Source organism: Loxodonta africana, chromosome 16 (assembly GCF_030014295.1).
Source record: "Loxodonta africana isolate mLoxAfr1 chromosome 16, mLoxAfr1.hap2, whole genome shotgun sequence".
NCBI classification, from domain to species: Eukaryota; Metazoa; Chordata; class Mammalia; order Proboscidea; family Elephantidae; genus Loxodonta; species Loxodonta africana.
The window spans coordinates 16,980,961-17,125,139 of record NC_087357.1 but is presented as its reverse complement, the minus strand read 5'-3'; the positions used below and the strand labels follow the sequence as shown (position 1 = coordinate 17,125,139).

At 38.6% G+C, this 144,179-nt stretch overlaps 1 protein-coding gene, 1 non-coding gene and 1 pseudogene across 6 annotated transcripts; 2 read left to right on the top strand and 1 right to left on the bottom strand.

Moving 5' to 3' along the window:
- The first annotated feature begins 47,762 nt into the window (after nt 1-47,762).
- LOC111750379 (U6 spliceosomal RNA) lies at nt 47,763-47,868 on the top strand. The gene has a single exon (XR_002785522.1). It is a non-coding gene; the product is annotated as a U6 spliceosomal RNA (small nuclear RNA).
- Nucleotides 47,869-47,893: 25 nt separating this feature from the next.
- Nucleotides 47,894-105,429, bottom strand: RAB11FIP2 (RAB11 family interacting protein 2). Of its 5 annotated transcripts, none has more exons than XR_002785429.2 (7): nt 104,648-105,428; nt 90,288-90,730; nt 89,118-89,586; nt 69,175-69,320; nt 69,016-69,099; nt 65,844-65,889; nt 59,906-59,975 (listed from the first exon to the last, which is right to left on the bottom strand). XR_002785429.2 is itself a non-coding variant. In XM_003409104.4 (5 exons), exons 1-5 carry the CDS (start codon nt 104,998-105,000, stop codon nt 59,748-59,750), a joined length of 1,539 nt encoding a protein of 512 aa, XP_003409152.1. In that variant the 5' UTR covers nt 105,001-105,429; the 3' UTR covers nt 47,894-59,747. The 5 variants fall into 5 exon arrangements, 2 of the variants coding, with proteins under 2 accessions (XP_003409152.1, XP_023402444.1); XR_002785428.2 differs by having other exon boundaries at nt 59,913-59,975; nt 69,016-69,076; XM_003409104.4 differs by lacking the exons at nt 69,016-69,099; nt 69,175-69,320 and having other exon boundaries at nt 47,894-59,975; nt 104,648-105,429.
- Nucleotides 105,430-114,536: 9,107 nt separating this feature from the next.
- On the top strand, nt 114,537-114,920 carry LOC100675283 (small ribosomal subunit protein uS8-like; annotated as a pseudogene).
- The last annotated feature ends 29,259 nt before the right edge of the window (nt 114,921-144,179 follow it).

Below are 144,179 nucleotides of genomic sequence, written 5' to 3'. Positions count from 1 at the left end.
TCGTAGTAACATGAATGAGTGGATTTCCAGTAGAATTAAGACCATGATGTAAATTCTAATACTCCAGGGAAATAGAAATTTGTTTTGCCAATACCAGTATAGTTAGCTTTTCACTTGGGCATCCCTTTTCTTTTCTTAGTCTGGTTTTTAATAAAAATGTTCTATAGTTTACGGGTTACTGTTTTTCTTAGGAGACTAGAATAAAACTGAAATGGCCATTTCGATGAATCCGAGATGGCATGAATGAGTAGACTGCATACATTATGATGCTGTAATGCATTTCACAATCAATATCTGTTTTCTTTCATTGCTCTGCCTTCCTGCTCACAATTCAATCTAGTTCCCTAGAACCTTGTTTTTAAGAATACGTTGGTTTCAAGGATGTATCTTTTATGTTGTGCTTGTAAGTAACTTGTAAGATCAATAACGTGTTCATAGTTAACTGTTCCACTGAATTGGCTGTTGGGAACTGAGAATGGTTTCGTATATAAGTCCAACGCTTGAGAGGAGTCTCCAGGTTGTCAAACGAAGTCGTAACTCTAATTTAGACAAGTAGAAACATTTTTTGCAAAGAACAATTGGAAAATGAAATGTGGATTAGGTTGACTCATCACCGCATGTGGCGAGAAATAAATAAGTGCACACGGTTTGGTCCAATCCTATGCCACCTCCCTTCTCTGACGTACAGGGATAGCAATGACAACAATAACGCATGTGGAGAGTCTGCGTTTTTCCAATGTTTTTATATGTATTTATTCAATTGGTTATTCAATCATTCAACAAACGTCTGAACACTTAACTATACTTCAGGCACTCTGCTAGATAGTGAGGGTTCGACGGTGAAAGAGGGGGGAAAAAAGAATGGTTTCTATCCTCACGGAGTTTAGAGTCTAATGGGGGAGAAAGTAACTAATCAAAATATCAAATAAGCCCCAAAGAAGAAGGGCCAATTGATACTACACAAAAGTGCAAGAACAACTCAATGCAGGAAGGATAGTCTTTTCAACAAATGGTGCTGGAGTAATAAGACATTCACAGATAAAAGAGAAAAAAAAAAAAAAAAACTTGACCTAAACATCATACTTTATACAAAAATCAGTTCAAAATAGATTGTAGATCTAAAACTATAAAATTTTTAGGAAAAAAAGATAGGAGAAAATCTTTGTGACCTCAGGTGGGTATCTTAGTTTCTTAGTGTTGCTATAACAAAAATACCACAAGTGGGTGGTTTTAATGAGTGGAAATTTACTTCATCACAATTTAGGAGGCTGTTGTTGTCATTTGGTTCCGACTCGTAGTGACCCTACATACAACAGAACAAAACACTGCCCAGTCCTGTGCCATACTCACATTATTCATAAGGTTTTCACTGGCCAGTGTTTTCAGAAGTAGAATGCCAGGTCCTTCTTCCTAGTCTGTCTTAGTCTGGAAGCTCCACTGAAACCTGTCTGCCAAGGGTGATGCTGCTGGATTTTGAAATACCGGTGGCAAAGCTTCCAGTATCACAGTAACATAGCGCAAGACACCACAGTATGACAAACTGACAGACCACGGTAGTTTAGGAGGCTAGAGGTCCAAATTTAGGGTGCCAGCTCTAGGGGAAGGCTTTCTCTCTCTGTTGGCTCTACGGGAAGGTGATTGTCTCTTTACAGCTTCTGTTCCTTCGTTTCCTGGTGGTCTTCATGGAGCCCTGGTACCACAGTGGTTAAGAGCTTAGGCTATTAACCAAAAGGTCAGCAGTTCAAATCTACCAGCTGCTCCTTAGAAACCCTGTGGGGCAGTTTTACTCTGTCCTATAGTGTCGCTATGAGTTGGAATTGACTTGACAGTAATGTTTTTTTTAATGTGGTGTGTCATCTATCTTCTGTCATTTGTGCTTTCTTGTTTCTGTGCCTAATCTGCTCATTTTATATCTCAAAACTGATGGGTTTAAGACACTCCCTACACTGATAGGTCCTCATTAACATAATGAAGAAAACCCTATTCCCAAATGGGATTACATTCACAGGTATAGGGTTTAGGATTTCAACGCATATTTTGGCGGGGGGACAAAATTCAATTCAATCCGTAACAGCTGGGTAAAGAGTTTTTAGACCTGATACCAAAGGTGTAAATTCATAAAATAAAAAATGCATTGGACTTAATCAAAACTAAAAAGCTTTTGCCATGCAAAACATCTATTAAGAGGATAAAAACACAAGCCCCACACTGGAATAAAATATACGTACATCATATATCTGACAAAAGACGTGGATCCGGTACATATAAAGTGCACTCTAAATTCAACAGTAAGAAAACCAGAAGCCCAATCAGAAAATGGGCAAGACTTGAACAAATACTTCACCAAAGAGGATATACGGATGGGAAATAAGCACATGAAAAGATGCTGGACAACATCGGCCCTAAGGATATGAAAATTAAAGCTATGATGAGATACTGCTACACAATTATTAGATGGCTAAAATGAAAAACACTGACAACACCAAGGTGAGGAGACAGAGCAGGTGGGCCTCTCTCACATTGCTTGTGGGATATGAATTTTTACATCTGTCCTAGAAAGCCCTTTGTAGTTTCTCATGAAGTTAAACGTACACTTACCATGTTGTTGTTAGCTACCGTCAAGTTGGCCCCCTGTTCATGGTGAACGCATTGCACAACAGGATTGGACCATTGTGATCCATAGGGTTTTCAAGAACTGACTTTTCAGAAGTAGATCACCAGGCCTTCCTCCCTCGTCTGTCTTTAGTCTGGAGTTCCACTAAAACCTGTTCAGTATCATAGCAACACACAAGCCTCCGTTGACAAGCAGGTGGTGGCTGCTCAAGGGGTGATTTGGCTTGGAATTGAATCCGGCTCTCCTGCATAGAAGGTGAGAATTCTACCATTGAACTACCACTGTCCCCACTCTTACCATGTGACCCAGCAATTGCACTCCTGGATCTATATCCAAGAGAAATGAAAATGTATGTTCACACAAAAACCTGTACATGAATGTTTATAAAGTCTTTATTTGTAACAGCCCCAAACTGCAAAGATCCAAATGCCTTCCACAGGTGAATGGATAAGCAAACTGTGGTACATCTGTCTCATGGACCCACCAATAAAAGGGAACAAACTTTTGGTACATGGAACAACTTAGATGGATCTCAAGAGAATGATGCTAAGTGAGAAAAGCCATTCTCAAGGAGTTCGATATTGTATTATTCCATTTATAGGACATTCTCAAAGTATAAAATTATAGTGATGGAGAACAGGTCAGTGGTTGCCAAGGGTTAGAACTGAGGAAAGGGTATGACCATTAAGGGATACCATGAGGAAGTTTCTTTGTCGTGAAGAAATAGTTCTGTGTCCTCATTGTGTAGGTAGTTAGTAAAATCTAAAATTTCATAGAATTACACACCAAAAAAAAAAAAGTGCATGTGAAAACTGTTGAAATCCAAATAATTTCTTTTTACCTGAGTTAATAGTATCATAACAATGTTTCCAAGTTCTGACAATACACTGTGATTACATAAGATGTATCATTGGGGGAAGCTGGGCAAAGGGTACACAGAATTCTAACTACTCATTTTTCCAACTTCTTGTGAATTGTAACAATTTCAAAATGAAAATTTACATTAAAACTGCACATAAAAAAGTGTAAAATTACAATCATGTTAAGTGCTACAAAGGAGAGATAAGTGATGCTCTGAAAGCCTGTGATACTGGAGTTGACCTGGTCATGAAGGTCAGGGAAGGCTTGAAAATGAGCCGAGATCTAAAGGAAGGATGGAGGTTAATGAGGTGAAAAGGGCTAGGAAAAGTTCAATAATGTAGGAAAGCGATCTTTCTGTGAACCCCTAAAGCTGGAAGACATATGAAAATGCAGAAAAGAAGTGATTGCCTCATCTAAGGTGGGTGGGGAAAGAAGGGCCCAGGGGCCTAGAAAACCTCTAAGTTTCTGGGCAAATTAGAAAGGCAGGGGGAAGGGAAGTAAGAGAGATAAGAGCTCAGGACATTCCCAAAAGAGACTGGTCAGGAGTCCTTGGAGTTAGAACAGGAATCACTACATGGCTGTTGGGATGTGGCTGACTGGTAAACCCCCAACCACCCCACATTTACAGGTGTTTTCTTATCTTCAGGTGTTTGTGACAGAGGGGAGCTATGGAGAGTAGTGTGTGTCAGTGAGCTTTCTCTGACTTTGTAGAGTGTTTGGGGAAGAACGAAGAGTAGAAGTCAGGCTCTCTCCCTTCTTCATAAGCCTTCACTTTCTCTTATCCCCCAGCCTGGGCCATCCACCCCAGGGGTCCCAGGAGTGAAATTAGATCCAGGATCCAGGGTTCCCATCCAGCAAGTCACTTTACCTCTGTGGACTGCAGCTTTCTCATCCATAACGTGAACTTAGACCAGATGACCTCTCAACCCTTGCATTGGGTGATTCTGGGATGTTGTTGCTGTTGTTAGGTGCCGTTGAGTTGGTTCTGACTCAGGGACCCCGTGCACAACAGAATGAAACCTTGTCTGGTCCTGCGCCATCCCCACAATGTAGTAGGTATGTTTGAGACTCTGTCAGCTATCGTGTCACTCCATCTCATTGAGGGTCTTCCTCTTTTTCATTGACTGTCTACTTTACCAAGCATGATATCCTTCTCTATGGACTGGTCCCTCCTGATAACATGTACACTGTAAGCAAGATGGACTCACCATCCTGGTTTCTAAGGAGCATTCGAAGGAACAAATCTGTTCATCCTTCTGGCAGTCCATGGTATATTGATATCTGTATTCAAACTGTACTTTCACTTTTGCCTAATAGCCCATCTTTATGAAACCAGTTGCCATCTAGTCAACTCCAACTCATGGCAACTCCACGTCAGAGCAGAACTGAGCTCCACAGAGTTTTCAATAGCTGGTTTTTCTGAAGTAGATTGCCAGATCTTTCTTCTGAGGTGCCTCTGGGTGGACTCAAACCTCTAAACTTTTGGTTAGCAGTCAAATGTGTTAACCATTTACACCACCCAGGGAGTTCAAATTCTTTAGGAATGTTGTTGCTGTTGTTAGCTGCCATCAAGTTGGCCCCCGACTCATGGCAACCCCATGAACAACAGGACAAAACATTGTCCCATCCTGCGCCATACCCATGGTGGCTTGAGGCTCAGACAGTCGTGATTCATAGAGTTTCTTCCACTGGCTGATTTTTGGAAGTAGATTGCCAGGCCTATCTTCCTAGTCCATCTTAGTCTAGCAGCTCTGCTGAACATCAGAGAAATGTGCAAGCGTCCACTGGCAGAGGGATGGTAGCTGCATATGAGGTGCACTGGCTGGGAACTGAACCTGGGTCCCCCACATGGAAGGCATTAATTCCACCACTGAACCACTGGAACTGAGAGAAATCATCATATCTGTTTTACAGAGAGAAGCAACTTTTTGAAGTTTAATTGAGAGAAGTAAAACGAGGATCAGGAAGCTCAGGTGCAAGAAGGTACAGCTTGCGTCTGTCCATCCCGGGAAATTATTTCGATAGGTCAAAGACAAAGAACCGTTTCACTCAGTAAGTTCCAATGAAAGTGAGAAACTGGATGTACTGCTGTATTGCTTTCCCACTATGGGAGAATTTCAACTTTCTCTTACTAGTTATTTGACTGAGCTAATATTTATACATTTAATAAAAATTTCAACATTTTAGTTAAAGTGTTATTTTTACAGTAGACTTCTACCCAGAAAGATTTAAATTATATTCGTTGGTGACATCACATGCCATGACTGAAAGCATAACATTAGAACGAACCTAACAGATGGGCAGAAATATATTTGCTTAGCAAAAAAAAAAAAAGGGCAAATGAAAGAAAGACAGTCAAGAGTAGGAAGGTTTTTTTTGTTCCCACTTTTTTTTTTTTGGAAGGCTGAAATTTTTCTCCTGATGTTCTCCTTCCTTCCAACCACGTTATTACATCCCTTTCCACCCACTCTGATAAAATAATTGCAAATATTTTGAAGGACGGCATTGAAAGGTGGATTTAGGACATTCAGTCCTCACAATGGCCAGGGCCAGGGGGACAGAATGGTTATGTATGGTTTCATTTTAACTCTCAACCAACCAAAACATGGGTGTTTATCTTTAAGCCTGTGGAGCAGAAGCATCTAATTGATCCCACTTGGGAGACAGACTGTGAATAATGGGCCATTATATTTTGACGAGACACACAATTGCCTTGAACTTGTCAGGAGTTCAGGTGTGGGGATCCAGCTACCTGGAGCAGGAGTTGGAATGTGATGGTGTGCACGCTCTGACTCACGCATCTGCCTGCTGCAGTTCTTGTAGGGCCCGGCTCCATTTCACGGGAATAACTCACCTCTTCATGAACAATGAGGTTCAAATTGTACTTTTCTTTAACACAACATTAACTCTCAAAGAGCTGGAAATTCAGTACTCTGTTCCGTGAGCTTAGATTGTAAATCAGTCACCGAGAACATTATATGAGCGGTAATCCCATTAAATATATCATCTTGCAAATATCTAAATCCAGTTAATTAACTTGTATTGCAAAAGAGTGCAGAGATAGAGTTTTCAGAGAGGAACCATATATTTTAGACCCCTAATTACACTTAAAGGGAATTTTAGGCTTCACTTTTTATACAAAATAGGTGAAAAACTGCCTTCTAACAAAAAAATGAATTTGGTGGAGGGCTGCGTTTGTAAGATTTGAGCAGCAAAGATAGTCAAACATTTAAAAAATTAGCAGTTTTCTTGCATAAACTTTTTACCTGCGTCGTAGGGAGCTGTTTTAATAAAAGGATTAAACGAAGTCTGCCATTTTAATTAAAATTCATAGCAATACAATGTCATCTTTACAATGGTTGTAGAAATTAACTAGCTCATGGATTTAGCTATCCTTCAGAGTTCATAATAAGTTGACTTTAGCTTGATACCAAAACTCGCAAGATTTTAAAATAATCACAGCAGGACTCGAAAATAAAAATAACTAATTTCACTGACTGAAAAGTTCTTACTGAGTTAGAAATGTATGACAACAATGACTTAATATTTTTTCAATGGTCAGTAATTATCTGGGACGTGTATGTAACTCTATCACCATTTGCTATATATACATAAAACTCGTTGCTGTCCAGTTGATTCAGACTCATAGGGACCCCATAGGACAAAGCAGAACTGCCCCATAGCATTTCCAAGGTTGTAATCTTGACTGAAGCAGACTGGCACATCTTTCTCCTGTGGAGCTGCTGGTGGGTTCAAACCATCAACCTTTCAGTTAGCACCCAAAGGCTTAACCATGGCACCACAAAGGCTCCTTGACAGTATACAAGCATACTTAAAGTCCCTGGGTGGTGAAAACTGTTTTCACTTAGCTGGTAAGCAAAAGGTTGGCAGTTCAAACCTACCCAGTAGCACTGTGGAAGAAAAGGCCTGGAGCTCTGCTTCCATAAAAATGACAGTCAAGAAAGCCCTATGGCGCAGTTCTGCTCTGTCACACATAGGGTTGTCATGAGTTGGAATCGACTCAATGGCACAAGACAACTGTATATACACAGACATACACATATATGTACATCTCTCTGAGTGATATAAAAGGTTTGCTTTTTGACTACTTACTGAAAAGTTGTTGGCTGCTCGAATCCACCCAGATGTGATGCAAAAGGAAAGCCTGGCAATATACTTCTGTAAGATTAAAAAAACAAACAAACAAACCTGTTCCCATCGAGTTGATTCCAACTCATAGCAACCCTATAGGACAGGGTACAACTGTCCCATAGGGTTTCCAAGAAGTGGCTGGTGAATTCGAACTGCCAACCATTTGGTTAGCAGCCATTTGTTTAGCAGCCGAAAGTCTAACCATAGTACAACCAGGGCTCCTCTGTAAGTAACGGCCATTAAAAACCCCGTGGAGTGCAGTTCTACTCTGAAATACGTGGGGTTGCCATGAGTTGGGACTGACTCCATGGAAATAGGTATATATATATATGTACACAAGCACCCACATATACATATATATATTTACCAATATACGTATACACACATGTACATTCCACGCCTATTCAAAGTCGTCTTAGAAAAACTGAAGTTATCAAGAAGAAAGAAACTGGGGTTGGTTTGGAGGCAAGGGTCAAAAGCAGTTGCCCTCCGATGATACCCCTCCCTGCGTTCCTGCTCTGGACCAGCCCTATACCATCCACTGCAGTGGATCTTCAGTGGTTTTTGTCAGTAAAATAAAGTCTCCCAATATATGCTTTTCATTATGCATCCTGAAAAATCCACACCGTCTCAGTGTGAACTGAAGACTGGCTTATTTTGAAACAGTTTAAATTGTGGTTTCTTTAGACTATTGTTCGTGTATATACATATACACATTTGCTATTCTAAAGAGAATAGCAATAAAGTATAAGATTTTAAATATAAACGGTGCTTTTCCTCCAAATAGTTCAAATTCTCATCCTATGTGTACATCCATTTATATGTATGAAGGATATATGAAATAAAAAAAATTTTTTTTTTTTTTTAATCTCAGTGCCACTTGAAGTCTGGGGCAGAGACTTTTTTTTTTTTATATATATATTGTACTTTAGATGAAGGTTTACAGAGCAAATTAGCTTCTTATTAAACAAGTAATACACCTACTGTTTTGTGACATTGGTTGCCAACCCCACAACATGCCAACATTCTCCCCTTCTTGACCTTGGGTTTCCTGTTACCAGCTTTCCTGTCCCCTCCTGCCTTCTTGTTCTTGCCCCTGGCCTGGTGTGCCCATTTAGTCTTGTTTTGTCTTTGGTTGAAGGGTGAACCTCAGGAGTGACTTCAATATTCAGTTCAATACTGAGTATGGCCAGGGGGCATACTCTCGGAGTTTCTCCAGTCTCTGTCAGACCAGTAAGTCTGATCTTTTTTTGTGCGTTAGAATCTTGTTCTGCATTTTTCTGCAGCTCTGTCCAGGACCCTCTATCTTGATCCCTGTTAGAGCAGTTGGTGGTGGTACCTGGGCACTATCTAGTTGTGCTGGACTCAGTCTGGTAAAGGTTGCAGTAGTTGTGGTCCATTAGTCCTTTGGACTAACCTTTCCCTTTGGGGCAGAAACTTTTTTTTTTCTTTAGTTTTTTTTTTATTGTGCTTTAGGTGAAAGTTTAGGAATTTCTCATACAAAAATTTGTACACATATTGTTATATGACAGTAGTTGCAATCCCTATAATGTGACAGCACACTCCCCCTTTCCACTCCAGGTTTCCTATGTCCATCCAGCTTGCTCCTGTCCCTTCCTGCCTTCTCATCTTGCCTCCAGTAGGAGCTTCCCATTTGGTCTTTTGTATCTGCTTGAACTAAGAAGTACACTCTTCACGAGTATTATTTTATATTTTATAGTCCAGTCTAATCTTTGCCTGAAGAGTGGGCTTTGGGAATGGTTTTAGTTCTAAGCTAACAGAGTGCCTGAGGGCCATGGCTTCGGGGGTTCCTCCACTCTCACTCAGACCAGTAAGTCTGGTCTTTTTACGTGAATTCGAGTTCTGCTCCACATTTTTCTCCTGCTCCGTCAGGAACTTTCTGTTATGTTCCTTGTCAGGGCAGTCATGGGTGGTAGCTGGGCACCATCTAGTTCTTCTGGTCTCAGGCTGATGGAGTCTCTGATTTATGTGGCCCTTTTGGGCAGACATATTTTTTTTTTTAAAGATGTCAATAAGAGCTGATTTATTCATGCTAAAATCCATGACCCCATTTGGCTCATTGTCATGATAATATTCAGAGAAGCTTTCTAATATACCATTTTATGACCCAAATGTGACCAACACAGGGTGCACTGTTCCTATTAGGAAAATGTGTCTTATTTCATACTTACAGGAGTCCTGATGGTACAGTGGTTAAAGAGCTTGGCTGCTAACCCTAAGGTTGGCAGTTTGAACCCACCAGCCACTCCTCATTAGAAAGATGTGGCAGTCTGCTTTCTGTAAAGATTCACAGCCTTGGAAACCCTAGGGGGCAGTTCTACCCTGTACTATAGAGTCGCTATGAGTTGGAATTGACTCTACGGCATTGAGTTTGGTTAGGTTTTTGGTTTGGTACTTACACCAAAATAATTTAGAGGAGAATGTTGTATTCAAAAGCAGATTTAGAAAATAAAGAATTAAGCTCATCAACCAGCCTTTAGGCACTTTGCAACTGGAATTTACAGAAAGTTACTTAGCATCTGCAGTGGGTTGATTTATGTCTCCTCAAAAGATATGTTCAAGTCCTAATCCTGGCACCCATGAATGTGATATTATTCCAAAATACGGTCTTTGCACATGTAATCAAGTTAAGATGAGGTCATACTGGATTAAGGTGGGCCCCAAATCCAAAGACTGGTGTATTTACAAGAAGAGAGAGATCCAGACACACACAGAGGGAAGAAAGCCATGTGACCACGGAAGTAGAGATTGGAGTGATGCACCTACAGCCCGAGGAACACCAAGATGGCTGGCAAGCACTAGAAGCAAGGAAGAGGCAAGGAAGGATTCTTCCCTTGAGCCGTTGGAGGGAGAGTGGTCCTTCTGACACTTCGGTTTCAGGATTCTAGCCTCCTGAACTGTGAGAGAATAAATTTCTGTTCTTTTAAGCCACTCAGTTTGTGGTACTTTGTTATGACAACCCCAGGAAACTAATATAGCACCTAATCCCAGAAACAGGAAATCAGCCAGTCAGGTTCTTCATTATAGGAGACTCATCTTAAGAAAACTTACAGAGACTACCACTTCACAACCATTTTCTAAGTGCTTGCTCTATGTTTTCTAAGCACTGTTAAGTGCTGTACAAGAATCATCTTACTTGTTCCTCCTAACCGCTCTGTGAGAAAGGCACTATTATCCCCATTTTATAGATGAAGAAACCTAGGCTTAGAAATACCAAGTAATTTATGCTAGGTCACAGATCTAGCAGGTTATGAGGCTGAGCTTCAAGTCCAAATCAAACCCACTGCTGTCAAATCGATTCCGGCCCAAATTTAAAAGCCATACTTTGAACCACTAAGCTACATCGCCCCATGGACACACTGCCTTATATACTTCACTCTGCAGGACCCAATTTTCCTGTTGTGAACACACGATGGAAATAGGAATGTTGAAGTACCGTCGTGTGGTCATTCATTGCCCAGTGGTGTGGAAGCAATTAGAATGATGATATAGTCCACAGGAAATATTGTGTCCATTGGCTGAGCTTTAGGGAACTTGGAACATCACAGTATGGAAATGGAACATAGAAGTGATGGTAGGTGCACCAAGAGTCTTTCTCTAATAAGTCTTCCCATGGCAACATACGCATTGCTTCTGTTGACGCCTCTTCTGTGCAATGTGAGGAGAATAGTGCAAAACAGATTAACAACACTTGGGTTTGATTTTGAGGACTTGAGTTGTGTTGTGTCTAGCGAAAGGGTTAAGTGCTTCCCAGGCCTCCCAGCTTTCACTGTCTCCTGGATCATGTTGTCTAAAAGCAAGGCTCCCTACACCATGACCAACTGAAGACGTATCCTAATGACAGTATAATTAGAAGTATCATTGTGGTAATGATTCTTTTCATCTGGAGCGAGGGCTGCACAGAAAAGGGCTCTCATTCAGCTAATCCCACCTGCCTATCCTTTCGCCTCTTTCCTGACTTTTTCCCCTAGGTCAGTAGCACAGGGTTAATACCAGGTGTTTGACAAGTCCTCAGACTTGGGGCTCATCAAACTAATTAAAGAGAAACACATCCAAATTCTAGTGAATTATTTTGCTTTAAAAAATGCTCCCCATTCATCTGGCTTGGTGGGTTTGATTAATGAAGACGACAAAGAAGCTCTTGTTCCTGCAACCCACAACCACTTGGTTCGGGTTCAGTGGGCCCGGGGAGAGGCATCCGTGCCTAAATCTGGTCTTTCTTTCCTACTTAAAAATCCAAAGGGTAGAGAAGTTTCTGATTTTATCAGACCTGCCAAGGCAGGAAAGGAAAGACAAAAACCATCTTGATCCACTAACTGAATGCAGCCAGAATTTGGTTGTTTAACTTAAATACCCCTCAGAGGACTTTCATTGTGTATTTGACACACAGAGAACAATCCAAGACATTAGGAAAGCATTAGATTCATCAGTGTATTTTAATATCCCTAAAACTAATAAATCCCAGAAGGATGCCCTTCAGAGAACCCTTCACAATACCTACCCACTCACCTACCCCAGGCCCAGGACTCTACCATGGTGTCACCATGACATCTGTGTTTGTGTGTGTGTGTGTGTGCGTATAGTATATAATGAAGGTCTGAATTGGGGAGAGGAAAATGAAGTTTTTGATTCTAACGGAAGTGCTTTTTTTTAATCAAAGGATTTTTTATTCTTATGGATAATTAGGCATCAAAAGTGCATCTTGGATGGAGGTATTTGCTGCATTAGCAAGTTATGTCTGCATAATTAACTAAGAGAAGCATTTGAAGATAAATTCAAGCATTTAGATTAAATTTAGATTAAAATGTATACGCGCCTATCAGGTTAAAAATAAAATCCAGCAGACAACTGTACAAATAAATTTAATATATTAAGCAAAGCATAGATATTTAAGATGTAGCTTTAATAACATTAACCAAATTCATCATCAGATTTTTGTTTTAAGACCCCGTATGCTGTAAATACTCTCTTCAAATCTCCAAACCCTAAAATGCCAAATTATCCAATCCAATATCTACCCATTTGGTATTGAGACATTAAATTTCTTTTTAGTATTATTTTTTAAAATATTTAGGGATTTTGAACATCACTTTTTAATTTCATAATTTATTTGAAACTAAAATTTATAAGAGATGTTTTTTACCAGCAAGTTTCTTTTAAAAAATTGAGTAATTTTTGGAACTTAAACATATTGTTTATTAAAACCGTGTGATGAAAAATACCTTTTCCCTTCTCTTGAAGGACTGAATACAAATTCAGTCTTGTCACATTACTGGTACTAATCAAAAAAACAGAAAATAACAAATGTTGGAGAGGTTGCAGGGAGATTGGAACTCTTATCCACTGCTGGGTGGGAATGTAAAATGGTACAATCACGGTGAAAAATGATATGGCTCCTCCATAAAAAGCTAGAAATAGAAATACCATACAATCCAGCAATCCCACTTCTAAGAATATATCCTAGAGAAATAAAAGCCATCACAAAAATAGACATATGCACACCCATGTTCACTGAAGCATTATTCACAATAGCAAAAAGATGGAAACAGCCTAAGTGCTCATCAACAGATGAATGGATAAACAAACTATGGTACATCCACACAATGGAATACTATGCAACGAGAAAGAACAATAATGAATCTGCATAATGTCTTACAATATGGATGAACCTGGAGGGCGTTCTGTTGAGTGAAATAAGTCAATCAAAAAAAGACAAATATTTTATGAGATCACTATTATAAAAACCCAAGAAAAGGTTTAGGTGCAGAAAAAAAAACAATCTTTGATGGTTGGGAGGGAGGGGAAGGGTAGGAAGGAGAAATCACTAACTAGATGGACAAGAGTTAACTCTGATGAAGGGAAAGACAAAACACAATTTAGGGGAAGTCAGCACAACTTAACCAAGGCAAAGCCATGGAAGCTTCCTAGACACATCCAAACACTTTGAGGGACCAAGTTACTGAGCCTGAGGGCTGAGACCATGGTCTCAGGGAGACATCTAGGTCAACTGACATAAAATAGTTCATAAAGGAAATGTTCTCCTTCCTGCTTTGGTGAGTAGTGTCTGGCATCTTAAAAGCTTCCGAGTGACCATCTAGAATACATCTATTTGTCCCATCTCATTCGGAGCAAAGGAGAATGAAGAAAACCAAAGACACAAGGAAAATATTAGTCTAAAGGACTAATGGACCACATGAGCCAGAGCCTCCACCAGCCTGAGCTCAGAAAAACTAGATAGTGCCTGGCTACCACCACAGATCGCTCTGACAGGGATCACAATCGATGCCTGAACAGAGCAGGAGAAAAAATGTAGAACAAAAATCAAATTCTTTAAAAAAAACTACCAGATTTGCTGGTCCGACAGAGACTGGAGGAACCCCTGAGACTATGGTCCCTGAACACCCTGCTAACTCAGAACTGAGACACTCCTGAAGTCTACCTTTTTTAAAAAAAATTTTCACCTAAAACACAACCATTTTTTTTAAATCCAGTTTTGTCAATACCGTCTCAATAACTTTGACTAACAAGGAAAAGTACTGTGTGTTACGCAAATAACATGCACTTTATACGTCTTTTTTGCCAACCTTGCAACTGCCCTTGCTATTTTCATAAGATAGCTACTCATGCATTATACGTGCGGGTGCATTATTTGTGAAAAAATAACGGTATTTTAGATATGAGAAATGAATTCGCAACTGTGATGTCCAATAGTTTCCAAGTTCTAAAGTTTCCTTGTTTAATTAGCAAGTCCTTCTTCAGATGACTCTCCTGTTCATCTGAAGAGAAGAAAAACTTAGCAAATAGATGACAAAAAGGGTTCACTTAGAGCAATGTGTCCTATGAGGTTTTTGGGAATGCTAACTCTGTAAAGCAGTCTATGGGTGATACAGATGCTTAATGCACTCGGACGCTAACCAAAAAGTTAGAAGTTCGAGTCCACCTGGAGGCATGTTGGAATAAAAGTCCTGGTGATCAACTTCTGAAACATCAGCCCTTGAAAACCCTGTGGAGCATGGTCCTACTCTAACACATATGGGGTCACCAGGAGTCAGAATTAACTTGAAGGCAAATGGTTTTTAACTCTGTAGGATGTTGATAGGCGTTGTAGGAAAAAAAGTAAAATTGTTATAAACATTTAAGAATAGAAGAAAAGTTAAAAGAGTAGTTTAAAAACAAAACTCCATGTAAAAGAAAATTAAGCAGGTTCCTTTACTGCAGGACTTCTCTGGGCCTTTAATATGCCAGTGTGCACGAGCAGTTTCCAAGACGGAAAACGCACCATGTTCCAAATTTATTCGGCGCCTTGTGTGTTTACTGTCCCTTCTAATACACTTGAAAAACGCTGGTTCAGGGCAAGTTTAGAGATTCTGTGGTTTCCACTTAGAACTCTACTCAAGAAGCAGAGTACCTGGTGCCAAACAGTGTATTCCAGAAGAAAGATGCCTTAGAAAATCATGGTTTAAAAAATTCATCAACATTTCAAAGGTCCACAGTGCAAAATTTACAAAAGAGTTTGAAAGCAGATTCTCTTGTGGGTAATTTAAATATGCTACCTTGTTCTGATTCGCTGAACTTGCCTCTCAAATGGACTCACGTTTTTTTAAAAACCAGGCAAGGATTTGAAACCAGCAAGAAAATAATCCCAATGAATAAAGGTTTTGTTTCTCTTTAATCCTTTACCTTATAAAGTCCTTTAAAAAAAGCGAAATTTGGCAAGTTAGATTCTTTTTTTTTTTTTTCAATTTAATGTGAACCTTGAAAGTAGAATTATTGATGGTAAGTCAGCTAGAGGTTTTAGCAAAAGTTATTCTGAAATTCTCATTTGATTCTTGCTTAAGACTATGGCATCCAATCAATGCAAAATGTCAAGTGCTGGGTTGCAGTTTCCTGCTTCCTTTCTAATGGTAAGAATCGGATTGGGGCATGCATGGGTTTTCACATGTTAATGGTAAATCAGATTCATTTGTGAGCATGTTGAAAGATACGATAAGAAAACTATTATCAAAAAGCAGCTGCAAACCTTTACTTTTTTTTTTTTAATCATTACTTTGTTTTACTTCTTGCTCTAACCCTAATAAGCGCAAACTCAACCCTTTAACCAGCCTTCTAAAGAAATTACTAATATCCACAAAAAACACATCTTGTCTTTCACTCTTATTTCCATACCAAATAGTTCATTATTATTATTATTATTTTTCCAGAGTCTTCTTTTACCACCTAGGGAACAAAATCCCAGCTATGGATTCAAAATGACAGATTTTGTGGGTTTTACTTTTCAGAGATGATGTCATTTGTGGGGAATTGTTGGGTAAACCATATACTCTTTTCAGAAACCTGCAATTACCTCTCTGAATAAAGACATCAATGTCATGTTTCTAGAAATAATGGCTAATGATATGTCTCCCGAAAGGAAGTGGCGTTATTAATTACCTCACTGTGAACACACAGTTTATAGACAGCTCAGAGGGCCACTCGCCCAATTAAGTATAATGACTAAAGCTTCAGTTAGTCCATCTGCACAGCCTTCTAGATTAACAAGCCCGCAGCTTTACAGGACTTGGAAGGCTGATCTGCTCAGTGAAGAGAACTCAGAGGCAATACCTGGGCTGCCTTGGAGATTTCGTATTATCACACAGCAGGAGGGGAAATCCACACCTCTCATTTTTTTTAATCACCCAGCTTTGTTTCAATGAGAGCGGGGTTAGTCTTGGCCCACCGCTCCCGAATCTCCATCCTAAGGTGCATTCGTTTGTTATACATGTAAGTATATATATTTGTCTAGTAAAGATATTTTATATGTATAACTGAATAAAATTTAAATATATTTTTATACTTATATTTAAATTATATAAGTATTTTATATAATAAAATATAATGTACAAATTATATGTTTATTTATAAACTAAGTAACAACATAAGTATATACACACATAAAAATAAAATATATTAATGTGCTTAACATACGAAGGTGATAAGAACAACACATTATAACATGAGCGGGGGGACAAGGTTAGAAGCTAGAATTTGCCTCAGTTAAAAATAAAGATCTGTAAAGTGTAATTTATTATACACACACATACATACATACGTATACGTGTGTGTATACACATAAAAAAATAATACACATACACACACATATATATAATATATATATTTGTTGTTGTTGTTAGGTGCCATCAGGTCGACCCTGGCTCACAATGACCCTGTGTGGTAGAGTAGAACTGCCAATAGGGTTTTCTAGGCTATAATCTTTTGGGAGTAGATCGTCAGGTCTCTTCTCCTGCAGAGCCAATGGCTGGGTTCGAACTGTCAACCTTTCAGTTAGTACCCCAGCACTTAACCATTGTGCCACCAGGACCCTTTACACAGACATATACACTTCTTATTATTATTAAGTGCCCTTGTTCTTCCAAGTAGTAATGTATGGTGATTATGGAGCGCTTGCACATAAATCCATGTTTTAAAATTAGTTTATGTCTCTCAAAGGACATCCTGTTCCTTTCCGTCACACCATCAGCACCGTTTACTGGATGGCTCATAGCCAGCTTGCTTGCTTGTTTTTTTCCTAGATGGCTACAGGGCTGCATGTTGAACTCTAAGGAACACACGCAACCTGTAGGGATGAATTGGCAGGCACCAAAAGGTCCAGGGCGCCTGGGTCCTGGGACCCAGCTTTCATCCCCATACTTCAATGACCTCAGGTGAGTCCCCAAATCATGCTCTGACAAGGGCTCCTGGACTCTGGGCCCCCATTTTGGGATCTCAAGGCCTGAAGATTTCTCGGCTGCTCTCAGCTGCCCAGCCCAATGATTTATGGCTTCCACAATGATCAGGCCTCCCCACCCCAACCTGGAGATAATACTACCATCTCACCAGGGCTTGGAGGGATTAGGTATTCCTCCTTATAAGTCTTTTGAAATCCTGCAGGGAAGTCAGGGATGGCTTACTGTCTGGGGGCTTCCTGAGCAAACACAGAATTGCCAGTGTTGTGACTACACCTCCAGAGACCAACATCTGCCCTGCCAGCTGTTGCTTCACTTTAGGTCATTCACTTTAGGTCACAAAGTGTGAGGATTCATCCAAGACAGGTGGCTGTGCAGAGCCCTGGGCATTCCTCAGGGCAGAGTCCCCTCGGCCACTTCTACCCTGCCCTTCTGTTCTGCCGCACTGATGGGGTCCCAGAGACAAGGGGGCAATCGCAGCAATAAGCTAATTAACTCTGGACGTATGAGTCCTCAGAGTTTTCTGTTTTGAAGATCTAATCATTCCGTTTCTTTCTTCCTCCCTACCTTCATTCGACAAATATTTACGGAGCACCAGCCTTGTGCCAGGCACTGTTACCTAAGAGAAGAAATGATAAGGCAAGACTGGATTCTCACCTGCACCACCTACTCATGGTAACCTTGAGCAAACAACTCAGCTTCTATGAGCCTCAATCTGTCTACCTGCAAAAGGGAGACAATACTCCTTATGTCAAAGGGCAGCTGTGACAATTAAATGAGATCACAAAATGCTCCATGTAAAAACCAAATCAGACCTAACTCGTTGCTTTTGAGTCAATTCCAACTCACAGCAACACTATAGGACGGAGTAGAACTGCCCGTAGGGTTTCCAAGGAGTGGCTGGTGGGTTCAAACTGCTGACCTTTTGGTTAGCAGCTGAACTCTTAACTGTGCCACCAGGGCTTCACTCCATGTAAAGCGCCTGCCATTTTCTTAATATGTTTTAGATACTCAGTACATGGCTGTTCCCTTCATCCTGCTCTCAAACGTTAGTCAAAGCATTGTGGCTATTTGTCACCAAGTAAGGAGATGTCACACTCCACAGCTCAGGCAATGGTGGACTCTCCACAGCCTCTACCTGGGCTGGAAGAGCTCTTTCCTTATGAATGGATAGGCAGCTGGTGCTGCAGAAAAGGAATTAGGAGCGTTGCATGTCTGTGTGTCAAATGTACCGTTAACTCCAACTCGACTGTCAGGGAACCCCTGAAACTTTCCCCCGGCTGCTTTAAAAATGCCTATACTTTCGTTATAAAAGTCCCTGAGTGGTACAAATGGTTAAACGCCTGGCTATTAACCAAAAGGTTAGTGGTTTGAATCCATCCAGAGGTGCCTTGGAAGAAAGGCCTGGTGATCTACTTCTGAAAGATCACAGCCCTTGAAAACCGTCTGGAGCACAGTTCTACTCGGACACACATGGGGTTGCCATAAGTCAGAATCAACTTGATGGCAATTGCTATACTTTCATTGTAGAATGTATAGATTTAAGCTATTGATTACACTCATATTCATGAATATGACCCACCGATGTGCATGTGCTCCTGGGCACAGGGACAAAATGTTCAGAGCAGCATTGTTTGTGCAGCAATTATAAAAAACAACTGAAATCCCATTGTGGTAAAATTGTTAAATAAACCATGACATAGTTACTCAAAGTAATACTACAGAGCGATGAAAAGTAATGACATGTATCCACCACTTCTAAGTCTTAGAAACATAATACTGACTTATTAAAAGCTCATCACAGAAGAATGCATAGGTTATGACTCCATTTATACACAGGTCAAAGCATGCAAAATAAAAATATGAATATATATTTTTAGGGAATATGTACACCTACAGGGGTTAAGAGCTCGGCTGCTAACCAAAGGGTTGGCAGTTCAAACCCTCCAGCCGCTCCTTGGAAACCCTATGGGGCAGTTCTACTCTGTCTTTTAGGGTCACTATGAGTCAAAATTGACTCGATGGTAATGGATAGTTAAACTAAAAGCAAAGGAACGCCAATTGTAAGATTCCAGTTAGTGACTACGGCTAAAGGGAAGGATAAGATCATCAGAGTCCGGGGCAATGCACAGTAGAGGGACGGGGCACTTCGTATATATCGTTAATGTTCCATTTCTAGAGTTGGGTGGTAGATTCACCAGTGTTAACTTCACAATTACTCCTTAATTCACAGATATGTGTGATATATACTCACGTGTGTGGTATACTTCTTACATAATAACATGTTTTACTGTTTCCCTTTACATTGGGTTCCTGGCAACCAAGGAGTTCCTAGGAAAGCAAATATGTAAGCAAAGACACATGCATGTTCATTACGGCATAAACCACTGGAACAAAAGTGGAAGCAACAAGACTATTCAACAATATGGTAGCAGTTGAATAAACTATGGCTCATCTTTTTTTAAGAAAAGTCCTTGGGTATTGGTTTATACAAAACTAATGAAGCTGCCACCTTCCAAACAGCACTCAGGAGACAGGCTAGACTAGAAATTAGGTGGCAGGGTTCCTCTTGCTGTTTGGACCATTTATTGCTCAGAGATGTTCTTTTAAATTTGATTCCTGCCTCAAAGTCTAGCCACATAAGCACAAGGACAAGTAACACTAAGCTCACGTTTTCTAAAATTTTTCTTAAAAATGTGAGTAATTGCTGACTGATGCTTTTCAAAGACTGTCTTGAAAAGCTTATGTAAGCAAAAGAACTAGATTTTGAAGCAAAATATGGTGGTGAAAGATCAATGCTTCCCTTTCTTCCACCCCTAGCACCCTCCCCACATACTGGGAGGTCAAGTGATGATGCTCTGGGGCCATGCCCTCCACCCAGCCATTTGTTTTCTCACAACTGTGTTGTCTTCAAGTGTCCACTGAAGCCAGAATGGGAACCCCACTTGTACAAACTCTCCAGGCATCCTCCGTTTTGACATCCCTTGGTTCTAACATCCTGATGTCATTCACAATGATCAGCAAGCCGTCCTTCAAACTTCCAAGCCTACCTTTCTATTTCCCTCCTTATCCCTCCAGATTTGAGAGGGACTCATTGATTATTTGGGCCAACATCCACCTGTTGGCCAGCAGGTAAGATGAACACCACCTCCTCAGTCTCTGTCACTCCCTCTCTTGAGGTGGAAGGATAGCTCTTCTAGATGGCATGTCTTAGACTCAGTGCACAAGTCTAGCCTTGAGCCACAGCAGCCATGAGCAGTAGGCAGCCACTTTATGTTGGCTCTGCTTTAGAAAACACTACAGTGGTTCATCACACATTCAGGCATTCACTTACTCATTCACTCAGCAAACATCTATGGAATCCCTACTATATGTGTTCTAGTTGCGGGTATACAATGATGAACAAGACTGACGCAGTCCCTGACCTCATGAATATTACAATCGAGGAGGGAAGGCAGAGAAAAAGCAGATTAGCAAACCAGCAAATAAAAATTACACTTTCTATGGTAAAGAAACAAACTAGAAGTTGGAATAGAGAATAATCGGGTCAGAGTACAACACACTTGAAATAGAAGAAAGAGAGAGAGAAAGTCCCTGTATAAGTGGCCCTTTGGGTTGAGAAGGATGAAAAGAAGCAGGCCATGCAGAAAAGAGAGGGGGGAAGGGTCTTCCCAGAATTAGAAAGAGAAAATGCAAACATCTTGATATGGAAAAGTATCTGGCAAGTCACCTGAGCTGCACAAAGCCCAGTAAAGTAGAATCGAAGGAACAAAGGGCAGAGTGGGAAGGTAGACATGGGCCAGGTCATGCAGTTCCCATTCCATAGAGTACAAGGCCTGCTCAGCCTCCTCTGCCTGTTCTTGACAATTAACGTGGGCCTACATCACAGGGCCAGGTCTTTGTTCAGTCTCAGAGTGGGCACCCCAGTGAGTCTGTTCCAGAAGGCAGGTGTCTGGTCACTCTCTGATTGCCTTCTGCAGGGCCATGTCACACACTCACAAGCCATGGGCACCCTGTATCATTGCAGACATGTTATTTGGGGAACTGACCTTCAGGGAAGAGGAGGCAGATCAGCCAGTACTCACAGTTGGCAGTCCCCCAAGCTCCTAGTTACTCACCATAAATTCCTATGTATGGAAATGGAATCATCAGAAAATTTTCAACATTCTCAGGCCATTCAAATATCCTTGCTCTTCATAAAACTGGACTGTGGCCCAATCCGCCTATTGATCCAACTGGCCAGCTGGAGATAGGGTTGTTCTGAGAATGCAGAGCTGTGAACAGAGGGAAATGGAGGGGGTCTGTCTGGCTCACGGTCCAGATGGAGAAAGCAATGCTTTTGCCATCATACGCAGGCCCTCCTGAGCACTGGACCTGTGGCTGAAATCTTAACAGCCAACAGCAGATAAAGAAAAAGTTCTTATTGAGAGGCTACTAAAAGTTTAATGGCAGCTTCAATTTTTCTACTGTTTTTTTTTTTAACTATAAAAAACTATCATGCCATGAAATAAAAGGTAGAAGAAACTTTTCAAACACTTGTAATTTCGCTGCCTGGCACAAATATTTTCTTCTTTATATAGTTAAGTCTAGTCTTTGCCTTTAAACTTCTTTACATAGTTGCAGTTGTAGTATCCACATACTAGTGAGTTTTTATTTCATATCATAAACACTTTCCAAATTCCTCACAGACTTTATAGTTAACATTTTAATAACTGTATCACTATACTATCAAAGATATGTACTATAATTTAAGCAATACTTTCCTTTAAGACATTTATATAACTACTATTTTATCATTATGGACAACCCAACAATCAATATTTTCATGCATATCACTTTTTCCTTTAATTTTTTGTTAGAAATTTGAAAACAGTGAATTTTTTTTAATACTTCTTTTCACGCTTCTGTTTCTGTCTCTTCTTTTCAACTGTCATTTTCTTTTCTGAGAGACATTTCTGTGTGCAGGCAATTTAGTGTGAAGCTGCTTCTTGGTGCTAAAGACAGAGGTGTTATTTTGGCAAACTTCCCATTCAGACTCCTTTTGGATGTCCTGTACTTTTGTTCTATAGAAAGAGAATTTGGGCAGAAGATATTCTCTAGTTTCAGTTCTTGCAACAACCTTTCCTTCTTACAGCCACCCTCTTTCCTTCTGTAGTGTCATAGAATGAAGAATGTGGCCTTCCCTTGGGAGGGGTGGAGAGTGGAAAAGGGGCCTGTTCTTAGACAACAATGGTCAGGCACCAGGGAAGGAGCTCTGACCTGAGACGATTGAAGAGCCATAGATCGTGGTACAGCCCACGGATGCAGCCTACCCTGGGGTCTTAGTGTCCTAGGGTTTCCGAAACAAGGCCTCACAAGTTGGGTGGCTTAGAAGAACAGAAATTTATTATCTCACAGTTCTCGAGGCTAGTAGTCCCAATTCGGGGTGTTAGAAGGGCCATGTCCTCTTTGAAGGCTCTACAGAGAAGATCTTGTCTCTCAGCTTCGGTAGCCCCAGGCAATCCTTGACATGTAGGTGCATCTTCACATGGCCATCTTCCCTCTCTCTGTCCCTTTGTGCCTCTTCTCTCTTATAAGGACACCACTCAGATGGGATTAGGATGCACCCAACTCCAGAATGGCCTCCCGTTAACTAATAACATCTTCAAAGACACTATTTCCAAGCAAGGTCATGTTCAAAGGTACTAAACCAAACTAGTTGCCACCCAGTCAATTCTGACTCATAGCAACCCTATAAAACAGAGTAGAACTGTCCAATAGGGTTTCCAAGGAGTGGATGGTAGATTCAAACTGCCAACTTTTTGGTTAGCAGCCCAACCCTTAAACCACTGTGTTACCAGGGTTCTTCACAGGTACTAGGGGCTAGGATTTCAACATGTCTTTGGGGGGGACACAATTCAGTTCATAACATGGTGGGACATCCTACACTCACACTTTCTTAATCTGCTGAGTTAGAGTCATTCACTTCTTGATGTGAACTCAGAAAATGATGAGCAAACATCGTAACTCTTAAACCCACATTTAGCTACCCCTTACTTAGCATGTACAAACAAGGACACCAAAAACATAAATATTCTCTTAAAGGGATGCTTAGAAAAGAAGCATTTTCCCTGCAGATATATATTTCTTTTCTTTTGGATTAAAGTTTTAAAAAGGAGTGAGGGAGTGGGAGATTAAGGGGCAAAAAGCACAGCTCTCAAAGGTTTCACCTTGGATAACTCAGTGAAAATTGCCTAATACTATTTCTAGTTCTCTTAAACAGATGGAGTCAGAAGTTACAGCTGTGACAATGTCTATAAATCTCAAGAATGACATTTCTCAGAATGGCTTTTTATCAATCTATCCATAACTATCAATGGAGAATTTATGTTACATAAAAAAAAAAAGGAATTCACTTCTTTACTGTCAAATTGAGATTTGATGGAAGAAACAGCCGGGCAATTAATTATCTTTAGGAACCATGCATCTTGGCTTTGAAGTTAAATGTATTTCCCTGTGGTTTTATATTGAGAACGGCTTTTATTAAATTCAATTACTTTTCCCTCTGGTCTGCTCCATAAAGGTACACTCATAGAGGAGGATGGCTCTTAACAGAACTCTTTCCACTGGAAAAGATGGTGATCCAGTGGGCTTGGCCACCAAAAGGGTCGTTTCCTTATAAGCAAAATAACAGATGATAGGGTTGTGTTTCTGGTGGTCTTCAAGTTTCACCAATTTCTCATCAGCCAGCAAAACAAATAATGAAGAAGAAAGAAATGGAAGGACCTTTTATTCTTCATTTGGTCTCCTTCTTGCATATCTCCCCACAACTCCATGAATTCTTGGACCATATGAATCCTCCAAAGATGCTCCCAGAGTTATAGCTGGTTGGCATTGGAAAAAGCCTGAGACGCATGGTCCAGAAAAACCACTGGCATTAAAGTCATCAGTTCCAGACCCACCTCCGTCTCTAGCAGTATGAGACTTGATCATTTCTGCCTCATGAACCTCCTTTTCTTCATCTGATCAGCAGCTATGACTCTTGACCTCCCCATCCACATGGCTGTTATGGAGATCAAACAAGATGGTGAGATACATAAAGAAAATAAAGAAATGCTAAATCACAAGGCATGGGTACTATTGTTAATAATAATAATTTATAAACTAGCAAATTTCTGTTTCAATGTCATTTAAAATAAACCATGGCATTGTTCAAAAATTTTCTTGTCAAAGTGTGCTCAGTTGTATCTTACTATATATCAAGAATCATGTTCTTCCTGTAAGCCACACAAGGAAAGATGTTTTAAAAGCCTAATATTTTATTTGGTTGGAAAATGACTCCAAAAGTTGACTGCATCATCAGCCAACCAGGTAGCAGCTCTCAACCAGTGCAATTTCTGACCAAAAGTACAACGTATTGCTGTAATAAAATGACCAATTTTACAAGTCCCATGCATTGCTTAAAAAATAGTGGTATTAGGATCAAAAGCTTCAGTGCCATCTGGGACCAATATGTGGCCTGTTTCCTTCAGAAACATCACCTACTTCAGCCCAATTCAATAGTTCTGGCTTAGTGAAATTAAGAAGCATAAAAAACACAAGGCAAGTCCAAAGAGCTTGTAGAAGAATTATGTAGTTAAAACTCAATATTATGGGCAGGTAATTTTTCTCCTCGTTGTCCCAGAAAGGAGCCAGGCCTGCAACTACAACTGGCATGCCTTCCACCAGCAAGGTGCTTCCAAAGTTGGATTCAAAAGCTCAGCAACAAAACCTACAAGAAGTGACCTGTCTTGGTGGACTGGCTACATGCCATTGAATTGGGTTGCTTGCAGTCTGTGCTGTCCCCTCACATTTCATCATTGTTATTGCTTGGGACGTGAGTTCCAGGCAGAGTCCACTTCATCAGGAACATCATTATCATCACTTAGAGAGAACCTCCTTGATAACAGAAGATCATTAAACAGTCACATCAGGAACCGAAGTGAATGGAATGTATCTTCTGGTATTTTCTTTGGGTACATTTTTGTAACCTATTGGGATTGGGTTTCCTCACTCAGCGTAATTATCTGGAGAGTCATCTGGGTTGTTGTGTGCATCAACAGTTCATTCCTTTTTATTGCTGTGCAGTAGTCCATAGTATATATGTATCTCCACAGCTTGTTTAACCATTCACCTGTTGAAGGGCATCCGGATTGTTTCCAGTCTTAGGCATTATGAATAAACTTCTATAAATATTCATGTACAGGTTTTTATGTGAACATAGTTTTCATTTCTCTGAGATAAATGCCCAAGAGTATAATTGCTGAGTTGTATGGAAGTCACATATACAGTTTTTGAAGAAATCTCCAAACTGTGACCCATTTTCTCCACACTCACCAGCATTTGGTATCACCTGATTGCTTTTACAAAGCATTATTTGATAAGCATTTCCCTAAGACACTGGCGGCATAGTGGTTAAGTGCTACAGCTGCTAACCAAAAAGTTGGCAGTTTGAATCCATCAGGCATTCTTTGGAAACCATATGGGGCAATTCTACTCTGTTCTGTAGGGTCACTATGAGTTGGAACCAACTCAAAGGCAACGGGTTTGGTTTTGGTTTTAAGAAATTACAGGTTTTGTTTTTTTTTTTAAGTAATTTTTAATTTTAATGAAATGTTTCATTATATAATCATAAATTATCTGGTAAATTATCCAATCCAATTCTTGTAATGAATAAAAAAAAGGAAATCTCAGTAAAGAAATAAAAAAAAAATGAAAGAGAACCAAATAAAAGTTTTAGAAATGAAAAGATACAATATTTGAGATAAAAAATTTCATTGGATGGGCTTAATAGCAGAATGAAGATAGCCAATAAAATAATCAGAGAACTTGAAGATAGATCAATAGAAATTATGCAATCTAAAAAATAAAGGCAAAAAAGATTGAAAAATAATAACAGAATGTCATAAACCTGTGGGACAATATGAAAATGGATCGCACTCATGTAATTTGAGTTCCAGGAGATAGAAAGACAGAACAGGGCAGAAAAAAATATTTGAAAAATAATAGCCCAAACCATCCTAAACTTAATGAAAGATGTATAGGGCAGATTCTAGAAACTCAGAAAACCTAAAACAGGAATAAATAAAAATAAAAGCAAGCTTAGTTACATTATAGTCAAACCCATTAAAACCAAAGACAAAGAGACAATCTTGTAATCAGCCAGAGGAGACTGACACAATTCATATAAGAAACCAATGCTTCAAGTGACTGCAGACCTTTCATTAAAAACTGGAGATAGTGGGACACCCTCATTAAAGTGCTAAAAGAATTAATGTCGACATCCAATTCCATACGCAGTGAAAATATCCTTCAAGAATAAAAATGAAATAAAGACATTTTTAGATAAAAGAAAAATAAAAAATTCATTGCCAGAATTGTGGTGCCACAAGTAATGCTAAAGGAAGTTCTTCAAGCTAAATGGAAATGATACCAGAGGGAAAGTTGGATCTCCATGAAGGAATAAAAAGGATCAGAAATAGTAAGACTATTTTTCTCTTTATTTCTTTAAAATACAAATGACTTATTAAAATGTAATTTATAATATTGTAAGGGTTTATAATGTATATAAATATAAAACATATGAAAATTATAGTATAAAGGATGAAGTTAGGTAGTAATGGACTGATAAGGTTGCAAGATCTCCACATTTTATACAATATTAACTCTAAGTACTGTGAAAAGTAAAAAATGCATTTTGAAATCCCTAGAGAAATCGCAAAAAAAAAAAAAATCAAAGAGAGTTACAGCTAAAAAGCTAGTAGATAAATTTAAAGAAAATTCTTAAAAATATTTAAATAATTCAAAAGAAGTCAGAACAGTAGAAACAGAAGTTAAAAAAAAAAAAGGATAACAATTAGAAAATAAATAATAAAATGGTAGACCCAATTTCAACCATACTGATAATTACATTACATTTTAATGCAATAAACTCTCCACATACAGGCAGCTGCTGTCAGTATAGATAAAACCAAAACAACTCATTGCCATTGAGTCAATTCTGGCTCAAAGAGACTCTATAGGATAGAGTAGAACTGCCTCAGAGGGTTTCCAGAGCTGTAATCTGAAGCAGACTGCCACAACTTTCTTCCACAGAGCATGTCTTAGTTATCTAGTGCTGCTATAACAGAAATACCACAAGTGGATGGCTTCAACAAACCAAAGTTGATTCTCTCACAGCCTAGTAGGCCAGAAGACCAAATTCAGGGCATAAGCTTGGAAGGCTTTCTCTCTCTGTCGGCTCTGGAGGAAGGTCTTTGTCATCAATCTTCCCCTGGTCTAGGAGCTTCTCCACACAAGAACCCCAGCTCCAAAGGATGATCTCTGCTCCCAGCACTACTTTCTTGGTAGTATGAAGTTCCCCTGTCTCTCTACTCACTTCTCTTTTTTATATTTCAAAAGAGGTTGGCTTAAGACACAATTTAATCTTGTAGATTGAATCCTGCCTCATTAACATAACTGTCACTAATCCCATCTCATTAACATCATAGACACAGGATTTACAACAGGTAGGAAATTCACATCAGATGACGAAATGGTGGACAATCACACAATACTGGGAATCATGGCCTAGCCAAATTGATATACATATTTTTGGGGGACAAAATTCAATCCATGACAGAGTAGCTGGTGAGTTCCAACTGCTGACCTTTCAGTTAGCAGCCAAGTGCTTTAGCCACTGCACCATCAGGGCTCCACATCAAAATGGATTTAAAAAAAAAAAAGCCCAATTATATGCTGTCTATAGCTGATTCACTTTAAATAAAAAAAAAAAAAAAAAAAAAGATTAAAAATAAGTGGAGATAAAAAATATATATATATGCCCTGGATACATTAGAAGATTGGAGTGATTGTATTAACATCAGATAAATTCAATTTCAAGACAAATAGCATTTCCAGAGATAAACAGGGACATTTCATAATGCTAAGAGGGTCAGTTCTTCAGGAGGACATAACAATTATAAACACATTCTTGGCTTATGGTTAAGTTTCAAAATCTATGAAGCAAGAAATGAAAATTCCATAATCCTACTAGATTTTCACCACTTCTTTCCCAGCAATTGCTAGAGCAACTAGGCAAAAAAAAATCAGAAATATGCAGATGATCTAGCCCATCTCATCCAATACCTTGCCCTAACATTTATAGAATGCTACACCCAACAACTGTACAATACACACTCCTTTCAAGTGCACGTGGTATTTTCATCAAGGCAGAGTATAGGCTGGGCCATAAACAAGACTCAGTAAATTTATAAGGATTGAAATCATATAGCATATGTTCTCAGACCTCACAAAATTAAAATCAAATCAATAATAATAACAAACCTAGGAAAACCTCAAATACTTAGAAATTAAACAACAGACTTCTAAAAGATGTATGAGCCTAAGAAGAAATAAGGAAAATCACAAAACATTTACAACTAAAAGATGAATATAAAACATTTCAAACGTTGAAAATGTCTAAGCAGTGCTTAGAGGGAAACTTATGATTTTACACTTATACTTTTAATACTTAAATTACAAAAAAGGAAGGTCTAAAATAAATGACGTTAGGCTCCACCTTAATAAGCCAGACAAAGACAAGTAAAACAAATACAAGATAAATAGAAGGAAAAAATAATAAAGAACAGAAAAAGAAAGAAAAGAAACAATAGAGAATAAAGATAAAATAAATTGTTAAAATCCTTACTAGAATGATTAAAAAAAAAGGAAAGAGAACACAAATTACCACTTTATCAGGAATGAAAGAGGAATTATCACCATAGACCCTCCAGATAGAAAAAGGATATAAGAGAACATTGTGAAAAATTTTAAGGCAACAAATTTGAAAATTTACATGAAATAGAAAAATTTCTTGAAATATAAAACTTATCTAAGCTGATACAAGAAAACAGGAAATCTGAAAAGCACTGTATCAATGAAAGAAAATTAATTATCAAAAATTTTCACACACCAAAAACACTGTTTGCCTAAATGGTTTCATTGGTGAATTCCATCAAACATTAAAGGAAGAAATAACACCAATCTTATCTAAACTTACTCAAAAAAAGAGGAAAAGGAAACACTGCCCAACTTGCTTTATGAAGTCAGCATTACTCCAACACCAAAACCTGGCAAAAAACATGGTAAAAATAGAAACATAGATGCAAAATCATTAACAAAGTATTAGAAAATTGAATCTGACAATATTTTAAACGATAATACATCATTACCAGGTAGGGTTCATCCCAAAAGTGCACACTTTGTTTAATGTTTGAAAATAAACCCATTGTAATTCATCATATTAGCACAGTAAATGAATAAAAACATACCATTTCAGTATATGCTGAAAAATCATTTGACAAAATTTATAATAGAGATTCTTAGAAAACTAAATCTAGTTAAGAACCTCTTCAAACTGATTTAAGGAACAAGGCATGGATGCCCACTTTCATCATTCCTATTCAATATTGTATTAGTGGTCCTAGCCATTGTAATAAGGTAAGAAAAAAAAAATGCATAAAGATTGGGGGGAAAAAAAGAAGTAAAATTGCTCACATTTGCAGATGATATGATTATTTTTGTAGAAAAATATCAGGGAATCTATATAATATCTACTAAAACTAATAATGAATTTAGCAAGGTTACAAGATATAATGCTAATAAACAAAAATTAAATTTCAATTTATGTACTAGCAGCAATTAGAAAAAGAAATTAAAAAGCAATTCCATATACAGTTAGAACCAAAAAACATAAAATAACTAGGAATAAATCTAATAAAAGATGTTCAAGACCTCTACACTGAAAAAGTATAAAATATTACTGAGAGAAATTAGGAAAGACAAATAAATGGAAAGATATATCATGTTTGTGGATTGGTATACTCAACATTTGTGGGATCTCAATTCTCCCAAAATTAATCAGTAGGGTCAATGTAATTATAATAAAAATTCCAGCATACTTCTTACAGAAATTTTAAATTCTGAAATTTATATGGAAATGTAAAAATTCTAAAATGGTTGAAAGATTTTAAAAAAAGAACAAAATTGGAATAATTATAGTACCTGATTCTGAGACTTACTATAAAGCTATTTTACTTGGATCCACAATCAATGCCCATGGAAGCAGCTGTCAAGAAATCAAACAACGTACTGCAATGGGCAAATCTGCTGCAGAAAACCTCTTTAAAAGTGGTAAAAAGCAGAGATGACACTTTGTGGACTAAGGTGCACCTAACCCAAGCCATGGTATTTTCAGTCGATCCATAAGCAATCAAAAGCTGGATAATGAATAAGGAGGACTGAAAAATTGATGCCTTTGAATTATGGTGTTGGTGAAGAATATTGACTATGCCAAGGACTGCCAGAAGGAAGAATGAATCTGTCTTGGAAGAAGTACAGCCACAATGCTCTTTAGCAACAAGGATGGTGAGGCTTTGTCTCATGTACTTTGGACATGTTATCAGGAGGAACAAGTCCTTGGAGAAGGATATTATGCTTAGTAAAGCAGAGGGTCAGTGAAAGAGAGGAAGACCTTCAATGAGACAGATTGACACAGTGGCTGCAATGATGGGTTCAAGCATAGCAATGATTGTGAAGATGGCACAGGACAAGGAAGTATTTTATTTTGTTGTACATAAGGTTGCTATGAGTCAGAACAGATCAATGGCACCTAACAACAACATCAACAACGGTTTGTTTTTGGTAAGAACATTGATAAATGGTTCAATGTAAAAGAATAGAGAGTCTAGAAATAGACCTATACATATCTATGGACAACTGATTTTGACAAAATTAATAGCAAAGGCAATTAATTCAATAGAGAAAGGAAAGTCTTTAAAGAAAATGGTGCTTGAATAATTGAATACTCATATAGAAAAACATGAACATTGATTCTTACATCACACCATACACAAAAATTAACTCAAAATGGGTCACAGATCTAAATGCAAAACCTAAAACTAAAACTTCTAGAAGAAAAAAAAAGAGAAAATCTTTGTGACCTGGGGTAGGCAAAGGTTTCTTAGATAAAACACAGAAAGTACAAAATTTAAAAGAAAAATTGATGAATTGGAATTCAAAATTAAAAACTTTTACTATCTGAAAGATGGTATTAAAAAAAAAATACCAATGAGAGACTGAAAAAAATGTTTGCTACACATATGTCAGATAGTGGACTTGGATCTAGAATATAGAAAGAACTCTTAAAACTCAATAGTAAGAAGATAAACAGCTCATTAAAATAATGAGCAAATAGACAGTTGACCAAAGATGTACAGTTGGCTGGTAATTATATGAAAAAGATGCTCAATATTGTTAGTTAGCAGGGAAACGCAAATTGAAACCACAATGAGATACCACCATATAGCCATTAGAATGGCTAAAAATAAAGATTGAGTATATCAAGTTTTGGCAAGGATGTGGAGCCATCAAGACTCTCATACACTGCTGGTGGGAATGTAAAATGGTGAACAACGCTGGATACTGGCAATTTTTTAAAAGCTTTAACATACATCTTCCATATAACCCAGTCATTACACTCTTAAGTATTTACCCTCCAAAAAGTGAAAACATAGAGACTTCTATATGAACACTCACAGCCACTTTATTCACAATAACCTCAAATTGGAAATAACTCAAATGAATAAACAAAATATGATGCATCCAAACAATGGAATACACACACACACACACACACACAAAAAACCAAACCCGTTGCCTTCGAGTCAATTCCGACTCATAGCGACTCTATAGGACAGAGTAGAACTGCCCCATAGGGTTTCCAAGGAGCAGCTGGTGGATTTGAACTGCTGACCATTTGGTTAGCAGCCAAGCTCTTAACCACTGTGCCACCAGGGTTTCAACAATGGATTACAATCTGGCAATTAAAAAGGAGTTACTGATACACGCAACAACATGGGTACATTTCAAAGTCTTTACGCTGACTGAAAGAAGCCAGACACAAAAGAGTACATACTGTACAATTCCATTTATATAAAATTCTAGAAAGAGCAAACTGATCTATAGTAACAAAAGACAGATCAGCAGTGGTTGCCTAGGGATGGAGGCATAGGGTAGAATGGGTTGTAAAAGGGCATGAGGAAAGTTTGGGGGTGGTAGATATGTTCTGTATCGTAATTGTAACAGTGATTTCATGGGTAGATACATTTGTCAAAACTCATAGAATTGTACACATTACACTGATACAATTTATGATATGTAAATCATACCTAGATCAGATTGACTGAAAAGACAAAGACAACTTCAACATAAGGGCACAGAAAGACTGAAAGTTAAAGGATGGAGAAGCTGTACCAGGCAAACATTACCCAGAAGAATGCTTGCATAAATACACTTTTTCAAAAAATCAACATCCAACGGTCATGGATTGAATTACTTCCCCCAAAAAAGGTGTGTATTAACTTGGTTAGGCCATGATTCCCAGTATTCTGTGGTTGTCCTCCATTTTGTGACTGTGATTTTATGTTAAAGAGGATTAGGGTGGAATTGTAACACCCTTACCAGGTCATATCCCTGATCCAATGTAAAGGGAGTTTCCCTGGGGTGTAGCCTGCACCACCTTTTATGTCTCAAGAGATAAAAGGAAAGGGAAGCTAGCAGAGAGGAGGGGACCTCATACCACCAAGGAAGCAGTGCTGGGAGCAGGTCCTTTGGACCTAAGGTTCCTGCTCTGAGATGCTCCCAGATCAAGGGAAGACTGATGCATCACAACAACATTTCTCCAGAGCCGACAGAGAGAGAAAGCCTTCCCCTGGAGCTGGTGCCCTGAATTTAGACTTGTAGCCTACTGGACTGTGAGAGAATAAACTTCTCGTTGTTAAAGCCATCCGCTTGTGGTATTTCCGTTGTAGCAGCACTAGAAGACTAACACACCAACCTAAGAGGATGTGGAGACTGAAAGCAGAGGCGATGTACTTTCACCATTAGGTTAATTTTGATTTTAAATCAGCAGTTTCCTTTTCTGAAGTCAGCTTTATGCCATTTTAAAAGTCAATGGAGTGGAAATCAATACATTTGGATTCTAAAAGTGTTGTGTAGAATACCCTTAAGTTTGAGAGTAGATCTGTCAGTTTTTGTTTAGAAGGAAATGATCAAAAGCTTTCTTTTTTTTTTTTTTTTAACATGATTTCAATGGAAACATTTTCATAAATCTTTGGTTATAATCTCGCGCCGCTCGCACAGCTCAGCACAAACAAAATAGCTTGCCCTCTGTCATTGTCATTGGGTACCTGGGCTACCCTGTTAGAGGATGAGACATCTAGAGTAGAGCCAAGTTCCTAGTCATCCCAGATGAGGCCATCCTAGGTCGGCAATCAGCCAACTGAATCCCCGACATGTGAGCAAGTACAGCCAGCATCAGCAGAACGACCTCATCAACCAAGAGCTGAACCGCAGATGCTGATGTGAGCTCAGCTCAGCCCCAGGAAGCCCAAACCAGGTAAGCCTTGAAGAGTCCTGAGCTACATAAATGCCTCTTGCTGTATGCCTCTGAGGATTTGTGGTGGTTTATTACACAGCATTGTGGTGGCACAGATCATCGATATAAAACTCGGTATTAGTTTGTAAGGAAAAAGGCATTAGAAGATAAAAGAGGATCACCACCAATGACAAAAGATTCAATTCAGCAGGATGATACAATACTTCTAAATTTGTATTTATCTAATAACATACCTTCAAAATATACGGAGCAAAAGCTGACAGAATTACAAGGAGAAAAAAATCCACCACCATAGAATGAGTTTTGATTTTCTTTTTAAAACAAACTCCTCTTGGTAATTCATAGACTTACGAAAAGTCAGAAAGGGAAAATTTGAACAACACAGTTAACAAGCTTGATCAAATAGACTATAAGAACCTTGTGCCCAAGAACTAGAAAACATATGAACCATTTAAAAATTTATTCATAAAGCAAATTATAAATTTATTTTAAAAATTCGATCATATTTCTGATCACAGCGCAATTAAATCAGAAGTCAAAACCAAGAAAGTAACTTCAAGAAACCCAAAGGTTTAGATACCTGAAAACGGACACCCTAAATTAAGACAAAGAAAGTAGAATAAAAGAAACTACAGAGATAAAACCCCAAATTAATGAAGCAGAAAAAAAGATAAAACAGAAAGGTTAACAAAATGAAATGCTGACTCTTTGAAAAAAACTAATATATGTAAACCTCTGACAAGTAATAAACAAATTAGGTATTAAAAGGAGGAAATTCCTAGAGATAGAGTTGAGATAATGAGAGAATATTATGAAAAATTGTATGCCAATGAAAGGGTAAGAGACACAAGAAGAGGAGGATGTCCACTGTCATTGCTTCTATTCAACACTGTACTGGACAATCAGGCACAAAGAGAAAAGACTCTAAGGAATAGAAACAAAACTGCCATTAATTTAAGATGACATAGCTATCTGCATAGAAAAGTCCCAAATAATCTACCAATTATTTGAATTAAATAGAATTCAGTAAGGTTTTTAGTGTACGTTTTACATAAGGAAATTAATTGCATTTCTATATGTCAACAACAAATAGTGTTATAACGTGTAAATTAACCAAAAAAGATACCACGAAAAATAGAAAGAAATGTCACCTATGTATTAATATAATAAAATATCTGTAAGGCCTTAAGGAGGAAAGTTTTAGGTTTTTATGAAAGAACATAAAGATGACATAAGTAGATACACTCTGCTCATAAGCAGGGAGACTAGGAAATATAAAGATGTTCATTTTTCCCAAATTACAACGAAAATTCAATAAAAACCCCAACAGAAATTTTCTTAGAACTTGATAAGCTTTTTATATAAATTTAAAGTTATATAAAGAGTAAAATACAGCCAAGTTGCTCCTGAAAAAGAACAAATAGATCAGTGTTACAAGACAGCCCATAAACAAGCCTACTCAAATTTGGAAACTTGATAAATGACAGAAATGGCCTTGGAGGTCAGTGGGGAAATGGTGGAGAATTCAATAAACGGTGCTGTGACAATTAGCTATCCACATTGAAAAAAAAAAATTGGATGATGACCTCATACTGGACCCCAAAATAAATTTTAGGTAAGCCATTGTGTGAGATGCAAAATTTTAAAACTTTTAGATTGAAGGAAACCATGTTAATGATATCACAATAAGGAGGGAGTTCTGAAATAACACAGAAAGCACAAACCATAAAAGACTAATAAACATCACAACAATAAAGCTACAGTTTTTCAGTCAGGCCAATCCATATTGCTGGGTATGTATCTATTCTGTTACTTCCAACTGCTACATATCACCCCCATGATTTACCTGTCTACTCTCCCCAGTTGCTTCCAGGTCCCACTAAGAAAAACGACTTTGCAATGAATATCCTTGTACCACTTCCTATTTAGGAGCCTGTGCAAATATCTCCTTGGGATATACATTGAAAGGCAGAATTGCTGAGAACTAAGACATGCATCGACCACTTGTCTGTCGGTTTGTCGTACTATGGTGGCTTGTGTGTTGCTATGATGCTGAAGCTATGGTGGACAAGTCTCCGTGGAGTTTCCAGACTACAAGAAAGGCCTGGAGATCTACTTCTGAAAATTAGCCAATGACAACCCTATGGATCACAACAGAATATTGTCTGATACAATGCTGGAAGGTGAGCCTCCTAGGTTGGAAAAAAAAAAGGCACTCAAAATACACGGTGGCCATAACAATGAATTCAAGCATGCCAACAATGGTGAAGATGACACAGGACTGAGAAATGTTTCCTTCTGTTATACATGGAGTCACCAGTAGTTGGAGCCCTCTGGATGACAACTAACAACAAGGCATGTAAGCTTCATGTGCACAGTTCAGCATTCCACTGTCTCACCTGCAGTGCAGGAAGGCTCCTATATTCCCAACTCCACCAACACTTGGCATTGTCCAGCTTTTGCTCTATGAGTCCAATGTCTACTTTCCGAATTAATACAATCATTTTTCCTGGAAACCTCAAAAGAGTTTAAAAAGTCTTTGTGCTCATCTCAGATCTGGAAGGTAGACAACTCTCCCCATTTTATAATTGACTCATTACATACGAAAAGGCAAGGCCAAAATCTTTCCCTTCCCAGTGATGCTAAATTCTGACTTCCAACCAATTGGCAAGGAGGGAAGGACGAGGACTGCCTTTCTAGTCATTTTATTCCTCTCTTCTTCAGCTCAGTATTCTAATCCCTAGGATATACTTCTTGGGTTGGGAATAAGAAGACATACTTTGTACTATGGTACTTTGTCAACTCCGAAATGAAAGCTACATAAATAGAAACTCAAATCATAATCTGTACAGTGAACCTTTTCAAATGACACAGTGCCAATTTGAGATGAAATACACACAAGAAATGCAGAAGCCACTCTAATATGAAAACAATACAGTCATCTGGTCTACAGTCTTGACTGGTGTTGCCTAATCATCATAGAAGTTATTGTCTTCCTTTTTATACAGCGTAATGTAATCCTCAAATTCTTGGAGACTTAATTATTTTTTTCCCCTAAAGCAGCAGAAGTGATTAGCATGAATGATAAGTAAATTTGTCAGCATTAGCGCTCCAAAGTGGCATCCATCAATCTACCCAGAGACTTGCCCGAAGGTGGACGGGCCAGTGACCCACGGGCTGCAGGACACTGCACAGAGGCTCTTGGTGTGTTTTGTTTTCCCTTCTGACACTGCAAGAGTATTACGTGTCATTTAATATTTGCTAAAATAGTGGAAATCCTTTTAATTGAATAAATTTTCTGAAAAGCTTCACAGATTTTAAATGGTCTTACAAGTCATTTACTAGAAAAGATTGATTTCTCTAAGAGGATCCAGCTGTAACTTGCCCAGAGCATTGTACAAATTCTTTAGGAGAACTGGTGACTTCTTTGTGTGTATGTGTCAGTCTAGCTGAAAATGATACGCAATAGTTCCATTTATCAGCGGGGAAAACTTGTTTAAACACATTCAGAATGCTGCTTCTATTTTTATCGGATCTAATCCTTCTGTTTTCCTTGTTAAAGAGGTTTGAATATAAACACAATCAAATTTGTTCTCTGTGAGCTGTTAAAGCCCTAAAATGATACAAAGTGGACCAAAATAGCTCTCCCATAATTCATCTAGAAATGCAGTCTATTTAGTATTAGGACAGAACGATAACACCTGAGGAGATTTAAAAAAAAAAAAAAATGAGGGAGAATCCTGTTCACAATTAAAATTAATGAAATTGAGTTTCATAATTCCAGAGTGCTGTGTCCTGAGGACAGGGATCGGCTCTTAACATTTCTTATACGCCCCACTCCTGGGACAGAGATTGGCTTGCTGCAGGTATATGTTGATTGACTTGCTGCAATTACAGCAGCCAAAAAAAAATAACACCCCCTTCTCCCCAGCCTGAGAGACACATAGGAGTCAGACAACCAGAGACAAAAATATCAGCTTTCTCAAAGAAAGCTTTCTTCCTGAATTAGATGGAGTCGGCCCCCTCAGTCACAGGCAGCTCTGGCCAACCCAGAGTCCCCTCTAGGCATGGAGACCACCCCCTGAGCTCACTGGGTGACTAGATGCCCCTGAATGCATGCATCTTGTAGACAGGCTGCTTCTGAGCCAAGAATGCCAAGTTCCCTTTCCAAACTTACCAATCAGGTGAGCCACACACCTCCTGGCAAGGGATGGGGCAGAAAGAAGCTGGAACTGTTTCAGATGCTTCCTCCTTCTGTAGAGTGGGAGTTTTTACCCCTGTACAGAATGCGGTTTAAAAGTCATATGCTTTATTATTCTATACGCGCTTCACCATGGCAAGAGTTCTCAACTGTATTCTCCTTGGGGTAACCAGGCATAAAACTGTTGGCAAACATCCTTTCAACAAACTTTAACATCCCCGCCATTACTTATGTTTTAAATCTGCCTTCTATTTAAACTATATGATTGTCAAAGGAATTACTTGATCCGTTCCCTTGATCATTTACACATTTGTATTTTCCTTCTCTTCTCTGTCATTATTTGGTATGCTCCCTTTGTAACCTGTTGCTGGGGAACTCAGCAGTTCTAAGCTTAGACAACTTTTTAAATCAGGAAACTGTTCTTTAATAACTTAACTGGCTGGAAAGACAAACCCTTGTTAGAGCGTGCCTTCTATTCTGCTTTGGGTTTTAGATTTTCCGGAAGTGTGACAAATATTAAACAAGTGATCGCTTTGATTTGGGGATTCAGGGTCAGATCAAAGGTGGTGCTGTTGTTAGGTGTCATCAAAACACTGCTTGGTAGTCGCCATCCTCACAATCATTGCTATGTTTGAGCTCATTGTTGCAATCACTGTGTCAATCCATCTCATTGAGGGCCTTCCTCTCTTTCCCTGATCCTCTGCTTTCCCAAGCTTGATGTCCTTCTCCGGGGCCTAGTCCTTCCAGATAACATGTCTAAAGTATGTCAGATGAAGTCTTACCATTCTTACTTCTAAGTAGCATCCTGGCTATATTTCTTCCAAGACAAATTTGTTCGTTCTTCTAGCGGTCCATGGTATTTTCAATATTCTTCAGTAACACCGTTAATTCAAAGGCACCAATTCTTCTTTGGTTTTCCTTATTCGTTGTCCAGCTTTCAAATGCATGTGAGGCAATTGAAAATTCCATGGCTTGGATCAGGCACACTTTAGTCCTCAAAGTGACATCTTTGAGTTTTAATACTTTAAAGAGGCCCTTTGCAGCTGATTTGCCCAATGCACTGCTTCTTCTGACTTATTTTTTTATTTTTATTTTATTTATTATTACTGCCATGGGTGTTGATTGTGGATCCAAGTAAAATGAAATCCTTTACAACTTCAATCTTTTCTCCGTTTATCATGATGCTGCTTATAGGTCCAGTTGTGAGGATTTTTGCTTTCTTTATGTTGAGGTGGAAACCCTGGTGGCATAGTGGTTAAGAGCTACGGCTGCTCACCAAAAGGTCAGCAGTTCAAATCCACCAGGCGCTCCGTGGAAACCTGATGGGGCAGTTCTACTCTGTCCTATGGGGTCACTATGAGTCGGAATCGACTCGGCGGCAGTGGATTTGGTTTTTGGTTCTTATGTTGAGGTGTAATCCATACTAAAGGCTGTGGTCTTTGATCTTCATCAGTAAGTGCTTCAAGTCCTCTTCACTTTCAGCAAGCACGGTTGTGTCATCTGCAGATTGACAGTTGTTAGCTTCTGGCATCACAGCAACACCCAAACCACCACAGTACGACAAACTGACAGATGAGGGGTGGAGATCAAAGGTACCATCATCAAACACTTAGTGAGAGGTGGTGAAACCAGGCAGGGCTGTACAGTGCCAAATGCAGACCCGCAGGTTTGGGCATCCAAAGGGGTTGCAGAGCGGCTCCTCCGAGATTGAGGCCTAAAGGAAGATACCTCGGTGTTGATGCACTTATGTGTTTCCCATGCTCCCTTCTTTGATTCTCCCACAGTTCTGTTTGTATTGTCCTCGCCCTAGGTTCAGATCAGGTTTGACTGCTCAAAACTGAGTTGTTAGAATTATGTATAAGACAAAGACCTCTCTATGTTAAAAAAAAAAAAAAAAAAAAAGAGGCATTTTCTAAAATATATAGGGGAAAATGGAAAACCCCAGACCATTGTATTTCATAGTCATGGAGTTTTAGAGCTGGGGGACTTTGGAGATCATCTAATCTACCCCCTCCCCCAACTCACTTTTAACATTTTATGAAATGGAGAAACTGAAGCAAACAAGTTTAGTAACTTGAACAAAATTACAAAGCACTTCAGTGACTAAGTCAGGACTAGAACTCAGTTTTTCTGACTTTTCATCTCTCGTTATTGATCTGTGCTCCTCAAATGTTGGAAACTTTAAGGAAGACTACCCAAGAGTTAGGAGCCCTGGTGGCACAGTGTTTAAGGGCTCGGCTGCTAGCCAAAAGGTCGGCAGTCCAAATCCACCAGCCACTCCTTGGAAACCCTATGGGGCAGTTCTACTGTCCTATAGGGTTATTATGAGTCTGAACTGACTCGAAGACACCTAACAACAACAACAATCCAAAGGTCATGAGAAGGTAGTATGAATGAATGCTCCCTTATTGTCTGTATTCTGTGTATTGTGTTAATTTGTTCAAGAATTAACTAAAGTCAGCAAATAAGTTGCAGATACCATGTTCTAGTACCAAGCATGACTGAGTCTTGGTTTGGACAGTTTTTCAGTCCTTGACAGCCTTATTTCTCTTCTCAGTAAATTGCATGCTGAAGTCACTGTACTAATAGTCCAACTCCATTGGACAGATAGTTCAAATCTGGGAAATCTAGATAAAGATTGAGTTTACCTCCTTGCTTGAGAGGTCCAGAACTTCAATAGTTAAATTGGCCTCAACTGTTTAGAGTTTTTTTTTTTTTTTGGTGTGGGGGGTGATGTTGATTTGGGGTTTTGGGGATTCCGATGAGATGATAGGAAAGGTTTTGGCATCAACTTTCAAAGTGTGAAAGTGAAAGGGTCAAAACCAGGGTGAGGGAAAGGGGCAGGGGAGGCCCCCACTGAGGACAGGGCAGCAGCACCCCTTCCTGCCACACAGTTACTGGGAATGAGCAAGCCAGACCAGGACTGTGCCCTAGCTGAGAAAACAGATGTGGATGATTAAAAACACCTCCTAGGTCACCCTGTTTTGGAACCTGAGTCTGGAAAGGCATCATGGCAGTCTCAACCAGGCTTCCTTGGTTTCTGAAACGGCCATCAGCAACTCGCATCACAACCCAGAACCGGGACACCTGGGGAAACCACAGGCCTATCTCGGGGAAAAGGAGGGCAGGAAAGGCCAGAGACATTGACAAGAAACTCATGACAACCCCAGAGGGGAAAAAGGAAAAGGCCCTCCCAGAGAGGCCCAGGAAGGAAGACTTTGCCAGGTGGCACCACTTCAGTCTAATTAGACAAAGGCTGGAGGGGGTGGGGTGAGGCCTGAAAGCAGAGACACCTGGGGAATGAGAGAGAAAGGGGGGTCGGGGGCAAAGGTTGAGAAAAACAAGCCACCTGGGACCACTGATGGAAACACTACCCCCGGGATGGAGTGTGAAGGAGGCAGGTCAAGGCGGCTCACAGAAACCAGGGCAGAGATGTGGAGACCAGGCAGCTGAGGAGGCAGGCAGCCATTAGGCGGCTGCTGTTAGTTCAAAGAGGTCAAAAGAACCAGGAAGAAAACGACAATGCTGACAAGGACGATACTGCGAGAATGCCCTCACTTGGTTATAATAATGAGATGAAAGTCAAAGGCATGGCAGCAAATATGGGCACCTAACCTAAGAAATCTTTTTTTTTTTTTTTGCTACAGGTATCTTTTTTTCTAACAATATGACTTTGTGAAATTCAAATCAGATTTTTCTTTTTTCTTCCCACCTATTTTGAAATTTTCAAACTTAATAGAGAAGTTGAGAGAAAAGTACACTCTGTACCCATGTGCCCTTCACCTGGAATCACAGACTGTCAATGCTTTGCTACCTTTGCTTCCGCTCTCTAGCTAAATACATTTTTTTCTCTGAACCACTTAAGGATAGGTTGCAGACGTTAAAACATTCACTCCTAAATACTTCAGCAGGCACTAACTAAAAATGAGGCCATTCTATTACATAACCACCCATATTTCAAAGAAAATTCACACTGATTTTATTTAATATGTAATTCATATTTGATTTTCTCAATGGTCCCCAAAGGACTTTTATTCTACTCCAGAATTGAATATGTGCACAATGCTTGAAGTTATGTCTCTTTAGTCTATTTTAATCTTGAACAAGTCCACTTTGGTTTGTTTGTTTTTCATGACATTGAAGTTTTTGAAGAAAATTAGCCAGAATGTATCACATTGTAGATTTGTCTGATTGTTTTCTCATGATTAGATTTAAATTAAATATCTTCAGCAAGAATATATTGTTTTTCTTGAAGGAAATTCTCACTTGACAGAATTCGTACATCATGGTGGACTTAAGCCTTTATATTTCTTTCCATTTTATGGTCGATGTCATGGTTACCCCCCGAAAAAATTACCATAAATGTCTTAGTCATAATCAGATCATTAAAACAGATAAAGTTATTAACTGCCCAGTTATGTACTGAACACTGAATTTAATACTAAAACTCCAGGAAAATGAAGCAACCTGGGAAATATACTGAATTCTGGTAAATAAGCTGTCCAATTCATACAGAAATTTTTTTTTTTTTTTAATTCCTGGACTGAATTCAAAGGGAAATTTATCACGAAGAACCTTGAGAAAATGATGGGCAGTGCCATCCACTATGGTTTCCCAGCAGAGGCTCCATCAATCGTCAAGAGAGAGCCTGGGTCACCGGGCTCCTGAGCTCGGATGGTAAGGGCCCCACGTGCTCTGGAAGCCAGGTGTGCAGTAGGAAAGCCGACAGTTTTGAAAATTGAGGAGCCTGACTCCTATTCTTGACCAGATGGCAAACCACTCCTCAGCAGGGCAGGGCTTTACTTGAGGGTCCGTACACATTCTTTCCCAAACACAGACCCAAAATTTTATCGGTTGGCTGAATTCGAAAAAAAAATTTTAATATTCCTAGAGTTGATCAAAAGATGTATCTTACTTAATTCTGAAAATGGCACACACGTGTGATAAAAAATTAAAACAGACTAAAAGGAGTTTATAAAAAAATCTGTGTCCTGTGCAAATAGTCCTTTTCCTCAGAAATAACCACCATCAGTCTCTCATAATCTCCCAGTAATGTTCCATGCAGACACATACAGGCATATAAATATTTAATATACAAAGTACTGGAGCACACTACCTATACTTTTCTATTGTCTCTTTCTTTCCCCTTAACAATGTATCTTGAATATTTTGGCATACCAGCTTATACAATCTCGTACTTTTTTAAACTGGCTGTATAGTATTCCATTAAAAGAATGTACCAAACATTGTTTAGCTAGTCACCTATTTCCAGTTTTTTGTTATTCTCAACAATGCTGCAATCATCATCCTGGCAAATGCACATTTCTATACATGTCCCAGAATATTTGTAAGAAAAACTCCTAGAATAAAATTGTTGAGTCAAAAGGGGTATGGTTAATAGATGTGAAACTGCCCTCCAAAGAGCTTGTCTCAAGTTATGCTCTAATTGATGGATGAGCAGGTTGGTTTCTCTTCCTCCTTGCAAACCTAGTGCATCAACAAGCTTGACCAATCTGATGGGTCAAACATGGCATCTTCTTTGTTTTTTCTAATTTGCAAATGTTTATAAGGCTATTTGGATTTCTTCTGCCTGATTGCCTTTTTCTTACAGGTGTATAAGGGCTCTTTATATAATAGAAAAAATTAGACCTTTGTGTTGTAATCTTTCCCCCATTTTTTCCTTTTTCTTTTGGCTTTATTTATAGTATTGTTTTGTTGCTGTTGTTCAAATTGTAAAATTTTTATGTAGTCATATATATTTATCTCTTCCTTTATGACATTTAGATTTGGGGGAAAAGTATACAAATACGGCAGAGGAACAAAAGACGATCAAAGAAGTCCAAGTACAAAAAAAAATGCAGTATTGAAGTTAGAAATTCAAAGAATAGGTAAAATAACTAATTAAACACAGTTTAAAGAGAGAATAAGTGGAGTGGAGTATAGCTGAGGAGAAATTACACGGAATAATGCATACAGAGACAACGAGATGAAATACAGGAAAAAAAGGTTAAAGGCTATGGAGATAGAATGAACATATCTAGTAGCTAATATATATATAATCAAAATTGCATTAGAAGACACTAGAGAAAATGGCAAGAGGCAATATAATCTTCAAAGAGATCAGGGCTAAAAAACTTCCTTAAGGAAAGTATGTTGAAAAATACAAATCCTCATTTTCAGAAAGTCTAGTGAATACAAAACAAGACAAATAAAACAAAGTGTATACAAGAACATCATGGTGAAACTTCCCAGGACGAAAGACAAAAAGAGAAAAAGACGAATGAACCAGGAAGGAACTAGAAGTAGGCTGACAGGAGACACGGCATCAGTGATGCCATTTTCAAAGGGCTGAGAGAAAATTGCGTGACAGCATGTACAGATGATGAAACTATCTTTAAAAAAAGAACCCTGATAAAACACGGCTATTTTCTGCAAACAAAGCAAAAACTTAAAACCTTTATAACATACAGACCTTCAGTAAAATAAATTGATTTCAGATATACTTCAGTAAAAAGAAAAACAATTCTAAGAAGGAGGTCAGAGAAATAATAAGAAATTAAAAAAAATAAACAAAGCAAACCAAAAATGTTTTTATAATGCGTGAAATTAAAAAAGAAGCTAGAACTAAATTTGGACAATAACATAAAATTGTTAGGGGGATGACCGGAGTTAAATGATTCTAAGGTCTTTATATTGTTGAGAAGACAGTAAATTTAGATATTGGCAAGTTAAATATGCATGGTAAAAATTCAAAAGTAATTACTATAAGAATAAAACTAAAATGTATAGCAACTTTCAATCTTGTAGAGGGGAAAATGGATTCAGGAGAATAATAAAATTTAATCCAAGGAAGGTTTTTAAAAAAAGTGGTGGGGACAGAAGGGGAAAGGCATTATAAAGGGACAAATGGAAAGCACAAAATAAAATGGTAAAAATAAATCCAAATACTTCCGTGAAAATAAATGTAAATATTTTAAACTCTTCATTTAAAAGACAAATTGTCAGACGGGATCTAATAAAAATCTGGTTACTAGAATATGGCCATCAAAATCCATTCTCCCTTATGTCTATGGTAATGAATTGTACTCTCTTAGGGCTTGGATTGACTGTGATTGGTTTTCATCATTTAAGAACGATATTGCTGTGTGTCTCCTCCACAGTCCCACGGTGCTGGCTCCAGTGTCACTCAGCAATAAGACTAGCTTTTTTTTTTTTAAAGATGGCAGAGCAATGTCATGAAAGGTGATCCCTGAATGACTGTCTGGAGAAGAACCACTCTTCAAAGTGTTCAAACATCTTTCACTGTTACACGAGAGGGAAATGTGTTTAAATCACTGGCTTATTATTAGGTCTAATCTTACACAAATTCTTTCACAAAATCAGATAAATTCAAAGAAACAGAAGATCAAAACCAAACCCATTGCCGTTGAGTCAATTTCAACTTATAACGACCCTATAAGACTGCGTAGAACTGCCCCATAGTGTTTCCAAAGGGCGCCTGGTAGATTTGAACTGCCAACCTTTTGGTTAGCAGCTGTAGCACTCACATTCCTTCAGACTTCCTTTTCACCCCTCAGGGTATAATTAATTAGATTCTGTTCTGTTGTTGCTGTTAGGTCCCGAAGAGTAGAACAGAACAAAACGCTGCCCCATCATGTGCCATCCTCACAATCCTTGCTGTTCATCAGCCCATTGTTGCAGTCACTGTGTCAATCCATCTCCTTGGGAGGTCTTCCTATTTTTTGCTGACCCTCCACTTTACCAAGCATGATGTCTTCTCCAGGGACTGGTCTCTCCTGATTACACGCCCAAAGTATGTGAGATGAATCTCCCCATCCTCACTTCTAAGGAGCGTTCTGGCTGTACTTCTTCCAAGACAGATTTTTTTGTTCTTCTGGCAGTCCATGGTATATTAAATATTCTTCAAATTGAAATGCATCAGTTCTTCTTCCGTCTTCCTTATTCATTGTCCAGCTTTTGAATGCATATGAGGCAACTGAAAATATCATGGCTTGGGTCAGGCGCATTTTAGTCCTCAAAGTGACATATTTGCTTTTTAATACTTCAAAGAGGTCTTTTGTAGTAGATTTGCCCAGTGCAATACATTGATTTCTTGACTGCAGCTTCCATGGGTGCTGATTGTGAATCCAAGTAAAATGAAATCCTTGACAACTTAATCTTTTCTCCGTTTATCATGACATTGCTTATTGGTTCAGCTGTGAGGATTTTTATGTTGAAGTGTAATCCATACTTTGATCTTCATCAGTAACTGCTTCCTCTTTGCTTTCAGCAAGCCAGGTTGTCATCTGCATTTCCCAGGTTGTTAATGAGACTTCCTTCAATCCTTACACCGTTTTGTCCTTCATATGGTCCAACTTCTCAGATTATTTGATCAGCATACAGGCTGAATAAGTACACTGAGAAGGTACAACCCTGATGCACAGCTTTTATGCTTTTAACCACATAGTATCCCCTGTTCTATTCAAAAGATACTGCCTGTTGGTCTGTGTACAGTTCTGGAATTTCCATTCTTCAGAATGTTATCCATAATTTGGGTATGATCCACAGTCAGCTACCTTTGCATAGTCAATAAGACAGAGGTAAACATCTTTCTAGTATTCGCAAGGTTATACTCGCTTTATTCTCAATAAAAAGGCTAAATCAGGCATCATCAGATCTTGGGTATGAACATTTTTCGGTTAGATTTATTCAATTTAGAAAAAAAATTTAGAAGCTACTGTAAAAAGATTCCTTTTATATACAACTCTAATCCATTCAGCTGTTTGGTACTTATTTTTCTGCAGACCAAAGGACTCACATGTTGAAGGTTTGTCTCTTAACTTTCATACATCTTTCATTCCTAAATAATATGGTTCCAATTCCAAGTGGAGAATAATAGTCAATCCTCTGCAATGCAGAAAAGAATTGCAATTGCATCATTACTGTCATGAACTGAATTTTGTCCCCCCAAAATATTTTTTTTTTCAATTTGGCTACACCATGATTCCCAGTAATGTGTGATTGTCCACCATTTTGTCATCTGATGTGATTTTCCTATGTGTTGTAAATCCTATCTCTATGATGTTGATGAATGGGATTAGTGGCAATTATGCTAATGAGGCAGGACTCAATTTACAAGATTAGATTGCGTCTTGAGCCAATCTCTTTTGAGATATGAAAGAGAGAAGAAAGCAGAGAGACAGGGAGACCTCAAACCATCAAGAAAGAAACACCGGGAGCACCGGGAGCATAGCTTGTCCTTTGGACCTGGGGTCCCTGTGCTGAGCATCTCCTAGAGCAGGGGAAGAGTGATGACAAAGACATTCCTTCAGAGCCAAAAGAGAGAAAAAGCCTTTCCCTCGAGCTGGCGTCCTGAATTCAGACTTCTAGCCTCCTGGAAAGTGAGAGAATTTCTGTTTGTTAAAGCCATCCACTTGTAGTATCTCTGTTATTGCAGCACTAGATAACTAAGACAATTGCTTTTAATTATTTAAGAACTGTCCCTATACTGAAATAATTCAATATACTTTTCAATCTTGCTTGGAAACATCTCCCAGGTTTCAACTAATTTTGTTTAAAATTAAACTCAGATTAAAAGAGAGTCGTGGATGAATTGCATGTGAGCTGGTAACCAGTTCTTTATACCACAGGGTGCATCTATGGTTAACTCATTGTCTTGGACCAACATTGATCAAATGATAAGAAGTTCCATTCTCTCAAGAAGATAACACTCAAGTACTCACTTCAGCAGCACATGTACTAAAACTTGAATGATAGAGAAGATTAGCACGGCCCCATATGCAAGAATGACATACAAATTCCTGAAGTGTTTCATATTTTTTTATTAATTTAAAAATCAATTCAAAATATTAGTTAAAAAAAGTTAAAAATCAAATAAAAACATAAAGTCAGGGAAAAAAAAGTAACACTCAAATTCCATCAGTTGGTACTTTGTGATTACCTCAAGAGTTTTCCATTTGTGACCTTGAGTGGGCATCAAAAGGTTCTTAAAATGCCCCTTTAAGAAATGGGGGAAAAAATATGGATGTCCTGAGTTCTTGGTGGACATCACTAATCGATCATGGCACTATTTTCCTTTGTCCATCTTGTTCAACTCTGTATCTCTGGCGCTCAGAATAGTGCTTTGCACATAGCAGGTATTCAATATTTGTTGAGTGGAAGGAAGGATGGATGGACGAATACTGGATTGGACTGGTGAATGAATATTGGACTGGATCAATGGATGGATGGGTGAGCCCAAACGAGGCCTCACAAACCTCTACAACACAGCAGCAACTGTTGATTGATTAATTAACACTCCAGATGAGATCAATTTGCTACCCTGGACTGAGGCTTCTTTCTGATTATTCAATGGAAGAAATGTACAGTAAGCAAAGCACTTGAATCAGAAAAGCCCATCTTGCTAGTGTTCTCATCAAACTCATTTATTTATTTTTGCATCATAAAATAATTTTTAAAAGGCTGCTTTTATATCTAGAGTTTCTATAAGACTCCTAAACAAACAAAGTGGATCCTCATATTCCTTGTTTCAATCAGGGACCACCAAGGTTTCTTTCTCATTAATTACAAATGTAAGTCATATTAAAATGGTCGTTCCTCCCTTCATTAAGGACAATGGAAAGTGTTTTATAATAACCATGGTTGCAATATTTTGAAGTGCAGATAATTAAAATCTCAGCATGCTGCCATCCAAATCACACACAGCAAAAAAGTAAAACCTGCTTACTCTGTATTTCAAAGAACCAGCCACTAAACAACTCCCTCCCCTGCTTTCTTTCTCTAACACACATTTACTGAGGACCTGGAATGTGACATGTGATCTGCAAGCAGTGGGAAGCAAAGGTGAGCAGATACTTCATTCTGTTCAATGTACACAGATAAGCAGTGCACATAGACACATAAATATCTACAGTAGAATATGACAATCCCTGACTAAAATAAAGGAATGAAGAAATTGTTCTATCACGCTCATCAAACTTTGGTGGACTGCCTGCAATTGGGACTGAACATTTATTTCAGTCCGTTCCCAGACAGAAAAGTTTTTATAGTAATCCTTTCTTCTCTAGATCCAATCCCCATTGCTGGTAAAAATCCTCTTCTTATTCATTTAAAAGGAGCTTCTTTATATGATAACATCACTGTTTATAATTTTCCATAACGATCCTATGGGTCTTAATAAAAATAACTCCATCATCCACTCAACAAATATTTACTGAGTACCAGCTATTACCAAGAACTGTGCTAGGTGTCAGAAACCCTGGTGGTGTAGTGGTCAAGTGCTGCAGCTGCTAACCAAGAGATCAGCAGTTTAAATCCACCGGGTGCTCCTTGGAAACTCTATGGGGCAGTTCTACTCTGTTCTATAGGGTCGCTAAGTAGGACTCGACTTGACAGCAACAGGTTAGGGTGCTAGGTATCAGTGCTACAATGACTAGACGCTCCTGCTCTTTGCCGGGAATTCTTAGTATATTTTTTTTAAAAAAATAGCTGTACATCTAGAAATAAGGACAAATAAATGTACAAGAAAGGAGTTTGCTGGAGGTCAGCGAAGATGAGATAGGCCACTCTGGAGTAGAAAGAGCAGGACTGGAAGAAATGCCAGATGAAAAATTTATTCATACGATGTCCCATCCACAAAACATTTGGGGTGGTTTATAAAAGCACATACAGTCCAAAAGAATGAAGTAAAAAAATTGAAGGAGCCAAGACAAAAAGAAATAGAGATATAACAATAATAAAGGTAGGAATAAAACCATTTAGATACACACTAAAATTCATTTACAGCTCCTGTCCACTTGACTCTGACTCCTGGTGGCCCCATTTGTGTCAGAGTAGAACTGTGCTCTGTAGGGTTTTTTATGAATGATTTTTCAGAAGTAGATCACCAGGTCTTTCTTCCAAGGTACCTACGGGTGGATCAAACTGCCAACCTTTTGGTTAGCAGCTGAGCACGTTAAGCCTTTGCCTGTAACACGCATTGGAAAAAAAAAAACTACGATGATTTTAATTCCCACGAGATCTGGTGTAGGCATCAAAACACAGGACTTGAAAGCAGTTAGGAAAAGCAAAGTTAAACAGTTGAGTACCAGGATTAAGACTTACAGTGAGCCAGATACTCCGGCCATCTGGTGGGAACCAGATTTTGCCTCATGTGTATTACCAACTTTTTTTTTTTTTTGGTATTACCACTGGACACATTATTAGAGAAGGCATTATGAGCAACTAAGTTATAAACAACTCATCAAATGGTGTAGCCCTGAAGTAAAAGCATGCCTACCAGGAGTGGTGGAGCTCCTTAGGATTACTCATGGCCAAAACGTGGATGGGTCAAGAATCCTACGGTCTATAGGCAGCTAAGCAACCTGGGAGCCCTCAAATTTTCAATCTTTCACAAGGTCCCTTGCCTGGAAGCAGGGAGAGGCAGTTGGGGGACCATACATGCTGTTAATCCCCTGTCCTCTCCACCAATTCGGAGGAGAGAAGTAAACAGGTAGTCTCAGCCTCCAATAGTTGAGTTTTCAAGACTACAAAGCTAAACCTGGTGCCTCCCCCAAATCCACTTTTCTGAGGTGACCCCTGGGACAACCTGAGACGTCCCCTGCTACTCACAGCTTCCGAAATAAAGTCTCACCCTGAGATGAAATAATACTTCAGAGTGCTAATAAGCACACTTCTAATTAGTATTAATTCCAATATTTTTTATCTAAAATCTATTCACTTCAAAATCAAAATGACGGCTTAATGCCTCCTCAGCACAGGAGCATCATTTTTGGAAAGACTTACTGCTAGACTTCAGGCCACATTTTTTTTTAATTAAAATACATGGATTGTCTTCATCACACACTCTTGCTGAATATTTCATGTGTTTTACACTTTATTTGCTGTACATATCTTCACAGAATGCATATTATTCAAATATTCTCAACAGATGGTCTCAAGCGCTACATAGTATATAGCATTAAATGAATAGCTTGGTAAACAAAATAAGTCAAGGATTAAAACATTTTTACAGCTTATAAAAATCATGAAAGATGTTCAATAACAGTGCATTAATAAAAAAACTTCAAATGTAAATAAAAACATTTAATGTCTGGTTTATTGGCTCAGTCAGCAACTGTTTGTGATAAATGAATCCTTTCTTACAACAGGTGTTCCTCCTGCCTGGTCTCTGAGGGTATATGCCGAGTTAGCCGGAGGCTGACAACTGCTTTGCCACCAAGCCTGGCCTCCCGCTTCCCTTCTCCACCCAAGTCCCATGGCTTTCTCTGCTATATTTTCTCCTTAATGCCACCAACAGAACTAGGAAAGGAAATTAAAGTCATAGGCATTTTTGTTACCTTTTCACTTGTATTTAGCAAAATTTTAGTGAAAGAGGTTCAACTACAAGTTCAGATGGGGGATTCTGAACTACTGTGATTTTAATTATGTTTTCTCTAGTTCCTTACTATTAGGTTTCTACAGCTGGCTAATCTAATGTTTGGCATTGACATTTTCTTGAGGGTTTGTATGATGATTCAAAAATAGTAACAAAAACCCACACTTGACAACTTTTACCTGTGTTCAGCTGTCTTTGAACCCATTTCATATTGGTAATCTTCCAGATTCCAATCCACTAAGAAAAACCAATAAATCGCTCTCCTGTTGGATGCTCGCTCACACCACCCTTATTTTAAGTTGTTATTTAACCTAAAGCATGATGACCTTTTCCTAATCCTTTAGTGTTGCTAACATCTGATGCAAGACCTAGTAAGATTTTTAAATTTGATTCTAGATTTCTCTAGTCTGATACCACCACCTGACCAAAGTTTTCAATGCAAGCAAAAATGAGAACTCAGCTCACTTTTGGCTGTGAAAAGAATGTAAGCTTCATATGAACAAATAAATTATTTGCCTAAATGATTAGTAAGCTAGCAAATTTACAAAGTGCTGTTAAGTGAAGTCTCTCACCTAAGGTCACAAGGCTGCTTCATTTGTTACGTGAAGGTCCATTTCACAATTTCACACATATATTCAAAACTTTATTCTACCACATTTTCATATGTGGCTGCATTCTCTGTTTCTTTTTCTACAGCATTACCTTGTACCTCAGGTAAAAAGTCCTTTGGGAGGCTAAGATGGCCTACTTAACCAAATGTGGGACAGCAAAATCACACCAAACAAAAGAATATTCTGGCAGTTTTACATAAAATGCTCACGTGTATTTTTTCCTTCTCAATCAGAATACCAAATCTTGTCACACAAACATATCACATGAATGAGTCCATAGTATTCATCTTGCATTATCTTATAAACATTTTACCTGTATGAAGCTTCATCATACTTGATAATTAAGTTTTTCCAAAAGTATTCAGTTCATAAAAATCTTTTTAAAAATATAAGTTCATAAACACATTCAAGACTGGCAAGGAAAGTTACCTTAGCCAAGAAAGTGTTGCCTAAACCACACTGAGATAGACATCTCTCTCTCAATGGTTCTCAAATTTGAGTGTGCATAAGAATCAGCCACAGGGCTTTTTAAAACCGAAATCTGTTTTCAGTTTTTCCAGAGAGATCAGATAAGCTGGAAGACTTGTTAAACCAGGTTTTTAGGTTCAACCCCGAGAATTTGATTCAGGGGGTCTAGGGTAGGGCCTGAGATTTTGCATTTCTAACAAGCTCCCAGGTGACACGGACGTTATTGGTTTTGGGACAACACTTTGAGAAGCATTAATCTAAACCATCCATCTTTCCTGATCTGGCTGGGATCAAAAAGAATGGCAGAATTTTAAATGGTTGATGTACAAAATCCGTAAAAACTATGCAGTCAATGGCCATTATACCTCAGTGGAGATATGTATTACGTACCTTAAAACTCAAATGAAAATACATCCATTTTATATGGCTGGAAATGGTCATATACCTTATGTGATTTGGCCTTAACACACACCACAAATACCATGCACTAAACTGATATTTGGGATCCCAAAAACCCCAAAACCCACTGCTGTCAAGTTGATTCTGACCCCTAGCGACCCTACAGGACAGAGAAGAACTGCCCCATAGAGTTTCCAAGGAGCGCCTGGTGGATTCAAACTGCCAATCTCTTGGTCAGCAGCTGTAGCACTTAACTACTATGCCACGGGGGTTTCCATCTTTGGGATACTAGTTGTTTTTTTGTTTTACAAAAAGATTGACATAAATAAGGTATCGGAAAAGTCACAACCACCATAAAAAGGGTATATGACAGACCCTGAGACAACAAAATGCACCAAAACTAAAGCAGTGTCCCTTGAACTGTCACTCAGGTCACCCATACTGTTTTGAAAGCATGTGCACAGCTGGGCTCAGGGACAGGCACGCTGGAGGGTCTTGACCTGTGGTTCTCAGTCTTACATATCCCATGCAGCCCACACGCCCTTTGGCCAGCCAGTTTTTGATTAAATACAAAACCATTTTAGGGGGCAGTAAACGACAACCACAATCTGAGTTGTTCTTATTTTTCTTCTCATTACTATTTTTAGTTCATCTGCAGTAGTAACTCAACTAAGAAGCGATATAAACTAGTAGCCCCCAGACTGTTTGGCCTACATTATTTTCAGGAAAACAATTACTCAGCCGCCAACAACAGAAATCAAATTTCACATAAAAATCTATATTTTCAGTTCTTCTAGAAATGTGTAGCAATTCTGGCCTTGCATTCATTTCCACACAGCAACAATGCACTGGAGCTGAGTAGTCGTTGCTTCCTTTTAGTGGGGAAATGGACTCTCTAGATCACCACTTCCCCAGTAAGCCCTCTTCTGCACCCAGCTTGCCGCGTACCTGACCTTACCTGTCTGGCCCTGGAGATGTCTGAGTTTGCAATCCCTGTGTTAAGGGCTGTAGTACAAATACGAAAGTTTGCTGGGGACTGTAAATAACTTGCATTCTTACTCTCAACACTTTTCTGTCATTCAAATTAGCAATAATAGAATGTGAGCAACACAGGAATAGCAATAACCTTTAAAAGAAAAAAAAAATTATTTATTTTTTACTCTGGTCTAATTTACAAAGAAAAATAGCCACGGACGTTAGTACTTAACATTAGTAATAAACTGGACCACATCTTACACTTGACCACAACACACCATAATTGAAAACCTCTGATAGAGAAATGTGATTTTGTGCTTCCCAGCATAAACTCTGGCTTTTCAGTACGCGTTGCAAATGATGGGACCATTGAAAATTTAAGAATCAAGTTTTAGGGTACAAGGGGTGTAACAAAATCAAGCACTTCCAGTTCATGTAATTATACATATATAACAGTATTGCTTATAAGGACTAACCTCGTATGACCATAAAAGTGTGAAATATGATGTCTGTGTTATCACATAATATTATTTAGGGGAAAATGTAAAACGCTGGACATCCAGGTCATAAGCCCATTACTTTGAAAAACTAAACGGAAACATTTCTCAGAAAGGCACTGCACTGAAACAAAATCAATGTGATAAATGGCCACTTTAACAGAAGGATAGCAATGCTCCACTTCCAAATTGCCCCAAGTATGTTTGTCTCAGGAGACTAAGCGAAAATAAATACATGTGCCGGGGCTAGGTAGAAAGAGCAACCTAGAGGAGATAGGCAGGGGAAGTGGAGGCAGTGAGAGCAGAGAACAGGGAAGGTGTTCTCTGCAGAGAAATCCCTGTTCCAAATGTGAGATTTATATACAAGACTACATATGGACCACATCTTGTCATCTCGAATACAACTGCCTAATTCACGGCCAGTGTGCAAACACATATCCACACTAACACACTCACACCAGCCCAGGCCTTTGGGCCCTGAGACCCACATTTCCCCTCAGATAGCATCGCAGACGGACAGGTGTGCACTTGGACTGCTACGCTGAGAACTGATGTGATTTCTGTCACAAACTGGAGGATAAGAAGTGATGACAAATGCTATCGGTTTGCCGAACCTACTCTATCTACTCTTTCTTGGGTTCCACAAATGGTTTCTTCATTAGTTGTCTTACATTTCCTCTGAAAGCTTGTGTAGTCCTTACCTTATAGGGCTGCTGTGAGGAATGAATGAAATAACGCATAAACAGAAAGCACTCGGCAGAGGCCTTTAGCCGATACAGACACACCCAAACATCATTTTCAACCAAACCATAAGCCCCACCCCTATGAAGCGATCTCTATATTGTTTATTTCCAAACCGTAAGCACAGCAGGGAGCCTTGGTGTAGCAATGGTTAAGCTGTAACCAAAGAGTTGGCGGTTCAAACCCACTAGTTGCTCCATGGAAGAAAAACGTAGCAGTCTGCTTCTGTAAACATTTATAGCCTTGGAAGCCCTATGTGTCAGTTCTACTCTGTCCTGTAGAGTCACGATGAGTCACAATCGACTCAACGGCCACAAGGTTAAGCACAGTGTCTTATATACACAGGGCATTCACTTGCTCCTTAAAGAATGTTCACTCTAAGGTCTCTGACTGACTTTCAGAACTCTTCGTAGTAAAGCCGTTCGTAGGTCATACAGAATACCTGCTACAATATGTCAACTGAGAGGCAGCCTAAGTTTTAAATAAAAGACAAAGACTCGTGTACTGATGCATTACGGTAACACTGTTTCATCTGCAATAAGAAATTTTGACAACTGAAATAAGATTAAACACTTTAATCAACTACCATAGATCAATGATCATTGGATATTATATAAAAATTCTGCTTCATGCATCAGATTACATAAATTATACAGCCATCACATTATGGAATGCTTCCATATTTTTGAGTTTATACCTCCAAAAATGTACACAAGTACTAAGAGCATTTACTGAGTAAGATTAAGTGCAATACTCTTCACTTATAAATAATGCTTCCATTTTTCAAGTACCTACTACATACATACATACATAACCAGATCTGCAGCGCTTTTTGTGCCTTAAAGTACAAACCATCTGGAAGCTTCAGAGATTAATAGGCCTAAATGTACCATTTGTTACAGACTTCAATTCCATTGTAAGAGTGTGTTTTTTGACAGAAAATAAATGAAATAAAACGTCAACTCCAATGCCTGAAGAGCTTCTACGCTTCTTATTCAATACATCAGAAAACCCTTCGTATGCAGATTAATTACTTAAGGTGCTACCTATTGCATATTAAATACTTCCAATGATTGCATCTGGATTATTAAAGTTATAAATCTGTGAAAATCGGGGCTTTCAATGTGTGCTGACAGACCCTTCCATCTCCCCTCCTGACGGACAGCGCTGTAGTTCTTTTTCCTCTTACTTCAAAGAGATCAAGTCCATGAACATGCCTGGCACTTCACCTACACACACAAGTGACACCTAGCCTGTCTCTAAGACATACAAGTACACGAACATCAAAAGTTTCAGCTTGCTTTACAAATCTAAGGTTGCTTTTTCTAAAAAGCTACAGAGGAAAATAAAAGCTCTAGTGTAACAATTACTGTAGATATATTACAGACAGCAGTTTTTTTGTTTTTTTTTAAGATTCTCTGTGTTAAAGAATAAGCACCCTTACAGGGCTGGTAGGAAGAGGGGGGTGTGGGGGTGCTGAAGGAAGGATGTGAGGAAAGCCAGTCTGTCACTAATGAGCTTAGTTTTAGGTTTCCATTCATGAAACCCTTTTAAATACAGGGCAACATTTTCACAGCTGGAGAATTACAACTAAATCTTGATTTACTGCCAAAAGCAATAGATGTAGTTATGTATAATCTATGGGTAATACTACATTCACTGGAGATGGCAAAACTAGGCTCAATGCAGAATATAGCAGCAAAAAGCAATACTTCAACATTTTGCATGAACAGGCGATACACTATTATACATACAACTCTAGGATATGGCCCTGGTATTCCATAAATGACACCTGAAGCCTAAGTGGGAGAACAGTATGTTCAATACTCTCAACACTGAATTTTAGAATTGGTCATAAAACAATACTGTCTTTAAAATAATAGCAGGAATATTTTGAATATGTAACAGAAGTATGTTAGTTTAAGATAGCTTTGAAATAAATATCAATTGGGGGATTTTAAAAAATCCTCTGGGTGAAAATGTTTTTGAGCATGCATTTTTTAAACATAAAGAAAAAAAAAATGTTTATAAGTCTGTGCTGTGCATTATTTAATGATATAGGTGTTTTATCTCCATTTCTAAGATACTAACAAAATATATCATTAGAATGCTTAAAGTTACATTTTGGAAAAATAAACTAAAGTGATCTTTCTGGCCATTTTTCTACAACGCTAGAAATTCAACCTGCTCTGCCTGTACCTCTACCCAAACACAGGAAACACTGATAGGTTTCCTGGGGAATTCACTTCAACTTTTTGTTTTTAGTTTATTATGTTGACTGATTATGAAAATATCTAATAAGGTCTATTCTAGGTCATGAGTGAAAATTCATAAACATCGGAACGGAAATTTTTCAGGCAGTGATAAATGTAGATTCAGTTTTCAGTACAACACTTTTCAGATTTAAAGATAAAAATGTTGATTCAGTTATAGCCAAAGCACTCCTTGTGAATAAGTTTAATCCTTGATGGTTTTTATGCCGGCAAAGAATTGTTCTTGTGAAATGAACTTCCCCATAAAAAGAATGGCAGGACTTGAACCATACTTTTGAATGAGCTCTATTTATATAAAACAACCCCCAGATACAAAACTGACATCTTGGTTCATTCTATAAAGAGCAAATGTGGCCAAAGCACATTAAACTATCTGCAGGTCTCTGTCATAATACTAAATATAAATGAACTTTGGTGTTTAAAAAAGTATACAAGCCTCAATTATACAAACAGAAAAACCAAATGCTAAGAATTTTGTAATACTTAACAAATTTTAAATTAAAAATGGCACCACGATAAGAACAGTAATTACCAAAACCTCTAACGAGAAAATAAAATTCTGTACTAGATTTTGAGATTAATTACAGAACTTTAATTGTAAGTAGAGGGAAAAACTGGCAAAAGCAATTTTTCTTTCCCTATCTCTTAATTTTAGAAAATTATTTAATTTTTATATTTGGGGAAATTTCTCAGAATTTCAAAATGATGTACTCATAAGAAATATAAAGAAACTCAGAAAGTAACAGTAACAAGGGATTTTAGCTTATGTTCTTTACATAAGCTTGGCCCAGTGTTATCTGATTCAAAACATTAAAAGGAGAAAATTATTATATCTGCTTTTAACTTTATTTTCAATAAAGTTTAACAGGGATAAATATTAGAAAAAATGCAGTTCATTAAAAAACTGGGGGATTATATGGGTCTCCATATGTAAATAAAATTTTCATTTTAAATTCAGAGAGAGGGATACTCTCAGTATTTCATGCTAAGTATTTTAGATTTCTAAGGTTGAAAAATAAGCACTAGATGATTGGTAACATTTTTATACCATTGTTTTCCACTTTAGATTTCGGATTAATTTTGTACAAATATTATATAGATAATTCATGGAAATAATCAGCATTCTGGGGCAGTGGATTTCATAAAAAGACATAATTTTGTGATAAGCCAACTTTTAAAGGGTAGTGTAATGTACAATGTCACGCTAGTAAAGATCTGCTCTAAAAACTCACTCCTCCTTCAGTAACTCATATTTTGGTTCAAGACCCAAAGGCAACCATCTGTCCCATTATTTATGTAACTTGAAACCAAGCTTAATTCTTCATCTCCCTAGAATTTGCCCATTGCTTTGGGTTATCAAGCATCAGATGAGTACCTACATTTTCCCCCCAAAATCGTCTTCAGATATAATTTGCTAATATTTTCTTTCCTAGTGATTTAACGGCGGCATGCAGAATCCCTACAAAACAAATTACGTTAGCTTATCTTTTGCTTATAGCTTAAACAAAACCCAAGATGTTAGGATAAAAACATTAATTCAAGGAAATTCATGCTGTCGTGAAGTTAATGACGCTTCCCAAAATATGCCATTCTTTAAGAAAGGGCTATGGGTCACTACTTTCAGTAAAAGAGCAAAAATGTGAAGCTGGAATAATATATAGCAGCTCACTTTGAAACCAAGCTTCATGTAGTCAAGAGTGATTTGAAGCAGCTTCTGCATAACAAATCAAATACTAGTAACAATGATTTGTTCTGCACCAATAGGTCACACATCTATTTTCAAATTATAAGTAATATCCCAACCTTAGAGGCAACCAGTTTTTGTTAATGTTCTAAAAACACTTACATATGAGGTATATGCATGTACTTTATATACAAAGACACGTGGACATATATTCATGTACATATATATGTATATAAAATATGAAGTTTTAGTAGTGTTTATTATGAGCAGTATTCCTGCAGCTAAATATGTCTACAAATTGACTTCTGAGAAACCAAACACAGTATCAATTCTGCTCTGTGAGAAATCTATTCCTGAGGAATAAGTCATGTACTTCTGAAGATATTTCTAGGCCTCTGGTAGATTCGTGGGCCGGCACCAGCACCGAAGTGAGTCCTAAGAAACTGCTTATTCAGAGAATCTGGCCCATTTTCACTTTAAAAGTTTAAATTATTAAACTCACTTCAATATTTACAGGTAAAACAATTTTTAGAACTCGAACAGGAGAATATGTAATGAGACCTGGTCTCTTTCATGAATAAGTTTTTCTTTCTCTTTCTTTTTCTCTCTTTCATTTTCTTTTCCCTCTTTTCATTCTCTTTTATGTTTTAATTATAAAAGCAGTACAAGTGGCTTATTAACTATTGGAGAATTTGCCAGCTTTCCTGGACGGTTCATATGGCACTCTGAGAATACTGGGTGTTTCTTCCATGACCCTTACAAGGAGGTTGTCGATGTAGTCCTCGAGTTCCCGGATATGGGTGTCCTTCCTCCTAAGGAGCTCTTTGTGCTTCACTAGCTCCTGTACTACCTCCTCGTACGTCAGACTACGATACCCTGCAGTGGCATCAAAAGGGTTGCTGTCCTAGAACAGAATAAAGACAGTCAATTTGGTAGATATAATGCCAAGGACAAACATTAAGAATTATTTTGAACTTCAGTTTTTGGTTTTTTCAATCCTGAAATCACTTTGTCTCTGTCCTTGGCTAGAACCCATGTGATAGTTCACAGCTTAGCCTGCCAGTTCTAAGACAAGGACAAGAGCAGACACACCACAGCTTTCATTATAATTCTAAATTCTCCTCAACACCCCCTCCCTTTTTTAAAACATTGTGGGCAATTTCCTAATATCAGAGATTGACCATACAATTTAAGAGTAAATTAAAAATTGTTCTACAATACGTACAACTAACACTGATTAAAACTAAAAGTCTCTAAGAATTAACTGTAGGAACTATAAAAAGCTACTGAAAACTATAGACTTGGATGTTTAGATTAGCCCCAGGAAATTCAAAATATTAAAATGAGCAAAACTATTATATCTGTTTTTAATTTTATTTTCAATAAAGCTTTAATACGGGTATTAGAAATAATGCAGTTTGTTAAAAAGATTGGAGTATAGATAAAAGTTACTCCACAGGAGTAACTTTTGTTTTAATTTAGAGGTAGGAAGAGCTTTTTCTACCCAAGTAACTGATCTATTTCCTCCTTCCAGTACTAGTATCTATCTATTTCCCTTTTTGCCCTGGTTATCAGGAAACTCAAGAGTTTCTACTGCAACCATGTTAACATTTAGGGTTAATATATTTGTATTCTCTTCCATTTCACTTATTTACTTATTTTGTAACCTTGTTTTACTGATAAAAATTCTTTTTAAGCAAAAGTATAAATATAACCCCCCCCCAAAAAGGCATTGATTTAACCCATTTTTACTAGAAAGCATTCTAATATTTTTAAGGTTAAATCAAAGCCCAAAGAAGAACATTTCTCAGGCAGTCAGTCAAGAAGGCACTGTAACCACATCTTTTGTATTTAGTATTTAAATTTTTTATTATATAAAATATAACATACCCATAAGGTAGCAATTTTTATGCTTTTTCATACATAGTTCTATCATTAAACTCAACAACTTATGATTTTCATCACTTTCTTTCAAAATGGTTCCATTTGGCTTTAAAGAAAACAAACTAAAATATTGAGGAAGTTGGTTTTCTTGCTTTTAAAGACTAATAGTATCTATTCAGTGGAGGGTAGAGACTGGGGACTGGTCAATAGAGAAGAGGCTTTTCTTCTTTTTTTGTAATGAATTAAATTGTTTTTAACTGATTTTCAGGATCTACTTTAATTGTGCTATGTGTCTTAGGAGTTTTCATCAGTAAAGTCAAAGTTTAACTTTTTAAGACTCCTTGGGGTAGTATGACTTTGCCAGCACCAGAAAACCAGAAGCAGCTAGAGTTCAGATATCAATTCGATGCTTGGGTTACTGACTGAAGCACACACACCACCCTTCTGTCCAGAATAATGGAAAAAATTCAGGATTGAAAAAGCTCCTCCAATTCCACAGAATCTCTCAGGTTTTGTAGGAAAGATATAGTTTGCACCAGCTCTTCAAAGATTTTGGCAGGCAGAAATGGAGACTGGGCAGTTCAAGCAGGGGGTTCTGCTTTTTCGAAGGAAGAAAGGAGGCTCAAGGCGTAGTGGTCAATAGTAGGTAATCAGATGAGTGCAGATGGAAAACAAGGAACAGGTCAGGGAGCAGAGAACAGGCTGAAATGGTAGAATGGCAATAAACCACCGAGCACTGGAACGCTATTATTAAGGATCTTTAGGCTTTTTGCTATAAGAAATAGGAAGCCATTGGAGGTTTCCAAACAGGACAGTGATGTGATTAAAGATACGTTCTAGGAAAATTAAAATGGCAACAAAGGGTAAGATAAGTCTGGAGGGACTGAGAAGATTAGTTTTAGGGCTATTGACAGCAAGAGAAGAATTACTAAGAGCTCTACTAGATTAAAAGAATGAATAGAGAGAAAACTGAAGAGAAGTGAGTTTAAATTCTCTAAGACATATTTAAAACAATGTTATCTTAGCATTAAAAACTAGGAACAGGTATAATTTCATGAGTTATAGTACCCAAAATTTTTTGAGAATATTGCTCTAAGACAGGACAATTCTGAAGACAAGTGTTGGTTTACTTTGTAGTCTCTTCTCCCTCAGATCAGTTAATTTTTTTTTTTTAATAAGTCTATACACACACACAGACAGGATTTTACTAGTTTATTTAACTGGTCATGAGCAATTCAGAGATATACAGCATATTAAAAATGTCCTAACTTCATTCCTACAAATCATTTACTATGCTAAAAAAGTATAAAAAAGATAAGACATACTAGAGATAAATACCTTTTTTTAAATTTAAAATAGGCAAAAATTTCTTACTTTATCCTAAGCAATTTTGCAGAGATTTGAGACATAAACCAATCTAGGTCTCACTTTCCTTATCTGATAAATGAGATGTTCTCCAAGGTTCCTTTCAACTCTAAAATGTCCTGATTTACCAAGTGATTTTTCTGAGCTGTGTTTTTAAAAGTAATATAAAGTCCAACTAACGTGGTATAATAAAACATTTACTGAAAAATAGGAGTTCTTGTGCATCGGAGAGATTAATGAATTTAAACTAAATAGGAGTCATTAGTGATTAGTAGGTTTCAGGGTTTTTTTTTTTTTTTTCTCCTAATTTAACAAAATAATCTGCTCCAGTCTCTCCAATCTTAATCAAATCTGCTGTGGTTCCTCTAATTTTAATCAAATTATCCATATATGAACTGATTTCTCCAAACTAATTAAGTGACAATATACAGTCAAAAATCCCCTTGCACTGTTGTTATATTCAACACTGTCCCAGCACTACCGCATAATGGAGTTATTTTCTCCCCCTAATATTTCTCTAAAGGCATGGAGGATAAAAGGCATGTCAAAAACCTCTTATTTTGACAAATAGTTTAAATTAACGCCAGGGTATCATATCGATCTAACAATTAATGTAATCTCTCAAAGCAATAATTATTATCTCAGAATAGTGCTTAACACTGTAGAGCAAGAATCTAAAATATACAGACCCATTATTTGCTTTATATTTCCCTTACAACCATCTAAAACTAATATATAGACAGATTTCCTGGAAATATATTTCTGGTCTTTTCAATAATTGTTCATTTGTGTTTTTATGTGAAAATTTCTGCATCAAGTTTCTGGCCAAGAAAACATCTTAGGAGCACATGTACTATAAAGGACATTCTGGAAAAGAATACAAAATAATTAAAAACAGTTTCATGCTTAGCTCCAAATCTTATCTCATATCTCATATTAGAAAACTATGTAAACCTTCTATTTTTAGACTTCTTAAATTGACTGATACACACATTAAATATATATCCTTCTGTTTATTGATACCATTCCAAATAAAATAATAAAAATTGATATTAACTAATACATATATTAGAAAATTAAAATACTAGTTACAAAAATTATCTTGTTAATAGATGAAAACTTTCAGGCAAATATAAAAAAAAGTTTTATTTTTCCTAAAAGATGCTTTTAATGTTATTTCTGGAAAAACTTCTAAAATTACGAACCCCCAAACTGGTAAAGACTCAAGTGCAACCTACAACGGGACTCCTACATACTCTACTTTTTCCTACAGCTCTAGCATATAGACAGCACATATGTTTTTAAGATGTTTTGTTTTAAAATCTAGTGTAAAATTTTCTTCTCTCTTCCCCTTCTCACCCAACCTCTGTTGAAAATTTCCATAAGCAGATATTAAAAAAATAAGGGGGGGGGGAACTGGGCAAGAGAAGAACAGTATTACAGTAAATTTTCTAATCAGAATGGTAAATAACATAGTTATGGAAAAGAATTTAAGAATTACTGGCAATCTGTTTTTACTTTACACATAGTCTAGCCTTTTAAACTAGGAAATGTATATATTTTTTTACAATACTTAAATTTAAACAAAAGCAAATTACCAGGACTCAAAATAACTGAAGATTTAAAGAAAGGTTGTCCTGGTAACCAAATATTGGTGGAGGACTAACTGACATCCAAGGAAGCCAGAGGGGAGAGAGAGAGATAAGACGAAGGCTTGGCATTCTCTGATCATCTCATTATTGTTCTAATGAGCAACTTTGCTCTGGGAATATCATCTCAGCTACTTTCACATCTTTTGTCCTACTCCCTTCATCTCCCTTTCAGCTCTTAATTAGGCCTTAAAGAGCTCGCACTGCCCTTTCAACTGGCTACTGCTCCTGTTTAAACACTGCGCTTTCACAGACAGGTGTTGGCACTAGCATAGGAGACATACAAACTTAATTACAAAATACTATGTCCAGAAGGAGAAAAAAAATAACTTGGTGGATGGCTATTATTGGAGAACTTAATGTAAATTACTTCAAACATCTTATAATCTTCCGCGTAAAAATTGTTCCAATACTTTTCCGCCAAAACGATCAGTACAAGGACAAGCTCTCTCCTCTTAATTGTATCTTGCAGTAAATTAACAACACCTAGTAATCCTTTAACTGTCATTTAGAATCGTTAGTATTCCAGAGAGAAGTAATCACACATCAAGGATTCTTTTATCACCTTTAAATCCTTTAACTAAAACAATTTTCACATTTTATTTCTTTAAAGAATTCTAAGGATGCTTTTACAGCAATAAATCACAAGATTTGGAAAAGTACATTTACAAGCACATAGAAATTATAATTAAGGTTACTTAACAAACAATGGCTACACATTAAATTGATTTTTTGATGTTGCATTTTGTTTGAGATTAAGTAACTGCCTGATAGAATTCATTTTACTATCTGATCAAAGGCTGACTTCATATATTCTGACATTTCTCTCCAGACTGCCATATTAAAAAGACTTGAGTATTTATGAAACATATAAACTTATAAATCATTTACATAAAACAGCAAAAACAGAGTACAAAATCATCTGCTTCTATGTTTTCTACAGTTTTAAAGACAAATAACTACATTTAGAGTGGTTTATAAAATAAACCCGAACACCAGGAGTTCTTCTAGCATAGCACATCATAGAAAATTGTGGTGTGTTATCACTTAAAAAAATTCTTATTAAACATCTGGATCACACACAGTAAAGACAGATGGTTCAAACAGCAACCACCAGCCTCTTGGAATACAGACCCCATCTCCGCTGTTCAGTGAGAATTAGTCTTATACCAAGAACACTTGCCCATGTTTTTGTAAAGTAACTTACTCCCTAGGTTTAATATATTTAGAATTGACTGCAGATGCAATGGAACTCTGAAGAGAGACCCAATGCTGAATTTCAAATAGCAATAAAGTGAAATCAAGGTATCTAAATCCATGTGAACTATCTGAGCTGAGTTAGCTAGTCACTTTGTTGGTGTTGTTAGTTGCCACCACCAATCCTGCTGGTATATTTGGCGTTGTCGACTAGGAAGATAAATGCCCTAAAGATTCTTTCAAATACTTTCCTGGTTAATTGGATCTCTTGCCAGGATGCTTTTCCCATTGTTGAATGTTAACAAGCCACTTTGTGCTTTTCTTCAATCCTCCTCCAAACAACAACAACAAAATGTTAGTCTTCTCCACATGCTCTTATTTCATGACCATAAGGCTGACCTTTGACATAGTTTTCATATTAATTTCAAAACAGGCAAACGAAATATATACTAAACTACCTTCAATTGTAACTATAATGTTTGCTCGAACTTTTATATATAACACAGAAGTCACCTGTCATATGTCAAGGCAATACTTGCATTTTGCTTTCCTTCTTTCTCTCAGACTTACTACCTAGGTAGCTGAGGTATCGGAGAAGACTGAGGTAGTTTTACGGATGTGTGCCGGAGAGATCAGCTCTGTTCTTTGGTAACTCTGTATCCACCTCAGGAACTTACCAGTATTTTCCTGAGGTCTTCATTGCTTGTCGGATTCATATGAAAACTGAGTAAGAAAAGAAACATAAATATTAAAAGTGTACTACAGTCCATGTGGGAAAAATCATATGAAAAGAGAAAATTTTAAATCGACATTGCAATAACAACTCCTAAATGACTCAGATGAGTCACCATTAATGCAAAATGTGAAAGAAAAACAATATTAACTCAATATCCTTAAAGCATCTATAATTTTAAACTTTAAAGGAAAACCCTTCAATTATTATCAGAGCTGAAGAACTATACATCTAAATATGTAGTTTCTAAACATATTTAAATATAAGCAATTTTACCCAGTGAGATATTTTATAAAACTAATTTGTGTACTTTCAAGTATCACTCATTTTTTACACACACATTTACTCACCTTAGGCCTTCTGATATATATAACTACGGGGAATTAAGTAATTTTAGGTTGGAAAGATTACAGAATAAGTGTTAAGGCAACCTTTTTAAAATGATACAGGTATTAGAAAAATTAACTTGAATTCATTACCCTATCAGTGAAATGAATTCAGAGTTGTATGAGCCATTTCTGTCATTAATGTGATTTTTAAGTAGTCTTCAAAATTTAAATACCCAAATGGACCAAAACAAAACGGATTCCTTTCATGCGGAGAATACGAAAACACCACAGCTGAAAGCTATAATCATGTTCTTCTTTGAAACACGTCCATTAGGGAAGGGGATTGTGACCAAAAGAAGCTAAACATCAAAGCCATCTGATGAGTAAATATTTCATCGTTGCTATTCAAGTTTAATTTTTACCCAGCACTTAAGAGTATTAGCCATTAGAATCTCTACAAAGCATTACTGTCCTGGGAAACTATTTATTTAAAAAAAAAAAAAAACAACTCTGAAATACGTATTTTTTCATTATCAATGCATTATTAAAATACATTGTGAATGCAAAATGAAATTCTTTAAAGATCTTAGAAATTCACTATTAAAACTCTTGAGGGTTTGCACAAGAAATGTAGACACTGGATACACTATCTAGAAGATATCCATTATTACAGACACATCTCCCAAGCTGTAAATCTACAGGGCACTCAAGCATGTACAGTTCAACCACCTCAAGAGAATTTCCCACATACACAAGATTTCATTTGTTCTGACTAAGATCTGCAGTACTAGTTTCCAGAACTGGTTGTTGAACTTTTCTAACTACAACCCCTATGGATAAATTTAGCGTTTCAGTAGAGTTGAGTGACATGATAAAGAATGAAACATGTTTTAAATACCTACAATGCACCAATTACAGGCCTAGGAACTGACACCTTTCCACATTCTCTGTATCCCACTGTCTTTATGGTGTTCTGTCCGATACTAGACTAGAGTCACTATACCAGTAACGCCTCAGAGCCCAACAAAAGGGTGGCTTAAAAGATAACAACAACAAAAACACAACCCAAAAAGACATTACCATATAGTACTCCTCAGTCTAGAGTGCTGTGGAAGCAGCTGCTAACACGTGTTCTCCATCCTCTCTGATTCTACCCAGGTAGTCAACACAAGGGGCCAGTGGGACTAGTCTCTCCTTACCCCTGTTTCTCAAAGCATGTGGTTTTCTAATACGTCAAGGAAAACATTCTGCTACACCTCTGTCCCCCTCTGTCTGACTGGGGTATTCTCAAGGACAAAATGATTTATACTCAGGTCTGACAGTGTACCATGGTGGTTACAAGTAAAGTAGTGGCTAAGGGCCCTGGAGCCAGGCAGCATGGATTTCAAATCCTGGTTCTGCCCTGTACTTGCTGTGAGGCTTTGAGCAAGTTACTTCATTTTACTGTATATTTTGAAGTTTTATTCCCTCGTGTGTAAAATGGGAATAGCAGCAGCATGTACTACATAAGGCTGCTGTTAAGACTGAATGAGTTAACAATGCGTAAGACACTCAGTGCAGTGACTAACAGAAGGAACATGTTCAATACATTATTTTATTTAATAAACATTAACATAGTACTTAGTCCGTACCAGGCAGAGTTCTAAGCACTTCACCAATACTAGCTCATTTAATTTTCATAACCCTTAAGGTAGGTATTATTATCCTTATTTTAAAAATAAGGAAACAAGTCACACAGTCCATACAGTTGGTAACTGACGAAGCTGTTTGGGTCTAGAATCTGCCCTCCCAACGTTACACACACACCTTGCCCAGCTCTCTGCTTATGGATCTACTTAGTAATCACTGACAGCACTGTTGAAGAAGCCCTAAACACAGAGGACACACAGATTAACGAGAGTAAACATCACTCCATTTGTGAGTTAAGCACCTGGTAGAGCTGCTCTTGTGGGAGCTAAAGGGACAGCACATTTGATATTTAAAATTTTTAGGCCACATAGAGAAATGTTCTATCACAGCAATTAGTCAATTGAAGGCCTAATTCTTGGAAAACGCAGGATGTAAAACTACACGAACGATAGATGTGGCAGACTAGAGAAAGAGGAGTTACAGATGCACGGTCTGGCCTAGGGCTGTAGGCAGGGGCATTAACACAGACCCTGAAGCGCCTGGAATACAAGGCAGCAGGGGGGGAGAAGGAACCCTCAAAGGGTTCTGGTGCAAAAGATGAGAATCTCAGAGCTGACCTCTGAGCGACACGCAATTTTTTGACAATGGTCATCTTCTTGCATAAATATTATTTAAATGTTTCACGTTTGGTAGCACCATCATCCCAATCTTATCGACTATATAATTTCAGTACATGCCTCAAACGTTATTAAATTAATATGAATAATATTATACTTAGTGCAAAAAGGGTTTTCAAAGAACAAATATTTACGGCAAAGATTTTATCAAAATGACAAAACTAACAAAATGTCAGACCCAATGGCTTTCGCCTACGGAACTCAAGTGAAGCTCAATGACCAGCTGAAAAAATGTCTGAGAAGTCTTAAGAATGATAAAAACAAAAAGGTCACGACTGTAAGGGGAAAGAAGTGTCTAGTGCAGCAAGTCCCAGCTTCTTCCCGTTACACCTGTTCCTAAAAGTGATCTGATACCACCATCCCACCCGTCCACCCCCACCGATTCTCCACCGTGCAGAGCTGGGTGAGCAGGCTCTTGGAGTGGGTATTATCTAAAATCTAGAGCCAGAAAACCTTCCCTTGTGGTCTGCTTTTTACTCACACATTGACGTGTCAAACGCAGGATTAACTCAGTCATTCATGGCTGTCTTTCTTGATCTGTTCTTAAGTGGGAAAAAACAGTTAACTGAACTGGATTGAATTAGCTTGGTGAAAAATAAAATGTCTCTATTTACTGAAGTGTGGCACCAATTTGTGATACCTTTCTCTTTGGACTGCAGTCCTCATGTCAGACAAGATATTGGGTAATACTGCCTGACTGCTCCGCTGAGTTGCCGACAGGTTAGGGGACGATGGTGTTTTTCGTCAGGTATCAAATCAATCTAGACACACTCACGTTCAGAAAGTCTACAGAAATGTAACAGCATTAAAAAAAATTACTTTTAAAAATCAGAACTGAAGTTTGTGGTGGCAGAGAAATTTTAAAGTAACTTTGAAAGTGATAAAGTAATTTTTTAAAAAAAGGTTTTAAGCTGACAAAATGTTCTACCTTAACATTCTAAAGATTTGGGGTAAAAGCCTCAATCTTTTTAAACAAACTTTAAAGACTTTTTCCAACTAACCTCTAATTTGAAAATAGTAACACTCAGAGATCACATTTCTAGGCACCATTAGCAGTTCTCCCATCACATCGCTTACTAGCATACCCAGAAGTTAGGGTACATAATGAATAAAAAAATAGGATATCAAGTTTGTGAGAACTTGAACCTGTCCTTCAATTTGTGTGATGGATGAGTTCTCTACATATAGGCCAGAAAAGCAAACCAATCTTTATAACGGGATAAAAAATGGCCACCACAGTAACCCCTAAGGCATGTGGCAGAGAGCAAAGTGTTTTTTTTTCCCTTTCTGTTCTTGAAAAACATGCATACATTCTTTGGGGGCAATGCCTAAGAAGAACAGGTTATTCAGAGCGAAAAAATATAAATTGCTTGTAAACTCATAAAAAACACAAAAGAACAAAAATTAAAACTGCTGAACAGTGCTAATACAAAACAATGCAAACGCACCTGTGTGAATTCCTGGCTCTAGGATTTTAAATCTTTCAATGAGAAGTCACATAACAGCCCATGACATTCTTTCAAAGGCATTTTAAAACAAGTGTTATTAGAGTGTTATTACATCTCCATAGTCTTTTTCCAAACCCCATTACTGCTGAAATTATAAAGCAAAGTCCATATTGGCCCAACTTAATCCATTTTTTTTTAATTTAATAAGTGATTTCAAGTTATTTGCAAAATCCTGGAGGTATTTCATCTATAATTCTCTCCCTGGCTGGGTGGGTGGGGGAGGGGTGAGAGAGGGTAAGACGAGGCCTAAAGGGGTAGCTTTTCAAACACTATTCAATTCCTTGTTGTATATGGGAAATAACTAACTCTAAGCTCTCTCAAAAGAACTTCTGACATCAATTATTTTCAAAGGAGAGCATCTTCTTGATCTTCTTGTTTAACCGGAGTGTGAGAGAGTGGGCTCCAGATACCTGGGGCTTCACTTTGGTGACAAATGCAGTGGGAAGGGATATAGACCAAGAACTGTGACATATTCTAAATAAAACCTTTAATGAGATTCAAAAGAAGAGAGCTACCTCATTCTAGAGTAAAGCAAGGGCCTAGAATAACACTAATCCTAACAATGGCTGATAGTTACTGAACGTTAGTCATGGTACCGGACACCTTTCTGGGCACCTTCCACGTTAGCTCGCTTAATGAAGTAGGTACTACTTTTATCTCCATTTACAGATGAGGAAATGGGCATAACGAAGCTAAGTAGAGCGGGGCTTCAAAGAAAGACAACCGAATTCCATAGTCAAAGCTCTTGAGCCATAAACTTAACTGCTTCCTCATAGGAACTTTAAACTGTGAGCTCCTACTGAGCTCAGAGTTGGTTGGATTCCAGGAGTCCAGTACAAGTTCTTGAGGATTCTTCCAACCAGAAGTGACTAAGACCTAGGCTTCGGCAGTTTTAAAGACATAGAACAATGGCAATGTAACAGGTTTTTGAAATAACTGTGCTCATTATTTTCTGTTTGCCCCTTCTGCTCCATTTGGCCTCTGCCTGCCCCTCAGGAGGCTGACCTCAGGACTGAGTACCTCACCATGGCTCCCCTGCCCTTGCCCGTTGGCTTCCAACCACGCTCTGCAGGAGACTTGGGGGTGTGGGGGCAGGAAGAAAGGGAGACACGGCATTCATTCCCCCAAATAAGCCCCATCCCTCCACTCCCTCCCTCCCTCCCTGTTGGCTGCAGTGTTAGCAGCAACTCCTACACCTACAGTCCCAGCTGTAGCTACAGCTGTTTCTTCACACCTTCGCATGGCAGTGGCTTCCACACACTGCTGGTCCCTGGTGCTTCACTACCCCTCCTCGGTGTCCTTAACCCTGCCTGCACATCTGTAAATAGTCTCTTCATTAAGCTTTCTTCAATTACCCCTTTTGAGTGTGTCATTGGTCTCCTGCTGGGACTAACAGATACAAGGCTGTACAATAAATGCCATAAGCTATTCACTTAATTTTAAGTGGTTTAGAACAAAGGTTCTACTTCTCTATTAGAAAGAAAGAAGAACCAAAGAAAAACAATATGATTAGTCACATAAATTCTCTACACTCCTCTTTTCAGTTTCTGGCTTATGCTCCATAACTACTTATTTTAACATATCTTTTTTCCTCCTCTAAATATAGTCTTCCACTTTGTAAATGACAATTCGTTGCTAGCCACTAATAGACCATCTTCCAGGCCTTTACTTAACAATACCTTTCATATTCATAAAGCTAGAATACTTGATTTTCAAATTTATTTTCAATTTGTGGCGCTGTGGTTAAATGCTACAACTGCTAACCAAAAGGTCGGCAGTTCAAATCCTCCAGGCACTCCTTGGAAACTCTATGGGGCAGTTTTACTCTGTCCTATTTTTTATAGGGCTATGAGTCGTAATCGACTCAACTGCAGTGGGTTTGGTTTTTTTTTTTAAAGATTGACTGCTCTGGTGGTTTGGAAATGCTGTAATTGCTTAAAGTGACTCTGGTTTAAGTAATAACCCACTGTCACTTAGTTGATTCCGACTCATAGCGACCCTGTAGGACAGAGGAGAACTGTCCTACAGAGTTTCTTTATGGAAGCAGACTGTCACATCTTTCACCAGCAGAGCGGCTGCTGGGTTCAAACTGCTAATCTTTTGGTTAGCAGCCAAGCACAACTACAGCGCCACCAGGTAATACCACCTCCTATTTACACACTGCCTTACAGTTCACAACTGTAAAAATGGTGGTGGGGATGTGTCTGACCTTCTTTAACTTCACAAGGAGGAAGGAGAACCAACATCAACAGCCCAAGGCTGATTTCTATGAGGCAAAATCAGACAAACCTTTCTCTGAACTTTTTACCAATTCTGACACCAACCGTCCCTTCCACCATGGTACTCTACTTCTCTGCTGGGTTTGAGAATTCATTGCAATGGCCACACAGAACTGAGACCATACTCACAGTTATGGGGTTTATTAGGGAAATAACAGCGTACAACTAGGGATCGGGATGAACTTGGAAGTAACAGAACAACTCAGGATACAGTTCCTCGATCAGGACAGCTTCTTCACACCCTCTACCCTGCTGGGGCCTTACGCTGCCAGGCCCTGGGGGGACCTTATTGGACAAGTGTCACAACTCTTAGCTTTGGGGATCAGCAAGCCCCACCACAGCTACCTTGAACCCATCTCCTGGTTCCTGCTGTCATATACCGCCATCTCTTGCTGTCTTCCAAGTTAAAGCTACTCTCTCTCTCTCCGTGTCTCCCTTTAAGCCTAGCAGGATGGCAAAACTGACCAATCCCCTTTTTAGGGTTCCATATACCTTATTTGCATGTTCTCACCCCCATAAGGGTGCCATGCACTTTATTTACATTATTAGCAAGCTATCCAATCCCTCTGCCGGGCCATAAGCACCACATATGCACAGTCCCACCCAGTTATCTGGCGGAAATTACAAAGACTAAGGGGCATATTCAGTAATTCACTATACTGCAACAATACATTTTTACAAATAGACTTTCTCTGAACATGTTTCCAAGGAACAGTCATCAATAAGGTGGGAGACAGTTCCTCACTGTCAGAGGGGCTTCACTTCTGAGATCTCATAGAATCGCAGTCTCATCTGGTCAATCTCTTCACCTTTTGATTCTCCTGCTCTCTTACTCCTATGGGACCTGGTATGTGGACCCCACTATCATCCCAATCCATCTCCTAATCCATTTTTATTTACTTAGCCCTCCCTCCCAAGCATATTTGCAACCCATTACTCCTTGGACCTTCCACCATCTTAATTCTGCTAATCTCTAATGCCTCCCAAGTATGTCTGCTGACTGCTACTCTCTCTCACTCACGCTCTATAATCCTGATCATCTTCCTCCTCTCACCCCTAGGTGAGAAACACTGGATACTTCTTAAGGTTTTGTTTACAGACCACCTTCTCTATTCTACCTTGGTGACTTCGTATTCTTCTACGACTTCACCTACCACCACTATACAGGCAGGTGGCTACTAAATCACAATCTCTTTACCCTTTATAACACCATTTTATAAACGCTTGTTGAAAATCTTGGACTGGATGTTCCATCTGTACCTCGAAGTTAACATGTCTCAAGCCTATCATCTTGTATCTGAGATCAGCTCTGCCTGATTTTCCTCCTCTGGTACAACCAATTTTCAGTTTGCAACCCTCATAAATAAATTGCCAGATTCTCCCGAGCCAGCCTCTATACTGTTTCCTAGCTGCTCACTTTCACTGCTACCTTTGCTGATCACAAGGCTACAACACCACTGCCCAGACTACTGCAGCAGCCTCTTAACAGCCTGCCAGTCTTCCTGTGCAATCCAGCCTACACATCACTGCTGGGCATGGCTTTCTAAACCCCAAGTCTAACCTCATCATTCATCTGTCAGAAATCTTTGGATCCCCAACTTCCCCCTGGATAATGATTAAAAACTTCAGCCTTGTATTCAAAACTAGCTGCAGTGACCGAATCTACCTTTCTGGACTTACTGCCACCACCTATTAACCATGTTTTAATTTAAGAAATAGAAATGCTACTATCCATTTCAAATAACTGGGATTAAAGGAGGATTAAAAGAGATGAATATGAAAAAGTTTTACATGACAAAGTTCTATTCAAATATTATTTCAATTATTATTGCATATCTATCTTAACTCTCCCATGCCTCTTTCTACTACTATAAGCCACTTTAAGGCAGGAACCACATCTCATCAATCTTTTCAGTCTCCAAATATGGCATAGTGCTGAGGACGTGGCAGATGTTTACTTAATGTATGCTGAACACATTAATAACTGGTGCTTATGAAAAATTGGGCTGATAGTTGACCAAGTAAATCACTGATAGGTCAATATATATTTACCAACAATATATCAAGTCCCCAAAGAGCAGAGGAATTCATTTTTCTGAATAACAAAGGTTACTTATATCTAGACCTGATGGTATATCCATGGTATGTCAGTTCTTTTTAAGACAAGAAGAATTATTCCAATATGTACAACTGTCAATATGATTTTAAGTAACTGTAATTTTTCAAAATGGTGGGCCTCCAATAAAATCAGTTCAACTAGCCCATTTATCCGGTATACCTACCAGTTTATGAATTCGGACCTCAATACAGATTAATTTGAGATTATTCTGGTAAATCCTGAAAAGTTATTCAGTCCATAGAGATGACATGTTAAAGAAGTTTTTTTAAAAAAATGTTCTTTAATGACTCTCTTCTCAAAAGCCCTATAAAATGAAGTGCCCAAAGAGATAGTCCCTAGTAAACACTTCAATTATGTTTATTACTCAAGCAAGTGGGGCTTTAAGAGGCAAGGTAAAACTCAATATTGGTTTTTTTTTCCTTTTTAGAAAAAGCTAAGAACTCAGTGCCACATTAAATTAATGGTATTATAGTCTGAAATACTGCATTCTCTCTCCTGGGACTGGGCATGCACACAAAACACCTGGATGACAAAACAGAACTGAATATACACACGTCTATGGGGACTAACAGTAATTTACTAACAGTAATTTACTTATTAATGTTCTCACAGGATATCTTTTATGAAATCTCATAGGCAAGACAATTAAAAATTGTGGTCAGTGACACCAAAGATCATGGACAGCAAATTCAGGCCTAGGCGCTTTTTATCATGAGTATTAGTGAACGTGTTGTTGAAGAAAGTCTTAAAATTTGAGAATTTAAAGATTTCTTGAAATTAGGACACAGTTCATCAAGAATATTTAGTCAAGCTTACTTACTATTTTCTCCTGGTAGAGAAGAGAAATAATTATTTCAAAGACAGTCAGTCAAGGAATTCACAAGTTTCCAAACACAGCCCTATGGACTCTAAATATTCTCCATTCCTCTAAAACTATGCTTCTCAAACTTTCTTCTCTTTAGTATCCCTAATAGATAGGAAGAAGAAATTTGTAATAACCATAAATTTTCTTTGATATTCCAAGTTTTAACTTAAAAATTCAGGTGGATTCTTGCATTTTGCTCCATAATATAATCATGTTTGTGTTGATATAAACATGGTGTTTTCCTTCTAAATCTTTATGAAATTTTGTCACTCTCGGAAGTTGTGTTGGGTTTATACTATTGTTCTGGGTAGACCCTGACCCACTGCCTCCTACCTATCCACTAGTCTCCCAGCTACACTCCAAACTGGGAAGTTCTTGGAGACTAGGAGCTTGTTTCAATTGTTGTTGTCGCTGTTAGTTGCCCTCGAAGTGGTTCCAACTCCTAGCAACCTTAGGTACAACAGAACGAAACACTGCCTGGTCCCGGGCAATCCCCACCGTCACTGCCATGCTTGAGATCACTGTTTAAGTAGGGCTATGAAATTATAAAATTTTTCTAGAAAAGAATGTATTGTTTTGTATAAAAATTCACTCTCTGCCCCTACAAAAAAATAGATGCACATAATCATCTTACTGGAAATTGTATATTATACTATAATCTCTCAGCCAGCTTTTTCTGAATGTTTCTTCTTATAAAAAAATACACTATTCAAGAACATTTAAGATACAAGTATCCACTGATTTAAAGAGTGTACCTATAAATTTCTAATGCCACAATAATTTTCCCATAGTTCTGTTCCTATAACTATGTAGTCAAAATTACTTTTCACTGCAAAATGCTTTTGTTCTGATTTAAAATCACACTTAGAAATGCAGTCTCACTGACATTTCCCTTTGATTTCATGTGTCTCTCTTCCTATTTGAGTACATCCTGTGTCTGCAGTAGCAATGCCACTGTTCTGAATTTTCCTCAAATAGTATTTTCATCACATCATACATATGTTGAAAAATCTTTATACTTTCTATAGAATTCAGAGGCAAACTCTTCACTCTGGTATGCTAAGTTCCTAGTAAGAAGGTCCATCTCCACCACTGTCTCCAATCTTGAAGCTCACCTGAAACACTCATTTTTACTCTTCATCTTTTCTCATTTTAATTTCCATTCATAAAAGTCCTTTTCTCTATCTTTTTACAGATCTATCCTCTGAGACTTTGCTAATTCTACCTTTTCCATGATGTCTAGGCTGCCTAACCTTACCCATTTAATCTCATGCTACTTTTACCTCCATCCGCATTTACTAACTGCACCAGCCATTAGGACAATTAACTACATTATTTTCTATCTACCTGCCTGTAATCTTAAACGCAGAGACTTTATACCACAATATTAACAGAATCTTTACATGAAAAAGGAGAGCAACATAAAACCAAGTAAGAGGAAATATGGCCATCCCTGATTATCAAGTTCAAAAACAAACACCTGCATTTTAGAATGTCACCCAATATACTGTCTAGTAACGTAAAGACAGCAGGCACAAGACGACAACGTTATAAGGCACTACCCATCTCTGTTAGTGCAAAAGACATTATTCTGTAAAACAAACTGATGATAATTCAAGGATATCTTAAATTCAAATTTTGGTTACGTATTTATTTTTTCTAAGTGAGGAATATTTTTTAAAACCAGAAGAATGAAACAACATTGAAAACACAACTATATTTCAGAATATTCTATTGTTAGTGGTTTTACACTTTCACATTATACTGTGAAAACACAACTATATTTCAGAATATTCTATTGTTAGTGGTTTTACACTTTCACATTATACTGTGAAATCACTGGTTGGAAGAATCAGATCAAATATACCATTAAAGGACCTTGAGTCCAGAGATGAGTTGAATCTTCTAATTTCAATGAAAAACAGAAGAAAGAGAGCATTTTCACTGACAAAGAAATAAACGCACCAACATCTGGATCCTGGCTGGGAGGGGAGCATTAGTGGCTGTGGGACTCTCCTGAGACAGGTCTTCGTTCCCCAAAGGGAGCTCTGAAATGTTCTGGAGAGTTCTCAGTGGGCAGCATTTGTCCTTTGTACTATGATAGCTTCAACTGCCTACTTTAACAATTCAACGTGACCTTGGCCATCTGAGTTTAGGAAATATTTATCACTCTAAAAGCCAAAGCTTAGATATCCACCCTACACTCTCTTTATTAGTGGTGTGCAAGCATTTCTGCTCACAGAACTTTGCATTGAATGTTTATTTATATCTTTGCCTTGCAAAATAATAAAATTAATTTTCTACTTAATATAGAGAATATTTTCACTTAATTTCAATGTGGCTTAGTTTATTTCATCTAAGATTATTACTGAGCATAACATCTTGACAGAAACTAGAAAAACTATCAAGTTGATTGATTTTTGCCAATGTATGTCCTTTACTGACATACAGTAAAAAAGGTAAGCCCCAAAATTCCACTTTAAGATTGAAAAAAAAAAAGTTGAGAATATAATTTCATTTAACTTATTTAAAGCAACTAGAATGTATTCTGTGGATACTGTATAAAATCATAATAAGAGCTACCATTTGCAGGCTATGTGCCAAACACTACCCTCAGCAATGTATGCACATAACATTATTTAATCTCCTCTATAAAAAAAAAAAAAAAAATTTTTTTTTTTTTATAATACCAAGATCGTCATCCCCGTTTTATAGCTGAAGAAACTGAGGCTTAGAAAGGTTAAGTAAGGTCATACAGCTATTCAGCTGAGACTCAATCCAGACCTAACTCTTAATATCTATCCGACATTCCCTTCAGAATATTCTATTGTTAGTGGTTTTACACTTTCACATTATACTGTGAAATCACTGGTTGGAAGAATCAAATCAAATATACTATGTGACTCTAATATTAAAATATGTCCAATACAATTTTCACTTTTTATTTATTTGGGGCATTTATAATTCTTTGAAAATGAAAAATCTGTATGAAGCGACTGTATTGTACATCTCTAGGAAACAAAATACGTGATTAACCTGAACACCCCCATTCACGCACCAGGCTCCATAACAAAGCGTTCATTATGTGTAAGGCAGGGCCGCGGCAGGGTACTCACTAATTGGCTCCTTGGTAGCCTAAAGTGGCAAACATACTTCCTCAGGAACCTACCAGGCAGGGAGGGAATGACAGACATCGAACAGAGCTCCATGACTCCAACTGTGGTGTGTCAACTAGAAGTGGTAAAATTACTAAGCTGTAGAAAAGAGCTTTTGGACATAGAGTATATAGTCCCTATTTATAAAATATTCCTCTAAAATGCATCCGACTATTTTTCATGAGTTTCTTTGCTATTTACTAAAACAGTTATCTAGCTACTCATTCCCCAACTTATAAAACCATATTCAATGATCATGATCAAGCTCAAAGGCTTCCTCCTTGAGGAAGCTTTCTCAATTTGCAGGAGACTGAACTGCTCCTTCCTCTACCTTTCCACAGCAAATCCCTTGTACACGCAGTCCCCAACTTACGACAGGGTTCTGTTCTGATGACTCCATCTTAAATCGGTTCTGATGTAAGTCAAATATCTTTTTTTTTTTTTTTTTTAGTTTCCATTATTAATGCCTTTTATTACCAGTATCTTTATAAATCTGATTTTTGTCTTGGGGGGGGGTTGGAAACATTACATATAAACTCACAGATATATTTTACTATATACATACATAAAAAAAAAATCCATATTTTTAAAAAAAGGGCTGTAAGTCCGGTTTGTCATACTTCAAATGCATCTTCAGTCAGGGACTACCTGTACTTCTGGTCCACACAGCTCACCCTGCTTGGATTGCAGGGCGTTGCTCACACACCCCTCTCCCTGGCTGCTGTGCTCAGGGCTTGTGTCACTCTTCTAGAGTCATACCTCTGGCTTTCACCCCTGGAGGAGCTTTATACACTTGTCTACTAAAGGAATCACATCTACTAAAACAAAACAAAAATTGGTAACTTGAATTAAGTTTTACTCTAAGAAGATCAAGCCCATTCATGTAATTACTATTTAAGTGGTGTTAGCACTGTTTTCAGAAAGATTTCCGAGCTTAAAATATACAAAATGCCATACTATGTTATACTTAATATATCAAATCAAAGAGCAATACTCTTTCCTCAAAATGTAAGTTCAAAGAGACAAATGTCAAATGTCTAAATCCTAATATTCTTAGAAAATAGTTAAATGTAAAAGGAGATAATTTCGTAATTCAATTAACTGCTTTATTTTGTACCATCAACAACTATTTAAAACATGCTGACCACAAGGCAACGCTGCCACCATAAATTACATATACAGAAACATTATCTGTACTTCAAAAAGTTAAGGCTTATGGTATAAAAAAAAGTAACAACAGGTAATGTGGTCATAGTTGCCCAATGGAAATGTTCTAAACATGGAAGCAGAAGGCCTGGAAAAAGTAGCCAGTACAGAAGGTATTCTCTTAGTAAGAAACTAATGAAAAGAGCCCAACAGGGAAAAGACTAGGTGAAGCCAAAACCAATGAAGAGAAATCTATGTACTAATTACAATGCTAAGGTGAAAACACTTTAAAGGCATAAACCCATAAACAGTTAAAAAAAATTGTGTTCAAAGTAGCCAAGGTAGTTTCAGTGCTTAAAAACAAACTAACAAGAATATTACTGTTTTGATACTAATTTGCTAGTCTCAAAAAGTTCAAACCACATGAATTCCTAGTCTCTTTTAAAAAGTCTAAAATAAACAAGATTAAAAAAACAAAAACAAAACTCGTTGCTGTCCAGTCGATTCCAACTCATAGTGACCCTACAGGACAGAGTAGAACCGCCCCACAGGGTTTCCAAGGAGCACCTGGTGGATCTGAACTGCTGACTTTCTGGTTAGCTGCTGACTCTTAACAACTAAGCCACCAGGCCAAAAAAAAAAAAAAAAAGCCCATTGCTGTGGAGTTGATTCCGACTCATAGCGACCCTACAGGACAGAGTAGAATTGCCCTATAGAATTTCCAGGTGTGCCTGGTGGATTTGAACTGCTGCTGACCTTTTGGTTAGCAGCTGTAGCTCTTAACTACTACACCACCAGGGTTTCCAAAATAAACAAGATAGCACCTAATTAAAAATAAAACAAAAAAAACCTCAAAGGTCTCCATCAATACCAAAACTGTTTTCTCTTTAATTTTATTGTTGTCGAGAATATATCCAGCAAAACATTTATCAATATTCAACATCTACATGTACAATTCCGTGACACTGATTACATTCTTTGAGTTGTACAACCATTCTCGCATCCTTTTCTGAGTTGTTCCTTCCCATTAACATAAACTCACTGCCCCATAAGGGTCCCACCTAATCTTTGGAGTTGCTGTTGTCAATTTGATCCCATATAGATAGTTCTTAAAAGAGCATAATGCTCAAGGCAGACATTTTTTACTAGTTAAGCTTAACTATTGTTTGGCTTTAAGAAGACTTCAGAGGATATTTTTGCTTTAAAGTTTAAGATTATCTCAGGGCAAATAGTTTCAGGGGTTCATTCAGCCTCCATGGCTCCAGGAAGTCTGGAGTCCCTGAGAATCTGAAATTCTGTTCTGCATTTCCCCCTTTTATAGTCTGATTCCAAGACTCGAAGACTACAGAGCTGACATTGCTGCTGTACTGAATAAAACACAGCTTCTAAAATGCTGTTTTATCAAATTAAAACGCTGATTGAAGACACAACACTGGAATAATCCCTATTTCTTCTCTCTTGATGATCCCACTACCAACAAGCAGAACGGATACGTGCTGTACTGTCTGTTTTAGCCCAGGGATACTGCTCAGGGATGTTCCCTTCTTTTCTATCCTCACTGCCAAGTGACCTCCATCAGCTCTCAACTCAACAACTATAACTTCCTAACTAGTTTTCCTGCCTCAACCTTCTCCTCCCCTCTCCTAACCCCTGCTCCCAACAGATTTTCCATCCTAGCTCTCGACTGTTTGTCTAAAACTTTAATTTCATAATATCATAACCCAACTTAAAAACCTTTCATGGTTCATCGAGGCCTATGCAATGTTCAGTCCTTGGCATGGAATTTAAACCCTTCACACAAACTAATAACTTAAATGCTTGTTCTGATGAGCGCCTTTCAAAGAGCAGGATTTGTATCTTAACAGTCTCTGATTTCCTTGAATACTGTAAAACTCAAAAAATAAATGAAAATATCATTTGATTATCAGATCTGACTTTTGAGAAAAAATCATCCTGAGGTACTGAGAGAGAAGGCAGTGAAACGAATTTTTTAGAGTTGTAACACTGACAGCATAGCATGTGTATAGTAAATGCTCGCTGAATGTGCCAGGGTTCTGAATCAAAAATCAAGATTCATAACCCAACAATTTCAAATTTACACAGGGAATATCCAGTCCAAATAGTATTTGATATTGGGACGGACTTAAAGGGAGGACAGAAACATGACTTACGGGACCTATGTATAATACGTAAAAACCACACTGGTGCCATGACAGTCTCCTCTCTGGCCCAGGATGCTGACAGTCTGAAGGCAGTAAGGACAGCAAGGAAAATTTGGAGTCAGCAATATTAGTCCACTGGTGAAGACTAAATGTCCAAACCAACAATTCAGAATCACAGAACTTACATGTTTCCAGTGTATTTTTCTCAAAATACTCATGTTCATTAATGGCAATTAATTAGTGAAGATTATTTGTCTATACGTAACAAGCTCCCTTTCCTCTTGGTTTTACAAAGAAATAATTCTCTCAAATTCTACCTTAAAAATTAAACCAAACAATCTAGATCCTGATGTATAAAAATTAGTGCACTGGGGTCACTGGAATATAATCTTAATACTTTGCCATCAGAAACCTCAAGAGGACTTACATACTTTATCTTGTATTTGATCATATCATAACAACCTGTTCTCCTTTAACGATTGGGCTTGCTATGTGTTATCCTGTGTCCAGTGCCTAAGAGCTCGTTAATTACCCAAACTATATCTCCATAGGTCTTGTTAATTACCCGTCTCCTGTCTCAGAGGACCTTGTTAATAACTTGTACAGTCTCTCTAAAGAGGTCCTAACAACACATTAAAATTAAAGATGCTTTTCTTTTAGCACCTGTCAAGTGCTGTAAATTGAGAAATTTTCACATCAGTTTATTAGCCTACAGTAGTTTTTGTGGATTTTTTTTTAGCTTGTTTTCTCCTCTCTCCCAGAATCTCTCAGTATCTCATTTTCTCAGCGCAAAATAAAAAATTTTTAAATAAAGTTTCACCTTTTTTGTTACAGAGCCTTTTTTTTTTTGTTTTCAATTTTAAAGACTAGAAATATCAATTTGCATTAGTGAACGAGCCAAAGGATGCCATGGTTGGTATCTGCAAATTAACCCATTGGGAGATGCCCCAATTAATGGGAGCTATTATAATGAGTATTAGGATGACGAAGGGTAAAAAAGTTTCAAGTAGTATCTGGGGAGTTAAGCATAAAAGTTCTAGTTACCGTTTGGGGAACTAATCACATGGCATATTTCACGTTCGCAGTCACTGTCTCATTGGATACATTCTGTAAATCCCTGGGCACTAATGGATTCATGGCTCTAAAATCCATCTCAAAAGTTTTTGTTTTCTGTCTCATAAATGAGGCTACAAGTTTTCAGCTGTGTAAAAGACTTATAGCCTGCCATGAATAGCAGGTAACTTATCTTAGTATTAGACAAATCTGAACAAAAACTAAAAATGCTATGAAAATAAACCTTACGCATGTTAAGGTTTATGATGCCAAATACTAAACTTTAAACTCAAGGAACAAAGGCAAGAAGGGCCATTATAAAAAGGAAGGTTTAAAAACTACTAAAAAGATTTTTTCTTTCATATCAATGTTTACTATAACTTTTTCTAAATCAAAATTTAAGCCTATGGTAAATAGTCCACCAGTTTTTTTATGGACATATTATACAACCTCATAATAATGGTTACATGCTTTATAGGTCTGTGGTGATTTCTGATTTGTGAAAATTATAAACACATTTAATATACATTCTAGGTCACCAATTTTTAATACCTTCTAAGAAAGGTATAACACAACCATTGACAGGAATTGACTAGTCAAGGAAGAAAGGAAGGTCGCTCTGGTCCTAAAAGCAAAAGGCATGCTGTCATGTAAAATTATAAAATATTACTCATAATAAAATAACTATTTGGCCTAAGCTCATGAGCTAAAAAATAGGGAGAATCTAGTTTCTACAGCAAATATTGGAAATGGAAATATATGCTCTAATATAATCAATAATACCAAGAATAATACTATAAAACATGCCATTAAGTTATCTCAGAGCTACCTAAGCGTTTGCTGTATGCAATTCACAACTACAGTAAAGCAGAAAATAATGAAGGGCAAGCACTGTCTTTGTGCAAGTCACAAACAGAAGGATGTTCCTAAAGCCTCCTAGTAAAGATAAACCCAACAAGCTGAGTCAATTCTGACTCTTAAAGACCCAATAGGACAGAGCAGAACTGCCCCATTGGGTTTCTTAGGCTGTAAATCTTTGTGGAAGCAGACTGCTCCATCTTTCTCCCACAGAGTGGCTGGTGGGTTTGAACCGCTGACCTTTCAATTAGCATCTGGGTGCTTTAACCACTGTGCCACCAGGGCTCCCTCCTGGTAAAGATGCCTCCTATAAATTATTGCTCTCTTATCAGCTGTCCGCTTAACATCAAACAACACTAGCTTGTCATAGACTACACTTACATTATTTACTATATTACCAAAAAAAAAAAAAAGAAACTTTCAAAATAAGACATACACAACCAATTTCTCTTTATATAAATGAATTCCCTTAACTAGGTAGAGTTCTTTAATCCAGAACTTTTTCATGGAGTCTAAATCTCCTTAGCTTGGAGGTTCAGGTCTACCCAAAGGCATTTTGGAGGAAAGGGCTAGTGATCTACTTCCAAAACACCAGTCACTAAAATCCCTATGGAGCACAGTTCAACTCCACACACATGGGGTCACCATGAGTTGGAACCGACATGAGGACAACTCCTCAAACATTTCTGCCTGGCCTTCAATGACTACTAGAACTTAGGTGTTTCTTACCTATTCATACAAACCTCTTGCTCCTCTCTGTATCTCAGTTTTAACCATGCTGATCTCCTCACTGTGCCTTCTATGTTAGAGCACTGGGAGCAAAGCTAATGTGACCAAGTCGTCTATTCAAATATGAGTTCACCAGCACAACTCTTGACTCCTATTCACCAACGAGTACTTACTGAACGCCTATGAAGTAAGTGATACAACTTAGATCAGCAATTTCTAAATCTGACTGATAATTAGAACCATATGGGACATTTTTAAATGTTTATTTTTCATTTCAGGGCCCCACTCATTAAAGATTTTAATTTAGTCCGAGGTAGGAACAAACTGCAGTTAAAAAAAAAAAAGCTCTGGAAGACCTTGATATGTTCACTGAGGGTATGTTTCAGGTGCTATGGAACACCAAGAAGGAAAGATCCAGAAGAAATGTGAAGAAATTTATACAGTTTAGCAGGGAAGACTATGGCCTAAATCCTACAAACACAGCAATTACGTTCTTCTATACCAGGAGAAAATCAGAGAAGGGAGATGTCACATTATTAATCAAGAAAGACAAGAGTTTTTAGCTTCTAGACAGGCTTCAGACACTCAAGAGATGACTTATGAGTACATTCCACTACTGAAGCAAAGAACAGAAATGGCATGGTTACACAGGCCTCAGGGAGAGAGTTACACTAAGGAAATGAACTTCGCTAGAACACAAAGGTAAGGGATAGTAAGAGAAAAGTTGGATGGGTGAGAAAAGCCTAGAAGACAACAAGCCTTGAAAGCAAGAAAGAAGAGTTTGGATTTCGTATTTTGTATCAGTGGTTCTTAAGTTGTTTTGACCTAGGCTTTTTTGAACAGAACGAAGGGTACTATGGTCCACCTTCTCTACTTATTTGAATAAATAATGCTAAGTGCTTAAATAAATAAATGTAAAAATTTCAGTAACTTAAAATTCTGAGAATTTATCAAAGTCCAATCAGTTTTTTGTGGTCTGGTGACCTTCCACATGCATTCAGGGAACCATCTTATGGCTCTGCCCTTCTCTCAAAGGCCCTCTCCATTCAGCTAGTGCAGGGGTCGGCAAACTCTTTCTGCAAAAGGGCCACTAATAAACATTTTTGCCTTTAAAAGCCATTAAGTCTGCCACAACTATTCAACTTTGACCACTGTGGCCATAAACAAATGGGTGTGGTTGTGTTCCAATAAAACTTTATTTATTAACACAGGCAGTGGGCTGGATTTGGAGCACAGATGTAGTTTGCTGATGCTCGGACCAGGGTATGGAGGAAGAGGGACAACATAGAGGAGAGTCGTGTAGGAGGTGTTCATCTCTTCCACTCATAAGTCAGTATGCCAGAACTTGGTTATATGGCCCCAACTAACTGAAGGTTGGTCTACCTGTATGCCCAGTTTAAAAAAAAAAAACAAGAAAATTGGGTTTGGTGAACATACCCATTTCTACTTTCCAATGAAAAAACAGCCCAGTGTTGAAGAAGAGTTGGGTAAACACTGTACTGAAAATGGTGTAACAAACACCCAGGCATATATTTGTTAATGGGCAATTATATACTGGTACTGCTAGAAAGCATCACTGTACAAAGTGGGGGAATAACCACACAAATTAGTTGATACTAATGGTGCCAAAGTACTTGTGATTTTTAATTAAAAAGCAAAAGCAGCAGCAATTTTAAAATACAAACAACTCAATACCAATAATAAACTAATAAAAACATAACTCCTATAGGAGAATTCCTACTTCTGTGTACATGTGTAGTATGACATGTGTACTGTACACATGTGCAGTGTATATGTACAGCGGGCCAACTTCCAGACTTCTAGTAGAAAGCTGAACTGGCACAGATGGGCACACACAATGCTGTACAGTCACCAGATCCAATTCCGTCTCCTCCCCGGTGTACAGCCAAACCCTACTTCTCAACCCCTCACAATAAAGTTGAGCCATGACTGAGTTCTAAACAAAGAGGAAAGATTCCACTTCTGAGCAATCGTGGAAATAATGTACACCACTGCCAGGCCTGGCACATAAAAATGTCCCTCACGTGACCTTCTATTCTCTTCCCCTTCTGCAGCAACCTCGGAGGCCAGGTGTTAAATGGTGGCATCACCTGAAGGAAGGAGGCTGGCTTCTGAGTGACTCTGTGAGTCTATCACTTCAAAAGTAAATTTGGTTTGGATTTTAACGTGAGAAGTCTAAAATGCCCCATACCTTGACTATATTCTCCCAAATTTCACTCAAGATAAAGTTGCTCTACTTTAAAATTGGAGCTGTGCTCTCTTCTTACACCTATTTATATTCAATACTTCTTTTTACAGTATTTATATTTATCATAAAACATAGATGGTCTGTGACTCCAAAGGAATAGTAACTTACAGGGAATCTATAAATGTGTTGGCTGTTAATCAAAAGGTCGGCAGTTCGAACTCACCATCAAACCCATGGGAGAAAAATGTGGCAGTCTGCATCTGTAATGATTTACAGCCTTGGAAACCCAATGGGGCAGTTCTACTCTGCCTTATAGGGTCACTAGGAGTTGGAATCAACTCGATGGCAACAGGTTTAGGTTTTTCTTTCCTTTTTTTTTTTTGGCCCTATTATGTAACATAACATCTCCAGAATATATACAAGGGAAAGTCTTAAAACTAAAAAAAAAAAAAAAGCACTTTTTTAAAAACATACTTGCAGTCATTTTGTACACATATCATGACGCAGCTCTGATTTTAATACAAACAGCATTAATATGAAGCCTAAATTTGGCAAATGCCATATGCTCACTTTTAAAGCCCCTGGTGGTCTGTGTAAACGAGTCCATGTACAGACAATTCAGGATTTGAGGACACTTATTTTTCCATATGCTTCCACAGTTTAAAAACATTATATTCCTACCATTTCCAATTTTTCCTGCTTTTCTTGAACTCTAAATGATCTAAATTACCCAGTCTCTAAGTTATCTCGGACAGTGTTTTTACCAATCTTTGGCAAAAAAAAGTTCAGTAAAGGAGGAAAAAAGTTAAGATTTAGGACATAACACAATATGTGATGTACACTATGTGAAATACCAAAATAAAATAATTTAGAATAAACCCCAAAACCCACTGCCATCGAATCGATTCTGACTCATAGCGACCCTACAGGACAGAGCAGAACTGCCCCACAGGGTTTCCAAGGAGCGGCTGGTGGATTTCAATTACCGACCTTTCGGTTAACAGCTGAGCTCTTAATCACTACACCAGCAAGGCTCCAATGTAAAATACCAAAATAAAATAATTTATTTTATTTGATATAGCATATCAAAATTATGGACTCGTCAGTAAAATACTAATATCATATAATAAAAATATATTTCTTTGGAGTATAGTCCATAAAGAAGACTGAACGATACTTTCTAAAACCACATCAAATATTCATTTATTGATTAAAGAAAGCAGAAGAAATGCACACTTTCCTTTGAAAGTTTTAAATGCGTGTTTTTAAACATGTCATTGGAATATACACAAGAGAAAGGTGGGAGAGCACAGCCTAACAGGCTGATTGTTGATACATTTTCCATTTGTAGTGGTGCAAAGTCAAGCACTGTTTTTGAGTAAAACATGACATGACATATTAGCACATAAAACATCACAGCAGTCATCCTTTATGGAGTCCCTATTTGGGGCCTGGCTCTGTGCTCTGTACTTTATATATACACTTAATCCTCACCCTATCCTATCAAGTAGGTATTATTTTCTTTGTTTCAAAGATGGAAACGCTGAGGTTTATAGAGACCATAGCGCTACTAAGCCAGGATACCCACTCAGGTCTGTAGGCTATACATTATTATTTCCAGAAAAAGCCTCTATTTTATATGGCAAACATTCTACCATGAGTTTCCCTGGTAACTACTTCAGGCTCCAATAAACTCATTTTATTCTCTGTTTAAGGTTTCCTTAATCAGTTATCCCATTGTTCGTGTGTATAAATTTCATAATCATATTTAAATGCATATAGTTCCAACTTCGATCAAGGAATACGAAGAGCATCATCATATATGTAACCAAGAAGCTGCAGTGTGAAAGTCTACTCTTTACCCTAACAATGATCACTTCTATGACAATAAGTCATAGAGATACTCTTTGGTGTTACTGACAGTACTCCTAAGGTCAGTAAATTCTAATTCACATTCATAAATTAAAAGCTACTTCTAAACAGCCATTTAATTAGGATAGTTGGCCACTATTATGAAAATTAATACTTAATTTAAGCCAGTATTTCTTAAAGAATAGACCATGAGCAACTACTGGTCCAGGAATCCTCTCCAAATAAAAAAAAAAAAAAAAAGCCCTCGACTAATCCCTGGGAAAGAATATTTAGAAATACGACATATCTAAATTTCTGGCTTGAAGGAACACCCACCAGTAATTCATTCTCACCATTTCTCATCAAAAGCCATGTCTCTCTCCCTGTTTCAGTGGGTTTTTGGCTCACAGAAGTAGACGTAGTCTAGAATAAGGAGTAAGAATTTCTTACAATTCTAAATAAAAAGCTCAGTTCAAAGATGTATGCAACGTTACCTGGCTCCATAATTCATTGTAAAAATAACGCTGTAAGAATTTTTCTCAAGTAAAATAAAAGGAATTTAAAATATTGAAGTATTTAAAAGGGACATTTGATACTTTCAAGTAAAATATTTCCCAAAATAGCATGACTTGCCCCATGTTAAACTTACCTTGAAGATGGCATTATATTTGAAGCCCTGAATTTGGTTGTAAACGGATTAGTTGACTCATAATCAAAATAGTCCTGACGATTTTCACCAAATGCGTTAGGTGATTTCAAGTCACAAGGGCTATCCGATCCCCCGTTATTAAGTTTGTCTGATCTTCTGCTATCTTTTTTTCCAGTTACTCTTTCAAACAGGCTAACTTTCTCCCTTTTCTCTCTCTTGTTTTCTTTTTTTACTTCAATTGATTTTGAAAATAAATTCACGCTGCTGTCCCATGATTCACTGCTTTCTTCAAATGGGTTTTTCTTCCTTGGCAGTGTTGCAAATTTTTGGGGTAATGAAGCAGTCACATTTGTAAAAGGGTCATTTTGTCTTCCAAAGGATGATTCACCTTCGTCCACACTGTTGTCAGGTGGGTTCATTTTAGAAGTATCAAAGCTTAATGTCCTTCTGTGTGGAGATTTGAGGCTTCCTGCAAACAAGCCCATAGTTAGTGCATAATCAGTGACACAGCCCATCACACTCCAACGCATTCAACGAGCACACTGCTTCTGCTTTTAGAAGGACAGCAATTAGCTGTTTCAAGATATTAACCCTCAAAATAACCAAGGAAAACAATTTTACAATGCAGTCTAAAGTATCTAGACTAATAACAATTAGTGTGTTGCTAGATATTAGCAATTTACTCAGCTCAAAAAGAAATGGTTACATAAGAAAACAATGGTGTCAAAGCTCGAGGCTTTACTTGGCATGATAATGTTATAAATTGTCAGAAGATTTTTGTCATCATTTAGCATTAAATTCACTCCTTCTTCTGAACACAGAGGTTTTATTTTCCAGGTACTTTCTGATGAAATGGAATGTTCATTTACGCTTCTGGCTTTGGAGAAAGGAGAAACAATGAAATGAAGGCAGGCCATGAAAGGGGGTGGGGCTCACTTTCTTATCCTCTAATAATATAAGTATGAATGCAGACAAACTCTGACATCAACGATCTTACCAATTTGGGATATAGTAGGTGCTCAATAAGTATCTGATGAATGACTATATTTAGAAAATACTCCTGAGAAACTGCAATTTTTATTATCCAACTTTACAAGTTAAACGTTAAAAATTAAAAGCAAATTTCAGACCACTGAGTATACATACACTTAGAAAGAACATGCTGCTTACCACTTTCTGGAACTGCTCCAAATGAATCTATCTGGCGCCCAAGAAGATGTGTTTGACCAATGGCGCCAGACTTCAGTTTCTCAGAAGACATGTGGGACCCAGTTAAATCGGACATTGAATGTGCTGAGGAAAGTCTCTGAGGGCCCAAAAGAAAAGGCTTTTTTGGTTTGGATTTCATCTGGATTTCACCACTTGAAAAATCAGTGCTGGCATCAGGCATGTGAGTACTTGGAATGATTGCAGACGATGTATCAGAAAATGTCCCATCATTTTTTCTACCTTTCATCTTATCTTTTAATTTTGCAAAAGGAGATCTTGTTTTGTCCTTCATTGATAAGTCAAACATACTTGCTGTCATGTTGTTTCTCATAAATTGAATATTGACTTTTATCTCACCCCTGTTTTTGGCTCTTTTTCCTTGTTTGGATTCTAATCTAAACCACCTTAAAGAGAAGAAAAAAAAAAGGGTTGTAACACGTAATGAAGAGAAGACATGGAGCTTTGTTATATACAAATAGATTTTTAGGTAAAGCTACTATACAGCCAGGCAACCTAAGCACCGAATGAGAATCTATCAGCCAGAGAGTGTATTTCTGGTTTTACTCCTTGTTCAATTTAAAGACCTGATCATTGTTTCTGTGATGTGACAGTAATATGTCTTGAGGTTTGACACAGGTTTGAAAAGAAAAGGCTTTCAGATAATCTTTATTTTATGATTTGAAAATCACTCATCAAAAATTCTTATCAGGAGAGGCAGAGCCAAGATGGGGGAATAGAGAGACGATACCGTGGAGCCCTCTTTACAACAAAGACCCAAAAAAACAAGTGAAACGAGTATATCTGTGACAAGCTGGGAGCCCTGAGCATCAAAGGCAAGCTTAGACAACAAACCGAGGGGCAGGGGAAGGAAGAGGCCATTCAGAAGTGGAGAGGAGTTACTGGACCTGAATCGCGGGGAGCCCTCAGGCACCATTCCTGGAGCAACAGAGGCCGCGGCAGCAGCGGGCTGGTACTAACGTTCAGCCGCCGTTTCCGCAGGGCGAAGCAGCAGCCACACAGCCCACTCACACCTTCAGAACCTGAGGATAACAGCCCTCTCGGCAAAAGCTAAGTACTGTGCCCCACCGCTCCCCCTAAGCTGGCTTCAGCAGCTGAATCCCTGGGCCTGAGATAGACCCTGGTGGGCACCTGGAGCCATCCTCCCGGCCTTGGGGAAGGAAAAAATTTGCAACTGGGGGAAAAGATAATTTGCTAGCTTCATTAACCAGGGAAGCTCAGGACAGAAGCAGCTCCTGTCCAGGCATAAACCGTCTGTGGACCTGGAGCACCTTTCCCTTCTGCATGGGCCTATTTCGGGAGAATAGGCCCTTGCTGGCAAACTCCAACCATTTCAGCTGTGTGGTGGAGAGGTGGGTGTTTGACTTCTGACATTGCTTTGCCTATTAAAGAGGGTCCTCCCCTACCAACATCAGGGACCTAAGGACTGGTAGCTCCACTCGGGTCACCCTGCCACCCACGACAGGGATCCAGAGATAACTGGTACCTCCCAGTCCTTACAACCAAAAATTTTGGGTGCCCATGGTCCCTCTGCAGAACCCACCCACCTGCACGCTCTGGGGAACAGGGACGCGTTTTCCTCAGAGACACTTGGGGGTCAGTTCTCAGCCCCCTGCCTTCTTCAGAGCATGACACCCTGCTGCAATCAGATACAGGTATATACGCCAATCGCCCCTGCCCTTCTAAGACTGTAGGACAGAGCCTGTACCACACACTTGATATCAGCTACCTGGAAACCTGAGCTGAATTCCTGAATGGATTCCTAGACTGATATACCTGATAACAGCTTTAGCCAGCTGGGGACAGGACACCAGGGCTCCAAAGGCGAAAATAATCAAGCTAGCTCACTCAAGCAACCCATACGGGTATACCAAAACAAAGCAAGCAGCTACAACACAGTAAGCAAGCATAAACTAATACAATAACTTATCGATGGCTCAGAGACAACAGTCAATATCAAGTCACATAAAGAAACAGACCGTGATCACCTCAACAGGCTCTCAAAACAAAGAATCCAGGGATCTTCTGGATGAAAGTGCATTCCTGGAATTACCAGATGCAGAATACAAAAGTTTAATATACAGAACCCTTCAAGACATCAGGAAGGAAATGAGGCAATACACAGAACAAGCCAAGGAACATACAGATATAGCAACTGAAGAAATTAGAAAAATTATTCAGGAACATAATGAAAGGTTTAATGAGCTGGAAAAATCCATAGACAGACAGCAATTAGAAATTCAGAAGATTAACAATAAATTTACAGAATTAGACAACTCAATACAAAGTCAGAGGAGCAGAACTGAGCCAAGTAGAAGCTAGAATTTCTGACCTCAAAGATAAATCACTTGGCACTAATATATTTGAAGAAAAATCAGATAAGAGAATTTAAAAAAAAATGAAGAATCATGTGGGACTCTATCAAGAGAAATAACCTATGAGTGACTGGAGTACCAGAACAGGGAGGGATAACAGAAGATACAGAGAAAATTGTTGAAGATTTGTTGGCAGAAAACTTCCCTGATATTGTGAAAGATGAGAAGATATCTATCCAAGATGCTCATCGAACTCCACATAAGGTAGATCTTAAACGAAAGTCACCAAGACATATTATAACCAAGCTTGCCAAAACCAAAGATAGAGAATTATAAGAGCAGCAAGGGATAAAAGCCACCTACAAAGGGGAGCCAGTAAGAATAAGCTCGGACTACTCAGCAGAAACTATGCAGCCAAGAAGACAATGGGATGACATATTTAAAAAATTGAAGGAAAAAAATTGCCTGCCAAGAATCATATATCCATCAAAACTGTCTCTTAAATATGAAGGTGAAATTAAGATATTTACAGATAAACACAAGTTGAGGGAATTCATACAAACCAAACCAAAACTACAAGAAATACTAAAGGGAGTTCTTTGGTTAGAAAATCAATAATATCAGGTATGAACCCAAGACTAGAACACTGGACAGAGCAACCAGAAGTCAACCGAGACAGCGAAAACCAAAAAAACAAAGATTAAAAAAAAAAAAAGCCCAAAACAGGATAACGGCGATGTTATTATATAAGAGAAGACAACGTTAAAATAACAAAGAGGGACTAAGAAATGTAATCATACACCTTCCATATGGAGAGGAAGATACGGCGATACAAAGAAATAAAAGTTAGTTTTAAATTTAGAAAAATTAGGGGTAAATAATAAGGTAACCACAACAGAGACAAACTATCCTCCTCATCAAAATAAAATGCAAGGGAAAAATACAGACTCAGCAGAAACAAAATCAACAACAAATATGAGGAAAGGACAATATATAAAGAAAATCTACTCAGCACGTAAAATCAAGTGGGAAAAAGAAACTGTCAACACACAAAAGAAGACATCAAAATGATAGCACTAAATTCATACCTATCCATAATTACCCTGAATGTAAATGGACTAAATGTACCAATAAAGAGACAGAAAGTGGCACAATGGATTAAAAAACAAGATCCATCTATATGCTGCCTACAAGAGACACACCTTAGACTTACAGACACAAACAAACTAAAACTCAAAGGATGGAAAAAAATATATCAAGCAAACAACAATCAAAAAAGAGCAGGAAAGGCAATATTAATTTCTGACAAAATAGACTTTAAAGTTAAATCCATCAGAAAGGATAAGGAAGGACACTATATAATGATTAAAGAGACAATACGCCAAGAAGATATAACCCTATTAAATATTTATGCACCCAATGACAGGGCTGCAAGATACATAAAACAAGCTCTATCAGCATTGAAAAGTGAGACAGACAGCTCCATAATAATAGTAGGAGACTTCAACACACCATTTTCGGTGAAGGACAGGACATCCAGAAAGAAGCACAATAAAGACATGGAAGATCTAAATGCCACAATCAACCAACTTGACCTCGTAGGCATATACAGAACACTCCACCCAACAGCAACCAAGTATACTTTCTTTTCTAGTGCACATGGAACATTCTCTAGAATAGACCACATATTAGGTCATAAAGCAAGCCTGAGCAGAATCCAAAACACTGAAATATTACAAAGCATCTTCTCTGACCATAAGGCCATAAAAGTGGAAATCAATAACAGGAAAAGCAGGGAAAAGAAATCAAACACTTGGAAACTGAACAATACTCTGCTCAAAAAAGACTGGATTATAGAATACATTAAGGATGGAATAAAGAAATTCAGAGAATCCAATGAGAATGAAAACACTTGCTATCAGAATCTTTGGGACACCGCAAAAGCGGCGCTCAGAGGCCAATTTATATCAATAAATGCACACATCCAAAAAGAAGGGCCCAAATGAAAGAATTATCCCTACAACTTCAACAAATAGAAAGAGAGCAACAAAAGAAACCCACAGGCACCCGAAGAAAACAAATAATAAAAATTAGAGCTGAACTAAATGAAATAGAAAACAGAAAAACAACTGAAAGAATTAACAAGACCAAAAGCTAGTTTTTTGAAAAAATCAACAAAATTGATAAACCACTGGCCAAATTAACAAAAGAAAAACAGGAGAGGAAGCAAATAACCAGAATAAGAAATGAGATGGGCGATATTACAACAGACTCAACTGAAATTAAAAGAATCATATCAGATTACTATGAAAAACTATACTCAAATTTGAAAACCTAGAAGAAATGGATGAATTCCTAGAAACACACTACCTACCTAAACTAACACAAACAGAGGTAGAACAACTAAATAGACCCATAACAAAAGAAGAGATTGAAAAGGTAATGAAAAAACTCCCCCCCAAAAAAGCCCTGGTCCTGACGGCTTCACTGCAGAGTTCTACCAAAGTTTCAGAGAAGAGTTAACACCACTACTACTAAAGGTATTTCAGAGCATAGAAAAGGACGGAATACTACCTAACTCATTCTATGAAGCCGCCATATCCCTGATACCAAAACCAGGTAAAGACACCACAAGAAAAGAAAATGATAGACATATATCCCTCATGAACGTAGATGCAAAAATCCTCAACAAAATTCTAGCCAATAGAATTCAACAACATATCAAGAAAATAATTCACCATGACCAAGTGGGATTCATACCAGGTATGCAGGGATGGTTCAACATTAGAAAAACAATTAATATAATCCACCACATAAATAAAAGACAAGAACCACATGATTTTATCAATTGATGCAGAAAAGGCATTTGACAAAGTTCAACACTTATTCATGATAAAAACTCTCAGCAAAATAGGAATAGAAGGAAAATTTCTCAACATAATAAAGGGCATTTATACAAAGCCAACATCACCCTAAATGGAGAGAGCCTGAAAACATTCCCACTGAGATAGGGAACCAGACAAGGATGCCCTTTATCACCACTCTTATTCAACATTGTGCTGGAGATCCTAGCCAGAGCAATTAGGCTAGGTAAAGAAATAAAGGGCATCCAGACTGGCACGGAAGAAGTAAAAGTATCTCTATTTGCTGATGACACGATCTTACACACAGAAAACCCTAAGGAATCCTCCAGAAAACTACTGAAACTAATAGAAGAGTTCAGCAGAGTATCTGGATACAAGATAAACATACAAAAATTAGTTGGGTTCCTCTATGCCAAGAAGAAGAACATCGAAGGGGAAATCACCAGGTCAATGCCATTTACAGTGGCCCCCAGGAGGATAAATTACTTAGGAATAAATCCTACCAAAGACGTAAAAGACTTATACAAAGGAAACTACAGTACAGTTCTCCAAAAAAAGAAGAGGCTTACATAAGTGGAAGAACATACCTTGCTCGTGGATAGGAAGACTTAACATGAGAAAAATGTCTATTCTACCGAAAGTGATCTATATATTTAATGCAATTCCAATCCAAATCCCAACGACATTCTCTAATGAGATGGAGAAACAAATCACCAATTTCATATGGAAGGGAAAGAGGCTCTGGATAAATAAGGCATTACTGAAAAAGAAGAACAAAGTGGGACGCCTTCCTTTACCTGATTTTAGAACCTATTATACTGCCACAGTAATCAAAACAGCCTGGTGCTGGTACAACAGATACATGGGCCAATGGAACAGAATTGAGAATCCAGATATAAATCTATCCACATATGAGCAGCTGATATTTCACAAAGGCCCAAAAACAGTTAAATGGGGAAAAGACAGTCTTTTTAACAAATGGTGCTGGCATAACTGGATATCCATCAGCAAAAAAATGAAACAAGACCCATACCTCACTCCATGCACAAAAACTAACTCAAAATGGATTAAAGACCTAAACATAAAATCTAAAATGATAAAGATCATGGAAGAAAAAATAGGGACAACGTTAGGAGCCCTAACACACGGCATAAACAGTATACAAAACATTATAAAGAATGTAAAAGAAAAACTAGATAACTGGGAGCTCCTAAAAATCAAACACTTATGCTCATCCAAAGACTTCATCAACGGATGAATGGATAAACTATGGTATATTCACACAATGGAATACTACGCATCGATAAGGAACAGTGATGAATCTGTGAAACATTTCATAACATGGAGGAACCTGGAAGGCATTATGCTGAGTGAAATCAGTCAGTTGCAAAAGGACAAATATTGTATAAGACCACTACTATAAGAACCTGAGAAACAGTTTAAACTGAGAAGAAAACATTCTTTTGTAGTTACGAGAGGAGGGAGGGAGAGAGGGTGGGAGAAGGGCATTCACTAATTAGATAGTAGGTAAGAACTACTTTAGGTGAAGGGAAAGACAGCACACAATACAGGGGAGGTCAGCACAATTGGACTAAACCAAAAGCAAAGAAGTTTCCTGAATAAACTGAATGCTTTGAAAGGCAGCGTAGCAGGGGCAGGGGTCTGGGGACCATGGTTTCAGGGGACACCTAAGTCAATTGGCATAATAAAATCTATTAAGAAATCATTCTGCATCCCACTTTGAGGGTCGCTATGAGTTGGAATCGACTTGGTGGCAATGGTTTTTTTTTTTTTAATCCCACTTTGAAGAGTGGCATATGGGGTCTTAAACACTAGGAAGCAGCCATCTAAGATGAATCAATTGGTCTCATTCCACCTGGATCAAAGGAGAATGAAGAATACCAAGGACACAAGGTAATTATGAGCCCAAGAGACAGAAAGGGCCACATGAACCAGAGACTACATCATCCTGAGACCAGAAAACTAGATGTTGCCTGGCTACAACCGATGACTGCCCTCACAGGGAACACAACAGAGAACTCCTGAGGGAGCAGGAGAGCAGTGGGATGCAGACCCCAAATTCTCATAAGACCAGACTTAATGGTCTGACTGAGACTAGAAGGACCCAGGTGTTCATGGCCCCCAGACCTTCTGTTGGCTCAGGACAGGAACCATTCCCGAAGCCAACTCTTCAGACATGGATTGGACTGGACAATGGGTTGGAGAGGGATGCTGGTGAGGAGTGAGCTTCTTGGATCAGGTGGACACTTGAGACTATGTTGGCATCTCCATCCTGGAGGGGGTTAGAAGTTGGCGAAATGGACACGAAAAGAGAGAGTAGAGGGAGAGAGCAGGCTGTCTCATTAGGGGGAGAGTAATTGGGAGTGTGTAGCAAGGTGTATATGGGTTTTTGTGTGAGAGACTGACTTGTTTGTAAACGTTCACCTAAAGCACAACAAAAATTATGTAAAAAAAAAAAAACCCTGCAAAATGAAGCCTAGAAGAGAATTTCTACAATGTTTCTACATTACTTAACAAAGAAGCTTAATATTCATTCCTGCAGACAGGTTATTATTTAAATATAGCTCTAATCAAGTATAACAAATTTTCTTAGCTACAAAGGAACTCTGATCTAATTTAACATTAGTTCTTTCTCATTGTTACCAACAGGCTATGCCAAAAGATTACATTTAGTAGCCATCAGGTGGAAGGCTGGTTTACTGGTTCACAGCGAGGAGAAGCTGCCCAGGATATACACACCAACTGACTACAGTCTAAATGGCCTAGGGTGGGATATTTAAGGTGAACTGTACATTAATACATTTAAATAATTACACAAAGTATTCAATCACTTCTGAATAGATTGGAACTTCATTCTTTGAGAAGTACTTTAGAATGAGAGAAGATAAAACACACTCACCTATATTATCATCAGTCTTATCCCACTGTTTTTTTGTTTTTTTTTTTCAGCAAGAGACTACTTTGCAAATTCTTGCCTACCACTCCAGGAAATTAAAACAGTTAAATAGTAATTGAATATACACTTATTAGATGAAATATTTGAATAAGGCTAACAAATGACAATTCTAAAAGTACCTCCCATGATCCAGGAAGTCTGACTCCAACAACTGAAACTCTGGCAACTACAGAGGCACTGGGCACTCAAAGGCCCTAGAATAGGCTGCCATCCTAGCCACTGCCCCGTTCTAGGACTTCTCAAGAGGAGTCAAAATGCAGGGCAATCTTAAAATGTTTAATATATGCATACAGTCATCATTCTGACAAATCTACATTAAGGGAGTTTTATATATCCTTTTTTTATTCTACTAGCTGTATCCCCAAACTCAAGGTAAATATTCCAAAGTTCCTTAATTAAGGTTGGTACATAATTTTAAAAAAAGAAAAAAAAACATTGCTATCAAGCTGATTCTGACTCATAGCCACCCTACAGGACAGAGAAAAACTGCCCAATAGGGTTTCCGAGGTTGTAATCTTTACGGAAGCAGACCGCCACGTCTTTCTCCCGTGGGGTGGCTGGTGGGTTTGAATCACCAACCTTTCAATTAGTAGCCAGGCACTTAACCACTGCATCACCAGGGCTCCTCTGGTCCAGAATAACAAATATTATTAAATAATTAAAATCTACATAGATTTGAAAGAAAAAGTACATCCCAAAGACATTATTTTTCCCTTGCTTTGATATACAGGCCATTCAGAGATCCTAAGCTTAAATAAAATACTACAACACATTCCAAGAGTCTTCCCTCATCTTTGGCAAAGATGACCAAAGCAACTAAACTTACATCCTTCCAAACAACCTTCAAAATCCACAAAAGTCTTGAATTAGCTGGGAATTATGTTCATGAGGCTCTAGTTAACGCTAATTCTCACTAAATGAGAACCAAGCAAAATAATGGGAACAAATCAGTGAAAATCCATTCCTACCAAGAACTTAAGACTATCATAGCACATTACATAAAATAAACAATAAGAGTCTAATGCTTATGACCAGTTTTAGGCTCTAGAGCAGGAAGGAACACTGTCACTCCTTTACGATCTGAGAAAAATCAGCTTTGTAAGGGAAGTTCTTTACATTTATAATTCTTCCTTCATCAACAGAAATACAGGTGCCTCACTGACTTCCATTATCAATCAAAGTAACCAGTGGGAAGTTGCTATATTTCCACTGAATCCTAGAAGTGGAAGATACTTCTGAGTTCATCTAGGTATTTCCGTGGTTAAGTGCTACAGCTGCTAACCAAAGGTTTGGCAGTTCGAATCCGCCAGGCACGCCTTGGAAACTCTATGGGGCAGTTCTACTCTGTCCTATAGGGTCGCTATGAGTCGGAATCAACTCGACAGCGCTGGGTTTGGTTTTTGGGTTATTCTTTTCATTGGAGCCCTGATGGGTCAGTGGTTAAGAGCTCCACTGCCAATCAAAAGGTCAGAAGTTCAAATCCACCAGTTGCTCATTGGAAACCCTACGGGGCTGTTCTACCCTATCCTATAGGGTCGCTATGAGTCGGAATCGACTCGACCTGGGATACTGGAATCCCTTTTCCTAAAATTGAAAATCTTGAGGTCCAATATGTACCTAAAAACACATTTCATCTTCATAATAAACTTCAGCTCTATGAGCGTGTCTTCTACATTGATCATTCTCATAAATTCTTAAGCAACACACAAGAAAAACATTTTCTTGGTTAGCTAAATTGGAGCAATTCAACCAATTAAGATCTAGTTACATCTGGAAAAGGATTTTTTTTTTTTTTTTAAAGAATAGGATATTTTATAATAGACAGCATTAACCTGAGACCCTAAATTGAGAAAATCCCTAATCTGAGGCAGATGATAAAATCTGAAGACACTGGGATTAGAAATAAGAAATCACAGCAATAAACTCTCTGGAATACAGAACCTTGAACAACACAAAATTGAGCACTCAAAAAGTCTGGAAATGAAATAAGGTTACGTGTCCAGTTATTAAGTCAGAGCTGTGGAAAACAGAGCCATTTTTAAAGGGCGGGGGGGACTACTTTTGATGGATGGTACCTCAGAAACATTCTGTAACATCATCGGGCTACACAGAAAACAGGTGAACACACTTTGCAACAAATACCAAAAATAAAAACCAACAACAAAGCAGCACATAAGATTCTCATGTAACAAATCACAGCAAATCTAAGAAAACTAATCACTCAGTTAAAGGGAGGGAGGGTAATCAAAATTAATCAAATCTTAGAAATAAGACCAAATAAACTACCTACTTAACACCCTTATTTCATAGACAAGGAAACCAAGGCACAGAGGATAAGTAATTTTCCATGTCGGACTAAAGTCAATGAGTAAAAATTCCAAAGTCAAAGAATAACATCTGCAGGAAAATGGAAGTTCTCATTCGATGAACCACATGTTATTAAGGTTAAACACATAACTGGTCACATATTACAGGATGCTGGATGTAGTCAGGACGCTCTGGTGGCATAGCGGTTAAGAACTATGGCTGCTAACCAAAGGGTTGGTAGTTCAAATCCACCAGGTGCTCCTTGGAAACTCTATGGGGCAGTTAGTTCTACTCTGTCCATAGGGTCACTACAAGTTGGAAAAGACTTGATGACAATGGTTGAGTATGTAGTCAGGAGACATGACAGCCGAAGATGAAGACAACACACATACTCCATTGCTAGAGTATAAGCTCCTTGAGGGCAATTTTCCCTGCACTAAAAATAAACCTTACTGAATTTGTTTCTAGAAACATGTTCATAACACAATCAAGCTATAACTCCTGTGTGTGGGTTTTTCTTTCTTTCTTTTTTTTTGCTAAAGAACTCCAAAGACTTAGGTAACTCTTAAAGAAAAAAGCAAGTCAGTGTTTGAATGCAAACTGTAAATAAAGTATAGTTTCCATCTTTCCCCATCTCAAAAAAAAAAAAAAAAAAACTGCAAAGAATTTTCACAGATATATTTAAAAATGTAAGCATGACAAATAGCTTTAGCTGCTTCATTTTGAAATGGGTCTAATAGGGAAGTCTTAATGAGACCTTCAGGAATCATTCCAGAGATAGCATTTGTTTTCCCAGGCTTCAAAAAGATAAAATGAAGACATAGCATTTGGGGCTTAGGGGATTAATGTTGATTTTTTTTTTTTTCCACCTCTGGAGTGCTGGATTTAAACTGTACATGGCTTCAGTTCAATTTTTAGTGGCACAGGTCCATGTGTAAAAACCACCACACATTTGGGAAATGTTCCCAAGCAACTGGTGCTGTGTGGTCAGAAACAGGACAAGATTGGCAATAAGGGTGCCAGAGGCCAGGACGCAGGTGCGCTGCTGAGGCACACACAACAGGCCTGGACTCTCCATGTGTTTGCACCATACCTAACTCCAGGGACTCTGAGCATCATTACTTTTCACGAGCATTAAAAAAAAACCAACATCACCCACTTCTGTTGTAAAAAATCGATAGATATTACCTAACAGCATGAACAATTTTACCACTCTATTATTAAACACTGGATTATTTCCTTAAATCTCGTGCCAGAATCAATCCAGGCACCCATTAAAGCGAGAGATACAGAAGTTCTCTTTCCATGCCCCACAAAAAGAATTTTGGCACAGACCCTTTTTCCCCTCTCCTTAAGAGAAAAAAAAGTACGGAAAATAATGGTTTTAGCCATCATGCTTCTTTGCCTATCACGACACAACTGGAAGACAGGCTGTAAATACTTGTCTTCAGCGTCAAAAAAGTAAAAAGCCTCACACCCAGCACTTTCATGGGACTTCTAAAGCAGCTAGCAGCCTTCATCACTCACACTGGTTCTCTACAGAGCACTTGGGAATATGCTGACAAGGTACAGCAATGTGCAGAATATTAAATATCTTTCTTGCAATACACCGGTGATCCAAGTCTGTTTCTTAACTGCGCCACATGTACAGCTGTGCTGGAAAAAGGAAACTATTAAATATATTAAAAAATGAGAAGTATTATCAATAAAGATACCTCATGAAGCACGTGGTCCCCGTTTATCCACAAAGTAGGAAAATGTTAAGGGCACAGTACCATATGAAAACCACTTTAATTGCAGCAACATCATAAGCCCTACTGATAATATTTAAAAGCAGTTTTCCCCCCAAAGGTCTAATGAATTCTATGTAATAGCCAGTATAGAATTGCTATAGGCAGAGACTCTGATATTAGTTAGAGTACTGCTCATAGCCAAATTTATGGTAATTACGGTGCTGCCAAAGACAAGGAGTAAAAACAGGAAGAAACTTTAAAAGGTTACTTCATCCTCAGTATCTTCGGATTCACACTTGGGCCTACTTTCACTTGGAAAATTTATATTTCAGAGAAGGCCTGTAATACATTATTCATTAATATTAAAAAGACTGTAAATGTAATAAATTTGAAGCTACGATATACTTGAAAGTCTAAAAACACTGTCACTTAAAACTGGCAATTCAATACGAATTATTTGGAAATTATCCATTTTTTGTTTTAAATCTGATGAACTCAGAGAAAACTGAGATGACACTTTTTAGGAATCAAATAGTTTTGATATTAAAGTCACTGAGATGTATTCAACTTTACAATTTTTTTTAACCTTTTCTGTTTCTTAAAATATCTTCATCTTAGTTTAAATGTTTACTATTTTTCCTCCTGAATTCCTACTATTTCTTATCTCTCTACCCTTTTACTCTATATAAAAAATCTTAGGTAAAGACCTCATTAAAAAAAAAGAAAAAGCCCAGTCAAGAGAAGCCTGCAGGCAGACATGCATAAAAAAGAACAATAGAGAATTTAAAACATAAAAAACTCATATAAACTTTAAGAAAGTTATTATTTTTTAAAAATTTTAAGAGAAAATAAATTCCTGACTGAAAGAAATATCAAGGCTGTCTTGGAAATTTCAAGATTTAAGTTCAACCTGTATTTTTCTCTCATTAATTGCATTAACCTTACTGTTCTCTCGGACCAGAAAAATTTTAAGTTTAGGGAAGCAGTGAGTGTATCTATCTCTGAAAACACACTATTTTTCACTTTAAGCTATGATATTCTATGTTAACTTTTATTATGGCTTTTTTTTAATTACAAAATATCTAACCCAAGCTTGAAAGTCATAGAAGACCACGTTTCCACTGAAAATGTCATTAAATCATTTAATCATAAGAACTGTCTCCAATCTTAGAACATTTAATATGGCCTACACACGACAGCTTTGCAAAACTAATTCTAACACAACACACTAGCTTCAACATATTGTATATTCAAAGGAAAATACTGTGAGTGTGTTCAAAGTTTAGAATGTTTGTACACACTTTTAAAACTTTTTTTTCTTAACAGCTTTAGACTTCACCAAGATGTACAGACCCTGAAAAATGGTCGAGTTAAAATAAAGACCAACTGTGTTTAGAGTCTTGAAATGAAATACTGAGTTCTAAATTTGGTCATTTATCTCTGACACCTTCAGAGTTCAATGTTTATATTAAAATGCTGTATTGGCAGATTTCATTTTCTGATGTTCCATTTTACGGAAAAGTTTCATGTTTAAAACTCATTAACAATTTACACATGTGAAGTTTTAGCTGTTAAACACTGCGATCCAACCCTTTTATAAATAGTGAAACAGTGTTAATTTGCTTAAAATCCGGTGCAAAATATTTGATTATTTAACAATGTTTACCTCAAACAGAAATGAGAGGAGAGCGGTCCTTAGCGACTCCATTTAAAAGTGTCTCTTCAACGATTATTTTTACTTCAGGACCATGCAAACAAATATGGTGCTTAAAACCTGGTCCTTTTGCAACCCCAAAACCAATGCCTCAAATACACAAATAATTTCCAAGAACAGAAAATCCATAAATAAGATATACTTAAAGTCCACCCACTGCCATCAACTCCATTCCCACTCAGAGCGACCCTACAGGACAGAGTAGAACTACCCCATAGGGTTTCCAAGGCTGTAAATCTTTCTGCCACATCTTTCTCCCGCGGAGCGGCTGATGGGTTCCAACCACCAGCCGTTCGATTAGCAGCCGAGCGCTCTAACCAGTGTGCCACCAAGGCTCCTAAGATATACTTAAAAAAAAGCACCCCCAAATTCAAAATAAATTGCATAACTTACTCTGTTTTCCTTCTTTGTTTGTCCTCAAAGATGTCATTGAGATTGATTGCCACCTGCCCTAAAAATTTATCCAGCCCCACCAGGGACCTGTGCATAACTATGAGGAAAAGGATGTATTTCTCTGGATTTCCCTGCATTAGCAGCCCTGGTAGCTCAAAGGAGGCCTCTTCCTTCCAGACTGGCTCAAGGGTTTTCTCAGCTACAGAGGTGGAGTACTTCTCCTTGCCCAGCTGAATGATAGTGTACGTGTCATTGGTACCACTTTTGCCTTTGGGCTTGAGATCTTTGGCTTGGAGCACTGTGACCTGCACGTGGGTTGGAAACCACTTTTGGGCTTGCTCTGACAGCATCATTCTGCCCTTTTTCTCTGCTCCGAGTCCCCAAGCGCAGGCAGTGCCCCTCGCCGGGGGACAGCCTAATGCTTTGATCACTGCATCTTAAGGGCACTTAAGGGACACCAGGCGAACTCGGCGCTGGCCCACTTCCCTGGGGATGATGATGTCAAAACGCCAGCCTGGGGCAGCACGGGGGTACGGCTGCTCTGGGGGTCCCCTTTCCTCCGGAGCAGCAGGGGCCCACCATCACCTGGCCGCGCTCCAGGCCTCCCCGCGGACCCCCGCACCTCGCCTCTCCACTTTCCCGCTCCGCCCGCCCCGGAGACCGGTCTCGGCGGCGGGCGGCCCCCGGGCCTGCCGGCAGGTGAGACCCGGCCACCTGGGCCCGGCGGAGGCTGCAGAGGTGGCAGGAGGCCTCTTGGGAAGCAGAGGCTTCCGAGCTCCCCCTCCGCCCGAGTCCTGCGGCCCCGGCTCCCGCCGCCTCCTCGCGGCCCGGCCACCTCCGCCTGCCGCGCGCCGCCCGCCCGCCGCGGGCCCGGCCCGGCTCCTCCGCCCGACCCGGGTAATACGAACCGCCGGCGGCCTCGCTCCCTCTCTCAAACCTCGCCCTCCTCCTCCCCCTCTCGCCTGGGCTCCTCCTCTCGGCGGGGGCGGCCGCGGGGGTGGGGCGGGGCGGGGCGGGGCGCGGGCGCCGGCAGGACGCCGACGGGCCCGGCTGAGGCGGCGGGCGCGGGGCCTGAGCTCGCGGGGCCGGCGGCTCCTAGCACCGGCCGGGCGGCGGCGGCGGCACTTCCGGGTTGCCCTTCTCCATGTTGATCTCGGGAAGGCGAAGGGGCGGGGCCGGAGGGGCCGCAGGGTCAGAGGTCAGCACCTCCCTGGTTGCCGTGGCGACCGAGGGCGCCGGCTGCAGAGCCACCCCTCCCCATGCTGGGTGCTGCTAGTTTGGATGCTGCACCTGATGCCCGCGCCTGGCACCGTGCTGGGTGCGGTGCCTGCAAGGCCAGGTGGAGAGCCCCGGGGGGGAACTGGGGACTGCTCCCGAGAGGAGGTAACCAAGGCCCCGGGACCTGCTGGAAACTAGCGAGAGAGCCAATTTCAATTTTTGAAGGCAGGGAACCCGTCTTGCTGTCCCCTGGTTGCCCGGTGCCTGGCACAGAGCGGGCGTTCCATCAGTGGTGGTGGAAGGAACTGGTCCCCTTTTTTTGACGGAAAACCCTTTTCCCCACACCCTTTTCCACCCCTCTGTGAAAGGAGAAAAACCTGTCAATAGACTGGAGATGATATCCGCACGCAGACGAAAGGAGAGAGGGAAGCAGATAACAAAAGATCCAAGACTAACACATGAGTTAATAAAGATCGCGAGAGGCGCTGAGACCTGATTCCGATCTCACCTCTTCCGCGCGACCCTAGTCAAGTCATTTCCCCTCCTTCGGCTCCAGTTTTTCTTCACGGGTAAAACTGAAGCCTCCATCGTGTCTAAGACTCAGTGTCGACTCAGAGGCTCAGCATGGAAAGCGGCCCTCCCCTGTGGGCACTCACAGTCTGGTAGACTACCCAGATCATCTGGAGACCTTGCCCCAACTTGGAATGCCAAACCCACAGACTTTACTCCAGTAATACTCCTTTCAGCTCAGAAAGGCAAACAGCCCATTTACTTCATCGTGGGGACCTTCACGCGTGCCTTACCTGCGCTAAAGCCGAAACCAAATGGCCACCAACGCGGTTGGAATGGAGGGAGCTCTGTTCAAAGAAGAATATGGGGATAAATTAATTGTGCGCTTTTGGGGGTGGTGGGGGGGCCGGTGCTAGCCTAATCCAGCGGAGAAAGTACTGGTAATGGCTGATGATGAGGCAAAAGCTTTGTACAAAGCTCCTGATGGACACCTCCAGAATGAGGCTAGAGATAGCTTCTGGGAATCTCGGTTTCCTTGTCAATAAACTGTAGATAAAATACCTGTTAAAGAGTTAAGACGAGTGGTATGAGATAGTGTACATTTCCTAGCGCAGTGTGGCACCTAATTCTCTATTTCCATTGGCCTCTCTACTTCTCAGTTATAAGGGGGACCTTTGTACTACCTTTTATTGCATTTACTTCTGTTGGTGTCTTAGGTAACAGCAAGGAAATTTCAAGCACAGGTATTATGGACTCTCCTCATAGAGCCTGGCATGCAGTAGGTACTCCAATTTATTGAATAACTGAATACCTTTTCTCCTTTACACAGATTTTGAGAGTAAAGCAACATGATAGATGGGAATACTCTTTTCCAACTTAAAATGGCTGTGCGAAGGTAAGGCATTGTGTTCATTATTTTCAGGCAGGGTTTTAAACGTCTTCATTCAAGGAGGACTTTATGCACTCCATGTTTTCTCGGTGTCCCCATGTTTACAGGATCCTAGCTGCAGCATTTAAAACTCTAAGGAACAAAAAAAAAAAAAAAAAAAAGGAACAGTGAAGTTAAAAAAAAGTTTTTTTTTCTTTCCATTAAATGCTTTTTGCATGGGGGGATATGAAGACCCAATATATTCGTGTCACAAAGTCAGCTATACAGTTGAAGAACCTTAGAGGGGGTAACGTTATGCAGTCATTTAATCTCCTAGAGGGAAGATACTTCCCTGAGCCTGAAGGATAAGACTACAAACCTCAAAGACCACCCAGGTTCCAGCACATTCTTTCAGGAGTCTGCTGACACTTGCTAGTGTCTATAAATTTCCCTTCATTTATTATAAATTTCAATTTTTTAGTACTGTTTACCCATATAGTAGCTGGTGTGAGTTCTGTATAAAGTAGGCGCTCCCAAAAGAAACACTGGATTAATTTACTACCAAGATCTTCAGGGAGCCTAACTACAAGTAAATCTTGAATAATCCTGAGCTAAATACCATTTAGGATGAAAAGTCCTAGGTTTTAAGTCATTCAAATGAAATTTTACTATGAAGCATAAAAAAAGAGGCAGAATTTTCCATCTCTGGGAGCTAGTGTGTGAAAAGGCCATGTGTGGAAAACAGAACAAAACCAGAGTCCTACAAATACAGCATCTGGATCCCAGAGTGGGCAACTGTCAACTTTAAAGAAAAATAGTCTTAAGGATTTTTAAAGAGTTCACTGAAACAGTCAATGGTGGAATCTCATCAAGATCTCCAGGGAGAAATAATTCGACACCTGAAACTTACAAAAACAAAATAAACATCATAAAGTCAAGCTTAATTAAGTTTAGGATTTTTATAAGGTGCCTTTTTAAAAGTCTTCACATCTCTATTAAAGGTTATAATTAAACAATAAGCAATTATAATAGCGGATGTGTGTTTCTAAAGAGCTTAAATTGTTTGGTACGCTTTATTAATGATTATAAACTTGTTTACAAGTATCATTTCACTCATCTCTGAAACATAGCCATCTCTAGGGTGGAAGTTGGCAGCAGTAGTTCACAGCAACACAACAACACACTCCAACACAATTCAAAGAATACTCTAAAGGCAAGAACTGAACAAACTAGAATTACTAACATCTCTTCCTGTAGTACCTACATTTCTTTGGAGTTCTCCAAAACCTAGCTAGAGCCAAAACGGTTTAGTTTTACTATCTGGCAAGATCAAAAGTTATGACTTCATGTTTGTAAATCAGAATAAGAAAAACAGCATATTTTTGCTCCTGAGGGAAACAAACAAAATGGGCTAAAGAGAATCTGGAATTGCTTTATAAAAGTGAAATGATTTCCCATAGAAGAGTAGTTTTGTTGTTGTTGTTTTATTGTTTATATTAAGAGAGGAGCCCTGGTGGCTCAGCTGCTAACCAAAAAGTCGGTGGTTTGAACCCACCAGCCACTCCGAGGGAGGAAGACGTGGCAGCCTATCCATAACAATTTACAGCCTTGGAAACCATATGGGGCAGTTGTACTCTGTCCTGTAGGGTCACTGTGAGTCAGAATCAATTTAACGACAATGGGTTTGGTTTTGGTTTTGTACTAAGAGGGTAAAAAAAATGTCACTTGGGTCAAATATACGGTTGGCTCAGAGTGAAAAATAATGGCAATTACATAAGCCCTGGGATCAAAGCAGTTCTGCCAAAATGTTTACTGGCTCTGTTTTAAATATTCTTTTTACTAATTTTAAGATGTGCATGAACGATAATTTAAAAAGGAAAGGATTGTATGTGTAAGGACAACATACCAGAATAGAAGACAGTCTTTTTTTTTTTTTTAATCCTATGACTAATGAAATGTTTGGCACAATTTTTCCAAATTGGGGGAAAAAGTTCATATCTTAAAGGGAGAAAATCCTGAAAATTCTAACTTTAAATTGTCAAAATGCCTGCTGCGATGAATAAAAATGATTGGACCAGAAAGTAAAAATAGTATTTATTCCCTAATGGTGGAGCATTGTGCAGATGACAGTACTTTCTGAAGGGTGTACTTTTCAGTCCACTTCTGTAAGGGGACTCATTTCAAGCATTGTGGAGGATTTTTCCTTTGGATATCACTATCCGTGTGAGAACATCTTGCAAATCTGTTGTAGAACAATTATAGTACTTTGTGTTCAAATGGCCCATTTGGTCAAGAGTGTTAAGATTCTCATTTTATAATGGATGGTAATTATTTTCCAGATGGGGATTCAGGGACCTAAAGATAGGAAGAAGTTTTCTCCAAGGTATCATTACAATATTCAGATTTCAGACTCATATGTATTTTATACACACACACACACACACACACACACACAGGGTTCCCCGGGTGGTACAAACTTAATAATTAAGTGCTTGACTGTTAGCCAAAAGATTGGCAGCTCAAACCGAGAAGACAGGCCTGGCAATCTGCTTTCGAAAGGTCAGGGACTTGAAAATATGATGGAGCAGTTCTACTCTGCACTCATGGGGTCACTATGAGTCAGCACACACAGGTACACAATTCAAATGTATATAAAATTTATATACATATGACAAAGCCCCAGGGGTATATTGGAGATATGTGAATAGACAGATAGATCCCCACGTCCGTCAAAAAGTTAAAACAAAAAACTATTTGGCTAACTGATTTGAAATTATATTTGCAATAAAGCAGTTTGGGGTTTTTTGGTGGTTTTTTGTTTTGTTTTCCTCACTGAACTGATGCCTTTGTCTTCTGGCGCTGGGCAGAGTGTGTACCCAGTGTGTGATGCCTGAAAAGCAGGGTGGAGTGTGAAGACCTCTATCAATGGCTGGGTCTTAATTCCGGTGGTTAAGAGCTCAGGCTACTAACCAAAAAGTTGGCAATTCAAATCTACCAGTCGCTCCTTGGAAACCCTATGGGGCAGTTCTGCTCTGTCCTATAGGGTTGCTATGAGTTGGAATCGACTCGATGGCAACAGGTTTGGTTTATTTTGGTTTTCTGCCTATTACTAGCTATATATCTTCAGGGAAGTAATTTTCTGTCTTCAGGCCTCTATTTCTTCACCTGTAACATAAAAGACTCTCTAAACAGGAGCTACTAAAGTATCCTCTAACATTTAATAATACTACATAGTACATTAACAACCCACAGAAGCCAATTGCATTATAATTATCTAATTGAATTTGGTGAACATACTAAAGCAGATTTCCTTTTTAAGTAATTTATTAATGAAGGATCCTCTAATTAGGGGGGGGAGCGGGAGGTTAGGGGGTGGGTTTTCCTCAAGATGTCCTGAGAGTTCTCTCTCCCCAAAAGAATTAATGATCGCAGAAAGTAAATATTATTTTTATTAATTAGCCTACGTGTGAGGAAATGGATTTGGAAGAAATTAACAGGTAAGTGCAAGTAATTTTGAACAGCCATCACCTTTTCACTCGTAGCAATGAACAGCTTCTGTTCATACTGTCTGTAGTTTTTTCAGACTACGAATGCTGAGGAAGGGAAGAATTTAAGGAGCAAAATACATATTTGTACATAAGAATGTGTCGGGTAGATGTCAGAATTCCCTTTTCATGGTATCATACTATTATGTTATGCAGTTTTTGTGGCTCAACAAAATCAACGCATGTTAATACACAGAAGTCAAATTCATTCACTTTAACTCCTATATGGTCTTGAGTCAGACAAGCCCCATTTGATCTCCTTGCAGAGGACTTGAAGCTGTTTCCAGTCTTTCACTATTGTAAACAGTCCTGCAGAGACATCCATATGTTTCCTCGTGCACATGTGCAGGGAAGTTTGTTTGTAATTATAGCTCTTTTTGACAATTAACAATGAAATTAATGAGGGTTTATGAGTGATAGTTTGGAAAACTCACAGGACTGAGCATCAAAAGACCCAAGTTCTAATCCTAGCTCTGCAACTAAATAGTTGGGGACCCAGCAAGCCCTAGTCTTTCTGACCTCTAAGACCCCTTCCAGCTCCAAAATTCTCAAAGTCTATGTATGTGTGCTTTGGTGTTGTTGGGTGCCAAGGAGTCAATTTTTGACTAATAGGAACCCGATGTGACAGAATACAACTGCTCCATAGGGTTTTCTAGGCTGTAATCTTTATGGGAGCAGATTGCCAGGTCTTTCTGGGTGGATTCAAACTGCCAGTCTTTTGGTTAGCAGCCAAGCACTTAACCATTGCACCACCAGAGTTCACTTTCTCTCTAGTTAAGAGCTCAGCTGCTAACCAGAAGGTTGACAGTTTGAATCCACCAGGTGCTCCTTGGAAACCCTGTGGGCCAGTTCTACTCTGTCCTATAGGGTTGCTATGAATTGGAATTGACTGGACAGCAACAACAGGTTACATATGTAACTGTGTAACTGAAAAGCACTTGCTATGGGAAGAAAGTTTTGCAAATGCTCATGTATTTGTCTTCAAATTTCAATTATCTCACCATCATGAGTCTTTCTGGAATCATCCAGACTTCAACCATACAGTTGCTACTTATATGGATTTAGGTCACGGAGAACTTTGATTATTACTGAAAGCAATGTTTAAAAAAAAAATTATTAAGTTATCATCCTTTGTAAACATCTGTTAATTATTTTTTATGTTTAGTTAAAAATAAATCTAAGACACAGGATATTAACAAACAAGAAGGGAATAAAACTATAAAATTTTATAGAATTCCATAAAATTTTCTGAAATGTTTTATATATATATGTGTGTGTGTGTGTGTGTGTGCGTGTGTGTGGGTGTGTGTTCATTTGGAGACCATTAATCTGGTGGGCAGCTGGCAAAATCATTTGGTGATAGTTCTGTTTTCTCCTGTGTAAGATTTAGTGCTCTCTCCCTTTATACTTATTTGATCTATGCTGAACAAAGTAAAGGACTTTTAAACTATGTTGTCTTTTGTGTGTCTGATACAAAGTCGGGGGGGGAGGGGCGGGTATTTTGACGCACAGATCCAACTCTTCTAGTTCCAGGATCAGATTTTAAACCATTTGTCCTAATCGGTTTTCAACTAGCCTGAGCAATGTTTAAGTTCATCTCAATATCTGATAATAAGAAACAGTTTTAGCTCAGAACTGGGTGCCTATCACGTATGCATTCTGAATTAGGTCACCTTCAGAGTACTAAAGGTTATGATGTAAAGAAGAAGTGTTGCAAATCTACATTGTAGCTTTTCTAGAATGGAATGGAGTCCCTGGGTGGTAAAAACAGTTGATGCAGTTAGCAGCTAACTAAAAGGTTGGAGAGTCTAATCCACCCAGAGGCACACCTTGGAAGAAATACCTGGCAATCTACTTCAGAAAATTAATCATTGAAAACCCTCTGGAGCATGGGGCTGACTGCAGAACAAGTGACTTACTAGCTAGTAATTGGAATACTGGAGCCTTGTGGCTCAGTGGTTAAGAACTCGGCAGCTAAGCAAAAGATCGGCAGTTCAAATCCACCAGCCATTCCTTGAAAACCCTATGGGCAGTTCTATTCTGTCCTATAAGGTTGCTACAAGTCAGAATTGACTCATCTGCAATGGGATTTAATTGGAATACCCATGAATGATCCGCATCCAGGGACGGATTACCCAATAAGCAAGGTACGCACAGGCTTCCTTGTGCTTATTTACTAATCTGTAGTGAACAATTTCATCTGTTTTTCACCACAAATGTGAAAATGTTCACTACAGATTAGTAAGTAAGCACAAGGAAGCCTGTGCATACCTTGCTTATTGTAAACCCATTCGTACCTTGCTTACTGATTAATCCGCCACTGTATCGACTACGCGCTCCTTGGAAACCCTATTCTACTCTATCCTAAAAAAAATACCCCAGTGCCGTCGAGTCGATTCCGACTCATAGCGATCCTATAAGACAAGGTAGAACTGCCCCATAGAGTTTCCAAGGAGCACCTGGCAGATTCGAACTGCCGGCCATTTGATTAGCAGCCGTAGCACTTAACCACTACGCCACTGTCCTAGAGGGTCGCTATGAGTCAGAATCAACTACAGCAATGGGTTTGGTTTTTAGAAGCCCTGGTGGTGTAGTTGTTAAGTGCTATGGCTGCTAAGCAAGAGGTCGGCCGTTCAAATCTACCAGGAACTCCGTGGAAGCTCTGTGGGGCAGTTCTATTCTGTCGTATAGGGTCACTATGAGTTGGAGTCAACTCGATGGCAAGGGGTTTGGATTTGGAGTTTTGTTTTTTGTTTTTTTGTAGCAGCAGCAAGATGAAGTACAGGATTTAGCTTGACAACATAGGCCTAAAAGAAAGATCTTCTGGGACCTTAAGTAGTATAGTTGAAGGAGCATTGAATGGAGAGAAGTGATCTGGCTCAACCGACTATGAGGTTTATGACCTAAACCCCTTGCTCTCGAGTCGATTCCAACTCATAGTGACCCAATAGGACTGGGTAGAACGTCCCCAGAGAGTTTCCAAAGAGCACCTGGTAGATTCGAACTCCTGACTTTTTGCTTAGCAGCCACAGCTCTTAACCACTACACCACCAGAGTTTTCCACGAATGACCTAGAACAACATAAATTCTCCTTCAGTAAACTGGTGACTTTTAAATTCTCTTTCATCTCCAAATTTGGAGCTTAGACTACTTAGAATGATTTCCTCGTAGACTCAAATCAATGTACAACTGTGTTTTACTTTGGTTATTTATCAAGTTTATGCAAAGTGGTAAGGTATAGATTGTGTAATTTGTGCCTATAATTGTACTCTTGTAACCAGAGATTTTAAGAAAATTATAGAAGTTTAAAAAAAAATCATATTCAAAGTATGAACTGCATTGCATGAATTTCTAAGGTAAAGTTTTGCCTAAATCACCTTTGTAATTGTGAGGGATTTTATTTTTTCCTTTTCTATATATACATGGACTTTTGAAAAGGAATGGAGCAAGCTAGTTTTGTAAAAGGGAAATGTGATGTACTACACATCCCAGGACTCACGGGTTTGCAGCATTTTCTAAAACAAGACTGTCTCCCAAAGTTCCTTGGCTAGAGACACTCACTCAACAGCTGCTTTTAGGGTTAAACATTTGTTGAGTAGGTCCCTGAGTGATGCAAATGGTTTGCTCTGGACTAACCAAAAAGTTCCCAATTTGAACCTACCTAGTGGAATCATGAAAGAAGGCCTGGTCATCTGTTTCTGTGAAGATGATAGCCAAGAACTTTCTCCACCACTTTCATGCCATCATCATGGTGCACATGAACATCTGGGCCGACACTCTTAAGGACATGGATAATGCTGAGAAGAGAGACAAGTGTCAGGTTCTTGTCAGACCTTGCTCCAAAATCATCATTCGGTTTCTGACTGTGATGAGGAAGCATGAGTACATTAGCGAATTTGAAATCATTGATGATCGCAGAACTGGGAAAATTGTTGTGATCCTCACAGGGCAGGTTAAACAAGTGTGGAGTGATCAATCCCAGACTTGATGTGCAACTCAAAGATCTGGAAAGGTGGCAGAATAATCTGCTCTCGTCCTGTCAGTTTGGTTTCATTGTACTGACAATCTCAGCTGGCATCACGACCCAGGTCAAAAACTCACAGGAGGGAAAATCCTGGGATTCTCTTTCTAGGGATGTAATACACACAGAGAGATAAAATGCCTCAATGGAAAAAAAAGATTACTGTCAAGAAAACTCTATGGAGCTCAGTTCTACTCTGTAACACACAGGGCCACCATGAGTTCGAATAGACTTGATGGTAAAGAGTTTGGTTTCGTTGGGTATTTGTCAAGTGCTCATCTTGTGAAAGGTTTTGCCCTTTGGGCACTAACTGCCAGTGTGATCTTGGGCAGATTATGTAAATTCTCTAGGTTCCCGCATCTGAAAAATTAGCTATTAGGAGAATTAAATGAGGGCATCCAGTAAAAATGCAGGGAGAGCCTGGCACGCAGGAAGTGCTCAAAACCTGTGGCTGTTAGGTCGAGGATGTGATGCCCTTCTCTTTGCAACCGCCTTTGTCCTAACTAAAGGCAAGGGCTGGACAGCTGATTGCTCTGGGCTGTTCCTCACCAAGTACTAAGGCTCTGGGGTTGGAGCAACTGCCTCTCCAGACCCACGAGTGAGAGCCAGCATATGCAGACCCTGAGTTCTTTTTGTTTCAACCCAAACCTAATTTTTTGGACACTTTTTTCTATACAAAAACAAAATAACACCTTAGTAAAATTTCAAACCTTCCTTTAAAGTTTGATAATGATTCTTTGGTGGCACAGTGGTTAAGTGTTCGGGAGATGACCAAAAGGTCAGCAGTTTGAATCCACCAGGCACTCCTTGGAAACCCTACGGGGTAGTTTACTCTGTCCAATAAGGTCGCTATGAGTTGGAATCAACTGGACAGTAATGGCAATGGGTATGAGAATTCACCAGATCTCTGAGTTGTCAAAAAATAATGAGGATTACATTATACACCTTCTATCTCTGTAAGCAGCTGAATAGAAATCTAAATAATAGATTATATACTAGATAATGTTTTAATAAAAAAAATTATAGACTAGATTTTTCACTTAGGAGAGAATTGCGCTAAATTTTAAAACAAGATTTTGGCATCTTTTGTTTTACTTTGTAACATAAATATTCTGCTGAACAGTGCTTTCTAACTCTCATTCATTGTTGTTAGGCTCCATCGAGTCGATTTTAATACAAAGTGACCCCATGTGACAGAGTAGGGCAGCCCCACGGGGTTTTCTAAGCTGTAATCTTTATGGAAACAGATCACCAGGTCTTTCTCCCTCAGAGCTGCTGGGTAGGTTCAAACCGTCAACCTTCTTTCTGGTTAGCAGCCGAATGCGTAATCACTGAGCCATCAGGGTTCCCAATGCCCATTAGCCACTCAAATTTTTAGCGCATTATTTCCATTTTACTAATAATAATAGTAAATATTGGCTGATTACTCACCTTTGCTAAATTCCTCAACATCACAATCTCATTTCATTGGAAAGAAATAAAGCTCCAGCCACTGTAAACATCACCATTATTTTATTCCTTCCCTGTCATGAAGTGTGATGGAAGGTGGGTAAAGGGCTCTCCTCATCAGGCATTGCACACATCAGGAAATGTCAGGGAACTTGGAAACTGAGTGCTTCAAATCCTTTGAACTGCTCTTGTACTTCATTTGGTTTTAAGCGTTACCGGAGCATCCTTGACACAATCCCAACACCTAGCTGCTGAAGTGGAAGCACAGAGACCAGCAAAAGACAATTCATCTATTTTCCAGCTCCTGACACACTCAGTGTTTTAAGTAGCAGCCAGTACTTTGGTGTTTGCAATCTGTAAACCGCAGAGAGATTGAAATGTATTAGTGAACCCTACACATTGAAAAGGAGCCCTGGTGGCTTAGTGGTTAAGTGCTCGGCTGCTAACCAAAAGGTCAGAGGTTCGAGCCCACCAGCTGCTCCATGGGAGAAAGATGTGGTAGCCTGCTTCCATAAAGATTTACAGCCTTGGAAACCCTATGGGGCAGTTCTACTCTGACCTATAAGGTCACTATGGGTTGGAATCAATTCGACGGCACACAACACAACAACACACATTGAAAAAACAGCACCTGGAACATCATTCCGCTCTGCTTTCATACGCAAAGGACAAAATGCTAGTAGCCTGTCCTTCATGGAAAAATGTTGGGTTTTCAGACAGGAGACTAAGGCTTACACACCACGTTACATGGGTTGCTGCGTTAGACGTTTGCCAGAGAGTAAAACATGATAATGTATGTAAAATCTTTTTTTTTTTAAGTAAAGAATGCTACAAATATGAAATTTTATCATGGATTTTAGGCTTTTATCTATTAAGTGTATACACACTTTTCCCTCTAGCATCAGTGGGTACTTAGAACAAGAGTTGAACACATATAAATTAAGAAAATCCTAGTTTACCATTATTCAAACTATTTTAAATCCAAGTCAACTTTATAAGGTGAGGAACATGTGAAAGATATATAAGAACTTGATAGCTAAGCGATTAAATATATGTGATGGGCCAAAACAAATTGAATATTACAGAACAGATAGAGTACCCTGTTATTGTTATCCTTCGGTGCCGTCAGAGGGGTTCTGACTCACAGTGACTCTATGCACGACACTGCCCAGTCCTGTGCTATCCTCACAGCGGTTGCTGTCTTTGAGCCTATTATTGCAGCCACTGTGTCAGTTCATCTCCTTGAGGGTCTTCCTCTTTTTTGCTGACCCTCTACTTTACTAAGCATGATGTCCTTCTCCAAGGGCTGATCCCTCCTGATAACATGCTTCAAGTATGTGAGACGAAGTCTTACCATACTTGCTTCTAAGGAGAATTCTAGCTGTACTCCTTGCAAGACGGGTTTTTTCGTTCTGGCAGTCCATGGTATATTCAATATTCTTCACCAACACCATAATTCAAGGCATCAGTTCTTCTTCAGTCTTCCTTATTCATTGTCCAGCTTTCCCATGCATATGAGGAAATTGAAAAATACCATGGCTTTGGTCAGGTACACCTTAGTCCTCAAAATGACAGCTTTTTAACGCTTTAGAGAGATCTTTTGCAGCAGATTTGCGCAATACAATAGTCGTTTGATTTCTTGATTGCTGCTTCCACGGGTGTTGATTGTGGATTCAAGTAAAATGAAATTCTTGACAATTTCAATATTTTCTCCCATTTATCATGATGTTGCTTATTAGTCTAGTTGTGGAGGATTTTTGTTTTCTTTATGTTGATATGTAATTCACACTAAATACTGTAGTCTTTGATCTTTGATCTTCATCAGTAAGTGCTTCAAGTTCTCTTCCCTTTCAGCAACAAGGTTGTGTCATCTACAAGGTTGTGTCATCTGCATAACGCAGATGTTAATGAGACTTCCTCCAATCCTGATGCCACGTTCTTCCTCACCTAGTCCAGCTTCTCAGATTATTTGCTTAGTTTACAGGTTGAATAAGTACGGTAAAAGGATACAACCCCGAGGCATACCTTTCCTGATGTTAAGTCATGCAGCATCCCCTTGTTGTGTTTGAACAACTGCCTCTTATTCTATGTACAGGTTTCTCATGAGCACAATTAAGTGTCCTGGAATTCCCATTCTTCACGATGTTATCCGTAATTTGTTAAGATCCACACAGTTGAATGCCTTTGGATAGTCAATGAAACACAGGTAAACATCTTTCTCGTATTCTCTGCCTTCAGCCAAGATCCATCTGACATCAGCAATGATTTCCCTCATTCCACATTCTCTTCTGAATCCAGCTTGAATTTCTGGCAGTTCCCTGTCGATGTTCTGCTGCAACTGCTTTTGAATTACCTTCAGCAAAATTTTATTTGGGTGTGATATTAATGACAATGTTCGATAATTTCCACATTCTGTTGGATCACCTTTTTTTGGAATGGGCACAAATACGGATCTGTTCCAGTCACTTGGCCATGTAGCTTTCTTTCAAATTTCTTGGCATAGATGAGTGAATACCTCCAGCACTGTATCCATTTGTTAAAACATCTCAGTTGGTATTCCATTCATTCCTGGAGCCTTGGTTTTTGCCTACGCCTTCAGTGCAGCTTGGACTTCTTCCTTCAGTACCGTTGGTTCTTGATCATATGCTACCTCCTGAAATGTCTGAATGTCAATCAATTATTTTTGGTACAGTGTCTTTGTTAAGACAGGCTAAATTTAAAATACTATGGAAGGGCATACCTGCTGCCTTCTTGAAAAAAACAAGCTCATGTGGTTGTAAGCTTGATAATGTCCTGATAATAACTTACATGTTCCTCACTTCTAGACTTGGAGTCTGGACTTCAGGCATAAATGTTTAAGTCCTGAGACCTTTCTCTAGTTTGGTGTCATATATAAGAACCTACCATTTTATCTACATAATATATATCATGCATATATAGGTAATCACTATATTCTTATTATTATATAACACACATTCATTGTAAATATTATACTATATTGTAGTATAAATAAGATACATAAACATATATAATTATATAATGTTCTTATGTACTAATTATTATATAAAATATGTATATGCAATTCGTAGGATTTTTTGCCAGCAGGAGCCTGAGACTCATGCCAGTTAATTTGCTTAGGGTGATTTTATCATACTGATATATGTAGAACAAGCTTAAAGATATGAAATCACGTGGATATTTAAGCATAGGCGCCAATCCTGGGCTAGGTGTCCTGAAGACTGTAGCTAGAGGTTGGGGAGTTTCGGCCACAGAAGGGCATGGATTGCAATGGGCTATACCATGGCGGGGCCTGCCTGATCAGGCTCTTTCTGCTTCTGTTTGCTCACTAGGACCTTGGACTCTGTATCTCATCTTTACCTCAGAGCTCCTGCCTGCTCCTGTAAAGCCCCCTCTCTTTGCCAGGATTTCTTCTGGCACTGACTTTCAGCTATAACCTTTCAGCTTTAACTCCCATTGCTGAAACGAAGTCTCATTTCCCAGCTCAACTTCACTTGTGGCAGGCCACTTCATAGTGGCTCTGTCTCCATCACCTGTGGCTATGGCTGGGGAAGAGCGAGAGGCTGGAGCTAGGTGCTTTCCCCGTTATCAGGGCTGTGGGAGAGGCCCATTCTCTTCCACTGGGCTGTTGGCAAGCAGATAAAATGATTGGCACATGCAACATTTTTAAACACAGACATGGATAACTTTTTGGTGTGGTTCAAATTTCTGGGTCAAGTTTCATTTCAAAACATAAAATGCATTCTACTTCTCAACCTAAATGAACTGAACTCACTGCCATTGAGTTGATTCTGACTCATAGCAATCCTATAAGATAGAGTAGAACTGCCCCATGGGGTTTCTGAGGCTGTAAATCTTTATGGAAGCAGACTGCCACATCTTTCTCCCATGGAGCAGCTGATGGGTTCAAAAAGTCCACTTTTTGGTTAGTAGCCAAGTGTTTCAACCACTGTACCACCAGGGCAACATTACTAACCATAAACTCTTGTAACACAGATATTGCGTGATAGAAGCTCATATTACTAGAAGCATTTCTTTCTCTATTCTATTAATGTTGGTAGATTTTCTTTCTATTGTTGAACTAATAATGATTTTACATATTGTAATTGCTAATATTCTCTAGAGTAGGAGGCTTTTCGAAATCACCTTCCAACATTAATATCTATTCAAAACAAAACACAACTGAGTTGTGTTTGGAATTTCTTGAGTTCTTCTGTTTGTCATGCAAATATTCAGTTCTGTTCTTTTTATGATAATATGAAATAAAGTAGTTTCTCATCATAACATTGTAAATCATTTGCTTTCGATTACATGCAGCTGGTTTTGTTACTGTAATGATTTTCTACGAGTGTATATTGCAGAACGCATAAGATGCAATGTGATATTCCCCTATTCAGAATTTATATGCAATTATTGTTTGCCCAGAAATAATGAGACAATTTGGAATTATAGTAATTTATTGTAATACATTTCTCACTAATATGTATCTACTTTGAGGAAAAAGAAAGTTGAATTTCTAAAAATGACATGCCATCTCTTTTTTTATATAATAACTAGAGTTTCCATCTCACTGAAAATTCAGAATAAAAATAAAAAACAGCTGAGGTAGTTACTCGGGTGCTTTCCTTTAGCTTATTCAAAAGAATGTAGGATGAACGGTAAGAATTAAGTAAACCACAAATTATTTTGGAGTATCTGGTTTGTATTATAAATAAATTTTTCACTGCTGGTTGGTTTTTTTCAAAAATATTGTCTGTATTTTTGATATTCATTCCTGTGATCTAATGTAAACTATATCCTACCAGTTTAATGTATTGTTAGTTCATGACTACATTTTTTATTATACTCATATGCTGTAAATATTTCTCACTATGCTCTTTTGGATCTCCCCCAAATAGCAATGGTCTTTAAAACATGTCACAGAAAATGTTATTAAAATATCCCCCTTTTGTGTTGTCACATATTTATTTCACACCTTGGAAAGAGTCTAACCACATGGACAATGAAGTATCTACTTTTAAGACACTGAATTAAAGATCACTTATTAAGAGAGCACAAAAAAAGGCAAAACATAGTGTCATTCTGGCAACAAAATGTTGTTCCTTACTGGTTCTTGACTAGAATTTTAAAAGACATGAGTGATTTTAAGTGGTTTGCGATTGACTGCTAACCTACAGGTTGGTATTTTGAACTCACCCAATGGCTCTGTGGAAGAAAAGACCTGGCGATCTGCTTCTGTAAAGACTACAGCCATGAAAACCCTACGGAACAGTTCCACTCTGTAACATATGGGGTCACGTGGAGTCAGGGGCCGACTCAACAGCAGCTAACAACAACATTGGTTCTTGGCTAGAATTTTAAAAGACATGATGATAAACACACATTAGTTTATAATTTGATGAAATCACAATAAATTTTTTCTTTTGAAGTATAAATATTTGTGAACCTTTTCTTATATACTTAAAAAGGTTAAATTTATATAGTGTTCTCATATTATCATCCTTAAATATGTACAAAGGTATTAATACCAACATGATGTATTGCATATCATAGGGAAGAAAGAAGCATAATGGTTATTGTCTACGTGCCATATATTTCAGTAGAGTGTTTACCTCTCACTACAATTTTCTGTTATTATTCTCATTTCCTCAGCGGTTCCTGTGGCTCCATGTGAAAAAAGCACAAAGTTTATAAGAGGCGGGAGGACTGGGGAACGCTACACGAAGAAGGGTCTTTAGAGGGAAGAACTGATTGAGAGGGTGATCCTCTATGAGTAGGACATCACAACAGAGGGCCTAGTGTGACACTGATTATGTGCAGTGAAAGCCTTCTCAAGGGCCGCCATACTGAAGAAGACTACCAAAAACATATGGAACCAGTCTAAGCAGAAAATGACAAAGAACCTCTCCACACCACTGACTGGTGACTAGTTTCCCAACGAGATCCCTCCTCCTTCCAGAGATGTTAGATCTTCAAAGACTAGAGGGTAATCTCAAACCAGACTTTCCCCTACCTCTCCTGCCCCAGCTCCATTTAAAGAGAAGGACAAGCTGCCTCTGCATTCCAACTCCCTTGAGCCACATACCCGAGCTGAGGTAAAAGTGAGGGAGTACTTATGATTGGATATAAATTTGGCTTTGTAAGCTAGACCAGATATATGTTTTCATTCTAGACTGGCCATAATATTATGAAACCTGATGAAGATGTTGTTAAGAGATGTGTCCACCATTCAAAAAAAAAAAAAAACCCACTGCCGTCGAGTCGATTCCGACTCATAGCGGCCCTATAGGACAGAGTAGAACCACCCCATAGGGTTTCCAAGGAGCGCCTGGTGGATTCGAACTACTGACCTTTTGGTTAGCAGCCATAGCATTCAACCACTATGCCACCAGGGTTTCCAAACCCTTAAACACCAGAAAAACCCACTGACGAATCTAGTAAGGGAGAGTACCACTTTAAATGAGCCATAGTGGTACCTCAAAGTAGGGAAATTAGGAAAGGGTATTAAGGACCCTAGGTGGTGCAAACAATTTGCATTTATCTGGTAACCAAACAATTGAGGACTTGAACCCACTAAGTGGCTCCACTGAAGTAAAGCCCAGCTGATCTGCTTCTATAAAGATTACAGTCAAGAAAACCCTAGGGAGCGGTTCTACTCTGTAACACATGCAGTGGCTACGAGTGGAAATCAACGGGATGGCACAAGACAACAACAGCATTAGGTTCTGGGCTGGGTGATTTTAAGGTGCGGTGGTGGGTACTGGGTAAGATTGTGCAGTTTATGACATGACGACTTTTAGATTTGTACAAAGTAAGTTTAGGGTCTTAAAATAAATCTTGTTGAGCAAGCTGATAGTCTTGACAAGTAAACAGTTTAGTTCATAGGCTTGTCTTCTAGAACTGTTTTACAGTATTATCTTCTAGAACAAGTATTTTCTGGGTTAAGCAGCCAAGTTATTTTGCTTGGCCTCAGTATTGCTTAATATAGGGACAGAAAACTGTACGTGGTCTCAGTACTGTTTTACACAGAGACAAGCAATTATGAGGGTTTTAGTTCTTAAATGAGAAAGGTAGATACTTCCAAAACAATCCTAGAAGCAGTGATTGACCGACAACAACAACAAAAAACTTCAACAAGAATAATGTAAAAACCAAAAGCAAAAAAGTTTCCTGAATAAACTGAATGCTTCAAAGGCCAGTGTAGCAGGGGCAGGGGTGTGGGGACCATGGTTTCAGCGGACGTCTAAGTCAATTGGCATAATAAAATCTATTAAGAAAACATTCTGCATCCCACTTTGAAAAGTGGCGTCTGGGGTCTTAAACGCTAACAAGCAGCCATCTAAGATGCATCAATTGGTCTCAACCCACCTGGATCAAAGGAGAATGAAGAATACCAAGGACACAAGGTAATTATGAGCCCAAGAGACAGAAAGGGCCACATGAACCAGAGACTACATCATCCTGAGACCAGAAGAACTAGATGGTGCCCAGCTACAACTGATGACTGCCCTGACAGGGAACACAGCAGAGAACCCCTGAGGGAGCAGGAGAGCAGTGGGATGCAGACCCCAAATTCTCATAAAAAGACCAGACTTAATGGTCTGACTGAGACTAGAAGGACCCTGGTGGTCATGGCCCCCAGACCTTCTGTTGGCCCAGGACAGGAACCATTTCCAAAGCCAACTCTTCAGACATGGATTGGACTGGACAATGGGTTGGAGAGGGATGCTGGTGAGAAGTGAACTTCTTGGATCAGGTGGACATGAGACTATGTTGGCATGTCCTGTCTGGAGGGGAGATGAGAGGGTGGGGGGGAGGTTTGAAGCTGGTGAAAAGGACACGAAAAGAGAGTGGAGGGAGAGAGCAGGCTGTCTCATTAGGGGGAGAGTAATTGGGAGTGTGTAACAAGGTGTATATGGGTTTTTGTGTGAGAGACTGACTTGATTTGTGAACTTTCACTTAAAGCACAATGAAAATTATATATAAAAAAAGAATAATGTGGAACTGGACAAAAGGATTTATACTTTTAGAGAGAAAGTCCAATTTTCAGAGGTCATTCCCTGTTCTTTGGCTGAATTTTGTCAGGGTCTTGTTAAGAAGTTTTTTGGCTGAGTTTTATCAGGGTCTTGGTAAGAAGTGTTGAAAATGGAGATAATCGGAACCCACTATGTTGTATATGTAGTTCATATAAGCTTTCATAATCGTTTCCACAATAAATTATCTGTGGTGTCGGCAGTTTTTAAAATAAATGATATATAAACCATTTCATGTTTGTACGCCACTTCATTGAGACTTTGAAATAAATACATTACAGTACATTATTATCCTCATTTGAAATTGAAAGCTCAAAGATGTCAAAAACTTGTCCCAGATTCCAAAACAAATGAATGGAGCAGCCCGGAGTCAAACCAAGATCTTTGTAAGGATGACCTGGCTAAGATACTTCCTCCCCATTGATTACCTGGATTGATTCTGCCTGACTTTAAAATCTGACCTGTTTTTTTCCACTGTACCATACTACCTCCAACGACGGGAGGGAGCAAAAGGAGTTAAACATGTTTTCTTAGAACAATTTATGTTGTCCTTTAGCACTTAAAAATATGCCCTTGGTGTGACACACATTGGTACTTAATTACATGCTACCTTGCAGAGTTCTTTATTCCTGTTTTTTCTCCTTGATAACTTTTAAAAGAGCAGGAATTGCATCTTACAGTTTTTTTGTATCTTCTAGCACTTTGAGGGTGCTAAGCACAGAGATGAAGCTCAATACATATATTGAATTGAATGGCAATGTTTATCATTCCTTGGGTGACACCCAGTAATATCTTCACTACAGAGTTTTAGCTACTATTTAAGACACAGTTGCTCTGCCAAATATTTGTTGTGGAGAATAAGCAAATAATTCCCAAACTGTACAGGCAAGCACATTACCACTGCAAACAGATTTTTCACTGGAAAGCTTTTCTCTTATGTTCAGAGACTTAAGAAAAATTCCATGGTGTTTCAAGTGCATCAAAAATAAAGATAAGATGACAGAAACATTTGCAAAACAAAGACCAACTGGCATTTCAGCTCTGAAGCATAGGGTAGTTTTGTTCACCATGGATTAATCAAAGATGGTTGCTTCAGCTGTCAGCCCTGTGGGAATAGCAGAGCAACTGGGACTGGCAAGGTGGTGCCCAGTACATGCTAACAAACCATTTACCATGAGTCAATCCCGACTCTTGATGGGCCCATGTGTGTCACAGTAGAACTGAGGTAGATCACCAGGCCTTCCTTCTGAGGTGCCTCTGGGGAGACTTGAACCTCCAACCTTTCTGTTAGTTAAGTGTTAACCGTTTGTGTCACCCAGGGACTCCTATGCTAACAAAACCGTCTCTTATTTCTCTGAATGTAGAGGGGGTGCAAAAGGGAACATTTATTTCCCTGAGCACCTTGTCCGAAAGCTGTGTCCTTGCAGTATTTCCTGACCTGCCCTGGTTCACCTCCACAGGCCACCTTCAGGCTGCCCTTCTTTCCTTCTTTAGGATTGCCACAAAGCTTCATATAACTTGATTTTTCACCTGGATGAAAATGTTGACAATCAGGAACCTTAGGCAATGTTATTTTCTTAGGGTCCCAAATTCACCTAGGGGCAGCCAGGGTTATAATCATTTGGATGGAAATTATTTGCTGAAATACAAAGGCTTTACAGTGACGTAAGATTCTGAATCGGTAAAAGATGGAGAAAGCAAGCAAGAGGAGGCCAATGGTCACTGAGTGAATTCAGTGGTTTATTTTGAAGCTTAGCGAAACAAAGACTTGAGCGTCAGCATTTTGACAGCTGTCTTGGTTATCTAGTACTACTCTAACAGAAATATCATGAGTGGGTGGGTTTAACAAAGAGAAATTAATTTTCTCACAGTCCAGTAGGCTAGAAGTCCAAATTCAGCGCGTCAGCTTGCGGGGAAGGCTTTCTGTCTCTGTTGGCTCTGGAGGAAGGGTCTTGTTATCAATCTTCCCTTGGCCTAGGAGCTTCTCCGAGCAGGAACCCTGGTTCCAAAGAATGCACTCTACTCCCAGCACTGCTTTTTTGGTGGTATGAGGTCCCCCCACTCTCTGCTAGCTTCCCTTTCCTTTTATCTCTTGTAAGATAAAAGGTGGTGCAGGCCAGATCCTAGGAAAATTCTGTTTACATTGCGTCAGGGATGTGACCTTAGTAAGGGTATTACAATTCCACCCTAATGCTTTTTAACATAAAATTACAATCACAAAATGGAGGACAATCACACAATACTGGGAATCATGGCCTAACCAAGTTGACACTTACTTGGGGGGACACAATTCAATCTATGACAACAGGGATTATGGACTGTTTTTTCTTTGAGGAGACAGAGAGGTAGTTAGAGGTGGTTCTTAACCACTAATAATGGTTGTAGCCACCCAGTCAAGAACAGCAGTGCAAATGGGGTGTGTATTTCAGACTCTAAGAAACTATTTGTTTTATACTTCCAGCGAAGATCAACTTGCTGTTGTTGTCAGTTGCCATTGAGTTGATTCCGACTCATGACAACCTCAGGTGTGTGGAGTAGGACTTCTCCATAGGGCTTTCAAGGCTGTGACGTTTTTGAAGCAGATTGCCAGGACTGTCTCCCAAGGCTCCTCTGGGTGCGTTTGAACTGCCAACCTTTTGGCTAATAGTCGAGCACTTAACTGTTTTTGCCACCCAGGGACTCTGCAAGACTAACTAGCAGAGTGAAATAGAAAACCAGGTAATTAGATACCAAGGCTTTGATTCGACATTGCCCAGAAAACTTCCACGTTGCATTTTTGTTGTTGTTGAAATGGAAGCAATTTTTTAAAAAATTATTTAACAAATAGTTTAATTATCCGTTGTGTTGACTTAATGGACTCAATGTCAAAGATGCAAAGAATATGGAAAACATCCAATCTTACATGAGGATAATTGTCACACCTTTGTCTGAAGCTGTGATAGGGAGGGCCCACTTTTTTTTATCTGGCAGCTGAAACAGGTTCCCTTGCTTCTCAGCGGGAAGGCTAACTCTCCTCCTGCTATGTCATATTTCTTCTCTCTCCTCTTTCTTTTCTCCACTTACCTTCTCCTTCCTACAGACTCATTGTTTTGCTGTTTCCAATTCAGAATGCTTTGATTAGTGTAGACAAAACATTTCATTGTTTGATTAAAAAAAAAATTCAATTTTTATCCAAGGTTACACTCAGGTTACTGTCTACAAGGTTATTACAGCTTCTTCCTTATATATTTACCGCCTTTGGAGGATCTGTTTCTAAAATATACTTTTTATTTAAGGTAAACTAAAACTACTTGTTCTAGGTGGGCTTTGGGCTAGTAAGGGCTTTTTATTGCAAGACCCTCCCCTGCCCCAAGACCAGATAAATGTCCCAATCTCATTTTCAGGCAAGATGCCTACAATTGTCAAAATACAGAAGCTCTGCACAAAAAATTTTGTCTAACCATTTGATGGTTAAGAGGGAATACCGCCTACTCGTCAGCTTTTATCTCTATTTGATTTCCAGGCAGCTGGCTTCCAGCTTGATAAGAGTTGTTGCCCTTACCTTGTGGCCTAACCTGGTACCTGGTACCAGGTCCCTCCCTGTTTTATACCTCTGGGTGCCCACTCTCTCCTTTTGTCTTCTGCTTTGACCTTGGTTTATTGACCTCATAACTCGGGCTACACAAACCTCTAGCGGGAGGCCAGCAGCACCCCTCAGGCACGCGGCTGCCCCCTCCTGATACTCGCTGCTGTTAGCCAGGCCAGGCTAAGCGAGAACAGACACCTTCTCTTGGTTAGCATCTTCCCTCAGGGAGCCAGTGTCGAGTTCAAGTAGGTTAAAGCATTACATTTGTAAATTTGTAAAGGATCAAGTTGTGAAAAGAAGGGCAATCCTGTTCTTTGAGACTTTATTAGCCAGTAAATGCAATATGATACATTTATAGGAGTGAAGACCCAGATTTTCTGAACTTCACTGAGCCAGAAAGATGGGTTTTATTTCATGGAGTTTATGGAATGTCTGCAGCATAGGTGCATTTTTACAAGGTACTATGTCGACTTGGGGTAATCATAAAGTACAAATGGGCAGTGAGTACCTTCGTGTCTAAGTATAATTTATATGCACGTTTACCGAATCAAATGCAAAGACTCAAATCCATGTGTTTTTAATTTTTGGTTAAATGTTTAAGCTCTTTAGTTTGCTCTTTTTGATGTAAAAAAAATTTTTTTTTAAAACCTTAAAAACATGGCTTGCAATTTTACTCAAAGCTGGTGTTAGCCATAATAAAATGCACCAACTACAGTAACAAAACACTCTTATCAGCAAAAAGTGACATCAGGTGACTTTAACAAGTTCTTCACTGGACCAAACAAATCAGAATTGTAAGGTGAACCCATTATAACTTGTTATCACTGTGTTAAGAGAAATGAGCTCCTGAGACCTTTTACATAGAGCAGCAAGAAAGGTTTTTCAGATGATACCAAAATTCTAAAGCTATATTTTGACATAGATCCTCTATTGTTTGTTATTTCATGAATTAAAAAAAAAAAAAAACTTTCTGAGCAGAGAAAAGCAGAAATTTGGGGGCTGGCATGAAAAGCAGTATAAGCTATCAAGGAAAGATAATAAAAATAACAGGCATAAATAATGGGTAGATAAGCAGATAGTAGGTAGGTACATACATAATTGTCGTTAGTTGCTGTCGAGTCAGCTCCGACTCATGGTGACCCATGTACAACAGAATGAAATATTGCCTGGTCCTGCACCATCTTCCTGATTATTGGTATGCTCAAGTTCATTGCTGCAGCCACTGTGTATTCTGAGTGCCTTCCAATCCAGGAGGCTCATCTTCCAATACTACATCAGACAATATTAGGTTGTGATCCACAAGGCATTTTTTGGCTAATTTTCAGAAGTTAATTGATAGGCCTTTCTTCCTAGTCTTAGTCTGGAAGTTCCATTGAAACCTGTGCACCACGGATGACCCTACTGGTATTTGAAATACTGGTGGTATACCTTCCAGCAACATAGAACATACTACAACAAACCTACACACAGGTGATAGAGATAGATACCAGTCACTGTCAAGTTGATTCCAACTCATGGCAACCCCAAGTGTTGCAGAGTAAAACTGTGCTCCATAGGTTTTCATGACTGTGACCTCTCAGAAGCAGATCACCAGGCTTTTCTTCCAAGGCATCCCTTGTAGGTTAATACTGCCAACCTTTTGGTTAGTAACACAATGCTTAACTGTTTGCACCACTCAGGGACTCCTAGATAGATAAAAAAAAAAAAAAAAGAATCTAGACAGGTAGATATATAGATTTGAATCTCTTGTTTGTATTTGTCATAAGCCAGAAAGTTCGCTAACTCAACAAGAAGTTTACAAGGTTGTTGTTATTAGGTGCTGTCAAGTTGGTTCCAACTCATAGCAATCCCATGTGCAATAGAACTAAACACTGTCCAGTCATGCGCCATGTTCCTTGCTATGTTTGAGCCCATTTTTGAAGCCACTGTGTCAGTCCATCTCCTCAAGTGTCTTCCTATTTTTTGCTGACCCTCTACTTTAGCAAGCATGATGTCCTTCTCCAGGGACTGGTCCTTCCAGATAACATGTCCAAAGTATGTGAGACAAAGTCTCACCATCTTCTCTTCTAAGGATCATTTTGGCTGTACTACTTCCAAGACAGATTTGGTCATTCTTCTGGCAGTACATGGTATATTCAACATTCCTCACCAACACCATAATTCAAAGGCATCAATTCTTCTTCCGTTTTCCTTACTCATTGTCCAGCTTTTGCACGCATATGAGGCAATTGACAATACCAATAAGTTGCAGCTTGGGTCAGGCACACCTTAGTCCTCTAAGTGTCATTTTTGCTTTTTAACACTTTAAAGAGGTCTTTTGTAGCATATATACCCAATACAATAATACGTCATTTAATTTCTTGACTGCTGCTTCCATGTGCATTGATTGTGGATCTAAGTAAAATGAAATCCTTGACAACTTCAATCTTTTCTCCATTTATCATGATGTTGCTTATTGGTCTAGTTGTGAGAATTTTTGTTTTCTTTATCTTGAGGCATAATCCATACTGAAGGCTGTAGTCTTTGCTCTTCATCAGTAAGTGCTTCAAGTCATCTTCATTTTCAGCAAGCAAGGTTGTGTCATCTGCATAACGCAGGTTGTTAATAAGTCTTCCTCCAATCCTGATGCCCTGTTATTCTTCATATAGTCCAGCTTCTCAGACTATTTGCTCAGTTTACAGGTTGAATAAATATGGTGAAAGGATACAACCCTGATGCACACCTTTCCTGATTTTAAACCACACAGTATTCCCTTGTTGTGTTAGATCAACTGCCTCTTGATAACTGTACAGGTTCCTCATGAGTACAATTAAGTGTTTAGGAATTCCCATTCTTTGCAATGTTATCCATAATTTGTTATGATTTACACAGTTGAGTGCCTTCGCATAGTCAATAAAACACAGGTAAACATCCTTCTGGTATTCTCTGCTTTCAGCCAGGATCCATCTGACATCAGCAACGATATCCCTGGTTCTAAGTCCTCTTCTGAATCCGGCTTGAATTTCTGGCAGTTCCCTGTTGATATACTGCTGCAGCCACTTTTGAATGATCTTCTGCAAAATTTTATTTGTGTGTGATATTAATGATATTGTTTGATAATTTCCACATTCAATTGGATCACCTTTCTTGGGAATAGGCATAAACATGGATCTCTTCCGGTTGGTTGGCTATGTAGCTGTCTTCCAAGTTTCTTGGCATAGACAAGTGAGCACTTCCAGTGGCACATCTGTTTGTTGAAACATCTCAAATGGTATTCCATCAATTTCTGGAGCCTTGTTTTTTGCCAGTGCCTTCAGTGCAGCTTGGACTTCTTTCAGTACCATTGGTTCCCGATCATATGCTACCTCCTGAAATGTTTGAACCTCGAAAAATTCTTTTTTGTATAGTGACTCTGTGTATTCCTTCCACCTTCTTTTGATGCTTCCTGCATTGTGTAATATTTTCCCCATAGAGTCCGTCAATATTGAAATTCGAGGCTTGAATTTTTCCACAGTTCTTTCACCTTGAGAAATGCTGACCATGTTCTTCCCTTTTGGTTTTCTAACTCCAGGTCTTTGGACATGTCATTATAATACTTTGTCTTCTAGAGCCACCATTTGAAATCTTCTGTTCAGCGCTTTTACTTCATCATTTCTTCCTTTTGATTTAGTACTCGCCATTTAAGAGCAAGTTTCAGAGTCTCCTCTGACATCCGTTTTGGTCTTTTCTTTCTTTCCTGTCTTTTTAACGACCTCTTGCTTTCTTCACGTGTGATGTCCTTGTCATTCCACAATTCGTCTGGTCTTCTTCAGTCATTAGAGTTCAACACATCAAATCTATTCTTGAGATGGTCTCTAAATGCAGGTGGGATATACTCAAGGTCATACTTTGGCTCTCGTTGACTTGTTCTAATTTTCTTCAGTTTCAACTTGAACTTGCGCATGAGCAGTTGATGGTGTGTTCCACAGCCAGCTCCTGGCCTTGCTCTGATTTTGAGCTTTTCCATTGCTTTTTTCACAAATGTAGTCAATTTGATTCCTGCATATCCCATCTGGTGAGGTCCCCGTGTATAGTCACCTTTTATGTTGTTGAAAAAAGTATTTGCAATGAAGAAGTCGTTGGGCTTGCAAAATTCTATCATGTGATCTCTGGCATTGTTTGTATCACCAATGTCATATTTTCCAACTACTGATCCTTCCTCCTTGTTTCTAACTTTTGCATTCCAATCACCAATAATTATCAATGCATCCTGATTGCTCAGTCGATCAATTTCAGACTGCGGGAGTTGGTACAAATCTTCAATTTCTTCATCTTTCACTATATCAGGCAATGTTCTGCCACTGTTCATAAGGTTTTCACTGGCTGATTCTTTTCAGAAATAGACGGCTAGGTCCTTTCTAGTTTGTCTTAGACTGGAAGCTCAGCTGAAACCTGTCCATCATGGGTGACCCTGCTGGTACCTGCATACACGCGGCAGAGCTTCCAGCGCAACAGCAACACGCAAGCTCCCACAGTACAACAAACTGACAGATGCATGGGGAAACTAAATGTAGAAGGGTGCTCATCTTCTCACATTCTTATCTTTCCACTTGTGTGAGTAAACATTTATATTTTGTTACTATTTGATAGGCATTTACTTTATTTGAGGGCAGTCAAGCCTTTATTTCCCTATTTATCACTTGTATTCTTTGTGAATTGCCTGTTCACGTTTTGTTCGTTTTTCTTTGGGGTGTTTTTTTTTTTTTTCCCTCTTCACTGGTTTGCTGGAATTCCTTATGTATTTTGGATATTAATCCTCTTTCCGTTAAATATGCTGCAAATATTTCCTTCCAGTCTGTTGCTTATCTTTTTAATTTTGTTTATTTCTGAATCCTATTTTAGCATGTGAAAATATTGCTAGCATTTAAAATGACAAGAAATCATTTAGCTAACATTTTTTCAGTTCCACACTCATTGCTGTTGAAATAATTTTTAAACATAAACTTGAATTTTATTGATTGTAATCTGAAAGAATTTACAATTGGTGTTTTTAAAGTGTTTCTTTCTGCACTTCAAGTATTTCCCTCTGCATTAACCACTGTGTCATATTATTATAATGCTCACCTTTTAAATTATATGTATTTTAGATATGTTAAAAAGATAGTCCATATATGAAAAGTTTATTTTTGTACCGGGTCGATAGATCCTAAGGTGACCCCCAGTGATCCCCTCTTTCTGGTGTTCATGTCCTTGTATAATCCCCTCCCATTGTGTGTGGGCAGGACATGTGACTTTCTTCTAACCAATAGAATATGTGCAGTGTTAAATTAAGGCATGTGAGGGCCACTGATGGTCTGTGGTGTCACCTCTTTTGCTTACTCATGCATTCGAACAGGATATATGAGTTAAATGCATGCGTGTGTGTGTGTGTGTGTGTGTGTGTGTGTGTATACGTGTCTTTGCTATCTAAATGAATAATTTCTTTTAGAAGGAACAGCACAAAGCTGGTTTCTATGAGGCGGAGGTTAAAGATGTCCCAAAAGTCCACCTTTTGCAAACTGCTTGTTTTAGTCATCTAGTGCTGCCATAACAGAAATACTACAAGTGGAAGCCTTTAACAAAGGGAAATTTATTCTTTCCCAGTCTAGTAGGTTACAAGTCCAGATTCAGGGTGTCACCTCCAGGGGAAGGCTTTCTCTCTCTGTCGGCTCTGGAGGAAGGTCCTTGTCCTCAATCTTCCCCTGGTCAAGGAGCTTCTCAGGCTCAGGGACCCTGTGTCCAAAGGACAAGCTCTGCTCCTGGTGCTGCTTTTTTGGTGGTATGAGGTCCCCAACTCTCTGCTTGATTCCCTTTCCTTTCATCTCTTGAGAGATAAAAGGCGGTGCAAGCCACACCCCAGGGAAACTCCCTTTACCTGGGATCAGGGAGGTGACTCGGGTAAGGCTGGTGTTACAATCCCACCCTAATCCTTTCAACATAAAAGTACAATCACAAAATGGAGGACAACCACACAACACTGGGAATCATGGCCTAACCAAGTTGATACACACATTTTTGAGGGGACATAATTCAATCCATGACACTCTGTACATCATCTCTAACATCAACTACTCCTCTTCCCCTCAGTACTCTCCCTCCCATCTTTGGGTTCTATAATTTGCTGCAACGTCTTACAGAACTCACGAACCATCAAGGGAATGGCTCACAGGGTTGCAGAGGCTGGCATCTCCTTTTTGTGTCTGGTCTTCAGCAATATTTTGTAAGGCATCTCGAATCCAATTGTACGATTCTAGGATTGTACTCATTGCTACAGTATATGCTTCCCAACGTGTATTAGAAAGACATTTTACTACTTGATCATTGCCTAAAAATGTTTTAATAACTGTGCATCAGTGAGTAGCCAACAAAAAATGTGTAGAAAAACTGAAAATTAGAAAAGAAAATCAACTACTTCCAGACAACAATCCATTGTGTTGTGTCCTACAAGATTAAGTGAATGTATACCACATGGTATGAATATGGCATATTTATTACATTCTAAAATTTTCTGTTGCATGCCTTTGTAACGCATCCTGACACACTGGCAGCATTGTCATAAGACTGGCCTCTGCACTTAGAAAAATCAACTTTGCAAACTTCACATAAATAGTGAAGTATTTGGTTTGCAATCTCTTTACTGGTATGACTTTTTAAGCTGATAAATGTGATGAATACTTTTACAAGTTTTCCATCTGTTGGAGGTACATATCTTAAAACAATACTTAGCTCATTTGTCCAAGAAAGATCAGGAGTGGAATCTACAAACTGAAATATTGAGCTATATTTATTAATTGTTCACATGTTGTTTTAGACATATATGATGGGTTGCCCTTTCCTGTGTTATCATATTTTGAGATATGGCCTGCTAAAAATGGAACAAACTGAGCAATAAGTTCAAGTAAACCCCCAAAATTTCCATTTTGTAGAGACCCAAATACTTCATCTCTTCCTCAAAAGATATTGCACATTCAGCAATTGCTATGAGAGCAATAACGTGTTGCAAACGGCTTTCTAATACTGATGTTCTTCATTAAATTGTGTTTCTTTTTATGAGGTAAGCCAAAACCATTTCTTTGATTTTAATATGGCAATATACAATCTCTGTGAATTGAACTGTTTTTGTGTTTATCAATCATATTCTAATTGAACCAATCGCTAAATCCATCTATAACAAATCAAGAATTAAATGATTTAGGACTGAATAGTTTGCAAACAAAATAATATACAGAGCTGACTGATGGAGAATACAGTAGCCAGTTCCTTTTATAATTTTCACCATTAGTCTTGTTCCCTAGAAATATATTCTGGCTACAGAACCTTGTTTACCATCCAAAAATTTTCAACACAAATTTTCAAATGGTCCAATGTGATGCTGACAATCACTTGACCCTCTTTTGATACCATAATTTACATCATTAAAAGAAAAATTATTCCACAAAGCAGGGTCTGTATTTCTGTTATTTATGTGGTTTACAGATGCAAAAATTTCAGATTATAAAATAATTTTACTTTCTATGCAGTTATTAATTTTTTTTTATTACAGCAAGGAATGGTTGCAAAATTTGGAACAAATTCTGTTATATTCATATTGCTATTAGCAATCTCAGCACTAATGGTACTAGTACAATGATTTGCACCCATTAAGCTTGAGCATTCAACAGAAGTGTCTCTTGATTCATTATGTTTTAAAAAGGAAGTTAATTTTGGAATTATCTTTACACCAAAAAAAAAAAAAAAAAACTCATTGCCATCGAGTTGATTCCAACTCATTAAGACCCTATAGTACAGAGTAGAACTGCCGCATAGGGTTTCCAAGGCTGTTATCTTTACAGAATTAGACTGCCACATCTTTCTCCCACGGAGCAGCTATATTGTCTTCAGGGATTCACAAATCTTTTTCTTTTAATCTTCTGGGAACTTTGCTTTTTGAACTCCACTTAATTGTGGCGTTTCTTTTTACCTGGATATAAAATTATGTCACTTTTTAAATTTGATTCTACCATAGCAAATAAATTCGAATAATTGAAAATAATAATATTTATAAAACAAGTAAAATTTATAAAATAAAATTTACATTTGAATTTTGACGTTAACACAAAAATTTATGTTTGAAAACTAGAAGTAAAACAAATTGATTTGGAATATGTAATTTTGTTCTTGAGGTCTGAAACAGTCAAAAGATATAGTACTTACAAGGCAATCAGAAAAAACTTCATTCATTTGTCATACGATGTTTGTTGGTGGGCCCTTGGCAGATCCCACAAGTGTTTTTCCTCTTGAAGTAAGACTTAAAAACATGTGCACTCACTTTCCATCCTTTGACGCTATGTCTTCACAGTTCACTGGACTTCTGCTAATACCCAATGGGGTTGAGAGTGATTGCAAAGAGCATGATACAAATAAAAGGTTATGCTCAATCTGAAGATACATGTTGTTTTGCTTTGCACAGGACCAGTGTCTTTGTTATCTAAAAAAAAAAAAAATCTAGTGCTACTATAATAGAAATACCACAAGTGGATGACTTCAGCAAACAGAAGTTTATCTTCTCACAGTCTAGTAGGCTAGAAGTCCAAATTCAGGCTTTCTCTGTCTGTTCTGGAAGAAGGTCCTTGTTATCAATCTTCCCCTGGACCAGGAGCGTCTCAGCCCAGGGACCCTGGGTTCAGCGGATGCACTTTTCTCCTGACTCTTGTTTCTTGGTGGTATGAGGTCCGCCTGTCTCTCTCCTAGCTTCTCTCTTTTATATCTCAAAAGAGACTGAATTAAGACACAACCTAATCTTATAGAGTGAGTCCTGTCTTATTAACGTAACTGCCACTAATAATGCCTCATTAACATCATTGAGGCAGGATTTACAACACATAGGAAAGTCATATCGGATGACAAAATGGTGAACCATCACACAATACTGGGAATCATGGCCTAGCCACGTTCACATCCATTTTGAGAGGACACAATTCAATCTATAACAACCAGATACATCATAAGTCACATGATTATAGTGCTGCTGGTTCATTCTTACGTCGTCGACAAGACAGAACTGAATCTGAGGTTGTAACTGATAGGTACAAAATGAAAGAGAAAATGTAATTGTTATGGTATACGAAATTCATAAAATGGTATCAATTTCATTTAGCGTCCTGCCAGTTCCCTTCTGCTACGGTGCTCGCTTTTCCTCGTGTCCTGTCTGCTTGGCATTTATGGGTCTTTGCTTTGAACAACTGCAGCCCCTGTTTTATTCATGCCCTTAACCCATGTTTACCTTGCTTATTGGGTAATCCATCCCCAAACGTGGCAACAGTGACAGGATGTCACTCTAGTGATTACATTACAATATATAAGACTCTGTCTTGTTAGCTCTGGCTCTTACTCTCCTGCTGCCATGTTGTGAACTGCCTTTGGAGAGGTCCATATGGCAGGGAACTGTGGGTGACCTCTAGGAACTGAGGGCTTCAGCCATAAAGCCATAAAGAAATTATTTCTATCAACAATCTAAATGAGATTGGAAGCAAATTCCTCCTCAGTCAAGCCTCCAGATGAGAAAGTAGCCCAGCCAATACCGGGATTGCAGCCTTGTAAAACCCTTAGCAAATAACCCAGATAAGCTAAGCCCAGACTCCTAAACCATAGACCCATTAAGATAATAAATGTGGTTTTTTTTAAGCAGCTAAGTTTGTTCTGAGGACAATGGTGGTTCAGTGGTAGAATTCTTACTTTCCATAAGACCTGGGTTCAATTCCCAGCCAATGCACGTCCTGTGCAGATCCCATCCGTCTGTCGGTAGAGGCTTATGCATTGCTATGATGTTGAACAGGTTTCAGCAGAACTTCCAGACATTGATGGTTAAGATTGTGTGTCGACTTGGCTAGGCCATGATTCTGAGAGCTTGTATGTGATCACTCCCGTGATGGAATCTGCTGTGAGTAGCCAATCAGTTGAAGGGCCGTTTCCCTGGGGTGTGGCCTACAGCCAAATACAAGCAGACATTCTGGCTTTTGTTCTCTCTGGATCCTGCATCTGCCTCCTGTTCGTCTGACCTCTGGTTCTGGGGACTTGAACTATCAGCTTATCTGCCAATCTTGAGATTCGTGGGTCTTCACAGGCTGTAAGCAAGAGCCCTGCTCTCCAACCTGCCAATGCTGGATTTAACAGCCCCAGTAGCTACATGAATTGAGAGAAGCCTCTATCCTGATCTGTGGACTTGGGATGTTCCAGCCTCTACGATCATGGGAGCCGTTTCCTTGATATAAATCTCTCTCTGTATATATTTATACACTTTCCTGGTTTTTCTTCTCTAGAGAACCCAGCCTAAGACACAAACTCATACTGACGAGGAAGAAAGGCCTGGTGATCTACCTCTGGAAATCAACCAGTGAAAACCCCATGTAACACAGTGGTCCAATCCTGTTGCACACCGGGTCATCATGAGTTGGGAGCCAACATGACAGCAACTAACAACAACAACAAGTTTGTAGTAATTTGTTAAAAAGCACCCACATTTGAAACATACCTAGACATCTTTAAGGGGAAAAGAGTAGTAAGGACCAGACAATTTAATCATTTACCATATTTTTAGGCAAAATAATGTGCAGCTTCTATGTTTGCCAATCATGCCCTCCCCCCATGAGGTATTTTTGTAAGCACTACTATTGCTGTAAAAACCAAAACAAAGCTGGCATAGCAGCACTTACAAGAATACCTCACACGGGGAAGGAGAGGTTGGTAAACAAACGTAGAAGGTGTGCGTTTTATGTGTAAAAATACTGTATTCTATTGAACAAATTTTTTTAATTACTTAAATTTTCTAGCTCAATAATGAAGCTTCAAGATTTTACTGTTACAGATAGAGCATGCCACTGGCACTTAGGGAAAACTAATAGACCAAGCTTTAAAATTCCTGGAAATATATTGGATAAAATACCTAGCACGTTTAATGATGAGCCTGATTACTGATATTTCACCTTCGTAGACATTGAAACAAATGCAGTCAACACACTGGGGCCCTTCAAACTCATAGCTAATTATATATTTAGTGAACAAAGCTGTAAGTAACAATAAGAAGTCAGAAAATAAAACCTCCTGTTCAATGGAGGAATTTCTGACTCTGTTCTATCACCAACCTTTCTCTGCTTTTTTTTTCTCTCCCTAATTCTTGCAGTGGTAGCTTATGTGATTTGTCTTCTCTTTCACATTCTTTTTCTCCTTCTTCCTCCTGTTTTTCCTTTGCTTAACTTACTTCCATAATACATATATTGAGATACCACTTTTATTGACTTTAAGGATTCAGCTTTTTAAAAAATTTTATTAAATAATTGGGTGATCAGACTCAATTTTTTTTTCAGACTTATCATGTGGAAGTTTCATTGCCAAACTACACGAGGGTCCAGAGATCAATGCGTTCATTCTCTTTGTGCTATGAGGATTGCCCCTGACACACTGTCTAGGTCCTCTCTGTGTCCATTTAAACTTGCACAAGTGTAGCATACGTGCATTCCAAGCTTTACCATCTGTCATGGATTGAATTGTGTCCCCCCAAAATATCTGTCAACTTAGCTGGGCCATAAGTCCCAGTATTGTGGGATTGTCCACTGTTTTATGTGATTTCCCTGTGTGTTCTAAACCCTATCACTTTGATGAAATAAGATAGATGAGTGGCAGTTATATTGATGTGATCGACAAGAGTAGATAGTGTCTTAAGCCAATCTCTTTGAGATATAAAAGACAAGCGAGCAGAGAGACAGGGGGAACCTCATACCACCAAGAAAGCAGCGCCAGGAGAAGAGCACGGCCCTTGGACCCGAAGTTCCTGAGCTGCGATGCTCCTAGACCAAGGGAAGACTGATGACAAGGACCTTCCTCCAGAGCCAACAGAGACAGAAAGCCTTCCCCTGGAGCTGACACCCTGAATTTGGACTTCTAGCCTACCAGACTGTGAGAGAATAAACTTCTCTTTGTTAAAGCCATCCACTTGTGGTATTTCTGTTATAGCAGCACTAGATGACTAAGACACCATCCTTGCCTTTCTCCAGGCTGTGCCCTCATCAGTCTTGATGTGAGATTCTCTTCCCATAGAAAGGTCCAGCCAAAGACTTTCATTCCACCTGAAATCTCGGTGCTCACAGTTTCCAGCTCATTTTCCATACTTCTCACAGCACTTTTCACTTTTCTGTGCCTCTCTTATTTTTAGTTTTTGGAGGGCAGAATACCATAATGCCTAGGACCATGCTTTGTAAATAGTAGGCACTGAATAAATGAGTAAGTGAATGAACAATTATTTGGAATTTAATCTAATGGTTAAAAGCTCAGCTGCTAACCAAAAGATCAGCAGTTTGAATCCACCAGCCACTCCTCGGAAGCCCTATGGGGGCAGTTCTACTCTGTCCTATAGGACTGCTATGAGTCAAAATCGGCTCAGTGGTGAGGTTTTGGCTTTTTGGCTTTTGGTAAAGACATTTGACCCAGCGGTTCTTGAACTTTAGATTTCACAGATTGGTGAAATTAGAAAAAATGGTGAGGCAAACTTAGAATTGTCATTTTTTAATTTTTGCCAAGTAAAAAGTAAAAACAAGCAGTTATCTACTGTCATCATTATTTCATAAAATACATTTTAAAAAAAAAAGGTTTATATAACAGAGTTTAACATGCACACACATAATTCAAAGGAAATATGTCAGAATAAAAGGTTAGGCTTTCCAAAATGGATAGATCAACTATAAATGACTGTGTAATTAATTCATTACCCTTGTTTTTCTTATTCAGGAGTAAACCAACCAAAAAATCAAACCTGTTGCTGTCAAGTTGATTCTGACTCATAGCAACCCTATAGGACAGAGTAGAACTGTGCCATAGGGTTTCGAAGAAGCAGCTGGTGGATTCCAACTCCGACCTTTTTGGTTAGCAGCCGAGCTCTTAACCAAAATCTTCATATGGTACTGCCACAGCCCGTGTACTTCAGAAACCACTGAACTAGTCTAACCTTCCACTCAATGACAGCATCCTCTCTAAACCACCCTGGGTAAGATCCGCTTGGTGCACCTCCAGCCTTCAGAAAGCTTCTTGGCACTTTCAAGTGATTAGTAAGACAGACACCCACACAATTAACTGTAATGCAAGAGACATAAAACAATGTCATGGAAACACTGGGAGACCAATTGATTCTGACAGGGCAATTTTTACACTTGAAGAAACATCTGAGCTGGCCCTTGAAAGAAAAGGAAAATAAGGAGGAAGGGTATTCAGGCAGAGAAAACAAACGGTGCAGACACCAAGCATTTTACCTGGCTCGGGCAGAAGGTTCCAGGAGGGCTTGTGGTTGGAAAGATAGATGGGGGCTAGATCACAAAGGCATCAAATGCCTTGCTAAGGAACTGAGACTAAGCAGTTGGAGTCATCAAAGAGTTTTAAGTAGGGATGTGATATGATCAGATTTTTTTTTTTTTTTTTTTTTTAAAGAAAGACTATTCTGGAGTTAGTGTGGAGAATGGATTAAAAGGGTGAGAGAATGGAAACAGGAAGATCACTTTAGAGGCACACTTTTACAATAGCCTCTTCCCGCTAGGAAATAAACTCATCTACCTCCTGGTGAGGTTCAAATTAAGAAGAAAAGAGTGAGCTCTTTTTTCTTATGAAAAACTCAAGATGAAAGTAGAGATGGCTCATTACATTGCAATGTCTTACTGAAAGGACATGGTCCTAAAACCTGCAAGTAGCTTCAATTTGATTTTTTTTAGTCAGGCAACTTTTCCTGGGACCTCTTTTATTCAAACATTTTCATGGACATTTTGGGGAAAATACACAGTGAGTGCTAAAATAACCTAATAAAATTTTTTGGCTGTAGAATAGCACTTCGCTGAAGTGCTACAAGAATGATTATTTTTAAGCAGAAGAAAAGTCTTTAGAGGTAATTTTTGGCTTTAGCTGGAAAATCTTACTGTTGTTTTTCTACTACTTGGTGGCATTGAGTTGTCTTGTATTTATTTGTTATCTCCTCTCCGGCTGAGCAGCAGAAAAAGCGCTCACCTCAAATACCTAGCACTAATGGCTTAATTTGACAATTTGTAGATGGTATTCATATATTACCCTTTAGGACCTTAATAATTAGTTTTTCTTTAGCGCGGTATTAAAGCATTAAAGGTCATAAATTCCACAGTCACCTGTATCCATTTATTGCTAATTTATTATGGAACATATCATAAAACTTTCCTTGACATATAGGCCTCTTCATAACTATAAATCTTTTCCCAACTGTTTAGATAACTTATGTGTAAGTTCAAGAAGAGACCTCTAGGAGCAAATATTTAGAACAACTATTTATTACACATTAATGGCACAGGGTGGATAACCATGTGAAGTCACTGTGAAGGATTCTTTTGCATTCAGTGTATTTATCACTTCAAGCCCTTATAAAGATAAATTTGTTTTCAAGAGGGAAGAATGTTAAATGTCAAGTAGCTGTTTTCCTAAGTGTTTTAAAATGTCCAACTGAATAAAGCCATGTTTCTAGTTAGTATACAACACACACACACACACACACACACACAAATGTTTCCATTAAGATTAAATTTGTCATGCATAACCTCAGTTAAAACTTAAAAACTTTTCAAGTGGGAAGGTTCGTATCTCCACGTGGCAAATGTATCATGGTATTTGATTGAGAGACCGTTTTCCTTCTGTTTCAACTATGGAGAGGATGTGCAGTAAAAAACTTGGAGTTAGTGAAAGCTTTTGTCTTACTTCTTAAACCTGTAGGTGGATGCTTATTTGTTACACAGCCATACAGAAAGGGAGAGGAGAAAATCAACTTGCTAGAAAAACGAATTTGTCGAATGAGCAATTTGCTGAAAATTGAATACACCCACTTCTCACTTATCGACATGGTTAGCTCCCAAAGACCAGGTCATTGTGTCAAAATAGACATTATGTGAAAACAGAGAATGACCACATCAGATCACAAAATGGAGGATGCCTACATCATTACATAACTGCCAAATTATATCATCATATAACTGCCAAATTACATCATTACATACCTGCCAAACCAGTGAGAATCATGGCCCAGCCAAGCTGACACATAACCTTAACTATCACAACCAGTGTTCTTCTTGCCTCACACCTTGGCATTCGTTACTGCCAGACGTACATCATTAATGGACAAAATAGTCAGAGAGTAGATTTATTACTATTGGCATAAATGCAAAACGTTGGATAATGAGATAGTCGATGAGTGAGCATAGTTTTCATTAACTTTGCCTAATATTATTAGTTGCCACAACAGATAAGATGGTTGCAACACTTCGGCTTTTTCCCACCCCCAGAACTTTATTTTGTTGTTGTGTGACTTTGAGTTGATTCCAACTCAGTGACCCTATAGGACAGAGTAGAATAGTCCATGAGGTTTCCTAGGCTGTAATCTTTATAGGAGCAGACCCCCAGGTCTTTTCTCCAGCAGAGCAGCTGGTGGGTTTGAACAGCCAACCTTTCAGTTAGCAGCACAGCATTTAATCATTGCACCATCAGGGCTCCTTAGCTTTAGTTTAGTTCTAGTTTTTCTGAAGCCACATTGATTAGCCAAACCAGAATGTTGTAAGTTTTACCATACAATGACATTGGGGAATAAAAATATCTTGTATAATTCAAATTACAAATGTGATTGTATTAAAGATCTTATGATTTATAAACAATGGAATGACTTTCTCTTTTCAACATACTTTCAATCCCCCGCCTTCGGCACTTTTCTTAATTGACCAATTAGTTAGCCAGCTCACTAAAATGTGAACATTTTGCATGTGTTTTAAGCTTTTGAGAAGTGCTCAATGTCTCAGGTATTAAACACACATGAACTTGACATCTAATTGAGCTGCACTGACAAGTCCACCACAGATGGCTCCAGTAAAAAGACTGCACCAAAACTCAAGCTAAACTACAACCAAAACTGATAAACTGTTCAGTAGTATGATGTGCCAAGACCTTGCTTTCTAACAGGAACCATGGGGTTATGGGGTTAGAAAGAAACCAGTCCCCATCCACCCAAGAGCTCTGTTCACAAGTCATCTAAATTAACTGAGATGGTAACAGGCTTCCTTTAGTGGGCAAAGGTCTTTCAATCTTGGGAGATTTAGAATTAAGTGCAGAAAGAAGTGAAATAATTATTATTTAAGTATTAATATTTGAGAGTTAAGAAGGAATATGTTCATATTTGTTATTTCATGTACTTGGTCTACTGGAATGACCCAAACCATTTCTATCAAGTCAATTACGACTCATTGTGACCCTATAGGACAGGGTAGAACTGCCCTATAGGATTTTCTG

Bases quoted from the DNA above. Each gene is read 5' to 3' on its own strand.
- RAB11FIP2 (XM_003409104.4), bottom strand. From the start codon at position 105,000: ATGATGCTGTCAGAGCAAGCCCAAAAGTGGTTTCCAACCCACGTGCAG. The intron at 89,587-90,287 runs GTAAGCAGCATG...GCTTGTTTGCAG, and splicing joins TGGAGCAGTTCCAGAAAGTG to GAAGCCTCAAATCTCCACAC. The intron at 65,890-89,117 runs GTAAGTTTAACA...TTTCTTACTCAG, and splicing joins AATATAATGCCATCTTCAAG to TTTTCATATGAATCCGACAA.